At 40.8% G+C, this 115,921-nt stretch overlaps 1 protein-coding gene across 19 annotated transcripts; it reads right to left on the bottom strand.

The window, feature by feature from the left end:
• Positions 1 to 556: 556 nt before the first annotated feature.
• Positions 557 to 110,188, bottom strand: MARK3 (microtubule affinity regulating kinase 3). 19 transcript variants are annotated; one of them, XM_082386332.1, is made up of 19 exons: positions 109,530 to 110,187; positions 90,944 to 91,135; positions 70,522 to 70,575; positions 41,954 to 42,002; positions 39,577 to 39,642; positions 35,018 to 35,088; positions 30,079 to 30,135; positions 27,496 to 27,732; positions 27,217 to 27,336; positions 26,884 to 26,983; positions 26,454 to 26,566; positions 25,800 to 25,905; positions 20,019 to 20,236; positions 16,873 to 16,976; positions 10,447 to 10,608; positions 9,490 to 9,747; positions 5,582 to 5,608; positions 4,252 to 4,320; positions 557 to 1,098 (listed from the first exon to the last, which is right to left on the bottom strand). In XM_082386332.1, exons 1-19 carry the CDS (start codon positions 109,578 to 109,580, stop codon positions 753 to 755), a joined length of 2,400 nt encoding a protein of 799 aa, XP_082242458.1. In that variant the 5' UTR covers positions 109,581 to 110,187; the 3' UTR covers positions 557 to 752. The 19 variants fall into 19 exon arrangements, with proteins under 19 accessions (XP_082242458.1, XP_082242457.1, XP_082242446.1 ...); XM_082386331.1 differs by having other exon boundaries at positions 4,252 to 4,296; positions 25,800 to 25,953; XM_082386320.1 differs by having other exon boundaries at positions 25,800 to 25,953.
• Between the last annotated feature and the right edge of the window lie 5,733 nt (positions 110,189 to 115,921).

Genomic DNA, 115,921 nt, shown 5'->3' on the forward strand with positions numbered 1-115,921 from the left:
GGGATCCACACTAAGGAAAAAGTGGCCCAGCCTTCATACACTTTCCATTTGCTTTTGTTCAACTTGGTGGTGGAGGCAGAAACACATACTTTCAAGTCACTGCCTTAATCTGAGTCTTAAATACAGTATTAGAAGACAATGCAAGATTTTACTGAGAAAAAGTGAATTTTTAATTATCTTGTGAATCTACTTAGAAAAACACACACAAGCAATGTTCACAACTATAAATTTAAACCTTTTGCACTAAAAAAAAACACGAAACAACAAACACAAAACCACAGGCATGAACTGTAAACCTGCATTAATTACCAACTAGTCTTAAAGTTAATTCTTAGTAGTAATTCAGTATTTTCCTCCTTGGCAATTTTAATGTTTTAGCACCAAATAATCTCCCACAGAGGTACTCGTAACAACTCTGGTTGCCAGTGTAAGGAGATGCTTCCGTAGCACTACTTCACACACACACCGTCCACTCTCACACCCGCACAGACAGGAGGCACGTGGAGATGGATGTCACACGCTGACTTTCAGGGCAATGGAAATAAGACAGAGGGCACACGTGTCACACGTCTTTAATGTAGTGCATTCGTAGAAAAAAGGCCAGCTTTCGCTCCCAGGCGTGCTCTCGTCCTTATATTTTAATATGATTTAGAAGATGCAGACGTTATTGCCTAAATATTATTCTATACATTTCCATCAGTGTTCAGGAAAACACTTTAAATTGCTACTTAATTTACACCATAATTACTGGGTTACAGCTTTAGCTCATTGGCAATTTTGGAAGCGATATTTTTGAAAGCTATGGACGTCCCTGATATCCGCTTAAACCGGACCCCGTTCAGAGACAGTCTTGGCAGCTTGCACACTTCCATCTCCCACTGCACGAGGCTCTCCGCGTGCCCGTCGCCGTGGACACAGAAGAGCAAGAAGCGCTCTCTCTGCTCGTAGTCACAGTTATTGGCGTCCAGCACTTTGCGGATTTCCCGCATCATGTCATTGGGATCCATGGAACTAGTGGTTTTCATGCTCCAGGTAAAGCGCAGGGAACGAGGTTTTGCTTCTTTGTTTTCCTCCTTTTGCTCAGCAGATACGTTGCGACTGAAAGGCACAGTGGCAGGTTTATTCTTAATTGCACAGGAAAACCCACCTTTTCTACTCTACCCAGCTCATGACCAACATCTTCGATACAGCATAATAAATGACTTCCACGCTTTTCCCGCATAGGCTCAAGGTTGGTAGTCTGTTCCTTTGCTAAGAAGTACTCACCTATTTCTCCACAACCCCCTTCCCGTCCCAATCATAAGCCACAGATGGAAAAAATCTACCAGGCCGAAAAATCTGCACCAGTCATCCGGTGAAAATTAAGAACGTAATTTGTTGAACAGAACCCTTGGGAGCAGGCAAAGCGGAGAGCGAGCGAGCACGTCTCCAGAGCCCAGCCCTCGCCATCCAGGCTGGCTGCCGGCGGCAAGGGGCCGCAGGGCCCTTCACAACCCAGCTCAGGGGGGTGGCGGCGGCAGCCCAGCCAGCAGGTCCGCTTGGCCTGGCTGCTTCTCCTAGCACAACCTTTAAAGATCCGATTCATCATAACCTCCACTGTGACTGTTACTCAGGATAACCAGTGACTCAACGCAGCTGAAAATCGCTTTCCCGGCAAACGGCCCCAGATGCTGAGCACAGCTAGGGAAGGGGGTGGGCCGTTCTCAGACCCCTACTACCACCTTAGCATTTTTCCTTCTACTTTGTTAATTTAAACTTCCAATTTCACAGTTAAAAAGAATTCTTAGATGACACTACCTTACTACTGAAATAGGAAAATGAAATGTTGAGGCTTACTCAAACTGTACAGATTCACAAGGTGTAGGCTGTGATCCCAGGCACGGCTCTCTCAGGAACTCCAACAGGCACCTACCATCTCACTGCTCTGCGGTACTTAATCATTACTGCCACAAACCGTTACTGACATTCTCAATTAGGAGGGTGAATACCTAACATGCTTGTGCATTAAAAACTCACAGTGTATGTATGTTAAATACACTCAATCCTATGGCAAATTCATCAGAGCTGAGAGTGGGCCATAGGTTTTACTATGTATATAACTCTCCCTGCCATCCACCTGCTAACAGAATATTCAGTTTGGTTCACACCTACCAAAACTGTTTGAAAGCTTCCTAAGTATAAAATGCTGTTAAATACTAAATAGGTTACAAAAAAAAGCAAAAGCTCTCTAAGCTGGGGTCAGTGGAGGAAAGACTAAAACACAAGGAAACAGCAATAGCACAGGTAAGGCACGGGCAGTCAGCTAGAGTCCCAGAGAGGTGGAGCCCGCCTGACGGGAGGAGTGCAAGAGAAGGGAGGAGTGCAGCGCAGGGAAAGGCAGGGGGGAAGATGAGAAAACAGCTTCGGGGCGGGGCGGGGCGGGGTGGGCAAGGGCATCTGAGAAGAGCTACGAAGAGCCCATGGGATTTCAACAACATGACTGAGGTGGGAGAAAGTCTGTGTCTAGAGCAGAGGGAATCTCTTAAGTGAAGGCAAGGAGGTATGGATAGCACAGAACATGTCGAGGGACCCACGGACTGGAGCTGAGGGCGCAGTTCCCCTCCCCACCCCCCTGCCGACAGCTGCTGCCGTTTACTGAGCCCTTGATCCTCAGCACACCAGGAGGTGGGTTCTGTGAGTCCCTCCCAACTATGGCTGGGGAGACAAACTCAGGGCAGCTAGACTTGCTCAAGGGCAGGTTGGGGGATGCTGCCTGACTCTCACCCCGAACTTCTATATCAACTGAGGGATTTGTGTGGGGGGGGAAACTGGGGCTGCTGAGGCCACACAGGGACTTGTATGGACATGGTCGGCCAGGCGATGGGGCCACTGCAGGTTTTCATTCAGGGTAGTCATATGATCAGAGCTGTGTTTTAGGAAGATTAGGAAGAGAGCAAATGGGCTAACAAGGACCTGAAACAGCAATGGTGGCAACTGGCATAAAAAAGGGCTTAAGTGGAAGAAATCTGGAGTCCTGAGACCATCTGGGACTCCCCCCGCCGCCATATCCATGCAATGACATGTACAGAAAATTTAAAAGCAAAACACTCAACTACATAATCATTCTTTTTTTTTGGCCGCACTGCACGGCTTGTGGGATCTTAGTTCCCCGATCAGGGGTTGAACCTGGGACCTAGTGAAAGCACAGAGTCCTAACCACTGAATTCCCTACATAATCATTCTTAAAAAAAAAAAAAAAAAAAAAAGACATCTAATTTGAAATATGAAAATTCTCCTAGGGAATTTCCTAGAGGTCCAGTGGTTAGGACTCAGCGCTTTCACTGCCAGGGCTGGGGTACAATCCCTGGTCTGGGAACTAAGATCCCACAAGCCACATGGCGCAGCCAAAAAAAAAAAAATTCTCCTAAATATTCTGCTTTCATTCCTTGAGACTACAACTATGCCAAGAGTTCTCACCAGGTCGACAATGCTCCAGACTCCCAGACCTCACCTCGGGTCAGGAGAGCTCAGGCAGGAGGAATGCGTTTTTGTTTTTTTTTCTAATTACAAAAGGAAATTTATTTCAAAAGCATAAGGGAACATTTACATTTGAACAAAGGTATATACAGGTGTCTCGCAAAAGAAAACTAATCCATGGCATGAAGTTTTTTGTTCAAATTTTTGAAACAGAAATAACCTAAGTTGTGCACTATTGCCTTAGGAAAGGGAAGGGGAACAATGAGGTGGTAAAGGAAGGAACACAGTCAACTTAATATCAAACTTTAGAAAGTAAAGTCACTTCTGCTCAGCTTTGAGTTTACAAATATTAAAAAGAAAAAGAGAAAAAATTACACTTAATGTTCAAATTTATATAACTGTAGTCCCAAAACAGCATCTATACTTGAAATGGCTTTAGGCCACTGGCTGATCTGCCGCTGAGGTCCAGGCTACCTGGTCACAGTTTTCAAATGGCAATTCCACGTTCCTATGCCTAGGAATGCGTATTTTAATACCCAAACACCAGTGAGAACCCAGGTGGGGCTGGGACCCGAGGCTTCCACCAGCAGGTGGCTGCAGCACTCCAGCGCCCTCATGTGGCTGCCAGGTGCCGGCGGCAGCAGCAATGCTTCCTGACCACATACTGCTGGTGGCACTAAGCAATCCCACTTGGAGCAGGGATAGATGCAGAACGTTCAGAAAAGGGTGTTGCCTCTGCCGCAGAAATGAGGTAAATACCTATAAAATATTTTAAGTAAAAATCGTTTCCCTCACCTTGAGCCCTCATATCTCCCGTTCCTCTCATATTCAGTTGGAAGCCTCAATGAATAGAATGTAGAAGCACAGAGAAGTGGGAAAGAGAAAAGATATCTTACACACCAGTACATGACCAACCCAAATATAAACACAGACATCATAAAATGAACAAATCCAAAGCACTTTTTGGTCACCAGCTGAGCTTATTAAAACTCCTACTCTTGTAGGTGTGACTCTGCCAGAGGCCATCCCCATGTGTTCAGGAAGGCCGTGCAGAAGGCTGGCTGCACACCTGCTTCACATACACAACAGGTATTCCTGCCCAGCTCTGGAATCTGCGCACACTCACGGCCTTCAACTGGAGGTATTCTTTTTAATCACTACCCAAAGTATAGTGGGTTTCCAATTAAATAATCATGGAGTGGAGTTTCCCACAGGAAGAAAGCACTCTTCCCACGGTTTCTGATAAAGAGCTCACGTGAGCAAAGCCTCTCCGTGACCCACTGGTGGCCTCCACATAAACACCCACACCCTGGCCCTCCGGTGGGCTGAGAGGAGCAGGCACGGCGCGGCTGCAGTGGCAGCTCTTCCCCTCAAGCGTGTGTGCGTCCCGAGACAGCGAGCAACGCTTCTGGTCTCTTGAGCGTCACCACCAGAAAACTATCTACCTAGGAAGAATAACATTTACTACAGCGCTTTCAGTAAAAATGAGACATACTTTCTTCAGAGGTTGGTGGAAAGTGCCTTTTAGATACAATACTATTCACTCTTCAACTCTTGGAAAAGATTAAAACATTTCTGCTATACAGTTGCCCACGTCCGAATTTCTGAAAAACCCCAACAAATGAGGTTGTAGGTGCGAATTTTACATTTATTTCCAGTATCAGGATATTAGCTGATTTATCTGTCATTTTAAAGCCTTCTGCTAATGCAGTCCTTCATGAAATAAAAAACGACAGCTAACACAATTACCACTTACCGTTTGCATGCTTGAGGCTAATCATTAATTGCACATTGTTACTGAACATCTCATTCTTCAAACAGAAGCATGCTAAGTGTTATTAGTATGAAGACAGAATTATTTGGATGCTAAATAATTCTACCAAAGGAAGAAAATGCACAGAGCATGCGTAGGCCTCTTGTTACATGGGTGCCACAGTCCCTTTAAAAATGCCTGACAGAGTTAATCTCTTTCTTTCCAGCTTCCTTTCAAAGAAGTATTTAGTTCTCAGCAGAAAGTTTAGTGTTTAAGGAAAAAAAACAGGGCTAGAAAGCCAAACCTGATGTTAATTGCAGGAGCCATTTCAGGGTGAGGATTGAAAAAAAAATGTGTATATATAAATCCTACCTTTTGATAAACCTGAATGACATGTTTCTAAAAGAAATTAAGCCAAAAAAAAACATTAACAAAAATGAGTTGCACAAGTTAAATAGTCAATTACAGATAGAACAAAAAACAGCAAGTAAAACAGGGCTCCTCTCCTGTCCAATGAACAATGAAACAGCGACATTTGATGAAAAAGTAAAATTATCACAAATAATTGAGTATGTGATCTTTTAAACAGAAATATTAAAAAATCTGTACTTGTAAGAAAAAATTTAGCAGTAAACATTGACATTAACTATAATTAAATGTTTTAAGGTTCTTCAGATGGGTATACCTTAAGATAATAAAATTCAACATTTTGTGTTAAAGTCATTTGCAATGTACTAGAAATAAAATAACATTCCTCAACTTTCTTCAGAATATCTTATGAACAAAAATATCACCTTATACAGAAACATTAAAAATTTCATTATAAAAATATTTATCCATGAAGAGAATCATTACGTATTTCAGGAAGATGATTTAGACATTAACAGAATGTCTGTTACAGTGGTTTCGTATAAATCACTTTTTAAGAAAAAAAGTCATTGGAGGTTAGGTTTTTTTCCCTTCCAGTTTTTTTTTTTTTTTTCCCTTCCAGTTTTGATATAACTGACATACAGCACTGTAATAAGTTATTGGGAGTTTAAAATGAAGTAGACTTTTCAGAGCTTTAGATATCAAAATGAATGAAAATTAAATGACAACAGTGGGGGGTTCATTTTTATGTTTTATGTAATAAACAGAAAGCTGTATTTAAAAGAAGTGACTCTGCTCGTTAAAAAAAAATTTAAGGAGATGCTTAGGTTGTGCTGAACAGAATTTGACAAAAGAAATTTCAAACTATGGCTCAGGCTTGTATGATCATGCAATAAGCATTCCTGGGTGAGTGTGAGCTGGGCTTGTCAAGCTATCTCTAAATCTCAGTTCTGAGACAGAGCAAGGAGGCACTCAAATGTACCTGAGGATTGACTGAATTAATAACTTCCTTCGTTGTTTTTTTCCCCTAATTTGGGATGACTTTTGCATTGCTTCAGATACCTACCAATTTTAAAAGTATCTAACTGCTGGAGATAACCGCCAATCACTCCATAATCAGATCAAAAGTAGCATACAGCAGGATTACACACAGTAGGAAAGATCATGCACGTGAAAATTGATTAAAAGGCCTTTAAAACGTATTTTCATTTCCGAATTTTCTACCTGAGAAAAGTCAAGGGGACTGCTCAGGTACCATAGGACTGACTTTCTTAACGTTTCCTCCCTTAAATCCCTTGAGGTATAAAGAGGAGGAAGCTGCGGGCTTAAGGCTCTCACACGCCGCCCGGGACCACGTGGATGACTGAGGAGCACAGAGGCACCTGCGTTTCCGCCCGGGCTGTCCCGCCTGCAGAGTATGGGCGACTCTGAGCGCCCTGAGCCCATAGCTCTCTAAAGCTCTCACAACATCCAGGGCACAGCCAGAAGCAGAGGGCGAGTTTTCTGATGCCAGTCCCACCACGTCACAGCAGGTCTCCTTGCGGCATCTATGTGCCAACACCTGAGCCTTTCCGGCACCAGAACTTTAACCCTCACAATTATTGTTAGGAGAGGATAAGAAGTGATGCTGCGGCAGCAAGAACTCTGACTGCGTTTAAGAATGAACCGACTACAGCTGAAGTACAGCACCAAGGGAGGCCACAGGTCTCAGTCTGCAAACTAACAAACAGAAGACTTTCTGTAAAAATTTTGGGGTGGAAATTATAAAATCATATGACCCCCTCTAGAATATTTTCAACAAGAAGGCTCAGCCTTCAATTTCAATTCAAATACATGAAATAAATTTAATTAGAAGATGTGGGAAAAGGACTCACGTCTGTAACAGTGCTTTACCGTTTTCTGCCAGGGACACTACATAGTGGGTTCAAGGCTCTTCTGGAAACACGGATCTGACTCAGCACTCTTCTGCTGTAGGATCTTGAACATGTGCCTTAATCTCTCTGAACCTTGCCTCCAGTTTCTTCTATGAAACTGGGACAATGTCTATTCCACAGGGTAGATTATGGAGATTAAATGAGTGTGTGAGACAGAATGCATGTGTGTGCATACACACATACTTATTTATGTATATAAAATGAGTATTCCTACATCTATAAATCTACAGACATCTCTTTAGCTTAGCACATAGGAAGCATTCAGTATATTGTGGCTGATGCTATTTTTATCAATGATAGTATTAAGATGACCAAAAAAACCCACGAAGGAGGCAAACAAATAAATTCAAGGATTTTAATGATGTGCAAGGCTTTAAAGAGCCCATTATTGACCAAAATGTAAGGACACAAAGCTGATTGTCCTGTGACTGAAGCTTAGACAGACCTGACTGCCACACATCCCTTCTGTGCTCGGGAATCAGAGGGCAAAATATCAGTTGACATTAAGCAGCCTAGGCTCCAAGGAAGGAGCTAAGGCACAGGGTGGCTGGGGATAGCACCTGGGATGACCCTGAAAGGAAGCAATGCGTTATTTTGGGGGTCATCAGACTCTTCTTGGGTTGAACTCATTGCCTCTCTTGCTGGCCACAAATGGGTGCCCCAAATTTGGCAAGGCCCTTCAGACCATTCTGCTCTTCTGCCCAGCCCAGAATGGGATGTCTCAGCAAAGGGGCTAAGAGAATAATAGGGCAGACCAGAAACTCTGGACTCCTCTGACCTCTAGTCAATGCTAGTGGATATCAGAAGTCCTCCCTAATCTGGTATTTCACATCCTGACAACGAACAGATCATCTGGGGAAAGACAGTTTAATGTGACTTGTCTAAGTTTTAGATGACTGATTTAAGATAAAATTACTGGGGGAGACTGAAAAGTGATATTTAGCTGACAGGTTAAATAAAGAAGACGGCATGGAACAGATCAGTAGGCTAATGGGCCACAGGGAGTCAGAGAAGAGAGGAGGAGGACGTGTATCATTTTAGACTCTGGGAAGACCCCACTGTTGTTCTGTGAAGACACAGGTGATGAACCAGAAGGTCTGTAACAGGCAAAGCCTGCAGGACACCTCAGACAGACTAATCCACAGAGAGGCTTAAGTTCAAAGAATTTCCTCTGGGTGTCCTGGAACTGCAGGGGCTCTCAGGTTTCCTGGCTAAAGGTGCCTTTGCTTATAATGCAGAGTGTTATCTTTTCTTTTTCCTCTTATAGCAGCCAATGTTTCTAGGCTTTGCAACTGCTAGACTAGATTCTGGAAATAAAGTTAAAAGTACCTCAAGGGACCTTTAGAGATTTCCCAAGGCCCCAACTGACAGTCTACAGGACATACAAAAGATTTTATACATGACCAGATACTAGCTTCTTCCTGAGAATAAGGCAAGGATTTTATCTCCAAAGCTATTCAATATAGAATGTTACCTTCTTCTCATTATAACTCAGGCCAACAGAGAGAACAACTTCAAGACTGAAGCTCTAAGAAACTTAGTGCTCCTCAACAACACTGGAATGCAACGAGAGAAGAGGAAATGTCTCTCTCCTCCGTGTCTAGGGACGATTACACCATACACGTCTTCCTCAGTGGCTACTTATGGGGCGCCAGCCCCCGGACTACACTGGATCTGGGGTTTTGCTAAACTGAAGTGCACACACCGTGTAGAGAGATGTGAGATTAAAAGGAAAAGTAATTAAACAACAACAACCTCCCAAGTGCTAGAGAACTTTTAGTGTTGTGAAAAGACTCTGAGCTCTATAATTTCTCTTCTGAAAGGTTTTAAAAGTATAGCGTTAGATATGCAAACCAGAACAATGTGAGCTAAAGACAAAATGAAAAGCATCTGGGCAGTGGCTTCACACAACGAGGAAGACGACACTTCTCCTTTTGCCCTTGTGTTTGCTCCAACCAGCACCACCTAGGCACTTACCTCCTTGTGAGTTTGGAAGTTAATTTACTAAAAAGATTAGTGGAGCCTCGGCTTCGAGTCTGCGACAATGGTGTGGCTTCATGGGACAGGCTGGGTGAAGCAGGCGGGCCGTTATACGTGGCAGTGCGCCGCTCCCGGGGCTGGCCGTGGAAAGTGCTACGACTGGCAGTGCCTCTTGGGAAGCGGGTTCGATCTGGGGTGGTGGTGCTGCTAATACTGTGTGTTGAAGCAACTGGAGCTCTCTGGTCAGGAATAGTGCTTTGAGATCAGAAAATGACAGATTCTTAGATCTCTGTTCATAAAACCCTGGCTTTGTAGCAAACATGGCACACAAACATTTACAATCACAATATACCTTTGATATAGAGTGGAGAAAACCAGTTATATAAATCCAGATCCAAGGGGTATTTTATAGGACTTAGGAGCAAAAGGTAAGTTAAATGGCAAAGGGTACCAAAGGAATAGTACATAAACAAAACCTCATGGAATTTAAGGGAACAGTACACACATATTTTCAAGGACAAGATTAATGCAGGGAAATTCTAGAACAAAGAACAGCTAACTCAAGCTTTTTTTCCTTTGCTTCCCTCTCAAATTGCTTACATGCAGAGAACCTTGCCAATACAAAAGAAATAAAGGCTATGCAGGTGAAATTGAAGAATAGGCAACTAAAAAGTTTTGGAAGCACAAAAATGGCATAAGTACTGTAAAATTCCACATGCTGAAAGCAACTTGGAAAGAAGGGGGAATTTCTTACACCCTTTATAATATGCAAAGGCATGAAGACACAAAGATGACCAGGGACACCATGAGACAGGATGCGCTTAACTAAAACCACACATAGGAAGGACACTTTGTAGACAACTGGAACAAAATCTTGGACTATAAAATCCACAGCACAAAATTAAGAAGCAGTGGGTACACATTAGTTTCACAAGGAATGTGCATTTTTCTTACATAGCCTTGAAGTTATCTCCTTCACTGTCTATTGGAGGTAACATCATCTTGGGGCGCCCAGAGCCTGACATGGACATCGACTTGTGATGTCGCAGCCGACAGGTGGAAGATGTCTTACAAACAGAGGCAGGGCTAGCTGCGTAAGCGAACATTTCCATCAGGCTGGGAGGGGGTTTGGGTTCAGGCAGAGGCAGAAACAACAGTATGATGGACTAGTGACAAAAAGAGCAACTCTTGTTCAAAGCATATAACCTTCCTCCCCAAACCATCTCGTCTTTGTCAAGGAACAAAAATCTCTTAAACCTGTTTTGGGGATTCTGGAGCAATTGCTAATCTGTATCTGCTTTTTTTAAAACAGCAATTTAAAAAGTTTATTAGCTTTAAAGAAAAGAAAATAACATCATACATGTTTGAATATTTATGTGAGAGGGACGATCTCTTCTGAGCTATGTATAAAATTAAGCCTACCCTAAAAGAGATGCCTCCATTCAAATCAAAGTGAATCTATAATATGAGCACACTATGCTCTTGACCTGTTCCCAAAGCACACTGTCATATTTTAAATGGACTAGTAAAATCACAGGTATAGTAGTAACTAGTTGTATTTATCAAAGTATCCTATGTTGTTTAAATATCCTATGTTGTTTGTATTTATCAAAGTATCCTATGTTGGGCTTTCCTAGTGGTGCTAGTGGTTAGGAATCTGCCTGCCAATGCAGAGGACACGGGTTCGAGCCCTGGTCCAGGAAGATCCCACATGCCGCGGAGCAACTAAGCCCGTGTGTCACAACTACTGAGCCTGTGCTCTAGAGCCCGCGAGCCACAACTACTGAGCCCCCGCGCCACAAACTACTGAAGCCCAAGCGCCCAGAGCCTGTGCTCTGCAACAAGAGAAGCCACCACAGTGAGAAGCCCGTGCACTGCAACAAAGAGTAGCCCCCGCTCGCTGCAACTAGAGAAAGCCCGCGCGCAGCAACGAAGACCCAATGCAGCCAAAAATAAAATAAATAAATTTACTAAAAAAAAGTATCCTGTTGTTAAAACCTTCCTACTCAAAGGACTTTCAATTCTTTATAAACAACACTCAGAATTCCTAAGGGGTCAACAGAGCCCCATTTTTCAAGGTGGGAAAACTAATAAGAGCGCATTAACTGTTTATAGACAGAAAAAGAGGAACAGAAGTGGCTACGTGTCTGCAGTTTCACCTGGCACAGACAGCTATGGGACAAAACTACCTAAGGGAGTTTCCCCATCCTTAATTCCAGCTCAGTCATCGTGTCCTTGGAATTTCAAAGGGGCAGTTTCTTTCCTTTAAAAGATAATCAGGGATTTAGAATTCTGATCATACTCTTTCAGTGACTTTCTACAGAAATCCTTTCAAAGCCCAAAACCTAGAAACATCAGGTTCTTTCCCTCATGCCCCACATCCAGAGCAACTGGGACATCTTGTTGGTGTCAACTTCCTAACAGCACTTCAACGAGCCCGGGCCTCCCTACCTCTACTCTGAGGGTTTTCGTGCAGCGCTTCACCTCTCCCACAGGCCCAATCCTAACTCATCTGTCTTTACTGGTCTCCAATTTCACACTTTCCAATCTGTCTACCATACAGCTGTGAACTTTCTAAAGCACAAACCTGACCTTGTCACTCATTGCTTTTAACCATGCAAAAGCACACTGTGTCTTCAGGATAAAGTTCAAACTCCTCACCCTGGCATCCAAGTCGCATCCTCAGGTGCCCACAGCTCGGCCCCTGCCACCTCTCCAGGCTTGACCTTCCACTGTTACCTCCCGGAACTAGACTTTCGGGCCCACCTGATGATGTGCAGTCGCTTGGTCGTGCATCAGGTCAAAGAACTTTTGCAGGAGCTATTCTCCGTGTCTGGAGAGCTGGCATCTTTCTATTTGCATCAAAATTCAACCCAGAGGTCATCCCCTCCGTGAAGTCTCCACCGGTGCCCTCTCCCAGCAGGAGTGACTCATTCCACTCTATGTATTCAGTGCAGGCACCTGCTACTGCACACCACACTGTACCGCAGTGACTCCTGTCTGCTCATGCGCCCTGGAAGCACGGCCTGCAATCTCATCGTGTCCCCGGGGTCTCCTAACTGAAAAGGTACATTAATGGAATGAGCCACTGGAATTCTAACAGTCCCAATATGAAGGAGACAGGTCTTTGTAATAAACTGCTCAAGAAGATCTGCTTGTCCCTGCGTTTCTGTTTGACAATCCTGCCCTCTCACTTGGGGGAGTGGCTTATAAAGATTAAACATAGATTCACTTTTGTGTTTTCCACAGTCTTTTCCTTTGGCAAAAACACCTGAATTCTGTTTTGGTAGAAATAGGTTCTTGGTCTCTCGATGTCGTTGACTCCACCCCAGACTTTCCCAGCTACCCTGGCCAGTGACAGATTAAGAGATGGGCACATGGCCAGAGCCAGACCAACAGGGCCCCAGAAGACAGCCCCAGGGCTTCTGCTTGAGCAGAGCTGAGTGTGGGAAGATGTCAAGGCGGATGCTGCTGAGCCCATCAAGGAACTCCTGCAGAAGAAGCAGAACTATGAGATGAACCCTCACTCTATCCCTGGACTCTTTTAGTTATAGGAATTCATAGATGCCCTTTTTCATTTAAACTTGTTTGGACTGGGTTTCTGTCACCTGCAACACAGAGAGTCCTAAGTGATTCAACTATCTGAAGAAATGCTTTGTTGTTTCCAATATGCACGTACAGACATACATACACATAGATACATATAATTTTACTTTAATTAGTTACAGATAAATACAACTGTCTTTTGTGCTCTATTACCTGTTCCGAGCAGGTCAAGAGTTGTCAAACACACTTTATCCCCTTGCCCAGCTGTTGATGTTCTCTTGCCCAAATTAGGAGCTAAGATCAATAGATGTATTAAAAAAAAAGCAGGGGAAGAAGAGGAGGCAGGGGTTATTTGGCATCTTCCCTGGAGAATATAAATGGGCCCAAAGACTCTGGATAAGGAAATGGCTTTCCTCGTCCAGAGCAGGGAGATGCTCGGTCTTTTCCCCGTGAGGCCATTGCTCCCTGGCTGGACAGTGAAGGCAAGATTGTGTGGACCGATGCTTTGCAACAAAAAACTGACCCTCCTTAGAGTCAGAGGCCTTCTTAAAAAGGAAGTGTAAATTGATATATTCATTACAAATTATTAAATATTTACATAATCTTAAAGGCAATTTTAAATGAATTATTTCTTTAGAAATTTAATCATGTCACATTACGAGTTCCACAAAGCAAGCAACAAAACAGATATGGTTTTTTTGACTTCTAAAGTAGGCCTAGCACCTCAATTTAGGAAACAGTAAACTCAATAAATGTTTGCTGAGTGTCAAGTCTGTACAAACTCACAAAAATTCTCTTTACAACATATAACCCCAACATCACCATGGGCGGCATCAAGTTGGACAGAATTTCTCCCCCAGAAAAGTGGCAAAAACGATGGTTGTAGTTCATAGACCTCCCCACAAGAATCTACACAAACAAAACAGTAACTGCGTTATAGTTTTAGTAGTTCTGGGTCCAAGGAAAAATCATTTTTTAAACCTTAAACTTACAGAAATAGTATGATTTCTTAAAATTCACATTGTGTGAAGTTCCTGTTAATCTTCTGGTTTTATATCTATGCCTGATAATCTTTTTTTAATTCTAATCCACTTACTGTTATTAAAGGAAAGGTATTTTCAATTTGTTTGATATGACATCTATCCCATATCAGAATATTCTGATATGAAATACTTTGGTTGCTGACTCAAAGCATACTCAGTGATTGGGCAAAAGCAAAATTAAAAATACAATCCAAAGATACATGTGTTAACTGTGATAAAACCTTCTTTGCTCATTTAGTTTTCATTAGCCACGATCATTCTCTTGTTGGAATTCTGTAAAAACACTCACATGTATAAGAAAAGAGTCCAACATATTGAAGGCTAAAATGGGAATTAATGTCCTTCTTTCAGAAGTTAACATAGATCCAGGCGTCCTGTACCTCATTAGTATTGTAGTCAAGGAATAAGATATATATGGGAGAGGAAAAAGCAACATCTGCCAAAGAAGTCATCTGCGCACAAAGAAGGCTCAGTGCATAATTTATGACTCAAGCATCTATTTTAAGGGTGAGAAAGTTGTCGCATTTAATGCCTTCTTTAACTGGAAGTAAAAAATATGACCACCAATTTGGCACTCAAACCTCCAATATTTTCCCACAATTTTTCAATTCATTTGTAAGACAGAAAAAGAAAATCCAGATATTATTAAAATCATGGGCCCCAGCTTGGGTGGCTGGAGGCTCTGTCTGACTGAAGATAAAGACAACACTTGCAGAAGCAAAGCATTTAAAGAGCTGATGCTAACAGATGCCATAAGGCCCAGGTTGGGATAAGGAGGAGGCAGCCCCATTGAGGAAGGCGTCTGCAGGTAGAACACAGACAGGTTATGACTCCAAAGAAATCAGAGTATTCCTAAAACTATTTCCAAAGAGTGAACTGAATAACTGTAGGGAAGGAGAATTAGAGGAGTAGATGCACACACAGAAACACAAATCAAGGGAGCAGACCTAGATCTTGGTCTTAACAGCTTTTTAAATAAAAGTCTGACTCTGTACCTCAGAGAACTGTATATTCTAAAGTTCAAAAGGAATCTGATAGAATAATTCAACAATTTAGAAGAATCTGTAAAAAGAAGGGTCATGAAACAACATTTTTCTAGTTCTACAGACTAAAATCCGTAACATATTAGAAACTTTTCGGAATTCCCTGGCGGTCCAGTGGTTAGGACTCAGCACTTTCACTGTGGGGGGACCCGGGTTCAATCCTTAGTCAGGGAACTAAGATCCCATGAGGCCAAAAAAAAAAAAAAAAAAAAAAAAAAGAAGAAAGAAACTTCTAAGTCTTCTACTGATATCTCCTATTCAATCACTTTGAACTAGAAGAAATTTGATTTGACAAAGTAACCGTAAGAAAAGAAAATTTACCAAAGAATAGACCACTATTAAAAAATAAATATACCAGTCACTAATTTATAAGCTATCTAGCCCAGTTGCTCTACTCAAATTATTAATAGTTCTTAATCATACGAAAAAGACAATGTTAAAACAAGCACACACATAGGAATCAGAAGACAGAATACCAGGATGTAAATATTTCTAAAAATTCACTGAAAAATGAATGTAATCTCACATAGTAAGCTTTTACCTTCATGTCAATTCAAACATAAGCGGTCTGTGGAAGAGGGGAATGATAAAATAGTCTGGTTTTAAGGATGAAAGAGGATAGAAGAATTTTTGCTTAGGTTGTTATAGAAGTTACTGATCAAACATTTCATTTGACTGATGAGATCTAAAGGAAACAGAAATCTTATAATGCAATTTCAGAAAGTTAATGTCAGAAAAAGAGGAAAAACAATTTTGATGCTACACATGAGAATGTGATATGACTAAGCAATGTTCAGAGAGGCCAGTGGACAATGAAAGATGATGTGAATTTATTTTATGGATTTCTACTCCAGAACTTTATCTGCTCACTTTGACCTTATCTCACCATTTTGAATTTAGTTTTATACTACTTTTCCAAAAAGAAAGAAGGAAAATCATGCCCATTTGGGAAATTTGTTCTATATAGAATATATTTAACTACTCTACCAATCCAACTCCCCCCACCCACTTTTCCCTCTGCCCAAACTTAGCTCTACTCCATGGTTTCTGGATGTACTTAATCCCACTTTTCTGACTCTATTTCTTATTTTGAAACCCCAAGAAAATTGTTTGCATGATCTAACTCCTTACTGATATATTACTTTGTTAGTATTTTAAATCATGCTTATCCAATGTATGATTGCCTCCCTACCAGATTAAAATCATTCAGAAGACTGCACTCTCCATTTCTCTGGGATACTCAAGTGTGTCTCTTTTAAGGTGAAGACTGTGTTACTACTCGTCCACCATGCCCCTCTGACACACTGCTGACCTATACCTGAAGGCTCACCCACCCCACCAGGTGCTCCGCATCTTCCTGAGGTGTGGCTCCCAGTCTCAGGTCCTCATCCTTCCCCCTTCCAGCCTTGGTTCAAGTTATTCATGTGCACAAAATAATCTCCATTTCCCTGTTCATAATTCTACAATTAAACCATAGCTCACCATCTATTTCCTCTGGGAAAGCTCCCTGCTTTAACTCAACCCTTCCAATCATCATACACAGCTGGCCAGGAGGATAAGCTCTGGACAATGAGAGGAATTTGGAATTCTAGGATCTCACTAAAACTCTGCGTTCAAATTTAACTTACCATTAGCAAATACTTACCACTATTATTTGAATTTTGATCATAAAAACTGAGAAGCAAATATCATTCTTCCATTTCTCTTGGGAAAAACAAATTTTCTTGCCAACAGGTAAAATTTCATACCTGTTTTCTTTGCCATTCTGAATTACTGAATGTCTATCAGCTGTAGTTCTTTCACTGCAAACATAAGTATTCCGCCGCGTCATTCCACCAGATGCTGTATTACTCTATTAAAAAAAAGGGCATTTTGGTCTTAAACTGTTTAGTAAGTATAGTACAATGGGAAAAAAAACCCACCTAATTTAAATAAACGTGAATACTCTTTAAATAAACCTACACTAAAATATCAACAGTACTGGCCACTAGATCAGAGAAGAGGATGAAGGCAGCAACCTCTACCCTCCTTCCTACCCTCCAACGTTTCTGCAATAATGAAAAATGACTATAGTAAAGTGACTTTGAAAAGCTGGCTATAATAATCTACAGATTAATAACTCATGGATTATTTAAAACAAAGCAGAGAGATCCACTATTTTTAAAAGGTACTACTTTCAAAGTAAAAAATTAAAAAGCAAGGATTATAAATATAAGGTAAATATACAAATAAAATAAAAATTAAAAAAATAAAAAATAAATATTAGGGTTAAAACTGTAAAACTATTAGAAAAAAATGGGTAAATCTACATGACCTTGGATTTGACGAGAGATTCAGATATGACACACACAAAAAAATATGAGTAACAAAAAGAAAAAAATAAATTGGACTTTATCAAAATTAGAAACTTTTGTGCATCAAAGAACACTATCAAGGATGTGAAAAGAGAACCTACAGAATAGGAGAAAATATCTGCAAATCCTGTATTTGGTAAAGGTTTAATATCCGGAATATATAACGAACCCTTGCAACTCAACCACAAGATGACAAACAACCCAATTTAAAAATGGGCAAAGGACTTGAATAGACATTTTTCCAAAGAAGGCATACAAATGGCCAATAAACACATGAAAAGATGCTGAACATCACTGGTCATTTAGGAAACGCAAATCAAAACCACAATGAGGTACCACTTCACACCCACCAGGATAGCTATAATTAAAAAAAACAGAAAATAACAAGTATTGGCAAGGATGTGGAGAAATAGGGACTCAAATACGGCAGGTGCGGTACACAAACTTGTACACAAATGTTTACAGCAACATTACTTATAATAACCAAAAGATAGGAACAATCTAAATGTCCATCAATGAATAAGTAGATAAACAAATTGTGGCATATAAAAAGGAATGAGTTCACCCAACAACTTGGATGAACCATGAAAATATTACGGTGAGTGAAAGAAGGCAGACACAAGAGGCTTGTGTCTAAGTATAAGGTACAAGTCCTTATATGTAAGGGGTAACAGGTCTAAGTAAGTATATATAAGCAAGAGGTATAAGTCCATTTATATGAAATCTCCAGAATAGGCAATCCTATTGGGAGAGAAAGCAGATTACTGGTTGCCGGGGGCTGAGGAAGAGAGGATTGGAGAGAGTGATTACTTAATGAGCACAGGGTGTTCTGAAGTGTTTCAGAACTAGAGAGAGGTAGAGGCTGCACAACACTGCGAATGTACTACATGCCACTGAATAGTATGCTTCAAATGGCTAATTATATGTCATGTGAATTTCACATCAATTTGTAAAAAGCTAATACTTTCAAAATTAAAAAGCAAGGAACAAAAGTCACAAGTAAAAACTTTTATCAGATAATTTTAAAACAAAGATAAAAGCAGTCACCTTTAATACAGCATGAGCAGTATAGGGAAGCTGAAGACAAATGGGAGAAAATTATAATAACATACTTCTTTCTTTTATAAATAATCATATATGAGTGGCTAATAATGCTTAGGATATACTTTCAAAAGGGGGGTGTGCAGATGAGTAGAGTGAAGGAATGGAAGTTATGAAGGCAGGGAACAAAGTCTTTTTCTTCCTCTGGTAACTGTCAACAAAAAGTGGAGGCTGAATTTAAATTGCAGGGCTATGGAATGACGATCCAATTTTACTGCATTAGGAAGCCAAACAAAAAACCTTTCCACACAGCGTTTACTCTGATAAAGCACAATATCAAAGGATGGAACACACAAAACCTTCTGGGTTCCTTTATAAGCCCCTCCCCAAGAACTGGCCAAAGGGAGCAAGCAGCACAGATTCCATGTGGGCTCCTCAGTTTGGGGTTTCTTTAGGGTAGAGGGAAGGCTTTGTCACCGCTAACTTTTAGGGAAAAATGTGGTTACAGAATATCCTTAAAATTGTTCATTCTCTGCAAATTCCTTTTTAAATTACTTTTTGAGTCTTCCAGTTATAAAATAAATAAGTTCTGGGGATGCAATGTGCAGCATGGTGACTCTAGTGAACAATACTGTAGTGCATATTTGGAAGTTGCCAAGAGGGTAAATCTAAGAAGTTCTCATCACAAGAAAAAAATTCTGTAACTGTGTATGGTGACGGATGTTAATTAGACTTAGAGATCATTTCACAATAAATACAAACATCAAATCATTAAAAAAATTACTTTTGGAGTGCTAAGAATAATAATCACTACGTTAGGTCAGAGAGAACACATTTCAATTCACGAAGAAGTTTCTGAAACTGAATAGATTCAATTTAACAAATACTACCTACTTCCTAGGGAGATTTTGTTCAGGGCAGGGATTAAGAGATGGATTCAGTTTAGCAGTATAATTTTAGACAATTACCTAACTTTTCTTCAATTTCTTCACCTTAACATTTAGCTAATAAATGAAAAAGCACTCAGCATGGTCCGTGGCACATGGTAAGGACTCAGTCAACACTCTGCATCGATAGAGCCCTTTGAGATGCAGGGCAAACACCAAATCCCTGGCAGTCAGAGCTCACAGTGCCCTGTACAGACTCCATCAGGTTTCTGTTTGCCATCACCTGTCTGTACTGTCCCCATTTGGTTTTATTCATTTCCTCTGTTAGATTATGATGTCTTTCCATATCTCAGCATCTGATACAGTCTAAAGTTTAGCAGATGTTTATGGAGTAACTAAAAACAGCCCTTGACATAAAGGATCTGATCACTCATCCAGTGGGATACGGCTCAACAAGAAATACATGCAACAGAGCAAGTGATCCTTACAGGCTGAGACTGTGCCTCGTGGCCCAGTGCGTAGGGCTTTGTAGGAGATGAACACACAGGAGCAAAATGTCTTATCATTTCAATCCTACAACCCTAGGCTGCCCTACAGTACGACCATACTTACACCGGGGACGGTGGAGCTCTTCTTGCGTTCAGGAATATCCGCCTTGTTGGGATTACTCGCGCTGCCAAGCATGGGGCTGGCTGGAGCAACTCCCTTTCCTCCAGCAGCACTGCCGCCTGGTTTCCGGGACGGAACTCCATCTTCTCTGAGGTCGCCGTCTGCAGTGCTGGTCTGACTCCTTTTCGGATACGCCACAACTGAAGGAATAGCTGGTCCAGCTAAAATACAGAGTTCACTTTTTAAAAGTCAGAATACAGTTTTATATTTTATCCTGTGAAAATGAACACTTTATAAGATGACCCAAGATTTCTATTCATCTAAGAAAATATAAGACAGTAAAAATCTTCTAAGATGCTTCCCATTCATGTATAATGTTTTCCCTATGCAATGAATTCAATTTTATTTTATTTTTTTAAAATTACCTAACCACTTTTTTTAAAAAAAATAAATTTATTTATTTATTTTTGGTTGCGTTGGATCTTCGTTGCTGCACGCGGGCTTCCTCTAGTTGCGGCGAGCGGGGGCTGCTCTTCCTTGCGGTGTGTGGGCTTCTCATTGCGGTGGCTTGTCTTGTTGCGGAGCACGGGCTCTAGATGCACGGGCTTCAGTAGTTGTGGCTCGCGAGCTCTAGAGCGCAGGCTCAGTACTTGTGCCGCACGGGCTTAGCTGCTCTGTGGCATGTGGGATCTTCCCAAACCCGTGTCCCCTGCATTGGCAGGTGGATTCTTAACTACTGTACCACCAGGGAAGTCCTGAATTCAATTTTAAAATTTCACTTATTAGTCCCTAACATTCTACTTTTTTAAAGTTGTTTTTTTTTTAACTAATAAGCTTATATAATTGTCTTTCTGAAACATGTTCACGGGGTGTTACTGGACAGATAAATAATCAAACTAACTTGATGCACACACATCATGCAGAATGAACTGGTTCACCTGGTATCTATACATCTGAGTGAATTTCATCCTTTTTGTATAAGAGATGCCGTCACCTTTTGGAAAAGAACAGTACAGATTTACAGGCTCTTTCTTTTGAAGTTTTATCTTGCATCTTTTTTAAAGCACTAATAATCTTCTAGGTAAACAGGAATTTGAGTAGACAAGGAGAGGCAGTATAAGCAAAAGAAAGCATGTTTCTCATGGAAGTGACAGGGAGGACATGGGTGGATGTTCCCAGTCAGACCCCCTCCCAGGAGGAGGATGCCTAGGGACATCTCAGGTGGGCAATTAACTGATGTCCTGCAGTAAATCACCTAGAGACTCTGATGACACAGGCGATTCGGAGTTCAAAGAATTTTGGAAATGAACGAGATAACTAGTATATTCATTATATATGACGTCCAGTGGTAATCTTAAGGAACAGCACCAAATGCTCATCATTTATGGTAGAAAAGCCTTTATATTTTAGGTCTATTAAAATATGGATGGGAGGAGGAAGAGGGAAGGGGAGGGAAGGACTGGGAGCTTGGGGTTAGTAGACGCAAACTATTACATATAGAATGGATAAACAACAAGGTCTCACTGTACAGTACAGGGAATTATACTCAATATCCTGAGATAAACCATAATGGAAAAGAATATGAAAAAGAATGTATATATGTGTATAACTGAGTCACTCTGCTGTATAGTAGAAATTAACACAACATTGTAAATCAACTATACTTCAACAGAAAAATAAATCATTAAAAAAAATGAATGGGGTGGGGTACAGTAAAGCTACTTCTAGGACAAAAATCCAAATGGTAAATCTAGGGAATTCCCTGGTGGTCCAATGGTTAGGACCCTGTGCTTTCACTGCTGAGGGCCCGGATTCAGTCCCTGGTTGGGGAGCTAAGATCCCACAAGCTGCGTGGTGTGGTAAATAAATAAGTAAATGATAACTTTATTTGGAACTGAATTAAAAGTAAACAAAGATTTGATTTATGGGAGAACAACAATCAAGTTCTCAATTTGGCAATTTTAACATATAAAACAAAGAATCAGCCAAGTATAGGGTGATACTACCCTTAATACTTCTCTTTCTTCTCAATATCATGATACATCTAATGACATTCTGAATCTTTAGGGTTACTACCAATTTGTTTTGAAACATTTATTATTGCTATTTAGAAAATTAAAAGATTTTTTTTTCATCTTAGGATTTGAGATTGTGCATGGAAACAGCTATTGATACAACCCAGTGACCTCATTCATTCAGACTGCTCCTGTTTTACTTGCACTGTGTGTTATGTGCGTGTGTATTCAGCTCTACACACTTTAATCACATGTGCAGATTCATGTGATCACCACCAGTCAAGACGAAGAACAGTTCTACCTCAAGGACCTTGTGGGCGATCCTATCACAGCCACAGCCACCTATCTTCCACCTCAAGTCCCTTCCCTAAATCCTGGCAACCGCCAATCTGTTCTCATCTCTGTAATTCCGTCATTTCAAGAATGTTATGTGAATGGAGTCAATGTAACCTTTTGAGATTGTCTCCCCCCACTCAGCATAATTCCCTTGAGATCCATCCAAATTGTTGTATTTATCAATAATTTGTTCCTTTTTATTGCTGAGTAGTGTTCCGTGGTGTGGATGTATCACACAAAAATGTGATTTTTCTTCTTCTTCTTCTTTTTTTATTTTTGGGCCGCACCGCACAGCTTGCAGGATCTTAGTTCCCTGCCCAGGGAGTGAACCTGGGCCACAACAGTGAAAGTGCCTAGAGTCCTAATTAACCACTGGACCGCCAGGGAATTCCCCAAAATATGATTTTTTAAAAAATAATTTTTATTTAATTAATTTATTTATATATTTTGTATTTTATTTTAGGCTGCGTTGGGTCTTAGTTGTGGCTCGTGGGATCTTCGTTACAGCATGCAGGATCTTTTGCTGCGGCGTGCGGGCTCCAGAGCACGTGGGCACGCAGGCACACGGGCACTCTAGTTGAGGCACGCGGGCTCAGTAGTTGTAGCATGCGGGCTTAGTTGCCCTGCAGCATAGGGGATCTTAGTTCCCTGACCAGGGATCAAACCCGAGTCCCCTGCACTGGAAGGCAGATTCTTTACTGCTGGACCACCAGGGAAGTCCCAGTTTCTTTCTTTCTTTCTTTTTTTTTTTTTAATAGTAATCTTTTATTTATTTATTTACTTTTATATTTATTTTTGGCTGTGTTGGGTCTTCGTTTCTGTGCGAGGGCTTTCTCTAGTTGCGGCAAGCGGGGGCCACTCTTCATCGTGGTGCGCGGGCCTCTTCACTATCACGGCCTCTCTTGTTGCGGAGCACAGGCTCCAGACGCGCAGGCTCAGTAGTTGTGGCTCACGGGCCTAGTTGCTCCGCGGCATGTGGGATCTTCCCAGACCAGGGCTCGAACCCGTGTCCCCTGCATTAGCAGGCAGATGCTCAGCCACTGCGCCACCAGGGAAGCCCTCTTTTTTTAATATTTACACCTTTATTCCAATTGGAATCCAACGTTGTATAAGATGTGAGAAATGGATGCAAATTTATTTTTTTTTCTGATCACTACCAACCTCCCCAATACCACTGACTGGTTAATAGAACAGTGATTCTTCACTTTCTTTTCTTTTTTTTTTTTTAAAATAAAAGAACCCCTTGAAAATCTGATGAAGATCACCCTTCCTAGAAAAAAATGTACATACATACAGGGGGGTTCACACATGGGACCGAAATTAAGAAACACAAATAAAAATTAAGTTATGATTTTACAGAAGCAGGCAGATATAAATCATTGGCATCTAGAGGTAGGGAACAAGAGGAGAGATGAGATGGGGTGGGAGGGCAAGCTAAAAGTTGGTCTGTCTATGGGCTTGTCTGCCTTCACTTGGTACCAAGTGGATGTGCTTTACTAGATTTCATTATTTGGAACCTATCTCATTTTCAGCACTTAAATGAACAGTGCCAGAGGCATAATCAAATCTTTTTTTTTTTTTTTTTGCTGACCACCATCTTCATCCCCAAAGAATGTGGAATTGGGTCAGTGATTTTCTATATACAGAATTTCTGGAAGTATTCTTTTGTGAACTTCTTTTTAATATCAGAGGCTCCAAGAAAGAAGGATGATTATTATTATAAAAGCACTACTATAAGAGGTAATGGGCGGGTTAGTGGAGACAGCCATAGGACCAGGGGCCAGGAATCCTGGGTCTGTCTCAGGCGTTCCCACTTCTATTTAAACTCAGAAGACCTGGTGAACTCTCTTGCCCTATTTCCTTATTGCTAATATGGGGGTTTGGTGAGCTCTTTTTAGCTCTAAAATTTTCTGAGCTGGGGAAAGGGATATGAGAAAACTCCATCACCAGGTTTCTTCCAGGCTTTAGGAACAAGTCCCTTTAAACTGGTTGATTTAGAGCAACACGTAGGCATTTTGCTAATTGCTCTGCAGTACACAGAAAACCCCTCCTTGTAAGCAACTAATATGAGCACAAGAGACAGAGACCCAGATCAACACTTGGTTTACAAATGCCACCTGCACAAATCCTGGCATCAGACAGGTTCTGAGCTCTCAGTTATACCCTAGAAAACAGCAGACATATAGACAGTTTACTGACAGTGTCAGTACCATGTGCTGCTTTGGCCCAAACCATATAGAGAGGCAGCAGCAGCAGGGAGAGAAATGGAAACCAAAGCGTCATCACTTTTGGTACAAAACCAAAGCTGCAGACACCTGGAATACTCTGCGCAATTCTAAGTGCCACATCTCAAGGTGAAAGAATGGAGGTGGACAAAGTCCAGAGAAGGGAAATGAACTGAACAAAGAGATGAATGGGTGTTTCATGTGAGGATGTATTTTTAAAAGTTAGGACCAGGCCAACATAAATTCGGTTCCTGCACGCTGGAATTAAAGGAAATAATAATATGTGAATAAACACACACCTACTAGAGTCTCTGAATTCCAACAAATGGGGCTGCCTTGAAGGTAGAATAACTGTCAAGTTTGGTAAGCATATCCTTTAGGGTCTTAAGTCTCATGAAATATTCACTTCTATGGTGAAAACTTTTAAGAGTGAGGGTGATTAGACACACCAACAGCTAGAGTGTGGCTGAGAAAGACACATGTCAAAAATTTAAACCAATTAAGGCAAAACTGAGATACTATACATTTTCCAGGGCTGTGCTGTCCAATGTGGTAGCCACTGGCTGCACATGGCTTTATAAATTTAACTGAGACAAAACTGAAAATCATTTCCACAGTTCAAGTGCTCAACAGTCACATGTGGCTAAGGCTTCCACCCGGCCAGGCCTTACTCAATAAAAGCCTACTGAGGGACTTCCCTGGTGGCGCAGTGGGTTCGATCCCTGGTCCGGGAAGATCCCACATGCTGCGGAGCAACTAAGCCCGTGCGCCATAACTACTGAGCCTGCGCCCTACAGCCCGCGAGCCACAACTACAGAAGCTCGTGCTCCTAGAGCCCGTGCTCCGCAACAAAGAGAAGCCACCGCAATGAGAAGCCCGCGCACTGCAACGAAGAGTAGCCCCCACTCGCTACAACTAGACAAAGCTTGCGCGCAGCAACGAAGACCCAACGCAGCCAAAAATAAATAAATAAATTAATTTAAAAAAAAAAAAAAAAAAAAAAAAGCTTACTGAGTGTACCAAGGAGATCAGAGCCTTGAGATAAATATGCCAGAACCTGCAGGACTGCTTTGAAAGAAACGTCAAGAAGGGAAATCAAGCAACTCCAACCCCAGTAGTCCATAAGCAAAAGGATGCTTCCAGTGTTAGGAGGCCTCCTGATTAACAGGAGGCTCCGGGAGAACACACTGGAATGGCCTCAGACTTACCATGGTCACTGTACCGCCTCTGCTTCTGGCTTGAAGAAACACTTCTCTGTACTTTGTGGTGAGGAGACTGGCCAGTACTGTTGTTGAGGTCGCTGCTTGGCCTAACCTTAGCAAGTGAAAGATTGCTGCTAGAACTGGAATCACTAGCATCCAGCTAAGAGAAAATGAGAAAAACAGAGCAAACCACAACACGAGCCCAAATGGTTTATTATGAAACTAAACTTACAATACACAAACCTCTCATAAGTAGTTCATTTAGAGAGAAGAATCACAGTGTACAAAAATGACAACCCTAAACTCAGGCAAAAGTATTTTTCTGACTGCTGGAAAAACTCACACAAGGATAAATATTTACGTTCTTCTTTCCAGGCTTTTTCAAAAAACTTAAAACGCTCTATTTATTTCATCTGATACTTTACATCATTTAAAAACTACTAATGACTATAGGTTAACTTAATGAAAGCCAAATTATTAAAGGTTATTATCTTAAAGTTAAAATAGTATCTCATAATAGTCATAGGAGTTAGATTAGTTATTTGAAGGTAAATTTTAAAATATTATCAAATGTTATACACACTAAAAAAAAACGAAGAGTTTACATGAGCTAATAATTCACAAAAAGGATATTGCAGGCTTTTATCTGATTATTCTTACCTCTGAAGATTTTCTCCCCAACAACAAGTATGTAGCTGTGATTTCATCATATTTCATCTTACTAAGAGATTCTTGAATTTCGTCTTGTGAATATCCCATTCCCACCATAATATCTAAAAGAAGGGTATAATATAGTTTATGTGTTTCGTTTGGTTAAGAAATCATTATGTTACAGGGTAAAATAATTTCCTTTATTTGACCCAAAAGATCACACATTTTCTAACATAAACGGGCAGTTGGCTTATTTCTGAGTTACTGAGTGCTATTACAGGAAACTGCAGATAAGTTCCTAAATATGACAAAACATATAAGCTGATTCATGTAACTTATGCTTAACTTCCCATTATCCCCATTTTAGGCATACACATATGAATCAAAACAGAAATATGTTACCTGTACACACACCAACATGCAGGCACAGAATAATTACCTATCCTTTTCTGGTCTGAGATGTCCAGTTCTGGTTCAACAAACGGTTTTAGTTCATCTTCCTCATGCCCTGCATTGATCCACCTGTCCTTCATGATTTGCTGAAAGGTTCATTAGCAGCATAAAATGAAACATTCTGATAATCACAATATTTAGGAAAGCTTATTTTCAACATTTCATCGATTATGGCTCAAAGGATAACTTTTAAAAAATGTCTCAATGTTACTTAAAAAACCCCAGGATAGTATTCAATACATCATACAAACCAAGCAAAGTTCTAAAATTACTTTAAAGACTCTCCAAAGTTGTTCCTTATTTCCAGTTATGTGATTACCTCTAGAGTGCCTCGTTTTATTGGATTTAGCACCAGGAAACGTTTGAGAAGGTTTTCACAGTCTGTGGACATGTAGAAAGGGATTCTGTATTTCCCTCTTAATACTCTCTCTCTCAGTTCCTTTGGGGAGGTAGAGAGGAAAGAAAACTAGTGAGTCAACTTTTAGGTTAAAAAAGAACTCAAAGAACCCCACTGAAACAACATTAACACATTAACTCTTATCATTTTATAAAATCCTTTTAGCTTTCTGAAGAACACGGATGCAACCACTTCTTATACCTTTAGGTTCTGTCCATCAAAGGGGAGCGACCCGCTGACTAAAGTGTAAAGAATGACGCCGAGGCTCCACACGTCCACTTCCGGCCCGTCGTACTTCTTGCCCTGGAAGAGCTCTGGGGCTGCATACGGAGGACTGCCACAAAACGTATCCAGTTTACTGCCAACAGTAAATTCATTGCTAAAACCAAAGTCAGCTATTTTAATGTTCATATCAGCATCTAACAATAGATTTTCAGCCTAGAGGGAAAACACCAAGACAAAAATGAAATTTAACCAAAATATAATCAGAACTGTGATAGAATCAGGCATTTCACAAAAGCTTTTTGTAATGATGTAAAGTTAATATATCCTAATGAATAAGAAAACATTCTTTCTAGAGAAAAAAAATAGGAGCTAAATCAGAATTCCTCATTTTTCAGCATTAATAACCAGTAACAGATATGAGGTGTAGTCATCCCTCAGTCTTCTTAGGGGACTGGTTCTAGGACCCCCTGTGGATACCATAATCCATCATCATACCAAACGGTATAGTACAGCCAGCCCTCCTTAGCCACAGATGCAGAACCCGGGGATACGGAGGCCCAACTGTAAAGATTGACTCTAGCACTAATTATACAGCAAATGTCCATGATCAATAAAATTTTTAAAGAGCTTTTTAAGAATAAGGGGCTTTTAAAAAATAGATACTTGCTTTAGGTGGATAGTCACATTTCAAAAACACTGCTAAGTAAGCTGTATAATGGCTATTATTGAGGAGGGAGCATCCTAAACTTCATTCAAGATAGAGATCACAGTCTTTTCCACTTGTTTCAACAAACATTTACCACGTGGCAATTACACACCAGATGTTATATTAGTGTCTGGATATATAGACAGACAGGGTCCTGCCCTCAAAAAGCTGACAATTTAGAAAAATAAGCAGCTACACTCTTGGGCCTAACTGCTGTGACAGATAAGTGGGGAGTCATGGGCCCAGCACTGAAAGATATGGTACGGCTTCCTAGAGGGGATGAAACTGAAACTGCTGCCTGGAAGATTAGTTGATAGTAGTGGGTGTGTTAACGGGAGGTATTTGAAGCAGAATAAACAGTGTGAAAACTCTGCTGAGACAGAACACGTTTTCCTCAAGAAACTGAAAGGCAGTGTGTGGTAGAGAGATGCAGAGAGACACAGCTGGGGACGGGGCCATGCCTGAATTACAAAGGGCCAGCCCAGTGACTTGTAGTCAGGAAGTTTGGGTTTGTAACCTAAGGGCAACAGGAAGCCACTGAAAAAGTCATTCAAGCGGGAAATGACAATCTTGTTTGTGTTTTTAAAGGACCATTCTGGTTACAATGTAGGAAACAGACATGGAAGAAAGAGGCAAAATTGGAAGCAGGGAAGACGAGGCAAGAGGCTAGTGTGGTAATCAGGTATGAGATATGCTGGTGGTCTGGACTAGGAGAGTGAGTGGGGACAGAAAAGAGTGAGCTCAAGTGATACTCAGGAAACAGCAGCAAAAAGACCTGGGGTCTGAGTGGACGGCAGAGTAAAGGAGAGAGGGGCACCTGAAGGACAGTCACCACAATGAGAAATAAAAATTCAAGTTTAGGAAGGAAGAGTTTAGGTGTTGAACTTGCTGAACCCGAGCTACCTGAGGGATGCTGAGGTGAAGGTGTCCTTTTGTCAGCTGGACACTAAATCCTAGAAGAGAGCTCCGGCTGCAGGAATGGATCTGGGGGTCATCAACATATAGGTGGCCACTGCAGCTACTGGAGTGGACGTGAATGCAGCAAGGGTGGGTGAGCAGAGAACAAGCAAATCGATAACAGTTATGTCAGGAGAAAGAATAAGTGAATATCAAGTTAAGAGAGAATCTAAACAATGTTTAGAGAAATACAGCTGCGAAGGTGAAGAGGAAAAAAAGGGTGTACCAGGAAGGGGAATCGGGGTGCGGAGGTTTTTCGGTAAAAGAGGGTATAAACTTGAGCATGTTTTTATACATGCTGCTAGTGACACGCCAGCAGAGAGGGAGGGCGGATGAAGAAGGGAAAGATGGGAGGAAACAGAGTGAAGCAGCCCCTGGAAGGACACAGGACCCAGAACACAGAGGCAGGGTCAGCAGAGGCACCCCGCTGTCCTGTAACGAGGGAAATCCTGGAAGGTTAAGGGTGGATGCAGGTGCAGGTGGGAAAGAGGGAGTTTCTGCCTGGTGTTTCTATTCTCTCTGTGAAATAGGAAACCTTATCCTATGCCAGGAGTGCGGGCAGAGGTGGAGAACCGTGAAGCAGGTCTCATTTAAACACCGCTGCTGTTAACAAGAGAGAATGCGGACTAGAAAAACAGAAAGGGATGCCAGGCAGCACTGAGGACACTGTCCAGGTGAGAGCGCGCATTTCTGGAGGCCCCCATCTGTTTGGTGGTAGGATGATTTTTCTCCAGAGACCAACTATGAGCTGCCTTAACTGAAATGTAAAATATATCTTAGGATTTTTAAAAAAAATTAATAACACATTCTAATCTATGCCTCCTTTATGTCATGAGCACTGGGAGAACTGAGCACACACAAGGCAAGTGTACACTAGTAAGGGCACTATGACTCACCTTGAGGTCTCTGTGAACGATCCGCTTTTGGTGGCAGTACTGGACTGCAGACACTATCTGGACAGGAGAGATGCAAGGCTATTAGTCATCGCCGGTGCAGACTACTCAGTGAGCACTCACTTCAATGTCTGTGTGGATCTCTAAATATAATTTTCTCATGCTTTGAACTTTTCAATTTGGAGAGATTGAGTGCAAGAAGAGCGAAGTGAGGCTGTTCTTCCTGTTCTTTCTAATTTTAACTAGAAAGTCTCTTCTTGAGCCCTGCCCTCGATCAGAAGGCTCTGGTGCAACTTCTGCACGCCCACGTTGTCAACTCACAACCAAGCCGGCAGATACGGACTATTCGCACTGGGTGTTTATCCAGGTTGGTTCTCCCCAGCCAGTCCCTACAACACCCTCTTCCTTTTGGCTAATGTAGGTTCAAGGACAGCAAAAATGACTTAACTTCTCTGAGGACCAGTTTCCTCTTCCTTAAAATGGAAGGATGAATGTTGTAATGTATGTGAACTACAAACTATGAAAACTATTATGTGCTTTATCAATAAGAATCCCTCCTACTCTCAGCAAATGACATGCTTTCATTTAGCCAACTTTTGATTACTCCTGTGATTAGTGCTGTTATTATTATTATTTTTTTGGCTGCGCCGTGTGGCTTGTGGGATCTTAGTTCCCCGAGCAGGGATTGAATCTGGGCCCTCGGCAGTGAAAGTGCGGAGTCCCAAACACTGGACTGCCAGGGAATTCCCTGATTGGCACTGTTAAATAACTGCTCTACTGAAATTTCACACTTACTAGCAATTTTTAAGTCTCCTTGTCTAATTATAAAACTTTTATATCCTTATTATAAAAACTTTAGGAAATACAGAAAAGTACATACAAGAATATGCTTTTATAACCAGCAAATAGAGATGACATCTCCTGTTATTCTGGTGCATTTGCCTCTAGTCTCTACTTTGGTATTACATATGTGTATTTAAATATATATGATTACACATCTACAAAACTGGGGTTATAATGAAAATACTGCTTGTTTCTCCAAATCATCATCAACTTTGTTGTAAGCAACATGCACGTAACTACACTGGACACAAAAACTCAGAGAGGGCTGTTCTATTGGTTGCTATTTTGGTTCAGAATAAGCAGGAAGGATAAGCTGGGCTGGGGTTAGGGTGGGAATGATGCCAAAATCAAGGCTTCACTAAGCAGCTTCATACTTTATAAAGTGCATATGCAGAAGACCAGCCCACTCATAATCAACTAAAGGTACACAAATTCCAATGCCAAAATATTGGTTTTAGAGCATCTGTTAACAATTACACTGCTCTATTCTGTCAGCATGAAAACTGGGAAAGTGAAATATCGATAGATTTGTTTCCCTCAAAGTAACAGGTTTATTGCCTAGGAAGGACATAGGTAAATTTTATCTTACTTCTGCCTGATCAAATTTTCCCTGTTCCCCCCAACCCGGCCCCCATATTGAGATTTCTCTCATAGGTTATTTTCAAATTCTGCTTCCGAACCAGATTTGACAATGTCCTACCCTTTCTCAAAGAGAATTTCTCTTCTTTTACCTCCAAACAGCTCAAAGCTAACCTGATGCCACAATAACCTGAAAGTACTCAACTTTCAATTATTGCTTTTTTGCGTTCTGCTTTTAAGGCAAAAGCAGTTATTTCCAAAGAAGGCTGACAACCCAGATGTTTCCCAGGTGAAATAAGAATGCACGCCTAATTCACCTCCAGCCACACATGAAAGAACAGAGGCAGCAACACCAGCAACCCACCCAGAAAGAGCTAAGGAAAGAAGATGGAGCCAGGAACCTCTTCTCTCTCTTTGAAAAGAATGAGAGCTCAGCCAAAACATTAAAACAGCATAAACAGTAACAAGTATGAGAGTGGGGAAGAAAATGGGAAGAGGGAAAGCCATCTGCTGATGAATATGGAAAGAAGGGCCTATTTTTGACAGAAAACAGATCAAGCATAGTGTACTCTGTGTGTGGCATACCTTTCTCTTTGTAATAAATAGGAAAACTTTATATTTCATCAAACTAATAATGACATAAACTTTTGGAAGGCATGGCAATTAGAAACAGAGAAAAGTGGAAGCACCAATATGCCTGATCCTTCCAGGTTTAGTAAGTGGACTTAAGGAAATACTATGGCAGGAGAAAAGATTACATTAATTGTAAGCACTGTAAATCAAGCCAGTAATTGTACAAGTACATAAACTCTCTTTTCTGGACCAACTAACAGGTCCCTCAAATAATGCTTCAGAATTTCCGCAGGAAATTAAGATAAGAAGCTGCGTGATAAATGTCCAAGTATCCCTGACAAGTCAGACCCCACCTGGGGGATGGGCGGAGATGGAAGAAGAGAGGACAGGTCTAAGCACTGAACTGCTTCCCTGGAGAAGGTCCAGGCTCAAACCTGCTGCTGCCCGCTGGCAAGAGTCTTTTCCTCACAGTCAATAAATCATATTTGCATACACATTTGCAAGTCAGATAGATTCATCTGAGTGGGAAGGAATTTCAGTTTTATGAGGCAAAAAAATCTTGACTTTTAGGTGGTCAATTTATAAAAATTAAGAGTACAGTTATGGGGCTTCCCTGGTGGCACAGTGGTTAAGAATCCACCTGCCAATGCAGGGGACATGGGTTCGAACCCTGGTCCAGGAAGATCCCACATGCCGCAGAGCAAATAAGCCTGTGCGCCACAACTACTGAGCCTGTGCTCTAGAGCCCGCGAGCCACAACTACTCAGCCCATGTGCCACAACTACTGAAGCCCACGTGCCACAACTACTGAAGCCCACGTGCCTAGAGGCTGTGCTCCACAACAAGAGAAGCCACCGCAATGAGAAGCCCGCGCACCACAATGAAGAGTAGCCCCCTGCTCACTGCAACTAGAGGAAGCCTGCGTGCAGCAATGAAGACCCAACACACCCAAAAATAAAATAAATAAAATAAAAATTAAAAAAAAAAAAAGAGTACAGTTATGGAAAGGGCCAAACAGACTTGTTTTGTAATAAAGAGAAATTTGAGCTTCCTTCCATAGACCACAGGATAAAATGATATCAGAACTGGAAAGGATTTCAGAATTAATCAAGTATAACTTCCTCTTTATATAGCTAGAAAAACTGAGGATCAGAGAATTTAAATGATGGCCAAAGTCAATTTCAACTTTGATATTTAAGAGGTTTTAATTCAAAGTACCATTAGTACTTTTTTTTTTTTTAATTTATTTATTTTTGGCTTCACTGGGTCTTCGTTGCTGCGTGCAGGCTTTCTCTAGCTGTGGCGGGCGGGGGCTACTCTTCATTGCCGTGTGCGGGCTTCTCATTGCGGTGGCTTCTCTTGTTGAGGAGCACGGGCTCTAGGTGTGTGGGTTTCAGTAGTTGTGGCTCACGGGTTCTAGAGCACAGGCTCAGTAGTTGTGGCACGTGGGCTCAGTAGTTGTGGCGCACGGGCTTAGTTGCTCTGCAGCATGTGGGATCTTCCTGGACCAGGGCTTGAACTTGTGTCCCCTGCATTGGCAGGCGGACTCCCAACCACTGCGCCACTAGGGAAGTCCCCCATTAGTACTTTTAAATCAAATTAAATTTAAGCAACAGCAAAAGTTAAGAAACTTATTTATAAGTCCTTAACTGTAAACACTAGACTAAGCAAATCAAGAGAGGCAACTGTTAAGAGAAATCTTGAAAATCGGTTAAACTTGCCTTTCTAAATATTGTGAAACCCTTAAAGACTCCTACCTATACTTCTACCTTAACAACCTTAAATGTTAATAAAACAAACATTTAAAGGTTCTGAGAGAAATGAGGTTATATTGCCATTTAAATACAGAACTTAAAACTATGGGAGGACAGCGTTAATTAAGAAGTAATAAAGTACCTGCTCCTTCCTTTAATCTAAAACAGGGGTGGGCAAATTATGGTCTGTAGGCTCAATCTGGCCCACCACTTGTTTTTGCAAATAAAGTATCGTTGGGACACAATCATATGAGTGTATTTATTCACATATTGTCTAAGCTGCTTCTGTGCTACTACAGCAGAGTTAAATAGTTGCAACAGACTGTATGGCCTACAAAGCCTAGAATATTTACTACCTGGCACTTTACAGAAAGAGTTTGCTGATTCCTAATCTAAGTAAGACCACATCATAATGATTAAGAATTTTAGTCCTGCAGTCAGAGGACCTGTCTCTGACTCAATGGTAGGTTTCCTACTTGCCAGGCATCAAATTTTGGGCAAATTATTTAGTCTTCCTGTGCCTCAGTTTCCTTATCTTTAGCAAATGGCCATAATACTCTTTACTCACAAAGCTGCTGCAAGATTTACATTAATGTAGGTAAAGCACTTATCCCAATATTTAGCAGGTAATGATCAATCAATAAATAGTAATCGTTATTAGAGAGTTAAGTCACCTTTATGTTTAAAACCTATTTATTAAAATGAGTGTCTCTTTAAGGCCATGGGGTAAAGAAAGCAAGAAGGTAAGCCATTAATTCACAGGTTAAGTTCTGTTTGGTTTTGGTTTATGTAAGACAAAACTAATGATGAATTTTGGGATTGTGACACTTCTTGGTAAAAACTTGGAAATGGTTTTCTTTAATGAAATCTCAAGTGTTTGCAAGGCTCTTGTTTTTTAAGGCTCAACTGTCAAAAAACTAAGGTTAAGAGTGGGACTGAAAAAAAAAAAAAAGAGTGGGACTAAAATTTCAATTACAAAGCTAGAACTAGAACCCATGGTTGCCTCTAGCACAGTGCCTTAGGCATGAAAGCACTTAATAAATTAATAAATTTTTGTTGTGTTGAACTGAACGGCCAAACCCTGATCCATTCTATGGGCCTTATGACATTTATAGAGGCAAACACTTGTTTGCTTTAGGGTTTAAGCAAGAAAACATATTAAATCAATAAATTAAAGGTGCAGCAATCCATACCTGTCTAAATTTAGCTCTTGCTTCTTTTTCCTTCATTCTTCCATGTGCAACCAAATAGTCAAACACTTCACCTATAATTGAGAGAAATAAAAGTAAGCAGAAGTCCTACTTCTGAGCATTAACTTTCCCATAAACTGAAAATGTTTCACTTTTAGCAATGCTCTAATTTTAATTTTTAAAATACAGGTATGAAGATAAACAGAAATATGTGGAATCTGAACTAACTTAGCCTTAACTATAGGCAAAGTTTATAGACAAAATCTTTTAAGCCAAAGATAAGCCTTAACATTAAATTCTCATATGTTTAAATTATTACAACTTTTATTTTAAAGGTTGTTTCCAGTATGCTTTAATAAAAACTTGGCAATGAAAAGTGAAAGTTAAAATGGTTAAGTTATTTGTGTTAAAAGAAGATGTCTTCACTATAGGACCATGACAAAAAAGCATTTCCTGAATATACTCATTCATTCAACAAATAATTACTGAGTGTCTACTAACTGCTGAGAACCGTTCTAGGCTCTGGGGAAACATAGCAGTGAACAAAGCAAACTCCTTTTCCTCATGGAGTTTACACTCTAGGAGGGGGTAGACAGAAATAAACAAACAAATGAATATACAGTATATCAGATTATAAAAAGTACTGTGGAGAAAAGTCAGGGGAAAGAAACAGGAAGTGTGTTTGTGTGTGTAAGCACTGTGCTGACTACTATGAGGGAGTGGACACTAGTTATCTGGGAGAAAGATTCTAGACAGAGACAAGAGCAAGGAGGCCATGAGGCTGGAGAAGCGTGAACAAGGGAAAAGGGAGGTGCTGAACGAGCACAGAGATGGTAGGAGAAGCGAGATCAAGAAGAGTCCTGTGGGTGCTGTTCTAAGTGAGAGGAGAAGCAGAGGAGAACATGAAATGACTGGCTTCTTAAAGGATCACTCTGGCTGCTAGAGGGAGAAGAGGGTTAACGCTGAGGAAGGGACCGGGAAACCAACTGGGAAGAGCGCAATATTCAGGACAAGAAAGAGGGTGGCCGGGCCTAGAGTGGGAAACGGCAGTGGTGGTGACAAGTGGGGAGATTCAGGACACAGTGCAAAGGAAAAGCCAATAGAACTCGCTGGTGGATGTCTAGGTGGTAGTTTTACACAGTATTAATTCCTCAGGGAAGAGAAGTGACATTTCAAGGAACCTATCAGTACTGCCAATTGCTTATCAATTTGGAATAAAGAAACACCTCTGAAATCAACCAAGAGTACTAATTTACCAAATTGGATATAAAATGTGTTTGGGAAAAAAAATCACATTTACTTCATACAAATAAAGAATATTTCCATCAGCTTAGTGACAACAGTTAACTAAAATATTTTGATACTTAAAAAACGCTTAGTTTCAGGACTTAAATATTTTTGAGGAAAAGGTTATTCTGAACTGTACATTAATATCTGACTTAAACTTTTAGCCCTAACTTTGAATAAATTTTAAAATAATAAATGGGTATAAATATTTTCAAGTTATCACTGACTGCCTAATGATCTTTTAAAAGGAATTACCTATTGCTAATTTATACTACGCAATTCATTTAACTATGATGAATTATAAAATTAAATGTCAGCTCAGTAAAATGTCAGTATTTTCTATGCGAATGACCTTTCTATTTGCAGAAAAATATACTATATCAAAACAAGTAGTTAAAAAGTGAAAACAAAGATGCATGCATAACATACGTAACAGTTTTGACTTTTTAGAAAAACTTAATGGATTAAACCCAGTAGTTGTAGAGTCACACAGATAAAGTCCAAGTCTGTCAATATAATTTTAAAATATTTTAAAATTCAAACGCAATATAAACCTGTTAAGAGATTTTGGAACCATAAAGTCACAGTCACTAAGTTATAAACCAGGAATACAACCCAGATCTCTTACTTTTCCCCTTATTAAAAATGCATTAACACTCAGATTAAGCAGCTGAATTGAAAACCTCTAAAGGCTATTATTTATTAGGAGAGAAAATTACAAACAGGGGCTCTCCCTGCCCAGGTCACGGCCCATGTGGTTGATGAAAGGACACTGGACAGGACAGTTCAGAAAGCCCTTGGTTTTGGTTCAGGTCCTGCCACTATAACCCGTGATGAAACCACTGGCATAGAACAACCATTCAGAGCTTTAGGTTCATCTGTAAAAATTAGGCAATTGCCCTGGATGATGTCTAAGATTCCTTCCAATTCGAAAATTCCACGATTGTTCCAAATTGAAAAATACGAGGCTGGGGAGGAGTAGATAGCCATTTTTTAAAAATTATTTATTTATTTAGGCTGCGTGGGGTCTTAGTTGCGGCATGCGGGCTTCTTGGTTGTGGCATGCAGACTCTTGGTTGTGGCATGCAGACTCTTAGTTGTGGCATGCGAACTCTCAGCTGCGGCATGCATGTGGGATCTAGTTCCCCGACCAGGGACGGAACCTGGGCCCCCTGTATTGGGAGCATGGAGTCTTACTCACTGGACCACCAGGGAAGTCCCTAGGTAGCCAATTTAATGAAATGTTTGTTGTTCAAAATGGCAAACGTATCAACAATAAAACAGCTGCCCTGGAGATGGTGCTTTGTTGAGCTGATTAAAACAAATGGCCCAAGCCAATAAACCACCACCACCACCCATCAGTGCTGTTATAATGCTGAGCAATGGCACCGAGTCCCCAAAGGAGGGCTGTGCTCCCATGCCCAGTAAGAAGCTCAGAGACATGTAACTTATGAGGTCACACTGCCAATGAGAGGCACTGGCTGGCTGGACTCCATGTCTGTCTTTTCTGGAGTCCATCCTCCTCCTGGATGGACACTTCTCAGATGTTTTTGACTTCTCCTACACAGAGCAATCTCTAGGACCCTGGTACCTAAAACAGATGGGAACGGAAAGCCGTGACTGACTGACCAATCAGTAGAGGCTATATGGTGTCGGAAGGCTGGGCTCCAGGCCTGGCAACACGACCACAGTGAGATTTCCCAGCCTCCATTTCCTCAAGGGTAAAAGCCCATCGCTCACTGCCTGGCCACATCACTGAGGCATTGTGCAAGTCAAAGGAGACCAGCAAAGAGAAAAAAGCACTTGTCCACTGCAGTGGCTACACAAATGAAAAGACTATGAACCGTAAGATGAGTAGATAGCATTCGAACTCCGTACAGACTTATGGTTCTACCATTAACCTTCAGCTCTTCCTACTGCTCCTCAACTGCGAAAATCCCAACTAAACTCTCAAACCACACATTTAAAAGATGAAGCACACAACTAATAATGAATTAGGAGTATGAAAAAGTGGTGCCAGGGGTGTGCCTGCTCTGCCCACAACAGGTTTACAATCTTTTATTTAATGGTTAACTCACCACAGTGAGGCTGTGATTCAACTTTCTGTCTCCAGGTTCTGCATCCTGGATCAAAGTGCTAACAAAACAAAACTCTACTATAATCAAAACAATTTAATCTATACTGTAGAGTTAAATAGAGTATGTCTCCAGTAGTTTATAATTTCATTAATTCAGTTCAATTCTTATTTGCTGAGTATCTGCTATGTGCCAGGCACTGTGCTAGAGACAGGGAACACACAAAGACAAACAAGAAAGCTTCTGCCTTTCACAAACAATGAAAACTCACACACAGTCCAAAAACTACAAGCATAGCCCAAACATAACCCTAAAATAAGAATCTTTGTAAAAGATAACAGCGATATACATTCATTTCATAAAAATGCCTACATGTATACAACCTTATAGGCAAATAATTACCAGTCCTTAATCTTTATTTTAGGGAAGTCTAACCATAAACACGGTGACCACCATTTCTGGCCTTGGGAAATGATGGACACCAATGACATAAAAATCTGATAAAGACATCCATCCAACATGCAGTACAAATTTATTTCAAATAGGCTAATGCACTGATATTTTTGAAAATTCAAGTACTGGAACAAACAAAATGTGCTATATATACACAATGGAATATTATTCAACCTTGATAAGGAAAGAAATTCTGACACAGGCTACTAAATGGATGAACCTTAAGGACATTACGCTAAGTGAAACAGGAAGTCACAAAAGGACAAATATTGTATGATCCCACTCATATGAGGTCCCTAGAGTAGTCAAATTCATACAGAAAGAAAGCAGAATGGTGGCTGCCAGGGGCTGGGTGAAGGGAGGATGGGGAGTTACTGTTTAATGGAGACAGAGTTTCATTTTGGGAAAATGAGAAAGTTCTGAAGATGGATGATGATAATGGTTAACAATGTGAATGTATTTAATGCCACAGAACTATACACTTGAAATGGTTAAAACAGTAAATTTTACGTTATACCATAATTAAAAAAATCCAAGTATTTGCGTATTATCAATTAATGATGCTAATAATGAAACACTTAATAGCAACCCACAGAACTGCTAGGAATCAGCCTTCCTGATTCTCATCCTAGTGTATTATGATTCTGAATGTTAAATGAAACTTTAACAATTATCCGTGTGGGCTGTGTGGTTGTGTATTCTTCTAAAAGGGAAGAAAGAGAGAAAAACAATTTATAAATTTCTTACCTCCACTGGCATACTCCATGATTAGGTAGAGTGTTTTGTCAGTTTCAATGACTTCGAATAACTTCACTAGGGGAGGGGAGAAGATACAGGAGAAAAAGAAACAAATGTCCATATGCACAGTACTATGTACATATAAACTATAACTACAAAAAGTAACTTTTTCCTTGTTAAAGATTTTAATAGCTGGCCCTCTACAAAATTCTTTTAGGAAAATTTATAATATATTACAACAGCAGAAAAGATTTTATAAAAACATGGAATTCTATAAAAATAAACATAGTTTCTGGGTGCTCAAACGGTGTAACTTCAGGATGCACTCAGCAGTCTAGTGAAGTGTATCTGCTCTCATTTCATCCTCCTGTATTACGTCTATATCTGTTCTATTCCTAAAAGTGCAAGTCCATTCACTTGTCATTATGGCTTTAAGGATACATATAATTCCTCTTGAGACTTCCGTTGCTTGGGAAACTTATCACAGTTCTCAGAGAACAAGGTCCCTTTGTTTCTGTTCTTTTTCTTAAAGATGTGTTTTATTTTATTTTTTATTTTTTTTTGGCTGCGCCACGCAGGATCTTAGTTCCCCAACCAGGGATCCAACCGGAGCCCCTGGCAGTGAGAGTGCGGAGTCCTAACCACTGGACTGCCAGGGAATTCCTAAGGAGGTTCCTTTGTTTCTATTCTAAAGCCAGAGATGGCAAAGTAGAAGGGATTATACTATAAATAATTGAAAATAACTTTTTTTTTTAAAATAAATTTATTTATTTATTTTTGGCTGTGTTGGGTCTTTGTTGCTGTGTGCGGGCTTTCTCTAGTTGCAGTGAGCGGGGGCTACTGTTCGTTGCGGTGCACAGGCTTCTCACTGTTGTGGCTGCTCTTGTTGCGGAGCACGGGCTCTAGGCACATAGGCTTAAGTAGTTGTGGCACGTGGGCTCAGTTGTTGTGGCTCACGGGCTCTAGAGCGCAGGCTCAGTATTTGTGGCACACAGGCTTAGTTGCTCCGCAGCATGTGGGATCTTCCCGGGCCAGGGCTCAAACCCGTGCCCCTTGCATTGGCAGGCGGATTCTTAACCACTGCGCCACCAGGGAAGCCCTGAAAATAACTTTTTAAAAAGAATTATTTTCAATGGGTCAGTGTGACTACTATAGCAGTCTCCTGTTACAGATACAAATAATATTTCTATTACTGCTAATTCATAAAACCATAACAAAATCAGAAATATAAAATTTTTAAATGAAACTGAAGTTAATCTCTCAAGCTATCAAATCACTATCTCCTGTATCTACTTTGGTAATACATACTTTACAATTAAATTTAGCAAAAAAGGGAGCAGGGAGGGAGAATGCTAATCTCTTATATTGTGGGTTATTTTCTGATGCTTTAACACAGAGTATTAGATCAAATAAAGTACCTTACACAGTATTGGATGTGTTTGTCAAACTGGTGAATAAAAGTATCATATCATTTCTAAGATGATATATGTTCAGGCTGTTAAGAAAAATTTAAAGGAATTTAAGGTATATATGCTGGTAAACCATCAACATATAAATAATAGCTTTCTAAAATTCCAACGCAGGGGGAATTCCCTGGCAGTCCAGTGGTTAGGACTCCTAGCTTCCACTGCAGGGGGCTGGGGTTCGATCCCTGGTCAGGGAACTAAGATCCTACAAGCCACGTGGCCCGGCCAAAAAAATAATAATAATAAATAAAATAAAATAAAATTCCAATGCAAATATTGGCTCTTCTGTGTAAACTATTTTAATCCAATGGGAATTTAAATTTTTAGAAATTTATATTTTCAAAGATATGTCATTTAGTAGTAAGTATAGAGAACTCTAATCAGGGTACAACGTAAGTAATTAAAAAACAAAACAAAAAGGTTTAAAAGTTAGCTAGTTCTTGGCAGTTATTTTTTGGTGGGAAGTTGGAATTTGAAATCCAGAGTTGGCTAGCTAGTTCCCTATGTCTTTTAAAATATGATTCAATGTACCAGTATTTTCTTGGGAACACAGCTAGAGCAGAAAGTTTTACACCTTTGAAAATTATAACTCTAACTTACTATAATTCCTTCTTCTTTATCCATAAATTAAGTACAATTATGACATTTTCTAATATATTAAAAATTAGAAAATTATAATCTGATTACGTATGTTTCTACTGAATTAAAGCTTTACATTAATCTTTTAACCTGCCTTTAGTAATTTCAAAAAGTTAACAGAAATGATCAATATATATATATATACATATATATTCTAAAAGTGTACCTGGGCTGGGAGAACGGAAGAAATCTCCTGTCACTCCTGGAATATATGTTTAGCTTTATGACATACTTTCAAGAATGCATTTAGACCCAAAAGTATTTAAGAAAGCAGAAAGTACCTATGTTTGGATGATTTAAAATCTTCATTATTCTTACTTCTCTGAAGAGCTAAAAAACAAACACACACACAATTCCCCCAACACAGGTTATTAAACATTATATATATTTAATGAAGATATATTTATATTCCATGGTTGCAATATAAATTTAAATTTTCTCTTAGATAACTGATTCACTGATAATGTTTAGTAGTCCACATCTAAGAAATAGAAATCCAGGGTAATTATGAGGTAGTTTTGTTACCTAATACTAAATACTTTAATTTTATCTTACGAAAAAGCAGAGGTCCCAGAAGAGGATGATATTTTGCTATTGTGAATTATACTTTGAATTATATTTTGCTATCCTGAACACAGAAATCAGATTTAAGCAGGAATAGTTTGTGATTAGACTTAGTCTGATTCAATAACTACCTAGGGGCTCTAATTCTGCAAATCAAAACTTGTATAGTCACAATGAACTGCATCATGATAATTCCAAGTAATTCTGTAAGAAGATTTTGAATAAAACCACTTCAACCTGACTACCCATCACACAGAATAAGGGGAAATATTAAATTGTTGCACAAACACATGCTGTGAGTTCAGAGGCGGGTCACAGCATTAGGGCCTGGGCTAATATGAGATTGCAGAAAATAACAGAATTTTAGAGGTCATCTTATACAACCCTCCTGCAAACAAATGGGAACCAGAAAAAGAGAGGAAAAGATCTTCCAAGGTCCTCCTATCTTTCCATGGGGAATACGGCCAGAACTAGTCTCCCAGCACCCAGCGTACGACACAGCCTACAGGAGGCAAGGCTGGCAGGTGGTTTGGGCAGCGAGCAGCCGCCGGCTATGGGAAAAGGAAGCTGGGGCTCTCCCCGCGCTCGTCCTTGTCCACCAGGTCTGATGGAGAACTGAATCAGCAACTAACAGCTGAAAGCCATGGTATCTGACCTACAGACAGCTCAGAGCTTAAAAACATGTAATCAAGATGAAGAGCCTTCCTGTCTAGAATACTGGATCATCCCTAAAGGCAGGAGCACTTTTATCTCCAACATACATACTTCCTATTGCTGTTGTGGTCATTCCCACATTTTCTGTCCTGAGATGAGAAGATAGCCTCCCTGACAACCATTCAGGCTTGAGTTCTTAATTTCCCTCTGTCAAGCTAACACAGGAATCTCGTTTTCCAATCCATTATAGCTGGACTTGTAGCTATAATTTGAACCTCCCAGTTATTTCTACAAATGCTAAATTAGAAGAGCGCCAAGTTGGATACCATACGAACACAGCTTAGGGCACTGCATTTAGAATGAAACCCTGACCACGGCCATGGCAGCCTCTGCCTACCCTCCAACCTCAGCTCCAGCCACCCTGATTTCTCTCATATATTAGAACATACTAAGCTCTTTCCTTCCTTAGAGTCTTTTTCCTTTTCATCCTTCAAGACTCAGGCAGATTCTCTAAAAACCTCATCTAAATAGGTCTCCTTTGTTTTACATCATAGCAATCTGTTTACTTCCTTCCTAGACTGTCTTTCAAGTTGTGATAATACATTTCTGTTTACCAGTTCACTGTTGTGTCCTCATCCACAGGGAGCATGTCTGTCTCCCTTCACTAATGCATCCTTGAAACCAAGCCTGGCCCACAACAGGAACTCATTTGTTCGACAAATGCCTGCAGGAAAGTACTAACTACCAAGAAGTGTGGTCTGAGCCAGGATCCTTAGCATTCTAATGACCACACTGCTTTGAAATCCTGAGTAGCAGAATGCTTATTACAGGGTTGTCGTAGTTCTGCTGGCGAGAGAGTTCAAATGAAAGCGACTGTTTTTTAAATCCCTACTAGCAGTGCAGCACTAAAACATCAGAACTAAAGTGATTAGAACCAAAGAGCAGGAAAAAAAAATGTAATACTATAGGGATTCAAGGGAGGGAGACCTCACTTATGTCTGGGGTAGTGGGCACCATGGAGGTAACTGGATTTATGCAGTTGAAAATGGGCTGGCTATGTGTGCTCCATATATGTGAGCAAAGACAGGGAGGTGCAACCAACTAAGACCATTTAAAGAAGACCAAGTGGGGCTTCCCTGGTGGCGCAGTGGTTGAGAATCTGCCTGCCAATGCAGGGGACATGGGTTCGAGCCCTGGTCTGGGAAGATCCCACATGCCGCGGAGCAACTAGACCCGTGCACCACACCTACTGAGCCTGAGCTCCGCAACAAGAGAGGCCGCGACAGTGAGAGGCCTGCGCACTGCGATGAGGAGTGGCTCCCAATCGCCGCAACTAGAGAAAGCCCTCGCACAGAAACGAAGACTCAACACAGCCAAAAATAATAAATAAATAAATAAATAAAAATTAAAAAAAAAAAAAAAAAAGAAGAAGAAGACCAAGTGATCCATCTGGCAGAGCAGTGGGTTTCCAAGTGTGGGCTTCTGGCCACCAGCATCAGAATCACTAGGGTGTTTGTGCAAACTGTAGGTTCCTGGGCTCTACCCATCACTAGATCTGAAATGGGCCTTGAGAATCTCACCTTTCAACCACCACCCCAGGTGTGGTGGTTTTCAAACAGGCCCACAAATCCTTTGATAATCCTACCCTCAGAAGGCAGAACTTAATACCCCTCCCTTTGCGTGGGGGCTGCACTGAGTGACCTGCTTCTAATGAACAGAGTACGGCAGAGGCAATGGTGAGGGGACTTCGGAGACTGGCTAGGTCCCAAAAGGCACTGGGACTCCCTCCTTGCTCTCACAGATCACTTCCTTGCATGTCATGAGCACATTGAGCACCTCAATGGACAGGCCCAGATGGCAAGGAAATGAGGACTCATACCCACAGCTGGTGAGGAACTGCAGGCCCTAGACAAGAGCCAGGTGAGAGGGTCTTTTGGAAGCGGATACACCAGACCAATCAAATCTTCGGATGCTGCATCTGTGGCTCTCACCCCAAATCTCTTGAGAGCACCTGAACCAGAACTATCCAACTAAGTCACTCCCTAACACATGACTCACAGAAACTGTGAGATGACACATGGTTCTAAGTTGCTAAGTTTTGGAGTAATTTTTAGAGAGTAGTAGTACACTACCAGTAACACACTGAAGTTTGAAACCCCCTGAGTTACATACAGCAGAGGTCACACCAAGGGCTGCGTTGTGAAAACAGAGGAAAGGTGAGTGGCACCAGATAGAAGGATGAATAGTACAAGCTTCTTTCTGTAGGCTGTAGAAAGAATAGCCAAAGGTTCCCTGGCAGAATAGTGTCAGGGTATTACCAAAATGACTTTACATATCTGCCTCTATCAGAATGATACATCAGGTAGAAATGAGTTCATAAACTCTATACCAAGTTAATCAAAGGGGGTGGGGAGAGGAAGCAAGAAGCTAACAGTGATCAAGTGTCATCTCTGTCCGAAGCTCAGCACTAGATGCTTCACGTCTATGATCCTATCTAACTTAATTTCCACACCTCTGTCAGGTGACTATGATCATCTCCAATGTATAGGAGAGGAGGACTAAGAAAGTTAAGAAACTCGCCCAAGTTCTCTCAGCTAACACGTGCCGGAGCTGACAGATTACAAGCTGGCAATACAGAAACTCCAGAGCAACAGGTGGGTACTGGCACAGAATTTTTTTAAAAGTTGACAACTTGCATATATGGTTAAGATGCCAGAGATTTCATTTATTTGTATCAACTGTGAACTTGATGGCTGAAGACAAATTTGGATATAAATAATTTACTGAAAAGAAAACATGAACTTTAAGCAAAGTCCCTACTAGGATTGTACAACATATTTTTAAAAGTTTTGCTACTATAAAAGGACATTTAAATAAGACGTTCACCTATTTCTACTACCTTATTTCTCTACATTCCCTTTCAACCTTATGCAGACGCTAGTTGTAAAAAATAAAATGAAATAACACAGAAATGTGTAAATTGAAAGAGTTCTCTCCTCATCAACTAATCTCCATCCTCTACACATCTTCTCAATTTTATGTCCTTTAGGAACTGGTAGATAGGAGGAGAACAAACATCTCTAAAGGCAAAGACTTGGACCCTGGTGACGAGAACACCGAACACACTAAGCCTACAGTACTACAGAGTAAAGAAATGCCCCCAAAGCCTGTACTGAGGATGTAAAGGAATTATCCTTGGGAAAAAAACAATTTTACCAATTGATATAAAAATAAAATGAGCATATAAGAGACAGCATAGGGTGGGGTGAGATGTTATCATAGTCATCAAACTGTGATCTAAATCATCATGACCAAAGTGTTCAGACTTGCTTCTCCAGATATATAGGTATGAGACAGAATGAACAGGCCAAAGGTTGAGAGCCTGTGCTTTTCATGGCAGCTGAGTGACACGCTGGGTGACAACTTATGTGTTAGAAATAATGGACAGGAATATAATTGCCAACCTTTTCTTTACTAGGAAAGAGCTGAACTGTAAATCCAAGATTATGAGTAATTATTAGCTGCCTTGGATGAAGAGAAGGAGATACAGGTAAGAAGCATTCAGGGGGTAAGGGAGAGGGAGGCAGAGTTGAAGCTGACACCCAAGTTTGTGAATCTGGGTGCCACTTTGAGACAGAGAAGACTCAAGCTGCAGTGAGGAAGGTGAGTCTGGCTTTGGATATGCCATGTGAGGGGCAGTTAAGTGAGGATACTGAAAGCATAGCATGGTACTTGGTATTTGGGTCTGAAGCTCAGGAAAGAAATCTGGGCTAGAGATAAATTTTGTAGAATTATTAGCATAGGGATAGTATCCTTGGAAGGAAATGACACCGCTTAACTGTAAAATGAAAAAACAGAAACATCAACGAACAAGCATTTCAGAGAGAAGAGAGCTGAGGCCCACAGTGGAGACTCAGAAAAGGCAGCCAGAGTGACAGAATGAAATCCAGACACTGGAATCTAATGCCTACCACAGACCTACAAGTGGGGTCACAAAGCTCTGTTTGTAAGCAGCTTCCCAGACCCTGGAACAGCTCTGGGGTCCTTCATGAAGGAAAGAGAGAAGGATGGTGTGCCTGCTCTTCCTCATTAGGTCCCTTTGTCTCACTCACCACACTGATCACAGCACCTCTGCTGAACGAAAGAACAAATCAAAGACCCTCTCAGACAAAACTGAGGGAGAGAGCCTGGCAAAAGCCCAAAGAGTTCATGGAGAAGGAACTGTCAAAATGCTCTGATGTGAAAAAGAAAAAAAAAAAAAAAAAAAAAAGTCTTGCTTCTCTATAGACAGAATACCTCTAGAAGGACAAATAGAAACTGATGCCACTGGTGGTCCCAGGGCAGGGACCTGGATGGATGGAAGTCAAGCAGTAGATGAAGACTTTGCCTTCTATACTTTTATCTGTCCTTTGAACTCTGAATCACAACTGTAGTATCTATCTCCTCTCCTCCAATTAATTTGAATTTTAAGAAAAAGGTGGAGAATGAACAAAGAAAAGTGTTTTTTGACAAAAGGGGAATTCCTGAAAAAGAAAACTGCTGTATTCTGAGGACTGTTAACAAGAAGAGAGTTTACTATTCCTTTCCATAGTGTGGGCCAAGGCTGCTGATGGGTGAAAGGCAAGCAAGTCTTCCAGGGAATATCTTTAAAGTCCAGCAAATATGACAGCCAGCACAGTAAGGCAAAACTTAAGGAGCTTAAAGAGAGTTTAGTTACTCTCAGAACCACCCTAACATTAAAATAAACAACAGAATAGGAAAGTTAACAAATAACAGAGAAGATAAGAGCACTATTAAAGACCATTTGTTTAACACTAGGCAAAGGCAGTGACCTATCTCCTACCCAGGAAGAGCTGTCTATAGATGGGGGGAGATATATGTGTGGGTGTACTACAGTGTAATTAACCAGAATTTTACTGATATCATGTAGGTTATCCCTAACTTTTTGCTGTTGTAACATTACAATGAGCATCCTTGTATATATACATCCTCGTACACTTATGCAAATATATTGGCAGAGTAGGTTGGGGGGCCAAAGGGGGCATACATGCTTTTAAAATTTTGTTAGTGCTATATTACTCTCTAAAAATATATTAATTTAAACTATGTCAGCAATAACAGAGTTCCTGATTCTCTACACTCTTGCCAACAATATGTATTACCAGTTTTTTGCAAATCTGGTGAAAAAATGTTACCTTTTCGGATGTTAAACATTTTTTACTTGAATATTGACCATCTGTCCTACTAACTGCCTGAGTGTATCTTTTGACTATTTTCTATTAGGTTATATACTCCTGTTTCTCCTCGATTTGCAAGACCTTTTATATAGTATGGAAATAAGACCTTTGTCTGCCATAGCAGACAATGTTGGGTCCTTACTCAAATTCACCCTGACTCCTTTGCTGACTATCATGAGCAATCCTTTCAACTTTTTTAGCTATTTCATCTATTGTTTACTGCATATTTCTAAAATGCCAGATTATATTGCTTCCTTGATTTTCCATTTTAGACACTGTTTTGTGACTCCCACTTTGGATTTAGCTTTCCTATACCCTTCCAAACACAGACTTATGCTTCCCCTCTCCATCCTCTTCATGAGGTTCTATTACAGTTTTGGCTAAACAAATATTATGTTTAATTTTTATTGCTAAAAGTAGTACATATAGTTTTAAAAGTCGAACTGTGTAATGTAATATATCTCTCCACCCTCAACCCTTGTTCATAATGTCAAGCACTTTCAACTCAGGTATTTGCTGCCTTACTTCTTTTTCTTTTTTTATAAGATTTTTTTTTTCTTTTTGACATGGACCATTTTAAAGTCTTTATTGAATTTGTTACAATATTGCTTCTGTTTCATGTTTTGGTGTTTTGGCCACAAGGCATGTGGGATCTTAGCTCCCCGACCAGGGATTGAACACGCACCCCCTGCATTGCAAGGCAAAGTCTTAACCACTGGACCGCCAGGGAAGTCCCTGCTACCTTACTTCTGAATAGCATGCTTGTGCTGTTATTCTATGATTTCTTAGCCACTCCCCCTGATATTAGCTATTTTCTTAGTATTGGCAGTGAAGATTTAGCTCTCTTACATCCTGTCCCCCACCCCACATCCCTTCCCGCCTTCCTCCTGATCAGTTATCATAATATTTGGCTAAAGTATTCAGTTTACATTATATAAATATTCTTTATAGCCACACTAGGAATGCATTTCCATTCTTTTTATTTATCAAAAATGTTTCTGATTTCCTTTGAGCTAATGACTGTCTCGGTTATTTTGTTCACTTAGGTTTTCTATGTATCTCTCACTTTACTAATTCATCCTTAAACTTTGTAACAGAAGTGTATACCTCCTCTCAAATACTTTCAAATAGTCAAGTATTCTTTTTTCTCCCCCCCGGAATATGCATATTCTGGAGGCCTCTGTCCTGCTCTCAAGGCCTGCTGTGTTGGATTTCCTGTTCTAGACCCTATGCTCTTCTCTTTTTTAGTATTGTCCCCCGTTGTGGTGAAATATCCCACCAATAGCTCCTGAGGAAGGGTAAGTGTATGATTAAAACCTTGCAAGAATGTTCTGATTCTATCTTCACATCTGATTGACATTTTGGCTGGGTAAAGAATTCTAGGTCGGGTATTCCCTGGTGGCACAGTGGTTAAGAATCCGCTTGCCAACGCAGGGGACATGGGTTTGAGCCCTGGTCCGGGAAGATCCCACATGCCACGGAGCAACCAAGCCCGTGCACCACAACTACTGAGCCTTTACTCTAGAGCTCACGAGCCACAACTACTGAGCCCACGTGCCACAACTACTGAGGCCCATGCGCCTAGAGCCTGTGCTCTGCAACAAGAGAAACCACCGCAATGAGAAGCCCGCGCACCGCAACGAAGAGTAGCCCCCGCTCACCGCAAGCAGAGAAAGCCTGCGCACAGCAACAAAGACCCAAAAGCAGCCAAAAATAAATAAACAAATTAAAAAAAAAAAAAAAAAGAATTCTAGGTCATAACTGTTTTCTCTCAGAAACGCCCCCCCGTTTTAATGAGATATAATTGACATAGAATACTGTGTAAGTCTAAGGTTGTACAATGTGATGATTTGATACACATATATATTGTGAAATCTTTACCACAGTAAAGTTAGCTAACACATCCCTCACCTCACATAATTATCATTTTGTTGTTGTTTTCATTGTGGTGAGAACATTTAAGATCCACTCTCAGAGCAACTTTCAAGTACACAGTACTTGTTAACTATAGTCACCATGCTGTACATTAGATCCCTGGAACTTTCTAACTTGTAACTGGGTGTTTGTACCCTTTGACCAACAGCTCCCCATTTCCCTCAACACCCCCATCCCCTGGCAACCACCATCTACTCTCTGTTTTTATAAGTTCAATTTTTTTAAAGATTCCACATATAACTGATATCATAGAGTATTTGTCTGATTTAACTTAGCATAATGCCCTCAAGGCCCAAGCATGTTGTCACAAAGAGCAGGATTTCCATCTTTACAGCTGAATAATATTCCTATTACTATAGGATAGAATATATAATAATAATACTCCTCACACGTTCTTTATCCATTCATCTGTCAATGAACGCTTAGGTTGTTTCCCTAGCTTGGCTATTGAGAATACAATGCAACGAACATGGGAGCTCAGATATCCCTCTGAGATAGTAACTGCATTTCCTGTGGATATACACCCAGAAGTGAAACTGCTGAATCATATGGTAGCTCTATTTTTAATTTTTTGAGAAACTTCCATACTGTTTTCCAAAGTAGTTGTACCAATCTACATTCCTACCAACAGTACACAAGGTATCCCATTTCTCTACACCTTTGTCAGCATTTATCTCGTCTTTTTGATAACAACCATTCTAACAGGTTGAGGTGATATCTCACTGCAGTTTCGATTTGCATTCCCTTGATGGTTAGTGATGTTGAACACCTCTTCATGCACTTGTTAGCTATTTGAATGTCTTCGTTGGAAAAATGTCTATTCAGATCCTTTGTTGCTTTTTAAATTGGATTATTTGGGATTTTATTTGCTACTGGTTGTAGGGGTTCCTTTTCTCCCATTTTGTAGGCTGCCTTTTCATTTTGTTGACTTTTTTTTTTTGCTGTGAAGTTTTTTGTAGTCCCACTTTTTTGGCTTGTGATTTTGGTGTCATTAAAAAAAAATTCATTGCTAAGAACAATGTCAAGGAGCTTTTTCCCACTGTTTTCTTCCATGAGCTTTATGGTTTCATACCTTCCGTTTAAATCCTTAATCCATGAGTTAATTTTTGTGCATGGTATAAGACAGGGGTCCAGTTTCATTCTTTTACACATGAATATCCAGTTCTCTCAGAATTTTAAAGGCCTCGATCCATTTCCTTCCAGTTTACAGTGGTGTGGAATGGTATGATGACATTCTGTTACAATTCTTTGTGACCTATTTTTTCCTCTTCCTTCTCTTTAATTTTGATGTATTTAAATTTTAATGTACCACAGATTCAGTCTCCGTGGTACATTAGGATTCAGTCCAGATATATTGTGGGTCTTTTGTCATTTACTGCATTGGGCACTGAGCCTTTCAATCTGGAATTCAGGTCCTACAGTTCTGGGAAATCACCTTCTGTTAGTCTTTGATAATCTCCCTTCCTATCCCCAGTTCTTTTTACAACACCTCTTTACCAGAAACTAGACCTCCTAGATAGGTACCTCAATTTCACATGGTATCTTTCTTAATTTTCACCTCTATGAACTTCTGTAATACTTTCTGAGAGATTTCCTTGACTTTATTTTCCAACCCCGTTATTGAATTTCTTTCCAATACCATAAATTACCCTCTCCCCAACAGTCCTTTCTCAATGCACCATGTTCTTCTTTCATGAATATAACGGCCGTTATTGCATTCCGTCTCCCTCTTTTTAAAATCTTTGAAAACATAATTATAGTGTTGTTGTTTTTTAAAGTAGCTGAGTTTCCTCTTCCAGTGTTCCTTTCTCTTTCTTATTCCTGTTTGTTTTAGTTTCAGGTTATCCTCAAATATCTGGAGATTCTTGGCTGTCCTCCCATATTTAAGAGAGGCACCAAAATGCTGGACTAAACATCATATATATAAAAGCTGGACCATAGGATGACCGGGCAGAGATTAAGTAGATTTACTGAAAGACAATAAATGTCTCTACCTATATTTTCATTTAACTCAATTTTCCTGGAGAAGAATCCTCCAATCTCCTTTTCAGGCAACACATGAAGGGCTAAAGAGTTCTGGGAGGCACGCAAGGAGCGGGAAGACAGAAAGAGTGTCTCACCACTCAGTGGGCCCCTGTTTTTAGTATGAGGTCCCCAAGTCTAGATGCTCTTCAATTCCGCCTCTTCAGAAAATAAACTGCCCAATTTCTACTGGGGCAGAGAAGGGCGGGTTGCCTGAAGGTGATATGAGGCCCAGTTATACATTTTAAGCCAATCCTGTTTCCATTTCTATGTGTACCTCCACCCACAAAAGAAGCTAACAGAACTCATCCTTCAACTTTCTGAATTCTATGGCATGACTCAGCATGATTTTTGCTGGCACCAGCCTACCTATTCCCACCCCTAAGTGCTCCCCTTAGGGACTGGTTTCAGTTCACTATGATTTGCTAAGTCTATTACATGAAAAAATATATACAATAGTGTACACACACACACACACACACACACACACACACACACACAACTATTCATCCATCTGTTTTCCATCTGGCAAACTCGGTTTAATTCTTTGTCTGCCAGTCTTCTCTATTTTTGACACTCCTTTTTAATTCCTTTACTACTATTTAGTGAGTGGGAGGAAGGAGCAAACATAAATGTACTAATGTTTAACTGGAAGTCCTATATGCTAATACTTTAATTCCCAATTTTTGAATGGATGTTATAAGTGGGATTGAACTATAGTTTTCTTCCCTGTTTCTAATACATTTTGATAGCCATGTATGTGAATTCCAGAGAAGAATTTGGAAGCTTCCCTTCAAGATCTATTCACTGAAGGTTTCAAAGAAGCCAATCATGAAATTCTGCATATGGCAATCTGAGGTGGCAGCTGGCCTTTTTACCACTATTCAATTTCTTCTGTAGTTACTGATGCATTTAGATTCTTTTGTAGACTTAATTTTGATAAGTTACGTTTTCCTAGAAAATTATCCATTTTTTAGGTGTTCTAGTTTATTTGCACAAAAGGTTCTCTCATAATAATTTTAATTCTTCTCTATCTGGTCTTTTCCCTGCCCCTCATTTCATACTCATACTTTGTGTTGTCTCTCCCTATCCCCTGGATTAAGTTAACTAGTGGTTTATCTATTTTACTGCCTCCCTTCTCATCGCCCTCTCAAAAAAAAAAAAAAAAAAAAGCTCTAGATCATTTTGATTGTTTTTCCAATTCACTAATTTCTGCCCTTTGTAAGTTCCTTACATTATTCTTCATTCCTGAGATTTATTTTGTTCCCTTCTCTAACTTATTAGTTGAATATTTAATGTATTGTCATTTTTTGTTTAATAATGTGTTCAAGGTTTCAAATTTTCTTGAACACCAAAAGCAGTATTCTATAGGTTCGGATACACAGTGTTACTTTCTAGATACACTGCAATTTTGGTTTGCATTTTCTCTTTGACCCCATGAATTCAAAGACTGTTTTCAAGTTCCACATGTTTGTACTTTTTGTTTGTTTCTATTTTTATTGCTTGTTCAGAAAATGTAGCCTGGAAAGATCTCTTAGTCAGGCTTATTAATCATATTAACTGTTTATAGCTGCGCAAGTTATGCATTGTCCAACGGTGAGGAAATCATTTACGCTGCAGTCATCATAGATTTGAATAGTTATCACAATAATTTCCTGGCACAGAGCTGTAAAGTCTCCTAAGAAAGGGGCACTTTTTAAAAAAAAATGCACAAATGTGTGGGACTTCCCTGGCAGGCCAGTGGTTAAGACTCCGTGCTTCCACTGCAGGGGGCACGGGTTTGGTCCCTGGTCAGGGAACTAAGATCCAGCATGCCACACGGTGTGGCCAAAAATAAAAAATAAAATAAAAAATAAATTAATTAAATTAAAAATGCGCAATTTGTAATATGGGCTAGTAGAGGGGCTCTATATTAAGATCTGTATCTTTTTTTCCTCTACTTAATGTGTCATACATAGCCTGAGAGAGGATAAGTCTCCTTTGTCACTCTTGTGCTTCTATAAATTTAGCTCAGATTTTCCCTGTCATATATTTTGGGGTTCTGTTTATCATTTGCCATTCTACTATTTTTAAAATAAATTTATTTATTTTTGGCTGTGTTGGGTTTTTGTTGCCACGTGCGGGCTTTCTCTAGTTGCGGTGAGCGGGGTCTACTCTTCATTGCAGTGCGCAGGTTTCTCATTGCGGTGGCTTCTCCTGTTGCGGAGCACGGGCTCTAGGCGCACAGGCTTCAGTAGTTGTGGCTCGCGGGCTCTAGAGCACAGGCTCAGTAGCTGTGGTTCACAGGCTTAGTTGCTCCGCGGCATGTGGGATCTTCCTGGACCAGGGCTCGAACTGGTGTCCCCTGTGTTGGCAGGCAGATTCTTAACCAATGCGCCACGAGGGAAGCCCTGCCATTCTACTACTGAAAATAAAAATTTTAAATATGAAAATAAATGTAAAAAAACTGCCTTTAAAATAGCAATTGTGAAGTGAACCAGAATAACCACTTTGGAAGAACACAGTATGTGTGCGTAGAGGTAGATACGGAAACTCTGTATTGCAGAGGAGTGGGGAAAGGAGAGATGAGGCAATAAGTTGTAACATGTATGAAAAAACATAATTGGATTGCTACTTCACAATATGCACAACTTCAAGGTAGATTAAAGATTATAAACCTTTGAGACAACAGAGAAAAATATCTTTATGGCCCCAGGCAGGGAAGAATTTCTTAAAGAACACAGAAAAGGTACAAACCATAAAAGAAAAGACTGACAAATTCAGGTGTGTTAAAATTAAGAAATTCTGCTATTCATCAAAAGACAACATCCAGATAATGAAAAGATATACCACCAAACAGAAGAAGATATGTGCCACATGTCAGTATCCAGAATACATAATCTCTAAAATGATTAAGAAAAAATGCACTAGAAACTGAAAAGGCTTGAACAGGCAATTCACAGAAGAAACAAAAGCTAATAAAAATATGAATGATGTAATACTCATCAGCAATCATGGAATATAAATGATAACCACAATGACATAGTTTTATATCCATCAGATAGGCAAGAATTGAAAAATCAGACAAAATCAAATTTTGACAAGGATGTGACATTACTTCAGCTGTCTTATATGCTAATGGTGGGAATATAAATTAACACAACTGCTTTGGAAACAAGTTGGCCTCCTCTAATGAATGAGGATGTACACACCCTGTGAACCAATAATTCTACTACTGGACACGTATCCTTAAGAAACATAAACAACTTCACCAGGACACATACGGGACAATCCGTAGCAGTGTCTGTGATACAAATAGCTATAAGCAATCCAAATGTCTCTGAATCAGACAGAAAATGGATAAATAAATCATGAAATATTCATATAATAGGATACTATATAACCATGAAAATAAGCATAGCAGTGAAAGTAAATTACATCTAAATACATCAACATGGAACACAATTTGGGCAAAAGAAAGCAAATAGGAGAAGGACACAAATAACATGATTCCATTTATATAATATTTAAAATCTTCACACTATACTGATGAGGGATCCTTATGTGGTAAAATTATACTACTGAGCCCACGTGCTGCAACTACTGAAGCCCACATGCCTAAAGCCCGTGCTCCGCAGCAAGAGAAGCCACTGCAATGAGAATCCCACGCACTGCAACGAACAGTAGCCCCCGCTTGCTGCAACTAGAGAAAGCCCGCGCACAGCAACAAAGACCCAATGCAGCCAAAATAAATAAAAAATTAATATATAAAAATAAATTAATTTTAAAAAGAAAGAAAATAGTAACACAAAATTTTTGTTAGTGATTACCTTATAAGGTGGGAAACAAAGAAAGAGGTCAGGTTGGGGAAGGTTACAACGTGACTGATCCATTTCTTGAATCAAATACCCTAAACATATTTACATGGCAAATATGTAACATTCTTCTGTATGTAAAGCATTTAATTAATTAATTTATTCATTCATTCATTCATTTTTGGCTGCATTGGGTCTTCATTGCTGAGCGCAGGCTTTCTCTAGTTGCGGTGAGCGGGGGCTACTCTTCGTTGTGGTGTGTGGGCTTCTCATTGCAGTGTCTTCTCTTGTCGCGGAGCACGGGCTCTAGGTGCACAGGCTTTAGTAGTTGTGGCACGTGGGCTCAGTAGTTGTGGCTCACGGGCTCTAGAGCACAGGCTCAGTAGTTGTGGCGCACGGGTTTAGTTGCTCCATGGCATGTGGGATCTTCCCGGACCAGGGCTTGAACCCATGTCCCCTGCATTGGCAGGCGGATTCTTAACCACTGCGCCACCAGGGAAGCCCAATGTGCATTTTTATGATCAAGTATTTCAAAGACAAAGAAATTTTCCTACCGCCTCAAAACCTAAGGTTCTGGTGGTCAAGATTCCTGGAATTAGGGAAATATGAGAAAAATATTAATTTAGTATTAAAATAAATTTGGTACTTACAAAATAATGAACAGATATTATTGGGTATCTACCACACACAAGGTGAAGGAGCTTCAGTAAGCTCCTTTGTATCCTTCCCATATGGAAGGTGCTGGGCCTGATTCCTTCCAAGGGGACATGTTGGGAAAAGGCTATTTGAAGTTAGGGCTTTAAGTTCTAATGTTAGTTCAGTCAGTGTGTCAGTTAGTGCACAGTCATTAAGAATTTGAACTCTGGAGCCCACTATCTGGCCCCACCTGGGGATCTACCACTCACTGACTGAATCTAGGTGGCTTGACCTCTCTGGGCCTCTGGTACCCCCAGGGATAAAGGAACCTGACATGTTGAGATCTTGGAACAGTGCGTAGCACACAATAAGCAACATGAGGCTGTGATTCTGGTTGTTGTTGCTAGGATTCTTTCCCAAAGGTCTAGTTTTTGCCCAACTTTCAATTTTCTACAAATGGGTCCATGCTAGGCTCTAAGTTTAACCCATTTAAAATACCTGGTTCTTGGGACTTCCCTGGTGGTCCAGGGGTTAAGAATCCGCCTCCCAATGCAGGGGACGCAGGTTTGATCCTTGGTCGGGGAACTAAGATCCCACATGCCACGGGACAACTAAGCCCATGTGCCACCACTACTGAGCTTGTGCGCTCTGGAGCCCTCACACCACAACTAGAGAGAGGCCCATGCGCTGCAACAAAGAGCCTGCATGCCACAACGAAAGATCCTGCATGCCGTGAGGAAGATCTGTGTGCCACAACTGAGACCCGATACAGCAAAATAAAATAAAATAAAATAAAATAAAATAAAATAGTTGGTTCTTCAGTGGCTTTTCTAAAATAGCACAATGAACAACTGGTACAATTAAAAATAAATTCTAATATTCTCAATTCACAATCTATATTCTAAATTTGCTGCCAAAGTGAAAATAAGTCTGGCAATAAATTAAAAATTTCCCCATAAAGCAGCAGCAACACTGAAGCTATATTTTTTTACACTCCTATTACCATTTTTGAAATGTAACAATATACATATATTTTTATTCTCAATATTTTAAACATGTAAAATGAAGAGGGTTTGACTTAGATTTCATTTACCATATCCTATTTGTAAAAGTTTACCTAATTCATTACACTGATCTGAATGCAGATGCTGGATTGTAATTAATAGTCAGGACTCTAGGTATTTTTTAATCTCCTCTTTGATTCCTTCAGTGATCCACTGGTCTAGTGATCCATATTGTTTAGCCTCCACATGTTTGTGTTTTTCGCAGCTCTTTTTCTTGTGGTTGATTTCTAGTCTCACAGTGTTGTAGTCAGAAAAGACACTTGATATGATTTACAGCTTCTTAAATTTGCCAAGGCTTGTTTTGTGGCCTAGCATGTGATCTATCCTGGAGAACGTTCCATGTATACTTGAAGAAAATGTGTATTCTGCTGCTTTCAGATGGAATGCTCTAAAGAATCAATATCGTTAAAATGTCCATACTAATGAAGGCAATCTACAGATTCAATGCAATCTCTATTAAAATACCAATGGCATTTTTCACAGAACTAGAACAAATAATTTTAAAATTTGTATGGAGGGGCTTCCCTGGTGGCGCAGTGGTTGAGAATCCGCCTGCCAATGCAGGGGACACGGGTTCGAGCCCTGGTCTGGGAAGATCCCACATGCCGCGGAGCAACTAGGCCCGTGAGCCACAATTACTGAGCCTGTGCGTCTGGAGCCTGTGCTCCGCAACAAGAGAGGCCGCGATAGTGAGAGGCCCGCGCACTGCGATGAAGAGTGGCCCACACTTGCCACAACTAGAGAAAGCCCTCGCACAGAAACGAAGACCCAACACAGCCATAAATAATTTAAAAAAATAAAAAAATAAAAAAAAAAACAAGAACATCTTTAAAAAAAAAAAAGAAAATTTGTATGGAAACACAAAAGACCCCAAATAACCAAAACAATCTTGAGAAAGAAGAACAGAGATGGAGGAATCACATGCCCTGACTTCAGACTATACTACAAAGCTACAGTAGTCAACACAGTATGGTACTGGCACAAAAACAGACACATAGATAAATGGAACAAGATACAGAGCCCAGAAACAAACCCACACACTTATGGTCAATTAATGTATGACAAGGGGGGCAAGAATATACAATGAAGAAAAGACAGTCTCTTCAATAAGTGGTGTTGGGAAAACTGGACAGCTACATGTAAAAGAATGAAATTAGAACATTCTCTAACACTATATATAAAAATAAACTCAAAATGGATTAAAGACCTAAATGTAAGACTGGATACTATAAAACTCCTGGAGAAAAATATAGGCAGAACACTCTTTGACATAAATTGCAGCAATATTTTTTTGGATCCATCTCCTAAAGTAAAGGAAATAAAAGTAAAAATAAACAAATGGGACCTAATTAAACTTAAAAGCTTTTGCACAGCAAAGGCAACCACTGACAAAATGAAAAGGCAACCTACTGAATGGGAGAAAATATTTTCAAATGATATGACTGATAAGGAATTAGTATCCAACATATATGAAAGAAGCAGACTCCCAGATACAGAGAACAAACTAGTGGTTACCAGTGGGGAGAGGGAAGTGGGGAGGGGCAATATAGGGGTAGGGGAGTAAGAGAAACAAACTATTAGGTAATAAGCTGCAAGGATATACTGTACAACACAGGGAATATAACCAATATTTCATAATAACTATAAATGGAGTATAACCTTTAAAAACTGTGAATCACCACTATATTGTACACCTGTAACTTATATAACATTATACAACTATACTTCAATTTTTTTTTTTTTTAATTAATTATTTTTATTTTTGGCTGTGTTGAGTCTTCGTTTCTGTGCGAGGGCTTTAGTTGCGGCAAGCGGGGGCCACTCTTCATCGCGGTGTGCGGGCCTCTCACTATCGTGGCCTCTCTTGTTGCGGAGCACAGGCTCCAGACGCGCAGGCTCAGTAATTGTGGCTCATGGGCCCAGTTGCTCCGCGGCATGTGGGATCTTCCCAGACCAGGGCTCGAACCCGTGTCCCCTGCATTAGCAGGCAGATTCTCAACCACTGCGCCACCAGGGAAGCCCTATACTTCAATTTTTAAAAATTTAAAAAAAAAGGATTCTAACAACTACTTTTGTTAATGGCCTGAGCTGTTTAGTCTCCTACAAGTCAATATGGAAAGAGGAAGGTATTAAGAGAGGAAAAGATGAACAGCGCTCATCAATGAAAAAGATCCCAACAATGATCTGTGCTTCACCAGATGGGCAATGAGAAGGAAAGAAGTCCAGAAACTGGGTCAGGAAGAGTTCGAGAGAGGGGGGAGATATTCGGCAGCTGTAGTGGCAGCAGTCTATAAGACTTAAAACACTGGAGGAGGGGGTCACCTTTAAAACAGGTTACCTTTAGAAAAAGAAGAGAAATTAAGAATTTTTTTAAAACTACACAGATGATTCTACCGCACAACAAGGGTTAAAAAAGACTGCCCTAAGGAGGCTGAAGCAAAAGTACCCCAAATAACTCAGTGGTGGTAACAGTAAGAGTAAATTACATTGTAGACCATAAGAAAAGCATGAACGGGCTCTCTCTGCTTCCAAATATACAGTTCCCTGGCTTGTCCCACGACTAAGATTCCCTGGGATGCCAAAAAAAGGTCACTGCTATTACAGAGCTCTAACCATTAACAGTGGCTCCAAAATAAACACCAACTTTAAAAAGCAACCAGACCTGAGTGGGTGTAGTAAAATTTCCCACAAAGACCCTGATAAAAGGAATCTATAGTCAATAATACTCCGATAATCATTCAGCAATCTGCTGTATATACTTTTTTTCTTTTTCTTTTGGCCGCAGTGCACGGCTATGTCGGATCTTAGTTCCCCGACCGGGGATCAAACCCGTGCCCCCTGCAGTGGAAGCGTGGAGTCCTAACCACTGGACCTCCAGGGAATTCCCGTATTTTGCACATACTTGAATTTATGCACATATTTGAATTTAAAATCATTCTTTTTTTTTTTTCTCAGTAATTTTGATTAATTTTCTCTGAACACAGGGATTTCCGTTTCTCTCTTACTAAAAGTCTGGATTTAAGAATGGTGCTTGAATATTACTCAAAAATTGCTTGATGAGTCAGCAGGACCAACTAAAGGGTGGTTTCTCCAATGAGGTGCCTTGTCCCTACCTTGTCGGATATTTTAATTGGATGAAAACATCCTTGTCCAAGGTATACAGCACCAAACTAGAAGTGATAGCTAATACAAAAGACTCATTTTTCAAAAATACCCTAAACAGACTGGAATTATGGTAGGAAACCATTTAAATGGTCTTCAGCAAGAATGAAATAAATTTAATTAAGAAAAAAATCAATTACAGATATGGAATAAACTAGCCCTGTGTTGAGGGCAAGTCCTGTAGCTGGCCCAAGAGGCTGAGTGTTTACTCTGGAGAAGGGACCAAGAAGACCCAAGATAGATGGTTATGTTGGATTGGTAGAGTTTTTTTTTGTGGATTGGTAGATTTAACCTCCAAAGCTCCAAGTGAAAGAATAGAGAACAGTATTGTACATGTTTCTAGAAGACAGATGCTAGTGTAAACTATGAAAGAAAAAAACCTGTTTAGGGACTTCCCTGGTGGCGCAGTTGTTAAGAACCCACCTGCCAATGCAGGGGACACAGGTTCGATTCCTGGTCCGGGAGGATCCCACGTGCTGCGGAGCAACTAAGCCCGTGCGCCACAACTACTGAGCCTGCGCTCTAGAGACCACCAGCCACAACTACCGAAGCCCGCGCGCCTAGAGCCCGTGCTCCGCAACAAGAGAAGCCATCGCAGTGAGAAGTCCGTGCACCACAACTAAGAATAGCCCCTGCTCGCCACAACTAGAGAAAGCCCGTGTGCAGCAATGAAGACCCAACACAGCCATAAATAAATAAATTAATTAAGAAAAAAAAAAACCTGTTTAATAACTAGAGTCGTCCAACACTGGAACAAGATAGCATAGGAAGGAGTGTGCCTCCATCCTTATACATGTTTAAAGCTGGCTAACCAGCTATCATAAACACATATTTTTAAAAATCAATTATTTCATTACATTCACACATTTGTTTTTAACTAATGGTTCCAGTTTAAGAAAAAGAGATTACTGTTTAAACTGATTATGTCACAGTATGGTGACAATGAAAGTTTCTGCCACCGAGAAGACTGAGTATTTCTAAGATAACAAAATCTTAGAAGAACCCAGGGGAAAGTTAGGGGATTACTGAAAAGTTTATTACACAGAGATGACTGTTCCTTAAAGAGCCGGGGCATTCAAGGCTCCCAGTTTGGCCTGATGTAACCGCCAGCTCAGGGCCTTGCACTGCCCTGCACACTCGCAGGCCTCGGCAGCCCACTGCTGCTGCAGGTGCTGCTCCTCAAGCTGTGTGTGCAATCCTCCCAGGAACACTTAGTGAGGACCGCCACGTCAACGCTGCAAGGAGGACTGCAAAGGTCTTTCCATTCTTTATTACTTGGTAAAAAACATTTAGATCCTAAAGGCCTAAGTAAACTTTTACTGCAAACCACATGGGTTCACCCAGAGTCTGTTGTACTTAACTGACTCTTCTTATCACAACGCTTGGTTCAGGAGAACAAGAATGTTTCTTAAACGAATTATTAAGAGGGCACCCCTACTTTTCACTTGAAATCTACACATTCCTCGCATACTATCTCCTCACCCTGTGTTTTTGGTTTTTTTAAAAATTTATTTATTTTTGGCTGCATTGGGTCTTCGTTGTTGCGCAGGCGGGCTTTCTCTAGTTGTGGTGAGCAGGGGCTACTCTTCATTGCGGTGCACAGGCTTCTCACTGCAGTGTCTTCTCTTGTTGCAGAGCATGGGCTCTAGGCATGCAGGCTTCAGTAGTTGTGGCATGCGGGCTCAGAAGTTGTGGCTCACGGGCTCTAGAGCGCAGGCTCAGTAGTTGTGGCGTACGGGCTTAGTTGCTCCGCGGCATGTGGGATCTTCCCAGACCAGGGCTTGAACCCGTGTCCCCTGCATTGGCAGGCGGATTCTTAACCACTGTGCCACCAGGGAAGTCCCCACCCTGTGTTTTAAAATGTAGGTTCTATTATTATTCAGGTATGGTGGTTTGTTACTTATAGTTCCCAAAAGAAGGGGGCACACAGCGCCATGCAGGGCCATGTGAGGAAGCACCAGGATGGGTTAGAAGGCCGATGGAGCAAGGGGAAAGCACAAGGAAGAGTTTTTATTCTGGTTTCCACAGGAAGGGTAAGTCCAGGCAGGGTAAGCAGGCTGAGGACTGGTTCATTGGAATAATTTCAGCAGGTTCTTGGGTATAAGTACAGTCTCTAGGTGTCTGATACCGGCTCTGCAATGATTAGGGCAGAGAAATATTGCCTCTTGGAGTTTAAGAGCCAGACAGGGGAGGTGGTTCAGAGTATGGGCTCTGCACTGGTTAGTTTGCATCTGAACAGTGTACTCACAGGGGAGTAGCTTACTATTTCCAGGAACTAGCTAGCCCTGGGGAGTAGTCTATCTCAGGTCAGCAAGGCCCCAGATGCCAGAGCAACAAGAATACAAAAAATAAGAAAATACAGTTCATACATCTTGCTTTATTTTTCTTCATGGCACTGACATGACATTATATCATATATCTGTTTATTGCTGCTCTCCCACTATGATATCAATTCCATGAAAGTAGGAACTTCATTTGGTTCAATGTTGTACCCTCAGTGCTTAGAACAGTGCCTGGCACACAGCAGGTATTTACTAATAAGTGTTTGTTAAGTGAAGGAGTGAATAAACAAATTTGCATAAAAATATGACTTACGCAAAGTTTGGAAGGGGAGGTGGGGTACAAGGCCTACTTCTCTTTCATACTTGAAATATTGGGTTCGCCAAAAGGTTCACTTGGTTTTTTCTGTAAGATGGCTCTAGTAGCACTTAGTTGTCTTTAACTTCATTTGAAACAATTTTGTTAGATTGTGTGTGACAGCTGTCATATCAGAGTGCATTTAAAAAAAGGCTTAACAAAATTGGTGAATTTTTGTGTAGCCATTTTAATATTGAAGATGGAAGAAAAAAAGCAACATTTTCGGCATATTATGCTTTATTATTTCAAGAAAGGTAAAAACTCAACTGAAATGCAAAAACAGATTTGCTCAGTGTATGGAGAAGGTGCTGTGACTGAACATGTCAAAAGAGGTTTGTGAAGTTTCGTGCTGGAGATTTCTCGCTGGACAATGCTCCACGGTTGGGTAGACCAGTTGAAGTTGATAGTGATCAAATCGGGACATTAATTGAGAACACTCAACGTTATACCATGCGTGAGATAGCTGACATACTCAAAATATCCAAATCAAGCATTGAAAATCATTTGCACCAGCTTGGTTATGTTCATCGCTTTGATGTATGGGTTCCACGTAAGTTAAGCGAAAAAGACATTCTTGACCGTATTTCCCCATGCGATTCTCTACTGAAACATAATGAAAACGTTCCGTTTTTAAAACAAATTGTGACGGGCGATGAAAAGTGGATACTGTACAATAATGTGGAACAGAAGAGATCGTGGGGCAAGCGAAATGAACCACCACCAACCACACCAAAGGCCGGTCTTCATCCAAAGAAGGTGATGTTCTGTATATGGTGGGATTGGAAGGGAGTCCTCTATTAAGAGCTCCTTCCAGAAAACCAAATGATTAATTCCAACAAGTACTGCTCCCAATTAGACCAGCTGAAAGCAGCACTTGACAAAAAGCGTTCAGAATTAGTCAACAGAGAACGCATAATCTTCCATCAGGATACTGCAAGACCGCATGTTTTTTTGATGACCAGGCAAAAACTGTTACAGCTTGGCTGGGAAGTTCTGATTCATCCGCCGTATTCACCAGACATTGCAACTTCAGATTTCCATTTATTTCGGTCTTTACAAAATTCTCTTAATGGAAAAAATGTCAATTCCCTGGGAGACTGTAAAAGGCACCTGGAACAGTTCTTTGCTCAAAAAGATAAAAAGTTTTGGGAAGATGGAATTACGAAGTTGCCTGAAAAATGGCAGAAGGTAGTGGAACAAAAGGGTGAATACATTATTCAATAAAGTTCTTCGTGAAAATGAAAAATGTGTCTTTTATTTTTACTTTAAAACTGAAGGCACGGGCTTCCCTGGTGGCACGGTGGTTAAGAATCTGCCTGCCAATGCAGGGGACACGGGTTTGAGCCCTGGTCCGGGAAGATCCCACATGCTGCGGAGCAACTAAGCCCGTGCACCACAACTACTGAGCCTGCGCTCTAGAGCCTGTGAGCCACATCTACTGAGCCTGTGTGCCACAACTACTGAAGCCTGTGTGCCTAGAGCACACGCTCTGCAACAAGAGAAGCCACCGCAATGAGAAGACTGCGCACTGCAACGAAGAGTAGCCCCCTTTCGCTGCAGCCAGAGAAAGACCGTGCAGCTACGAAGACCCAGCACAGCCAAAAATAAATAAATTAAAAAAAAAAACAAAAAAAAAAAACTGAAGGCACTTTTTGGCCAACCCAATATTTCCTCAACCTTGAAACTATTTACTAACTTCTTCATAGCTACTCCAAAGAAAGCCTCAGGTTAGTTCCCATCTCAGTTAGGGAAATTTAATTACAGGAGGGGGGCATAATGAAATGGAAATAGTCCACGCTTTGGAGTCAGACTAAGATTTACATCTTTGCTCCATCACTTACGAACTGGAGAGTCTGACTATATCAACTTCTCAGAGTCTGTCTCCTCAATGGAAAATCAAGATGGTAGTAATACTCACCTAACAGAGTATGAAGGTGAAAAGATATCTATCAGACTAGCTACTGTGAGAAAGCCTATATGTGTAAGAACATGGGAAGCACATGCTCTAGTATCTAATGACAATGAATTCCTATCCAACTAATAAACCTGGGACATTGCTTACCGCAAATGCTCTATTGTCTAAACTGTGGTAAACATGTTTTCATTTAGAGTTCATTAATGCTCGACTCAATGATGACTACACCTATCATAAAATGACTGCCCGAGCATCTATCACTTATTGGTTAGGGGACTTTGGGCAGATTATTTTATCTCCCTGGCCTCTCTTTCCTGAATAACAGAACTTACCTCATGAAGTTGTCCCACACTGTGATATCTGGAGATGGGGCATTTGGGAATTAAGTTGGTTTAGATAAGGTCATGAGGGTGGGTCCTTATGATGGGATTAGTACCCTTATAAGTAGAGACATCAAACAGCATGCTCATGTACCTTCCCCCTACTTTGCCATGAAGACACAGTGAGATGGCAGCCCTCTGTAAGCCAAAAAGAGAGCTCGCACCAGAACCCAACCATGCTGGCAACCCTGATTTTGGACTTCTACAGCCTCTACAACTGTGTAAAATAAATGTCTGTTGTTTAAGACACCCAGTCTACAGAATTTTGTTATAGCAGCTCAAGCAAACTAATACAGCACTCAATATATATACTACATGAGCAAATATTAGCCGTGATCAGAAGTAGTCTACTGCAAATAAGTCCTATGAGACCTAAGCCACAACCTACCATTCAATTCTTAAGCTTTACTTATTTCCTGTGAGGGTAAAATTTAAAAAACAAACAAAAAATATCTCCTGGGAAAAGAATCTTAAAAAAAAAAAGGAGTGGATATATGTATATGTATAACTGATTCACTCTGCTGTACAGCTGAAACTAACACAACATTGTAAATCAACTAGACGCCAATAAAAGTTTAAAAAAAGGGGCTTCCCTGGTGGCGCAGTGGTTGAGAATCTGCCTGCCAATGCAGGGGACACGGGTTTGAGCCCTGGTCTGGGAAGATCCCACATGCCGCAGAGCAACTAGGCCCGTGAGCCACAACTACTGAGCCTGCGCGTCTGGAGCCTGTGCTCCGCAACAAGAGAGGCTGCGATAGTGAGAGGCCCGCGCACCGCAATGAAGAGTGGCCCCCACTTGCCGCAACTAGAGAAAAGCCCTCGCACAGAAACAAAGACCCAACACAGCCAAAAATAAATAAATAAAAATTAAAAAAAAAAAAATCTCCAACTCTCCCTCAAAACCAGTATTCAGCAGGACACACAATAACAGCAAACATTCGGTCCTTACCATGTGCTAGGAACTACACTCAGCTCTTCTACGGGCTTTTATTTTATTATTATTTTTTTAACATCTTTATTGGAGTATAATTGCTTTACAATGGTGTGTTAGTTTCTGCTTTATAACAAAGTGAATCAGCTATACATATACATATATCCCCATATCTCCTCCCTCTTGCATCTCCCTCCCACCCTCCCTATCCCACCCTTCTAGGTGGTCACAAAGCACCAAGCTGATCTCCCTGTGCTAAAGGCTTTTAAATGTTAACTTATTTAATTCTCACCACAGCCCTAGAGGTACTGTTATTATTTCCATTTTACAAACAGGGAAACTAAGATCCAGGAAGGTGACTTGTCACACAGCTAGGTTGGGTTGAAGCCGAGATTTGAATCCATGTAGGCTGGCTTAACTGTGTTCCTAACCATTACTCTATACTCCCTCTTTACGTTAACACACTACTCCAAGATGAGAAAAGAAAATAACTTTAGATGAGTTACACTTAGTGTACTTGCATGTCTTTTCTTTTTTCTTTTATAAATTTATTTATTTATTTATTTTTGGCCGCGTTGGGTCTTCGTTGCTGTGCACGGGCTTCTCACTGCGGTGGCTTCTCTTGTTGCAGAGCACAGGCTCTAGGCATGCGGGCTTCAGTAGTTGTGGCTTGCGGGCTTCAGTAGTTGTGGCTCGCTGGCTTCAGTAGTTGTGGCTCACGGGCTCTAGAGCGCAGGCTCAGTAGTTGTGCCACATGGGCTTAGTTGCTCCGCAGCATGTGGGATCTTCCCGGACCAGGGATCGAACCCGTGTCCCCTGCACTGGCAGGTGGGTTCTTAACCACTGGGCCACCAGGGAAGCCCTACCTGCATGTCTTAATAAAGTCATGACTTGCTTCTTAATGACAGACTTGAATTTAATAAAACAAGATTATCTGTAACCAAATCAAAGCTAAAAATGACTTTGTAAAACCAGGAGGAAGACTAACATTTTTTTCTCTCCTGTTGTTTTCAAAACCATTAAAGGTACACAACATTACAGAGTTCTTTAAAGGCTGACCTAAAAGACATTTATGAACAGAAAATGTCTCAGGGATAGTACTCAGAAATTGAGATGTACAAAAACAATGGAGAAAAATATATCTTACTAGAATCTAACATTTATTCACTCAGTGGCTGGAAAAATTAAAAGGAAAAGTGAAGAACTTGTCAGTGAAAATAACATCAGTTTACTAATATGCAGTCAACTCAGGTTTGCTTAAATGCATTTATCAGATGTACATGATTCAATGTGTAAGCCAGAATATCGTGAACATTTTGAAATGACACTACTTTAACACCTGTGTTCAAACACTGCCTGAATGAGCCAGTCCACATTTTTTTTGGTAGTGGCAGTACAAAAAGATCACATATTGTTGATGGCAGAATGTTGCTTAATGTAAATGTTAGCTCCTAAGGCCATACACCAAGCTCCAGAGTTTAAAATTACAATATAAAGAGAACTGTTCCTGATGCAGGTGTGATACAACTGTGAGTGGTGCTGAGGAAGAAAACAAGCTGCAAGCACCACTATTCCAAGGGCAAAAGATGCCAGGTATACACCACTCTGCTGCCACTTTTCCATGGAAAAGGAACTCAGCGAAAAAGAATGTGAAGGAAATATTTATAGAATGCTTCTAATTTATAAGAATACAAACACATGATTTATGATTTAAAACAACACCTTACAAACTGAAAACATTACACTTATCAAATTATTTAACTTGGACGGATCTGCCTGTAGTATAAATCTTTTGTGGATGGTTCATACTTGAACTATACCAAACAAATCTTAAAAGTCTTATTATTTATATGCCAAAATTAATGCTGATGCAAATCTGCATCACACCATCAAGTTAAACAGACAACCTACCAGGTACTAAATTGATAATGATGTGACAAACAGTAATTTGGAATAATAACAAAAAAGAACAGTGGCAATTAAAAACTATGACCAAAAATAATGAAAAAAAGCAAGCAAGCAAGCAAGGAAAATCACAACCAACTCAAGACAATACTATAATAAAATTCTTCCTAGAAAACTGCTAGAATTCCAGTTATCTGCAAGTACACATGAATAGTGGAAGATCTGTAACATTAGAATACTGAATTAGAATCCTTAGCAAACTTCTCTACATGCTAATTTTAGTTCTGAATACCAAATTTTAGTAACCCCTAACTTATTAATTAGTACCAAGTCCTTAGATATATGAAGAAATGAGTTTAAGGAAATGGATACAATTTCATCTTCAGAACAAAGGACTGGAATTTTTGGATCCTTCCAGGGCCACCCTGAGAACTCTTTAGGCCCACTATGCCCTGCAGAACCACTTGTTTAAATAACATTTTCAGTGCAAGATAAAATCTGTCTCCCTCTCCACCTTAATCTCACCACCCCACACACACAGAGTTTCAAAATTATGATGATATAAATAGAAAATAATCATTAGAACTAGAACTACATTAGAAATGTACATAGGGCATTATCCTTAAAATATCTTACGCACTGCTTTGTAGTTTACAAAACTCTTTTATATGTATTATTTCATTAATATAATCCATCATGAGAAGATTAAATCTCCATTTAATTAGTTATTTTTATTATTATTTTCAACTGAAGTATAGTTGACATACAATATTACGTTAGTTTCAGGTGTACAACACAGTGATGTGACAATCAAAGACATTATGAAATGATCACCATGATAAGTCCAATAACCATCTGTCACCCTACAAAATTATTACAGCATTACTGACTACATTCCTGATGCTGTATATTATATCCCCATGATTTGTTTACTTTATAACTAAAAGTTTGTATCTGTTAATCCCCTTTACCTATTTCACTCAACTCCCCTCGGCAACCAACAGTTTCGCTCTCTGTAAGTCTGTTTCTGTTTTGTTTGTCTATTTGTTTTATTTTTTAGATTCCACATATAAATGAGATCATATGGTACCTGTCTTTCTGACTTATTTCACTTAGTGAAATTGTCTTCATTTTTAAAGATAAGAAACCCAACATCCAGAAAGTTAAGTGACTTGCTCAAGGTCAAGTTACACATTCAGCTAAGTGGCAGAAGACTTCCTGTTCTTATTTCTAGGTCTCTGTATCCCCCAGCTACCAAAGGCCAAGTCTAGAAATCAAATGAAGTATGTAAAAAGGCTCTGCAAAACCAAAAGGAACTAGAAGGATCTTATTATGAAGATCATTAATCATTCACTGATGCACCAGTGAAATACCTATGACCAGGCCCTACCTGAGCAATTAAATCTCCCCATGGGCCAGTCATCAGGATTTTGAAAAGAGGCCCAGGTGATTTTAACATGCACCGGGTTGAGAACTTCTGATCTACATTAGATAATACAAATGGCAATAGTGCATTAACAAACATGTTTTCAACTATCAGTTTAGTTTTACTTTTATATTTTCCTTTTATATCAATTAATCATCACTCCTTGATTAAACATATTGTGGTAGTTTAATAAAGCCAAAGTGCTGACTTTAGAGATCTCAGTATTAGCTGTAAGAAAGATGTGTAACTCTGCTTAAGACTAATTACATGAAACTATGTTGTTCTGTCTTTTTTATAACTCTATTCTAGTCAATATTTAGAATATTCAATTTAAAAGTACAGCCTTCAGTTTGTGCTATTAAGAACATTTAAAAATCATTATCTTCAACCGAAGGAAAAAAATCCAACAATACAACATTTAAACCATATTAAATTTAAGTTGCATTCATTTGAGGAAGAGGAAGCTTTACTGTGTACTAAACACAATAAATAAAAATAATAGTAGAGGTAATTAATGGACAAATTAGATGACAATTAGCACTGAAAATCATTAAAAAAAAAAATACTGGATACTGGACCAATCTTACCTTTTGTAGACTTGTTGGATTCAACTGAGTTTTGTCAATTATTTTTATTGCGACCTAGAAAAAAATTAATATTTATGGATTTTAAGAATTTGGTCATTACAGACTAATTAGTAATAGTTTTGTAAATGCCCAGACATGTAGCACTGTTAAATAGCAAGCAAGTAAACAAACCTCAAAAACCCAAAACTCAACCAGTTACAATTATATTTTACACCTTATAAATATTTTATAATTGACAAGAGGGGCTTCATGCAAATAAGGGTATTTTATAACATTTTAAGTTACCTATAGACACAGGGAAAAAAAGTCTCCCAGAAACCACCTCTTAACCCCTCCCAAAAGGGGAGAGAGATTATACAATGAAAATACTTCTAAAAACATGGCAGTGTAGTAGCAAATCTATTCATTATTTTCTGACAGTTTAATTTTATCTGACTCTGGGATACAAGGGCAGGAACTATAGCTTTTATAGGTTTATACAGCCCAAAATGCTTTCCAGAGTGTCCGGCACAAAGTGGGAGCTGGTTAATTGAGTAAATATACGAACAAATAAGTTGGTGTTGAATCTGAAAACTTTAAAAACATCTTATTTCAATAAAATAGAAAAGCTCTTTAGAGAAGAGGAAGAGGCACTAGCTCTTTGAGAAGGAAAAGGCACTCCTCCTTAAAGAAGGAAAAGACCCTAGCTTCAGATCAATCTACAGGCTAACCAAATGAGTATGTACAGAGGCAACAAATGGGTCACCTGGTAGCCTTTGTTCAAAAAGGGGTGGAGGCAGTCTAAAAATAAGCCACTAAGATATAGGAAGAAAGAGCTACAGCTTCTAATTATATGCACTTCTTATCTTAAAAAAAAAAGAAAAAAAAATTAAGTTGTACTAACCCTGCACTGACATCCTCACCTAGTCAGTCTGTCTTTTCTTGCTTAAAAATGAACTATGTGCACTGTGGTAACCTAAACGGGAGGGAAGTCCAAAAGGGAGGGGATATCTGTATGTGTACGGCTCATTCATTTTGTTGTGCAGTGGAGGCTAACACAACACTGTAAAGCAACCATACTCCAATAAAAATTAATTAAAAGAAAAAAGTGAACTATGGATAACCAGAACTAGGAATTATGGATATCGAGAAGGGGGGATGGGGTGATAGGGGACAGAAGGAAACATAAGTGAAGAGAGAGGCTTTGCCATGAATTAGGGAACATAATTAACCCAGCTTTGCACCTGAGGTCCAGAACAACAAATGATCTCACCCCATGTCAATGAGGCTGTGTTCCTACTATGTGTCCCTCAGAACACAGATCCAATAAGAAGCACCAATGAAGAAAGGGACTATAGTCAAAGTCTGGGGAAAGTGTTCAAAGATTCTTTGTCAACGGTTCTCGCACTTTTTGGTCCCCTTTATATTCTTAAAGATTATGCTGGACTTCCCTGGTGGCGCAGTGGTTAAGAATCCGCCTGCCAATGCAGGGGACATGGGTTCGACCCTGGTCCAGGAAGATCCCACATGCCACGGAGCAACTAAGTCGGTGCGCCACAACTACTGAGCCTGAGCTCTAGAGCCTGTGAGCCACAACTACTGAAGCCCATGCGCCTAGAGCCCGTGTTCTGCAACAAGAGAAGCCACTGCAGTGAGAAGCCTGTGCACTGCAACAAACAGTAGCCCCCACTCGCCACAACTAGAGGAAGCCCGCACGCAGCAACAAAGACCAAACACAGCCAAACATAATAAACAAATAAAATTTAAAAATTAAAAAAAAATGGTGCTGGGGAAATGATATCCACATGCAAAAGAATGAAGTTATCAGACTCTTGACCTAACATCAAATACAAAAATTAGCTCAGCGTGGATCAAAGACCTAAATATACGACCTATGAAACTATCAAATTCTTAGAAGAAAACATAGGGCAAAGCTTCATGACATTTTAAATTTTATGCATCAAAAGACATTATCAACAGAGTAAAAAGGCAACCCACAGAATGGGAAATAATATTTGCAAATTACATATGTGATAAAGGATTAATATCCAGAATATACAGAGAACTCTGAAAACTCAACAAAAACCTGATTTAAAAATGGGCAAAGGACTTGAGATGTTTCTCCAAAGAAGATATACAAATGGTCAATAAGCACATAAAAAAGACGCTCAACATCCCTTATCATTAGAAAAATGCAAATCAAAACTAAGAAATACCACTTCACACCCATCAGGATGGCTTACTGCCAAAACCCCCCAAAAAATAATAAGCCTTTGTGAGGATGTGGAGAAACTGTAACCCTTGTGCACTGTTGGTAGGATTGTATAAAATGGTACAGCCACTGTAAAAAAAAAAAAAAAAAAAAAAAAGTACAGAGTTCCTCAAAAAATTAAAAATAGAATTACCAGATGATCCAGCAGCTCCACTTCCGGGTATGTACCCAGAACTGAAAGCAAGGATGGATGGACAGATGGATTGATTGACTGATTGATTTTTGGCTGTGTTGGGTCTTCGTTGCTGCACCGCAGGCCTTCTCTAGTTGTGGTGACTGGGGGCTACTCTTCGTTGTGGTGCATGGGCTTCTCATAGCGGTGGCTTCTCTTGTTGTGGAGCACAGGCTCTAGGCGTGTAGGCTTCAGTAGTTGTGGCACACAGGCTCAGTAGTTGTGGATCGCGGGCTCTAGAGCTCAGGCTCAGTAGTTGTGGCCCATGGGCTTAGTTGCTCCGCGGCATGTGGGATCTTCCCCAACCAGGGCTCAAACCTGTGTCCCCCCCTGCACCGGCAGGCGGATTCTTAACCACTGCGCCACCAGGTAAGCCCGAAAGCAAGGATTTAAAAAGCTATTTGTGCATCCATGTTCATAGCAGCATTATTCATAGTAGCTAAGATGTGGAAGCAACTCGAGATCATCAAGGGGGACCTCCCTGGAGGTCCAGTGGTTAGGACTCCACACTTCCACTGCAGGGGGCACAGGTTCAATCTCTGGTCAGGGAACTAAGATCCCACAAGCCACGTAGCATGGCCAAATAAAAAAGTTCATCAAGGGATTAATGGAAAAGCTTAACGTGGTACATCCATAAGATGGAATATTATTCGGTCTTATAAAGGAAGGAAATTCTGGCACCTGCTACAACATGGATGAACCTTGAGGACACTATGCTAAGTGAAATAAGCCAGTCACAAAAAGACAAATACTGCATGCTTCCACTCTTATGAGGTCCCTAGAGTATTCAAAAGCATAGCGACAGAAAGTAGAATGATGGTTGCCAGGGGCTGGGGGGAGGGGGGATGGGGAATTTAATGGGTGTAGAGTTTCAGTTTTATAAGATGTAGAGTTCTAGAGGTGAATGGTGGTGATGGCTGCACAGCATTATGGATGTATTTAATACCACTGAAATATACACTTTAAAACAGTTAAAACATTTTATGTTATATGTATTTTATCACAATAAAAAAATTGGAGAAAAAAGTCTGTTAGTGTTAATATAAATAACATTTTAATGAAATTCTCATATGTCCTCCCATAGTCAATCTGTTATGATATCACACGTCACATACTTCTGGAAAATTCTACTGTACACTCGTGAGAAAGAATGGAAGAAGCAAATAATGTCTTAAATAGTATTACCAAAACAGTTTTGATTTTGCAGACCCCCTAAAATGGTCTCAGAAAACCTCCAGGGGTCCACGTCCCTACTTCAAGAACTGCTGCACTATTCATATTAATGCTTTTTTTTTTTTAACTGATTAACTTGGTTTAAAGCCTCCATCTGCCCATGCCATCTGATTACTTCCTATGAACCTATTAACCTCCTAAGGAGCTAAAGAAAGGGAAACACTGCAGCAAGGCATCCAGTGAGTCTGACCCTGAAGTGCAAGGAACCCACCACCCCTTCACCCCTGACTGGGGGAGGAAACAAAAATCAGAATCGGTGGAGGAGGGGAGAGTTAATGAGTGTGTGTGCTTGCAAAAAGCAAAGTCAAAATTCTGATTCTATATTTGGAAAACATAAGTCTTGATGGAAACTACAGTAAATAAGTCTAAAGGAAATACTGGCTGCTGGAATATGCAAACAAGGACCACCTTGTGCATAATTCAATCGGGGAGAAGACATCCTGTTATAGCCCTAGAGCACTACCTGTACACAAGAAGCATTCAATGAACACTTACTGGGGTGATCTGAGGCCTCGAACACTCACATCAGTAACCACACACACATCAGAGATAGAGATAGAACAGTGAAGAAACATGGTTTCTGGTGTTTTAACAAATACCAATGTGGTTTTAAAATTCCGTTATTTTAAAGTTGAGGGAACTCCCTGGCAGTCCAGTGGTTAGGACTCTGCATTTCCACTGAACGGTGCACAGGTTCGATTCCTGGTCGGGGAACTAAGATCTTGCAAGCTGTGTGGCGTGGCCAAAAAAGAAAATAATAATTTAAAGTTGAATGAATGAATTTTCTTCAAACTTTACTTTCATAAGTAATTTTATGTGGTATACTTGGATCTCCCAAAGATCCAAGGGATTTCCATCTCCCAAAGGGATTTCCGAAGAAACCCCTTCAATAACACTGTTCTGGCCATGATTCTGTTTTCTTCCTCATTCTCATGGCCAAATCCATCAAAAATGCTGCCTTTCCACTTCCTCTTTCCTCTGATCTTCTGAGACTTTGTTTCTATTCTCATGACAGGCCCTTTGATCACTAGTTTCTTCTGGTTCTGCTCAATATCCACCTTCTAAAGATTCTATTCTGATTTTGTTATTATACATTTTCATTTTCAAGTACTGCTGGTCAAAAAGTATCTAAAGCAAAAACAAAAAAAAAATGTGTTGCATTCAGCTAAATCAAACTGTAGAAGAGAGTCATTTTATCAAAAGCAAGTGTCCTCAGAGTGAAACATTATCATTTAACATGATGTGTCTATGTGTGGCAATGAAAACTGAGGGGGAAGCTCCTAATCCCCTCTTCCTTCCAGTTCCCTTGCTGGGATGACTCAACTACCAAAATAACCTTGGCCCAGAGCTGGAGCCTGGAGAAGAGCTCAGACCTTGAGGTCACCAAAAGAGGAGGCAACTGTGGGGCATCACTAGGTGCCTCAGAAAGATGCAGACCGGAGGGAAGACCACTGACTCATTCCCAAGGTTGTGGAGGGTGTGTGTGTGTGTGTGTGTGTGTGTGTGTGTGTGCGCGCGCACGTGTGCACACACACACAGCAAAAGCCAAGGGAATTCACTAGGCAAGGAAAGAGGAGTGTCCCTGGCACTTGTGTAAAATTCTGGGAAATTCCATTTACTCACTCTGACGCCTAAAGCAAAGTGGAAAATTACAAAATAAGGATAAAGAGAGCTCACACATGAGAAGGGCTTCCCCCCACATTCCTCAAATCAAGAGTCCAACAAACCTGCAGCAAATACTCACTGGAGGAAAAATCCTTATCTTCCACTTCCTGTCAATTAACTACTGGTCAAAAGATCCTTACAGTCTCCCATCGAGCCTCTTAGATAGCCTCAACCACCAGAGGGCAGACAGCAGAAGCAAGAAAAACTACAATCCTGCAGCCTGTGGACCAAAAACCACAGTTACAGAAAGATAGAGAAGATGAAAAGGCAGAGGGCTATGTACCAGATGAAGGAACAAGAAAAAACCCCAGAAAAACAACTAAATGAAGTGGAGATAGGCAACCTTCCAGAAAAAGAATTCAGAATAATGATAGTGAAGATGATCCAGGACCTCGGAATAAGAATGGAGGCAAAGATTGAGAAGATGCAAGAAATGATTAACAAAGACCTAGAAGAATTAAAGAACAAACAAACAGAGATGACCAATACAATAACTGAAATGAAAACTACACTAGAAGGAATCAATAGCAGAATAACTGAGGCAGAAGAACGGATAAGTGACCTGGAAGACAGAATGGTGGAATTCACTGCTGCAGAACAGACTAAAGAAAAAAGAATGAAAAGAAATGAAGACAGCCTAAGAGACCTCTGGGACAACATTAAACGCAACAACATTCGCATTATAGGGGTCCCAGAAGGAGAAGAGAGAGAGAAAGGACCAGAGAAAATATTTGAAGAGATTATAGTCGAAAACTTCCCTAACATGGGAAAGGAAATAGCCACCCAAGTCCAGGAAGCGCAGAGAGTCCCATACAGAATAAACCCAAGGAGAAACACGCCGAGACACATAGTAATCGAAGTGGCAAAAATTAAAGACAAAGAAAAATTATTGAAAGCAGCAAGGGAAAAACGACAAATAACATACAAGGGAACTCCCATAAGGTTAACAGCTGATTTCTCAGCAGAAACTCTGCAAGCCAGAAGGGAGTGGCATGATATACTTAAAGTGATGAAAGGGAAGAACCTACAACCAAGATTACTCTACCCGGCAAGGATCTCATTTAGGTTTGATGGAGAAATCAAAAGCTTTACAGACAAGCAAAAGCTAAGAGAATTCAGCACCACCAAACCAGCTCTACAACAAATGCTAAAGGAACTTCTCTAAGTGGGAAACACAAGAGAAGAAAAGGACCTACAAAAACAAACCCAAAACAATTAAGAAAATGGTCATAGGAACATACATATCGATAATTACCTTAAACGTGAATGGATTAAATGCCCCAACCAAAAGACATAGACTGGCTGAATGGATACAAAAACAAGACCCATATATATGCTGTCTACAAGAGACCCACTTTAGACCTAGGGACACATACAGACTGAAAGTGAGGGGATGGAAAAAGATATTCCATGCAAATGGAAATCAAAAGAAAGCTGGAGTAGCTATACTCATATCAGATAAAATAGACTTTAAAATAAAGAATGTTACAAGAGACAAGGAAGGACACTACATAATGATCAACGGATCAATCCAAGAAGAAGATATAACAATTATAAATATATATGCACCCAACATAGGAGCACCTCAATACATAAGGCAACTGCTAACAGCTATAAAAGAGGAAATCGACAGTAACACAATAATAGTGGGGGACTTTAACACCTCACTTACACCAATGGACAGATCATCCAAAATGAAAATAAATAAGGAAACAGAAGCTTTAAATGACACAATAGACCAGATAGATTTAATTGATATATATAGGACATTCCATCCAAAAACAGCAGATTACACGTTCTTCTCAAGTGCGCACGGAACATTCTCCAGGATAGGTCACATCTTGGGTCACAAATCAAGCCTCAGTAAATTTAAGAAAATTGAAATCATATCAAGCATCTTTTCTGACCACAACGCTATGAGATTAGAAATGAATTACAGGGAAAAAAACGTAAAAAAGATAAACACATGGAGGCTAAACAATACGTTACTAAATAACCAAGAGATCACTGAAGAAATCAAAGAGGAAATAAAAAAATACCTAGAGACAAATGACAATGAAAACACGACGACCCAAAACGTATGGGATGCAGCAAAAGCAGTTCTAAGAGGGAAGTTTATAGCTATACAAGCCTACCTAAAGAAACAAGAAAAATCTCAAGTAAACAATCTAACCTTACACCTAAAGAAACTAGAGAAAGAAGAACAAACAAAACCCAAAGTTAGCAGAAGGAAAGAAATCATAAAGATCAGAGCAGAAATAAATAAAAAAAAAAAAAAAAAAAAAAAGATCCTTACATCCTGCTCCTGACTGGTGTTAAAGCATCTACAACCGCCAGCATCTACAAGAGCAGGCAGAAAAAAGATCCCAAGTCCTTTAAGAGGACACAGTAATCCAGAAGAATGGTATATTAGTCAGCTCAGGCTGTCAAAACAAAAAATACCACAGACTGGGCAGCTTAAAGAGCAGAAATTTATTTTCTCACAGTTTGGGAAGCTGGAAGTCAGAGATCGGGGTGTCAGCATGGGCAGTTCCTCTTGGCTTGCAGATGCCCACCTTCTCACTGTGTCCTTGCAAGTGGAAGAAAGCAAGCAAGCTCTCTGGTGTCTCTTTTTATAAGGACACTAATCCTATCAGATCAGGGGCCTACCCTTATGACCTAATTTAACCTAATTATTTCCACAAAGGCCCTACCTCCAAACAGGCTTTAACATCTAAATTCTGGGGGACACAATTCAGTCTATAGCAACGGAGAACAAGCCTATCAACTATAACAGCTCCCTACAAAATAAAACTTCAAATTAACACCTAACAATACAAACAAAACGGGTGAATGGCACAAGCACAGGGCGGAGTAAAAGAGGCAGACACAAAATCATCAATACTGTATGATTCCATTAGTAAAACTTTAAGAGAAAAAACCAGAATATGGTGTTTTAGAAGTCAGGATAGTGGCTATCTTGAGGAGGAAGGACAGTGAAATGATTAGAAGGAGGTAGAAAGGAGGACTTCTGGGGTTCAAGTCATGGTATATTTTTGCCCTGGGTCATGGTTAAGCAAATGTTTACACTTTTTCTGGATGTGTGCTATATATCAATAAGGAGTTAATTTTTAAAAGTCAGTGATGACTTTAAAAAATCATAGTGAAGTTAATAGATAATGATGCCTAAAACTGAAAAAATAATTAAGAATAAAACATGCTATTAAAAGATATGAAAGTAAAACCTAAAGAATCAGTTTAAAAGACTGAAAGTGGTCATCTTAGGAGATTAGGGAATTGGTGGGGGCGGGCAGGGAACACATAAAAAAAAGAAAAAAAAAGTCTTGACTCTTTAAACTGTATAATATATAATTAACTTGAATAAAAATAACAATGAAAAGCTCCTTCATACCCATAATGAGGACATTCAGTTAAAGATGGCATACTAATCACATGCATTCTCTCTTCTTCCACCTGATAGTCCAATTAAACAATAAAGACAAAATGACAAAGAATGGCAAAGAGAATGGGAGAGGTGGCATCAGCAGACAAGTGACTTTAAATAATTTCTGGGGGACAAAAATCAGAGGCACCCAGAGCAGGGCACATACAAGCCTAGAGTATGCTCTAAGAAGGGTGCAATCCAGGAAAAACTTAGTACTGACCAGAGAAAATAACTCAGTGCCTTGAAAACGGGAAGATCCCGGCGAAAGGCCAACTTTCCTCCCAGCCACTGTGAAGCCAAGCCAGGCACCTGAGCAGCACCTTCCACACACCTCATGTAGAGAGCTCTCAATGTGCTTCCTATTTCTCCGCTCTTAAAAACGTTTTCAAGAATCAGACATCTGAGGAAAGCCTATACCCTTTTCTAATACCCCTTCCCATATATCTGTTGTTAGGGGAAAACACCAGTAACAATTAACCCTCCTCCTTCAGAAAAAAAAGGACAGTTGATTCACGTTATTCACAGTAATTACATTCTATGAAGTCACTCTGAACACTGAACTAGTGAATACTGAACCACTGTTCCTAGGGGGAAAGAGTTAAGACTCCTGTGAGCCCCTGGTCATAACATTTTCATCAACTGATCAACACATAACCTTGTTTTATGTGTGTTTCTGTTTAAGGATACCTCATTTACTATACATTATTGATTCATTAACACTGAACAGCACTATCTAACTCATGCCTGAATGAAGCTTACCTAACAAATGTATTTTCTCTGTAAGGCACATCAAAGCCTTGCACTTAGGAACACTGGCTAATACTCAGCCCTACAGTTGGGGGCCATTTTAAACAACAAAATCACCAACAAAATGCACAAAAATGTGGAAAATGTGTACTAAATAACCACAAAAAGGGCATCTGTTTATAGTATGAAGGCTGAAAGAAGGCAGAGTGTCACCTTGTTGGGCCTCAGCTGGGGAAACGCACATTAAGCAATTCAAACTTTTTACTGCTCTGTGCATGTCCGAAAAAGACTGCAAAAGCACAGCTAGTACTCATTTTTGGGATTACAAATAAATTTTGTAGTATGTGAATTTGCAAATATGGAATTTGTGAATAATGAGACTGACTATATCTGTTCCGAAGATGGACAGTGATGGTTGCAAACACTGCAAATGTACTTAACGCCATTGAGCTGCACACTTAAAAATGGCTACAATGGTAAATGTTATGTATATTTTACCATGATAAAAAAAAAGTGTCACAACTATGTAATTAAGTGATTTTTAATTTGTGGGAACTGGGTTTATGGGAAGTTTTTTCTTTTTCTGCACATTAACTGTAAATACTCCACAATAAACCATGATGATCATCTTTATGATTTTCAGCTGTATCTGTTATCAGACTACTAAGGCTATCTTTACCGTTCTGCTTGCTCACTTCCAAATCTGCTACTATTAACTTCCAATTGAAGCCAATTGTTCAGAGTATTAACTCTTTTTGTCCATCAACAGTGTTTTGAATAAACATTCTATTAATCACTGCCCCCCTTCCAAGAAATGACTATTTATTGAGTTTTAGTAGAGTATCAAAGAGCAATACCCAGAACCACCTGAAAAAGATACTGAGGTCCTCCTTTCTCTTCTCGCTACCTATCTGTGTGGGGCCACATTTTCTTCATACGCTCCAACCAGAGCAACTACCAAAACAGCGTGAACGCAGATCAGATATGAAAATCCAGCTAACTTTTACTAAACAAGACGTTAAAGAGATTTGCAAAGAATTAAAACAGTGTCACTCTTCTCTGTAATTTGTTTTGGAAAATAGTTGTTTTTCATAAAAATACATTATATTAACAGGTAAAAGGTCTGCCATTATTTTAAATGAATTAATATATATTTTAGGTTTCTTAGTGCTAACTTCTAATACCGTAAACAGCAACAGATATAAACCATATAAACAAAAGCTTGTTGTGAGTTCTCAATTTTAAAAGTTTAATGGAATTTTGAGACCAACAAAAAAGTTTAAGAACTATTGTTCTAATCAATGGAATTGCACATAAGCATTGAAACCTACAATTATGATTATGCAGCAACAGGGAAACCTGTTTAGGATAATTAATATTCTGAGGGGAAAAACACCAGGATACAAAATTATGGCCAAAAGTATGTTGAAAATACATATAAAATATGGAGAATATACAAAAAATAAAAATGGTATTCAGAATATTTTGATTGTGGGAATTTTTTTTCCTCTCTGGTCTCCAAACTTCCTGTAAAGCTATTAACATAGTCTTCATATACACAAAAAGTTGTGACTAAAATCTCAAGAAGTTTAGCACATTCAAGGAAAAAGAAGTACGATTTTATCATTCTTACAACCAACAACAAATAGTTATTGAGTATTTAGAGGCCAAGGACAAATGAGGTTCAAGACTGAATCTTTTTCCCTCTGGCCTCTCTCTGGTTTCTCCTCTAGTGTAGGAGAGAGGACACAGACTGACAATAAACGCATACAGCCACAAGAGCACAATAACAAGCTGAGAAGACAACAGTGGGAAAACTATTTCAACAACTTTCTGAGAGAGAAGAGACAACAGAGGAAAGGACACTATAACCAGGAACAGTGTGACTTCCCAGCATGACTTGGAAACGGCTCCAGACTTGGAGGTCCCAGGGGACCAAAGGCGACAGGGGAGCTGCTGGGCTAATTCCAAAGTTAAAAGTCTGTATAAAGAATGCTGCTGCTCCCCAACCAAACCAATGACCACAGGTTCTTAAGGGACTGTAAACTTATTCTGTGGAGAAGACAATGAGGCTCTGGACTCAAGGTCAACCGGCCCAGGAGAGGGCAGGAGTGAGGCATGGAGATGAAAAGGGGGGTGGAGATTAAGTGTCAGACTGCCACTGAGGGGTGGGACCATGTCTCCTCCCGGGCAGAACAGAGGATTCTTAACCTAGAGAACAGAATGGTCCCAGAGAAGAGATCTAAAGACAAAGATATCTGGGTCCTCCAATAAAAGCACTGGATGACTCCCAAAGGAAAGTTCTGTGGTCAAACATATCCTATACATGCAAACCAGCTTCTGATCAGCTTCTTAGGGTTCCACCTTAAATAGACACAGACAACCAGGGGTTACCAGATTCCAAAGAAAGTCTCTGTATGAAAGACAGACACCAAGAAAGAATCCCAGAGAAAAGAGAAACAATGTAGGGAGCAAAAAATCTACTTAAAAAAAAAAAAAAAAGAATAAAGCTTTTACTATCCTCAGAGAGTTAACAGAAGAAACAGTATTGATACCAGAACTGGATACTACAAAGACAAATAATCAGAACAGGAAAGAACCAGGAGGAGGACACATGCAGGAACTCCAACAAATTTATCAGGAAGATTGGAAGATAAAGTTAAAGACATCACTCAGAAGGTAAAACAGAAACAGAGACAAAAAAACCAAGACAGATAGATAGATAGATAAATAAATAAGTAAATAAAATAAATAATCAAGGCTCTTGGGAATTCCCTGGCAGTCCAGTGGTTAGGACTGGGCACTTTCACTGCCAGGGCCCAGGTTCAATCCCTAGTCAGGGAACCAGGATCCTGTAAACCACACGGCACAGCCAAAAAAAAAGGAATTCTAGAATGACGATTTTTAAATAATAAAATGAGACAATTCTCCAGAACTGAAAGATAAGAATGTTCATATTGAAAGGGTTCAATGAGTACCAGGAACAAAGAATGAAGACCAACTCCTTGGCACTTCACTGTGAAATTTCTCAACAGCATGGATAAATGAGAAGAGTCTAAAAAGCTGCTAGAAAGGAGGGGGGGAAAAGCCACATACTGAAGCCATTTACACTGTTATACTCTAGACTTTGGAACTACCAATATCGGAAAACCCACTATGATCTTAATCTTGAGTTTCCCACTCTCTAACCACCTCCTCCTACCTTTCCCACCCACCCACTCTAGAATCCCAATAACTATATGAACTCACCGGGATCCATAGCCATTGATCCCATCACCTTTTTTTTTTTTTTTTTTAACATCTTTATTGAAGTATAATTGCTTTACAATGGTGTGTTAGTTTCTGCTTTAACCATCACCTTCTTATGGTCTGCCTTCCCCCTCAAGTACTTACTTCCTACTTAAATCTATTGTCTTTAATTGAAATCACTCCCTTGGGTATTCCAAATCAATGCCCTTGCTCGGTTTCCATTTCACTACACTTACTATAGCAAAATCCCAACCATCTACAAATGCTATGCCTATGTCTGGTTAACTGAATGTTGCTGGACAGTAAATTACAGCCAGGCTGTCTATTCCCGCTTTAAATCCATGATCAGTAACCTCAGGGAAGCGTTAAGGCTGCCTGGTAATTCTACTATATTTCTCAGTCCATTCACTCTCCTACTAACCTGTTAATTACTGTAACTTTCTCAGATCTCTAATATCTCCTATCTCCTTGATAATCACATTCTTAGTTGGTAATCTTGCTTTCTATTTTACTGAAAAAAGAGCTGCAATGAGAAGAAAACTTCTCAAGCTCCCACCCTCATCTAGAACCACTCACCTGCAGAATACTGGCATAGTACCCTCTACTTTCCTCCTACTTCTAAGTAAGGACTGTCCACGTTATCCAAAGCCAATACCTCTACCATCCCCTCTCACCCATTCCAGCACCTCTCCTCAAAGCACCATTTGTACCCTTTCTCTTAAATTATTCCCACTAGCAGACAAACATGTTGGTATTTTGCCCATCTTTTAAAAAATATCTTGGCCTGACATCTCCCTGTAGCCACTACCCCATTCATCTGTGCCTTGAAAGCGCTATCTTGCTGTTTCTAACCTCTACCCACCTATTCTCTCTTGAACTAATACGTTACATCATATGCATCGGTACTGCAAGGTATTTGAAAGATATGTTGGAACAATTTGCAGAAAATACATAGAACCATAAGAAAGTTAAAAAAAAAAACCCACAAAACTTGAGGTAACTATTAATTCTAGACAAAATAAAAAATTATATAAGAAAATAAATTACTGTGGTCCAACACTGAACATTTACATAGCTTGATTAAGTTAAAAAAAATCTAACTTTAACTAAATATATCATTGCAATAGAAAGGCTGAGGAAAGGAAAGTAGATGTGGAAGTGAATCATAAGAAAGCTATATCCATCTTCCATAAGGAGAAAGTCAGTGATGTCTACAATTATAAATCAGGAGATAACCAAAAGAGTATCAGAAAAAAGAGCCTAGAAAATTGAAAGTAGGAGCCTTTGATTAATGGTACTGAATGATAAAGAGGAGGCAAAGAAAGTCCAATTTTAGTTAGAAGCTTTTTAGTATTATTTGACTTTTTAAGCTATAGGCATGTATTACTTTGGAAAATAATTTTTTAAGGCAGTAAAAAAACAGCCTCAATTAAGTACCAAATGACAGATACAAGTGAGTTCTCCTATAGTTCATGTTAGGGGAGAGATCCCTGGGGGCCTATGAAAATAACTATGGGGAAAAATGAACTTGAAAGAAAAACTTGACTTGAAAGAAAACTGTAATATTAAAACAAACAATATTTCAAAACCCAAAATAATCTTCAGCTGTGAAAAGCTAGCCAAAACCAAGACAGCAGATGGAACTAACATCCCCAAATCCCAAATATGGGATAGCTGCTTCTATGACAATAGGTAGCATTTTCATCAAAGAGTTAAATCAGATGAATTTTATGACTGGTGCCTGTATTTTTAAATATATATAAAATAAGGATTTTGGTGTTTTTCTGGTCTAAAATTAAGAATCATCCTAGAGAGATAGGTCTCATCTACAGTGGACTTCTACCACAATCATTCTATTTAAAGACTTGATTAGAAACTGTTTACTAGATGTAAGATGTTCTCTTGGTTATAATTCATTAATCTAATTTGTCTGTTCACAGGAGTTCCCTGGCAGTCCAGTGGTTAGGATGCAGCGCTCTCACTGCAAAGGGCCTGGATTCAATCCCTGGCCGGGGAACTAAGAGCCCAAAAAGTCATGCGGTGCGCACCTCAGCCCCCACAAAACAGACAAAACAAAACAAAAAAACTCACAAAAACTAATTTGTCTGTTCAGTAAAAATGCCATTCTTCCATCACATAAATTTTCTTGAGTATCTTTTATGTTCACAATGCCCTTGTGACCTAAGTGCATGATATAGATTATCCCCACTCTCTTCTTTCAGGGAATTCTTTCCACTATATAATTCTACTACATTGCTAGTCTTATCCCAACGACAGCAATTAAAACTGTCTCTTAACATAACATATAGTAACTCTTTATCTCCTACTGACTCAGAATGAATTAAGTCTCTGAATCACCAATACCACTTTCTGGAGCACTCTGGGTTTTCTTTAGCAGTCTTACTACCTCAATAGGAAAGATATATCACATTCCCATAAAAGGGCAAGAGAATGCTGATGGAAAAACTTTAGTTTCTAGTGGGCTGAGAACAGTACCAAGTGATAAAAATAATAACTAGACTAGAGTTTTAAGTTTCTTTCTATTAGGAATATTATACTATAATAAGCCTGTAATAAAACCAACTTTCTAGAAAAACTTCAGTTTTTTACCATATGACAGCAATCCCACTCCTGGGTTAATTATCCTAGAGAAATAAAAATTTATGTTCACATAGAAACCTGTACAGGAATGTTTATAGCAGTTCTATTCATAATTGCCAAACATGGAAACAACTCAAATGTCCTTTAGTGGGGGAGTGGATACAAACTGTGGTCCAGTCATACAATGGGATACTACTCAGCAATAAAAAAGAACAAACTAAGAATACTATATGCAACAACCTGGATCAATCTCAAAGGCATTAGAGAAGATATACTGTATGATCTCATTTACTTGACAGACTTGAAAGAAACAAAATTATGAGGATGAAGAATAGACAGGTGGTTACAGGAGGTTATGATGGGGGAGGGAGCAACCATAAAGGGACCACAAGGGAATTTTCTGAGGTAATGGGACTGTTCTGTATCTTGATTACGGTACTGGTAACATCAATCTATAAATGTGTTAAAATCCATAGAACGGTACATCAAAAGAAAAAATGATGTATAATTTAAAAAATAACATAAACTTGCTTAATTTTGATATCCAAAATGAGAGTAAGTTCAAAAGGTGCTCAGATACAAGATATTATGCAAATTTGGTAGCCTTCCCATATATTCACAAACCCCATTCACAACAGCAACAAAAATTATAAAACACTTTGTAATGAACATAACAAGAACTATGCAAAACCCAGATGAAGAAAATTATGAACCTTAAAAACAAAATCGAGACACACTTCATATGCCTGGATAGAAACACTGGGTATCATTAAAACAGCAAATTGCCTTCCAAATCAGTTTATAAATTCAATTAATTTCATCAAAATTAATCCAATCAAAATTCCAGTAAGGCTGTTTTTAGAACATGGCAACTTATTTCTAAAATTCATCTGACTGGGTGTTCCCTGGAGGTCCAGTGGTTACCACTCTGCACTGTCACTGCCGTGGCCTGGGTTCAATCCCTGGTCGGTGAAGTAAGATCCCGCAAGCTGCATGGCGCCACCAAAATAATGAAATGAAATGAAATAAAATTCATCTGACAGAGTAAATTGCAAAAAAGAGCAATGAAATTTTTAAAAAATAAGAATAATCAGCAGGGGACTTAACCTACTCCAGAAAAATCGAAATGTACAATCAAAAGGTGCAGTAATAAAAACACCATGATATGGGTACAAAACTAAATAAATTAAATCAAAGAAACAAAAGGGAATTTAATAAACAGGGGGGAAAGAACAGATGATCTGGGACAAGCAGTAATGCACGCAGGGGAAAAAAAATTAGAGCCCTACACCTCATACTAATCCCCCAAAATACATACCAAATGAATTAAACATTCAGATGCCAGCCACAGGAGTATTTGAAGAAAAAACAGAATCAATTTAAAAAATCTTGGAAGTAAACCTTTCTCACCAAGACATGAAACCCAGACAGATCAGACTGATGTCTGAAACACATAAAAGGTTTAAATCACTAAGATTTAAAAGAGAAAAGAAAAATGGATAAAGGATATACAACAGGAAACTTATTTTAAAAAGAAAATAAAAATGACACAAATATATGAAAATATCATCAATCTAAGTAGTTATCAGGAAAAAGCAATCTTTTTTTAAAAATACCGTTTATTGCTCATCCGATAGACAAAAATTATCTACAATGTTAGCAAGGGTGTAGAAAAATGGGCACTCTCATTCATTCCGGTAGGGCTAATAAAACAGTACAATGTTCTCTCAAAACCAATTTAGCAGTACCTATTACAGTATCAAATATTCATCCCCTCTGACCCAGGACCTCCACACTTCTAGGAATTTATCCTTCAGAAACACTCTTAACAAGAGCACAGAAAGTTATGTTAAAGAACGTTCACTGCAGATGTTTGTAATAGCAAAAAAATCAGAAACCACCCAATGCCCACCAACGGGGGTGAACTACGGTGCCAGCACACACTGGAAGATGACGTTCCATTAAACATAATGTCAGATCTATGAGCACTAAGATCCAGACGTGATCAAGTATGTTGCTAAGAAAAATTAACATTAAGTCCCATGAGTCCCTTTTTGTTAAAATAAAAAGTTACTGTGTATATAAAAAACTGTGGTAATCTACACCAAACTGCTGAAAATGATCCTCTTTGAGGAGAGAAAGTTCAAGGAATTTTATTTTCTACATAATGAATTTCTATAATGTTTACATTTTATATGATTCTGGATAAGACCTACAATAGGGGGAAAGAAAGAATAAAATTGTTTTTTTCAAATTAAAAAAAAAAGTGTTTTAATTTACCCACTATCTAGTCAGATTCAAGCCATTTCTGGAGAGAGAACCTACTAGATATAAACATGATAAGCCACACTCCAGCACACATGTTATGGAAAAGGGGAGAGGGTCTGTCTGTCCCACTCCTCTTTTAACCCACCATCTCTACCTATGTAAGGAAACTGGCCGAGTAACCACTCGAGATTGGTGAGGGAAATAAACTCAGAGGTTTTGTTCCTTATTTCAAAAATTTTTGATCAAGGGCAGCAAAGAAACCTGCACCCACTCATGCTATTTACTGGTTCCAAAAGCAGTCCAGGCATCTCTACAACCAGAAGTCTTAACCAGGGAACTGTCACTAAAATTGAGATGAAACGTGAAGAGGCAAATTTTTAGTTACAGTCTTTACTTAAGACTCCAGTTAGCACAGACCAATGCTCCCCAACCTTCTTCAGGTCAGCACACACAGAAAATCGGAATATTTGTAGGGCAAATTGTAGCAAACCCAGGGTGGGTCCTGCTCCAGCAGCCCTCAGCATGGTGGGCTGCAGGCATCAGTACCATGGCACATCTGTAATACCACCTTCGCACACATATGAGGAGGCTTTGGTACATGGGAGGCATTTCTTTATAAAGCTTCCTTCAAAAGTAACATTAAATTCATTCAATAAATATTTATTAAGTACCTAATATGTGCCAAACATGATTAAGTACTGACGTCTACCCTATAGACTAGAGGGGGAAGACAGGTAAACAAGCAATTCCAATATAATTGTAATTGTAACAGTAAAACATAATTGTTTATGTAATTGTAATAGTAAAACATGCTATCTAAGGAAAGTATCAGGATTTTTAACATGAATCCCATGCCTGGGGAAAGGGAGTCTGTCAATGACTACTTTCCAGAAGAAGTGACTCCTATACAAAAGGGTGAAGTGTATTTTAGGCAAAGGAATTGCAGGTACAAAGATCCAAATGCAATAAACTATGTCAAAAAAAAAAAAAAAAAAAGGCAGAACAGTTCTGTACTGCATAAGTAGAATGTGAGGAGGGAGTTAGTTTAGTAGCAGTTTCGTTAAAAAAATTATTTATTAATTATTATTGTTATTATTATTATTTTTAAATTTATTTTATTTATTTTTGGCTGTGTTGGGTCTTCGTTTCTGTGCGAGGGCTTTCTCTAGTTGCGGCAAGCGGGGACCACTCTTCATCGCAGTGCGTGGGCCTCTCACTATCGCGGCCTTTCCTGTTGCAGAGCACAGGCTCCCGACGCGCAGGCTCAGTAGTTGTGGCTCACGGGCCCAGTTGCTCCACGGCATGTGGGATCTTCCCAGACCAGGGCTCGAACCCGTGTCCCCTGCATTGGCAGGCAGATTCTCAACCACTGTGCCACCAGGGAAGCCCAATTATTATTATTATTATTATTTTTGGCTGCGTTGGGTCTTAGTTGCTGCACTAAGACCTTTCTATAGTTGCGGCGAGCAGAGGCTACTCTTCGTTGTGGTGCGCGGGCTTCTCATTGTGGTGGCTTCTCTTGTTGCAGAGCATGGGCTCTAGGTGTGTGGGCTTCAATAGTTGTGGCACGTGGGCTCAGTAGTTGTGGCTCGCGGGCTCTAGAACGCAGGCTCAGTAGCTGTGGAGCACGGGCTTAGTTGCTCCATGGCATGTGGGGTCTTCCCGGACCTGGATCAAACCCGTGTCCCCTGCACTGGCAGGCGGATGCTTAACCACTGCACCACCAGGGAAGTCCCTATTAATTATTTTATTATCTATTTATTTTGGCTGTGCCAGGTCTTAGCTGCGGCAGGCAGGATCTTCACTGCAGCACGTGGGATCCTTTAGTTGCATCATGCGGACTCTTAGTCGCGGCATGCATGCAGGATCTAGTTCCCCGACCGGGGACTGAACCCAGGCCCCCTGCACTGGGAGAGCGGAGCCTTACCCACTGGACCACCAGGGAAGTCCCTAGTAGCAGTTGTTTTTTTTTAATTAACTTATTTTTATTATGATTTTTTTTTTTTTAATTTTTGGCTGCGTTGGGTCTTCATTGCTGTGCGCGGGCTTTATCTAGTTGCAGTGAGCGGGGGCTACTCTTCATTGTGGTGCACAGGCCTCTAATTGCGGTGGCTTCTCTTGCTGCTGAGCACGGGCTCTAGGCACACGGGCTTCAGCAGTTGTGGTCCGTGGGCTCTAGAGCACAGACTCAGTAGTTGTGGCCCAAGGGCTTAGTTGCTCCACAGCATGTGGTATCTTCCCGAACCAGGAATCGAACCCGTGTCCCCTGCATTGGCAGGCATATTCTCAACCACTGGACCACCAGGAAAGTCCCCCTAGTAGCAGTTTTAATGGAAGTGTTTTTAATAAATATGGCATGTGGTTGAGTAGAAAGCCAATATCACAAAAACTAGGAAAGCAGGTGCCTTCCTGCACAATAACCTGTCAAACATAAGCTATGAGAAAAATATTTGGGGAGATGAAGAAACTTCTTGAGGATAAATCTATAAAAACAGACAACACTATTGATTTTTTCAAGCACCATAAGCTTATAATGAAGTTAAAAATTTTTACTGTGGTGGTATACATTTACCACTGAAAAGAACACTACCTCTTTTTAAAGGCAAAAGATTATTCAAACACTCAATATAATCTTTATAACATTTAAAGAAATGAGAAAGCAAAAGAACTCCCACATAATTAATACATAAGCTTCTTGTTCTTAAAAAAAATGTTTAATTAGCCCAAATATATACATTCTTTTCCTCTTTCTCTCACATGGAACTAAACAGAGCAAGTGTACTAACAGAAATCAAGCATAATTTGTATTTACCTCTCTGCCTGTAAGGATGTGTCTTGCCAATTTCACTTTTGCAAAATTCCCCTTGCCGATTGTTTTCAACAGTCTGTAGTTTCCGATGTGAGGTTGTTCATCTGCACAGGAAGCTACAGAGTTTCTACACCGTGCTCCAGAGCGCCCAGTGCGAGAGGTAACTTCTTGCCGCCCGTCTCCATGTGACGTGTGCTACAATAAAACATACAACAAACATTAGGAAATGAGAGACCCACAGTTGACAAGTTTTAAGAGCCTCTAGTTGAAGAAACAAAACATCACTGCTGGGGCTTCCCTGGTGGCGCAGTGGTTGAGAATCTGCCTGCCAATGCAGGGGACATGGGTTCGAGCCCTGGTCTGGGAAGATCCCACATGCCGTGGAGCAACTAGGCCCATGCGCCACAACTACTGAGACTGCGCGTCTGGAGCCTGTGCTCCGCAACAAGAGAGGCCACGATAGTGAAAAGGCCCACGCACCACGATGAAGAGTGGCCCCCGCTTGCCGCAACTAGAGAAAGCCCTCGCACAGAAACGAAGACCCAACACAGCCAAAAATAAATAAATTAATTAATTAATTAATTTAAAAAAAACACATCACTGCTTTAATTTTAATCCCAATACATGTGGCACTTCAAAGGGATTTGCCCACCTGATATAAATTTATGAGGAAAACAAGAAAATGCTGAGAAGAGAAATACCAAGTGTTGAAATTCAACTGGCTGTTCAGAAAGAAAGAAGATATTTTCTATATGTGGCTGTAACATAAAATAAGAGAAACAGGACTGCCTTACAGTCGTAAAGAGTTTAACTTTTCCATTGTAAAACAACTATACTCCAATAAAAATTAAAAAAAAAAAAGGAACTTGACTTTTTCATACGCTATTAAATGTACCAGCACATATTATCCTTAACACACCCTGTGATGCAGGCAGAACAGCTAATATCACCATTCACCAGATGAGCATACCTTGAGATTTATTCACTGCCACATCACTAGTGAGAAATTCAAAGAGAACCTAGATTCCCAACTTCTTTCTAAACTATGCTGCTAACGATAATTTAAAACAATGTGTTTAAAGAAACAGCCAGACTCTGTAGTCCCTGACAAATATTTGTTGAAGAGATGAATACAGTACTCAATATACTCCATAAAGGTAAAACAAATCATATATGCCTCTAACCATCTTAAATATAAAGGTACGAGAGATACAAATGCCTGATGTGTACAATTCTGTACGTACAAGCAGCCAGCTGCCTAGTGCTTCCTCTTTCCCCTAGTGCCCAAAGGATGCCATGCCCCACTGCCTACTTTTCATGGCTGCTAACTCCTTCCTGCTCAAGGAAGGCCTCTCACTCTCACGACACTCTACAAAGACACTTTCAACCTCTTTCACTCTTTTCTCTTTTCCAACTTTTTGTCCAGGAAAATGTCCCTTGTTTCTCATGCTCTCTCTCTCTCTACGTATAGATCACAACAAGCCTGATTCTAGGTGATAAACATAAGAAACTATACTTTGTAACACACTCATATCAAGGAAAAAGGAAAAACAAGTATTTTACAGTAAAAGCTTAAGAATTTGTGCCATCAACTGAAGTCCTCAAAAGATGTCCTTTTCAGAATGTCCACGTTAATTTCTATCTACTTTTTCATATTCCACTAAGTAAATCTCTGTCTCTCATGTACCAGGTTTTGGGATAGGTTCTCTTCTGTTTTATTCAATTATCACATAATACTGCATTGCAAACAACAATTTCTATGTTTTTTACTGTAAATGTATATTTTAGGTTAAATAGACTTTTACAAACTGGTTACAAATCTAAGCAACTTTGTTCCTATAACAAAAAGATTCTTATTTCCAAATTATAAAATAGCCTATTATAGGGTCTCCCCTGGTGATTCAGTGGTTAAGAATCCACCTGCCAATGCGGGGGACACAAGTTCGAGCCCTGGTCCGGGAAGATCCCACATGCCACGGAGCAACTAAGCCCATGTGCCACAACTACTGAGCCTGCGCTCTAGACCCCATGAGCCACAACTACTGAGCCTGCGTGCCACAACTACTGAAGGCCATGCGCCTAGAGCCTGTGCTCCACAACAAGAGAAGCCACCGCAATGAGAAGCCCGCACGCCACAACAAAGAACAGCCCCCACTCGCTGCAACTAGAGAAAGCCTGCGCACAGCAACAAACACCCAATGCAGTCAAAAATAAATAAAATAAATAAATTTTAAAAAGATTATTTAAAAAATAGCCTATTATAAACGAGGACTTGATTAAAGAAAAAACTAAAATAACAACTAAGTTATTACACTAAGGCTTTACACAAAATAGGTATATTGTAATGCAAATTTTTGTAGATCAGCTGGAGTACAGTTTTTAAAAAATTTTGGTAACCATTATGTTTATTTCCAAACTAGATGTAAGTTTCATAAAAACAGGGACAGTAATTTATTGTTCCTTAGATCTTAGCAGTTGGCATAGAACAGGTACTTAATAAATATTGGGATGACTAAATAAATGATAGCAAAATACTGATCACTGTAACATTCACATGGTTAAATTATGGGAAATTTTTATCTTCCAGATTTATTTCTTCTGTTCATTCATTCAAATATTTATCAAATGATAATGTATAATAGATTTTTAAAAATAAATTTATTTTATTTTATTTTATTATTTTTATTTTTATTTTTGGCTGCATTGGGTCTTTGTTGCTGCACGCGGGCTTTTCTCTGGTTGCAGCAAGTGGCGGCTACTCTTCGTTGTGCTGCGCAGGCTTCTCATTGCGGTGGCTTCTCTTGTTGCGGAGCACAGGCTTTAGGCACGTGGGCTCCAGTAGTTGTGGCACACGGGCTCAGTAGTTGTGGTGCACAGGCTTAGTCGCTCCGCAACGTGTGGGATCTTCCCGGACCAGGGCTCAAACCCGTGTCCCCTGCACTGGCAGGCAGATTCTTAACCACTGCGCCACCAGGGAAGCCCTGTATAATAGATGTTACATAAATATGAGCTGGGCACTGTTTTGAGTGTTAGAAACAGCAGTGCATAAAACAAAGTCCCTGTTCCCACGAGGTATATGTCAAGTGGTTTTACTATTTATGCAATGAAAATATAGTTTTTAAAATTATACTGCTATCCAAAATTTTGGTCAAAAAAGCTTTTTAAATGCAAACATACACTTTCTAATTTATATGTTTTATAAATTCAGCCCTTCATGTATTAAGTTTTATAGAGTGAGGTACAGTTAAACAGACAAAATATTAACTTTTATGCAAATCAACTGTCTTCTGCATGTAAAATAGAAATATCAGAAACTTAAAATTCAAAGGCATCTAGTTTATACCTTTGCATACTCTCCGATCTACTTATAATAAAAACTAACTCCTTAGCACTACATCCACTAGCATGTAACCTGCAGGAGAACACAGAGATCTTTGTCTGTTTTGTTCCTTATCAGATATTCCCTGAAATTGGAACAGTGCCTGGCACATAGTAGCTGTGCAATACATTGTTGTTGAGTGAATGTTAAATGAATTCAAGGCCCTCTGTGATGTAATCCATTCCTCCTCTCCCGCTACATCATCCACTATTCTTTAGCATGATCCTCCCTCAGTTTGAACGCCCTTTCTTCTCTTCAAACCTAAGAAAATCCTACTCATTCCCTTATGTTTGAGTCATTTGTCACCATCTTTATGAAGCCTTCCATGACTCTCCCTGCATCCCATCAGAATTTCTTTTCCTTTGGGCTCTGGATGTACTCTGCTTGTATCTATCTCTATTTGGCTACTTTGTTGTAGACAATTATCCACCACAATACACCGACTTCCCAGAGAAACTTACTTCCCTCACTTGAGGTTTGCAATAGCCATGTGCCTAAGATTGGCCAATGAGATATGAGTGAAAGTGACATGTAATTTCCATGCTGAAGCATTTATTGCCAGTGCTTGACTCCAGCCCTGTGGTCTCTCCTGAACCCAGAGCACTGTCCAAAGATGGAGGGTCACAGGACCAAATGGCCTGGAAATGGAGATCATTCTCCATGGAGTCAATGAAGTTGACAGTTTTTTTAAACTGTGTTAAGACACTAAGATTTTGGTCATGTATGTTACCACAGCATAACCTAGCTTAACCTAATACACCCTTATGCAAATAATCATAATACAAACCCAAAAGAAACCCGTACTTCCCCGTAAGAGTGTAAACTCATATAACAGATTGAAATATCTGATGTTTGTTAAATTCCAACAGAGTTATTGAACTTAGTATATTTAGTTTGATACATAAAGTCCTGAAATTTTAAAATCTAATGTGTTTAACTAAAAAATTCTCTCAAACAGAAGCAAATTAAATTGCCTTTTCTTGGCCTTCATTTTATTTTTCCCATGCATCCATCAGTGGCCCTAAAGAAGAAAAAATTTCCTAGTATTCTAAAAAATAATTTTGAATTCTTGTACTATTAGCCGATTACTTCATGCATGAATTTTTTTTTTCTTCCTAAGGTGACAATAAACAACCTGAGGACCAAAAAAAAAAAAGTTACATAATAGTAGCCACTTTTTGTGGCAGCACTAAACACACAACAGGCACTCAGAGCTGTTTAATTTAATCTCAAAGATTAAAGGAGTCCAGGGACTTCCCTGGTGGCGCAGTGGTTAAAAATCCACCTGACAATGCAGGGGACACAGGTTTGAGCCCTGGTCCAGGAATATCCCACATGCCGCGGAGCAACTAAGCCCGTGTGCCACAACTACTGAAGCTGGTGCGCCTAGAGCCCATGCTCCGTAACAAGAGAAGCCACCGCAATGAGAAGGCTGTGCACTGCAACAAAGAGTAGCCCCTGCTTGCCGCAACTAGAGAAAGCCTGTGCACAACAACAAAGACCGAACGCAGCCAAAAAATAAAGAAAAAAAGATTAAAGGAGTCCTGATCCTTCTCCTTCTCCTCAAGGAATTGAGCTGAACCACTTTATCCACCATGAAAACTAGAATATGGGCAGTGCTACTAAAAATTAGGCAGAATCAAGTCAAAGAGAGAACACTGTTAATAAATCCATAAAGTGTTCATTTTCAAACTAAAACTTCCGTTTATTGCAACACATTTAAGTTGCCAGGTAATATTAAGGAATGGAGCAAATACTGTAGGTATCTACTCAATATCCATTCCTCCCTTCTTCATTTCTAAGAGAAGCCAGATGTGTATTTGGGGAGGCAATATGGCCAGTGAAATTCCTGTTTTCCCAAACTTCCCTGTAGCTGGAGGTAGCTTATGGCTTAGTTCTGGTCAGTTCTCATTAGGGAAAGTCTACTGGGGGGTCCTCGGAAAACTTTTTGTTTCTCATAAAGGGAGACAGGTACACTAGCACAGCCCCTTCCTCCCTTCTCCCTTGAATGCAACCGTAACAACTAGAGCTATGTAAGTTACCCTGCAGCCGTTAAGGTCTCAAATGTGAGAGAAAAGACAAAAATATTTTTAAAAACCACCAGCTCCAATATTACTGAACTGCTGAACCAAAGCTAGAAACTGTCCAGACTTCTTTTGTGAGAAAAATAAACCCTTATTTGGTTAAGCCATCATATAAGGTTTAGTTACTTTCAACCAAAGCACTACTAAACTGTTACAGGGGCCATATCAATACTAATGTAAGAGGCAGTAAGAAAAGTGAATGGGGAATGCACTCCATTTTATGTTATATATATTAGTTCTTCTTTAAAAATGTGTCTATATATTTGTGTGTGTGTGTGTGTGTGTGTGTGTATATATATATATATAAAGCAGAAACTAACACACCACTGTAAAGCAATTATACTCCAAAAAAGATGTTAAAAAAAAAATGTGTCTATATAAGAGCCATAGAACTACAAAAAGGTATCACCTCACACCGGTCAGAATGGGTATCATCAAAAAATCTACAAACAATAAATGCTGGAGAGGGTGTGGAGAAGAGGGAACCCTCTTGCACTGTTGGTGGGAATGTAAATTGGTACAGCCACTATGGAGAACGGTATGGAGGTTCCCTAGAAAACTAAAAACAGAGCTACTATATGATCCAGCAATCCTAATCCTGTGCATATATCCAGAGAAAACCACAACTGGGAAAGATTCCTGTACCCCAATGTTCATTGCAGAGCTGTTTACAATAGCCAGGACGTGGAAGCAACCTAAATGTCCATTGACAGAGGAATGGATAAAGAAGATGTGGTATATATATATACCACATAGGACTTCCCTGGTGGCACAGTGGTCGAGAATCCACCTGCCAATGCAAGGGACATGGGTTCTACCCCTGGTCCAGGAAGATCCCACATGCCGCGGAGCAGTGAAGTCCATGCGCCACAACTACTGACCCTGTGCTCTAGAGCTCACGAGCCACAACTACTGAGCCCACACACCGCAACTATTGAAGGCTACGCGCCTAGAACCTGTGCTCCGCAACAAGAGAAGCCACTGCAGTGAGAAGCCCGTGCACCGCAACAAAGAGTAGCCCTCACTCGCCGCAACTAGAGAAAGCCCGTGCACAGCAATGAAGACCCAATGCAGCCAAAAATAAATAAATAAGACAGATAAATTTTTAAAAAAACCCAAAAAACTCGGAGAGATAAAAGTGTCGTTATCTGTAGATGATATGATCTAACTGCAAACCAAAAGAATTGGAAATACCACTAGAACTCAAGAGAGAGCTTGGCAAGGTGCAAGACCAACCTATAACCACAGTTCTCTACACCAGTAGTAACGTACCACAAAATTTAACTAAAAATAAGTATTTATAATAGCAATAAAAACTAGAAAGTAGGTAGAAAGTAACTTAATTAAGAATATATAAGAGCTCTCTGGAGAAAGCTTTAAATTTTTAATAAAAGACATAAAAGATACTCTGAATAAATGGGAATTCTACACTCTTAGATAGATAATATTATACAATCTACCCAAATTAATCAATAAGTTCAATGCAATATCAATTAAAATTTCCAGCCAGTAATTTATGAGTAATCTTAAACTTACTCTAAAGTGTACATGGACGAATATTTCACGGCTGCCAGGTCAGCCTTGAAAAAGAAGTTAAAAAAAAAAAAAGTTCAGAAATGAAAAGTGATCAAGGTTAAAACCAGTAACAAGACGTATCTCTTTCATTGCACCCTCTAAAAGCATGCACTGAGAGGGACACAACATCTTTTCTGTGGCATTCTTGCCAAAAATATATAACCTTAATCTAATTTTCAGAAGACATCAGACAAACTTAAATTGTGGGATCTTTGATTGGAACTTAGAACAGAAAAAGAACCCTGGAGAAAAACTGGTGACAATTCAAATTAGTTCTGCAGTCATCATTAACGGTATCGGACCAATGTTAACTTTCTGGTTTTCATAACTGCACCATGGTTATCTAAGTGTTAACATCAGGAGAACCTGAGTGAAAAGTATACATGAACTCTGTACTAATCCTGCAATTTTAAGTCTAAAATTATTTTAAAACAAAAAATTCAATAGATACATATAAAGGTACGTAGATTACATATATTACAAAGCCACGGTAATTTTTAAAGAAAAGAAAACCTGTAGGGTATCAGCACAACAGAAAAACAGACCAATGCAGCAAAATACAAAGCTAAAAGACATGAATGTATGGGAACATAAGATACAATGAAAGCAGTCCTATAAACCAATGGGGAAAGGATGGACCATTGAGTGGATAGCAGTAGGAAAACTGGTTCACTGTATCAGTCTATAGAGGAAAATAAAACTAGATCCCTACCTAAGCCCATACACAAAAGGCAGGCTCCCTTTTAATCTAGAGGGATTAAAAAACCTACATGTGAAAGGTAAAATGATAAAAGGTTAATGTGAAATGTGAGAGAATATATCCTTGTGAGCCAGGCATTTAAGCAAAACTTCAAAAGCACAAACATAAGGCAAAAGTTGGTTACACCAAAATTAAGAATTTCTGTCCAATAAGGGTCTTATAGAAAGATGACAGAAGATACATGCAATGTATAAAACCTACATCAGATTAATATCTAGAAAATCAAGGAACACCTAAGAATCTACAAGAAAAAAACAACAACCAAATAGAAAAAGGGACAAAGGAAAAGCAGCAATTTACAGAAGGCCCCCAGAGCCAAGGAATATATAGACATACTAAAAACCATAGAGAAACGCAAGTTAATAATGAAGTAGCACATTAAACTACTTTAGTAGGCTGGCAAAAAAAAAATTAGAAAGCTGGATAATTCTAAATGTTGGAGGAACCAAGGAGACAAAAACCCCTGTGCACTACTGGCGGGAGTGTGGGCTGACAGAGCCATCCAGAAGAGCAACCTGGCACTATCTGACATTTCCTGTGACCCAGGAGGTCCACTCCTAGCTACACATCCCCAAGAAATTCTTACACAGCTCCACAAGGGGACATGTATGAAGATATTCACTGCTGCATTGCATGGTGGGGGGAGGAGTGAGGCGGCAAGTAGTCTACCTCAGCAAGTGGGTAAAATGTGGTAGACTCATACCACAGAGTGCTATGCAGCAGTTAGAAGCAACAGATTCGATGCATAGATGAGACTATGCAATATTTACACAAAGTATGAAACATACAGTTCTAAGAACACATACATGTACACGCATGACAATATGTTAAAATGTTAGAACAGTAACCTGTTGGAAGGATAAGGAAAATGACATATAGGAATTAACAGGAATAAATAAGCAAGAGAACAGCCTCACACTGTTCAGATCAAAGATACGACTTTTGCAGCTGAGTTTATGAAAATGTTTCCAAAAATATGAATAATAGGGAAGGGGAACTATTATTGTTCATATGCATAAATTCAAATTGGTTTCACTTGTAATAAAACACTTATTATTGGCATAGCAAGTGAGCTATCATAATAATGAAATAAACTGAAAAATAATTTACTTGACCAATCCTCAGAAGAATAAGGCACAAATAAATTGTGGCTAAAGAAAACTTTGACTTGGTAGCTTTTGACCAGTTAATTATATGCTAAGCACTTACTAAGTAGCAGGCACTATAAGGGGATAAAAGAAATAGAAAAGTATGGTGTCAAACTTTTAACACTCATAATCTAGCTGGGGAGCTAACACGGGGAACAGTAACTGAAACAAGGGGCAATCTCCGCCCCATGAGAAAATCAGAGAGTGAATACTCCAAGCTCCATCCAATAGATTTGTGAGCTATGCATGAAATTTTCAATTTTCTAGTAGCAACATTAAAAAAACATAAAAAGGGCTTCCCTGGTGGTGCAGTGGTTAAGAATCCGCCTGCCAATGCAGGGGACACGGGTTCGAGCCCTGGTCCGGGAAGATCCCACATGCCGCGGAGCAACTAAGCTTGTGCGCCACAACTACTGAGCCTGTGCTCTAGAGCCTGCGAGCCACAACTACTGAGCCCATGTGCCACAACTACTGAAGCCGGCGCGCCTAGAGCCCATGCTCTGCAACAAGAGAAGCCACTGCAGTAAGAAGCCCGTGCACCGCAACGAAGAGTAGCCCCTGCTCGCCACAACTAGAGAAAAGCCCGCGCGCAGCAACGAAGACCCAACGCAGCCAAAAATAAAATTAAAAATAACATAAACTTTTAAAAAAACATGAAAATAGGTTAATTTTAATAATAGTTTATTTAACCCAATATATTCCCAAATGTTTCAACACATAATATAAAAAGAGTAAGATTTACAATTCCTTTTTTCATACTGTCTTTGAAATCTAGTATATATTTTATACTCACAGGACATCTTAATTCAGACTAGCCACATTTCAAGTGCTCAGTAGCCACATGTGCTGGACAATGCAGCTCTAAGCACTCAGAGGGTATGATCACATTTGGGTGAGATGAAGGAAAAAAAGGGATGGAGTCTTCGATGGGACAAGTAGTAGAGTTCTAATGAAAGATGAAGGCCATTTCAAGCCAGGCACCAGCACAAGGAAAGCTTAAAAAGCTTGGGGGATTGGGGGGGGGGAATCTCCCTTAACCTGCAAGTCTAGCCAGTTTCATCTCTCACAACTCTAACACTGAAAAAAAAAAAAAAATGGCTTTAGTTCCTTGACATCATGATTGCTGGCAATTTCTTATCTTTATGTTCTTGACTAGGCTGGTACTTCTCTGTCTTGCATCCCCTTGCTTAGCTTAGTTAATTCCTACACTAAAGTACTTGACAATGAGCTCCTTGAGGGTAAGAATTATCTCATCTCTGTATTCTTAGTACACAGGACCTGGCAACCAGCAACTGTGAAACTGCTAGATGAATAGACAGCCAAGGAGAATTGTTTGGCTATAATGTTATATGTCGATTATATCAATTAAAGTTTTATTTATTAAAATTTTTTAAATGAAGCATAGACAAGTAATTAACTTGCCCATAGTTAAGTGACTTGTATTTGAAGACCGGTTTCAAATGCAAGCCTGTAACTCCAAATCCCAATTTCTCTTATGTTCTGTCAATCTTACTTTTTGGCTCCTCATCTGGTCAACTATTCCTCAGAAGTGTCTTCAGAATCTCTCCCTCAACCACAGTCCTAGGCTCCCACTTTATCTCTCACTTCCAAGCCCAGACTCTTTCCATCAAGCCTCCCTTTAAGAAAGCTATCTGAGGTTTTAAGAAAGGAGAAAGAAGATGAATTCATTGGAACTACAGAGGGAAGAGGCTGAAGATACAGGACACGAGAGATGAGAGAAATGACAACATAGAGATGAGAGATGAAAAGACCAGTAAACAAACCACTAATGATGGCTAACATTCATCTATTACTTATTATGAGTCAGGCACCATTCTAAATGCTTTACACATATTGTCTCATTTAATCACTAATTCGACCAATATTTATTTACTCTTCACCTGTAATAAATGACCAGCATGTTCTAGGTATTTGAAATAGTATCAATAAACAAAACAAATATTCCTGCTCTCAGGAAGCTTTCAGTATACCAGAGGAAACTGACAAAATACAATAAACATAAGAAATATGTAAATTATATAATATGTTAAAGGTAACAATGCAATGGAAAAATAAAACTAGATCAGGATTAGGGAGGCTGGGAGGGCCATAGATGGTCAGAGTAAGACTCACTGAGCTGATGTTTGAAAAGAGTAGAAGGTGAGACGGCCATGTGGCTATCTGGAAGAAAAGTGTTCAAAGAGAAGAGCCAATGTCAAGGCACTGAGGTTGGAGTGTCCCTGGTGTGTTCAAAGAACAGCAAGAAGACACCTGGGTCTATGAATGTAGTGGGTGCGGAGAGGTAGGAGATGAGGACAAAGAGGTAAGGGAGGCCACAGCATGGAAGGCCTTATTCTTATAACAGCCCTATGAGGTCATTACTACTACCAATCCCACTTTATAGATGAGGTAACTGGGGCATGAAGAAGTTAAATAACTTGTCCAAGGTCACACAAAAAATGCTAGGTCAGATTATAAACCCAAAGAGTTACTATTATACTGGTTGGAAAACATGAGCCCAAAGTCTTTGACATACCTCCCATTACAAGGAAAGGTCTATGTCCCTTCCACTTGAATCTGGGTGCCCATGACTGCTCTAACATTTTAAGAATAAATGGCAGAAGTGATACTATGTGACTTCTGAGGCTACGTCATAAAAGGCAAGCAGCTTCTGTCTTGTTTGCTGAAACACCGAGCCACTTCATGTGTCTGATCACACTGGAGTCTCCATGCTGGAGAGGCCCAGGTAGCCACTCTGGCCAAGTCCCAGCTGAGCCCAGCCTTTTAACAATACCTGCCAAGGTGCCAGATACGTGAGTGAAGAAGCGGTCTTAGGATGTGGATCTTCCAGCCCAGCTATTCAAATCCCCCAGCCTTTCGTTATTCCCCCAAACTGAAGTCCCAGCCATAAACCATTCCCGTCTGAATTCCTCACACAAAATCTGTGAGTATAATGAAACACTTGTTGTTTTACACTACTAAGTTGTGGACTGGCTAGTTCCACAGCAGTAATAAGTAGGACAATTATACAATAAGCAGGATATAAATGTTAAGCACTCGACCTAAATTAACAGAAATGGAAAAAGCAACTAGAATACCTTACCATGGTATGTAGAAGGTTCTTTATCATTGAATATCTTTAATGTCTAGAAGGCAACCTTCTTTTAAAAAAAGAAAATGTAAGTTCCTTTAATCCATTCCACTAGTAAAGCTAACATGTGCCTATAAATACCAAGGCAGGCCTAAGGTAGGCAAGGGCTACACAAGGGAAGGAAGACAAGGAAAGAGGTGGAGACATTATGTGAACAGAATGCCATCAAAAATACCTCAAGTGCCTTGAACAACAAAAGCTGCTTGCCCAGCTTAAATTATTCTTCTGGACAAAGAATGGCAAGGCTAAGGGCAAAAGGCTGTGCTAGGAAATGGTTCTAGGTCTGCTCCTCTCCAAGACCCTCATTCTAGTCTGCTACTGTTCTCAATGAAGTCATAAAGGTACTGACTACAGAAAGAATGGGGTTATACAAAATTCTGGAATAAAACCTTTGGTTCAGCTTACTTGAACTTCATGTTAAATTCTTCCAATACAGATTTCCATGTAAAATGTCCATAATACAAACCCCACAATATTTCAACTCCACCCCCAAGCAACACCTAACTATTAGCAAGAAATACAAACAAAACATCTCAAGCTTTATTCAAGCTTCAACTCTGAACACCAAGATCCCAGGTAACCCACAGAAACAATGCCTTATCTAGTCTGCATAAGACTGTATAAGACTAACCATGGCCAAGCAGCTCAGGTGACTAAAGTGCAGTGCTAAAAACTCTAGCTTGAAAGTTGGACTCCCCCCAAAAAAGTCATTTTCTTCCAGTGCCGACTTCTGCCCTCTCAATTACTGTTCAGGCAGGTGCCATGTGGGTCAGCACAAACCCCTTATTACTACTTGCAGACCAACTCCAAGCACATTCTTTAAATTCCTACATAAAACAACATTAAAGCTGGGAGATTCCCAAGGAAGAGATTTGTTTTCTCCTTGTTCATTCTGAAAGTTCAAAATGGATGTGAGACAAGTGAATTTCTGCTTTAGTCCTCCCAATGGTGATCAGAAGGGGCTGTACTCCCTGACTCTTACTTCCAGCTTGGAAACAAATTCCAGGGATAAAATTTGACTATGGGGACTTCCCTGGTGGTCCAGTGGCTAAGACTCCGTGCTCCCAACGCAGGGGGCTCGGGTTCAATCCCTGGTCAGGGAACTAGATCCCACATGTCGCAACTAAAAGATCCCGCGTGCCGCAACTAAGACCCGGCACAGATGAAAAAAAAATTGGCTACGTTTCAGAATCCAGAACAATCCTCTCTGAAATTAAAAATAACAGGGACTATTGGGACTTCCCTGGTGGTTCAGTGGTTAAGAATCCGCCTGCCAACGCAGGGGACACGGGTTGAAGCCCTGGTCGAGGAAGATCCCACATGCCGCAGAGCAACTAAGCCTGTGCGCCGCAACTACTGAGCCTGTGCTCTAGAGCCCACGAGCCACAACTACTGAGCCCACGAGCCCCAGCTACTGAAGCCCGTGCATCTAGAGCCCATGCTCCGCAACAAGAGAAGCCACTGCAATGAGAAGCCCGTGCACCACAACGAAGAGTAGCCCCTGCTTGCCGCAACTAGAGAAAGCCTGCGCGCAGCAAGGAAGACCCAGTGCAGTCACAAAAAAAAAAAAAAAAAAAAAAAAAAAAACTCAAGGAAACTGAAAATGTTATTGAAACCATTGAAATCTCTTTTCTTTAGTCACAATACAATCTAAAGGAACACTGTTTAGTCAGCAAGTCTTCACTGAATACTAAGATAGCAATTCTTTAAAGTGTGGTTCCTGGACCTGCAGCATCAACATCACCTGGTAACTTGCTAGAAATGTAAACTCTAGGGCCCAGAAGGTAGAATCAAGGTCTGGGGGTGAGGCCCAGCAATCAGTGCTTTCATAAGCCCTCCAGGTGATTGTGTTGTTTGTTCCAGTTTGAGAGTTTACAGACTAGTTTCACAGAGCTCAGGGTGCTTTGTTCTGCAGGGACTGGGAAGTCCTAAGGCAGGGGAGTGATATGGTTCCTAGGTATATCCTCTACGGCGCCTAGCACAGTGTCATACACATAGCAGGCACTCAGATCTTAACAGGTTAACAGTCTCATACAACCAACAGCTGGCTAGACAATAACACCATCAGTTTATTTATTTCACAGAGATAAGGAATTCTGATGACTGTCTGCATTAACTAATAATAAGTAAGTACATGGTGTGCACACACACCAGGAGCTGTTAAATTGGCAAAGCCCTCCAGGACCTCTGGTACTTTTGGCAAATAACCCAGGCTTACTTACAAAGTGTCATACGTTTTGAAATGTAAGTGAAAAATACATTTCTAATTTTACCAGTACACAAACAGGATTTGTCCATGACCTCTATACAAGTCAACTGTAGAACATAAACTAAAATGCAAACTTTTTTGTTGCCTTTTAAAAAAAAGCATCTTGGGGGACTTCCCTGATGGTCCAGTGGTAGATAATCCGCCTTGCAATGCAGGGGACGCCGGTTTGATCCCTGGTCGGGAAACTAGGATCCCACAGGCAGCGGGGCAGCTGGGCTCCGCACCACAACTACTGAGTTCACCCGCCTCAACGAGAGAGCCCGCGTGCCGCAAACTACAGAGCCCACGCACTCTGGAGCCCAAGCACCAAAACTAGAGAAGAGAAAACCCGCACGCCACAACTACAAAGAAGCCCGCCCACCACAATGAAGAGCCCGCAAACCACAAGGAAAGATCTCGCATGCCACAGCTAAAACCCAACTCAGCCAAAAAAAAAAAAAAAAAAAGCATCTTGGGGACTTCCCTGGTGGTCCACTGGCTAAGGCTCCGCGCTCCCAATGCCCGGGTTCAATCCCTGGTCAGGGAACTAGATCCCACATGCATGCTGCAACTAAGAGTTCGCATGCCACAACTAAGGACCCCACAAGCCACAACTAAGACCCGGTGCAACTAAATAAATAAATTTTTTTTTTTTTTTAAAAGACTCATCTGTGAAGGATTTAAAAAATAAATTTAAAAAAGCATCTTATTTCACATATTAGCCATCTATAATACATGGAAACAACATTTATTCTAATTTGAACAAAGTGTTTTTTAAAAAAAGACAACTGAGGAAACGAGCACTGACTGGATATTTGATATTAAAAAATTATGATAAAGGGACTAAGGTTACATTTTTTAAAGAAGCTTTATCTCTTCTAAAACCTTTGGAGATGAAATGATATGATGTATTGAGCTTGCTTCTTGGGTAGAGAACAAATAAAAGAAGTCTGGTCATTGAGCTGTTGAGTACATGGGGGGGCTAACTATATACCAGGGTTTCCCAACCCTGGCACTCTTGACATTTTGGGCCAAATATTTCTTTGTTGAGGGCCAGGGGGCACTGTCCTGTGTACTGTAAAATGTTTAGTTGCATTTCTGGTCAGTAGCAACGCTCTTCAGTTGTGACAACCAACAGTGTCTCCAGACATTGTCAAATGTCCACTTGGGCGGGGGGGGGGGGGGGCAGCAAAATTGTCCCCAGTTGAGAACCATTGATAAATACTTATTAAATTCTCTTTACTTGTTTGAAATTTTCCATAGCAAAACATTTTTAAAAGTCTAATTTTAATTATACTCTGTGTATTGGTACAACTACATCTCCCTGGTTGAATAATTAGTACATAGCTTTTGAGAAACAGCCTGCTACACAAAAAAGCAGAGAGAATTGAGATGGAGACCTGAGGTCTAGTACAGGCTCTGCTGCTAAACAGTGAATAGTCACAAGCAGCTCCTGTCACCTCTCTGAGCCTCAACATCCTCATTAGGTCTGACTGTTTGACTAGTCCTTTTGAGTTTTCAAATGATTTGATAACAGTTTATCTTTTTATATACCTATCAGCTAAAGGTGAATACTCACATCTGGAAATCAAACAAATGAAAAGAGAGTAGTGTACTAGCATGAAGATAATATTCTTCTTGCAAATTATCTGCCTTTTATTACTCCTGATCTATAAGCAAAATTCTTACCACAATTATATTTACTTAAAATTTAAATAAGATTCCTAGGGTAAGCAAAATGGAGAGTCTTTTTACAAAATATAAAGACAAAGCTATTTGTCATATCAGCCAAAATGTCCATCAACTGGTGAATGGATTAAAAAAAAACTGGTACATCCAAACAATGAACTACTTACTACTCAGCAATAAAAAGGAATGAACTATTGATACACACACAAACATGAATAAATCTCAAAAGCATTATGCCAAGTGAAAGATGCTACACACAAGATTATATGCTCTTTGACTCCATTTAAATAACGTTCTAGAAAAGGTAAAACTACAGAGACAGATAACAGATCAGTAGTTGCCAGGGGCTGGGGGAAGGGAGAGGGAATTGACTGTAAAGAGACACAAGGGACCTTCTTAGGCAATGGAAACGTCCTCTAACTTGACCGTGATAGTGATTCCGTGATTATACATTTGTCAGAACTCACCAAACTGTACACTTAAAAAGAGTGAATGTTCTATCTCAATACACCCAACTTTAACAAAAGAGCTGCCCAACAGACTGAGAACTCCCATTCATTCTTGAACCCTCATCACTCGATTGGCAGGAGGTCTAACACTTAGCAGTTCAGTAGTGGTAGGTAAATAATATGGTATATGCCAGATGTGTAACACTGCCACAAGGGCACCACACTGTAAAAGATACACAACTACTTCCAAAACATGTCAATACCGGAGTTAAAAACAGGGCATGGTGAATTAATGCAATGATGTGCTACAAACCGCTTTTTTAGCACTGTCAAAAATTCCATTTTAAATACATTCCATGAGAATAAAGGCATACTCCATACCCTACATTGTTTTTAAAGTTAGTAATTCCTAACGACACAGAAAGACTACACCATAATTCAACAAATTCAACAGAGAACAAGGTAAAGACCCATTTGGTGTAAATCCTTCATTATCACAAACCTGCTATGATTGTTTCTGGCTTCAGTTTATTCAGTAAGTATGGAGCTCCTGCTCTGGTTCAATGTAAGACTTTGCAATGGAAGTCAGTGATCAAAGCTAATCAACTCACTTTTTTGCTTGCTCCGCCCTACAGGGTAGTCGAAGAACAACAAAATGATGAAGAATTAGGTTCTTCAAAGGATCTATGAGAAAATGAGTTCACTGACTCACCTAGTGTAGATTTTCTACTACTTTTTATGCAACTTTCTAATCCATCTCAGGTGAAGGAACATACACCACCGTACTACTTATTTACCAGGTTAAAGAGCATTAAATACCACACCTTAATATACTGAAGGGATACTTTAGACCAAGGTTTACACAAACAGATTAAATCACCTGACAGCTATCCAGCAAACAAGTGGCATTTTAAAGATTAAAATGAAGGCATTTGATACCACTAGGCCACAAGGTCTCAGGACGTTATTGAAAGCATGAAAACAGGCAGAGCCAGGAAGCTTTTCCTAAGTGATCGCATTTTCTTGCCAGGAATTACCTCATAACACTTATAATAAAAGGCCAGTGAAGTTTCTTTATGAGTTATTTTTTAGATATTTTTGCTCTTAACAGAAGATAACTCCCAGGTAGCTTGGAACAGTCCTGAAGCCAGTGCTAGAGAAGAGTTCAGAATACACCTGGACAGAGTCAACATTTCTCCAATGGAATTTCTACTACAAGTTGTCAGGCCCTAAAACTGCTTGCTGTTCCTGGCCTTTTGAAAAGGTTTACGTGAACAAAATCAAAGGTTCCTTTTACAGAATCATAGAATGTGAGTGCCAGAATGGACCTAGGAGCTCATCTAAGCCAACTTCTTTTGGGGAAGGAGGAAAGCTAAGCCCAGAGTGGGTGGCCCTCCGCTAGGCAGTGCGTGGCAGGGCTGCTTGACTACACCTCCTCCTCTGAAATGTGCTTAACCAGCTCCTTCACAACAGATTCGTATGGAAACGAGGCTACTCCTCGACAAAGTCTTAGCTCTCTCCAAGAACTTCTGAATAGCTTCGGAGTTGCGTCGAAGGGGGCCGAGAAGGTTCCTCAGTGCGCACCTAGTTTTAGTGACTGTCACTTAGTTTAGTGACTGTCACTAAATTTAGTTCGAGACAACTTAAAGAACGAGGCATAACGGACAGTCCACTCGATCCAATCAGTTGCGTTTAATCAACACCACGAATGTGTTTTTAACCCGACAGCCTCTCGAAGCTGCCTACCTAATTTAAAAAGCGAGTTCAGTGGAAATAAGCCCTGTACGCTGCGGGGACCCGACACACGCTCGGAGAGCCCACCGCGCGGCCACCGGCCTCTCAGGACACCGGCCGGCCACGCTGCAGCCCTCAGGCTTCGCTACGAAGCGAGCCCCCGGCGTAATCGCGGATGCACTTCCCCGGCCCGCGCGCTCGGGAAACGGGCCGCCGAGGCCGCCTCCCGGGGCCCACGGCCGTCCACCGGGCCCAGAGCGCCGCGGCCTGGGGACCCGCCGGCGGCGAGGCGAGGCGAGGCGAGGGCTGCGGCCGCGCTCCCGGGGACGGCGCGCGCAGACCCGGCCCGGGGCAGTCGCCTAGGTTACTCACGTTCTCAGTGTCCCGTTCATTCACCGTCGGCAGCGGGGTCCTAGTGGACATTTTACTTCACTTCACTTCTGCACAACGCGAGGGTGAAACAAAACAGCGCGGCCCCGGGGGCCGGAGAAGCGGCGTCGAGGGCCCGGCGGTTCCGGAGCGGCGCCGCGGCAGGGCGGCTCCCCTCCCCCACGGCCGTCTAGATCCCGGGCCGGGCCCGGGCCGTCCCCCGGCGGGTCGCGGGGCTCATGCTCCCCCGGCCCCGGCGGCCGCGCCGAGGAGCCCCGCGGGCGGCGGTGGCGGGGCCGGGCCGGCGGCGGCGGGCTGCGGGTCGGCCCACTGGCGTCCCCGGGCCTCCGGGCGCCCCGCGAGCCCGGACCCCCTCGCCTCCTCCTCCGCCCCCGCCCGTCGCGCCGCGGATTTCAGCGCCGGAGCCTCCACACAGCGCCGCCGGCGGCCCCTGAAGAAGAGGAGGATGTGGAGGAGGTGAAGTGCAAGACAGGTCCCCGCGGGCTGCGGGCGCCGACCATGGAGGGGGCTGCGGAGGCGGCGCCTGCACCCGGCTGTTCTTCTCCCGCCGGCTCGCTTTCCGCCTCAGCCTCCGCCCGGTGGCCGCCGACACCGCCGCCCCCGGCACCTCCGAGCCTCACGGACCCAAGATGGCCGCCCCTCGGCTTCCTTTGCTGCCTCCGGATGCCGGAAGTGACGGCACCGCCACCTCCCGGAGTCCGGCCAATCAGCGCGGCCCGAGGAAGCTGGCCCGGCTGCTGTTGCTAGGGGCGACTCGGCCTGGTCTGGGGCCGAGGGGGCGGCACCCAAGGCTGGGCAGGGCTGGCGGGTCCCGGCGGGCAGCCGGGGCAGCGGGTTCCCAGCGTCCAGAGCACGCGGCACCCGCGAAAGAGCCGGCAAAAGGCCCTGGGCGGCGGTCTGAGCTTGACTGCTGGATTGATACTTATAGTGTTGATCGAGCGCCTGCTGTATGCAAAAGCTGAGGTAGCGCCCCTCAAAAGCTGGGACCGCGCTGCCCCAAATCGAGATATGACAGTAACTATAGGGCCGGGGCTGTGGGGAGGAGCCGAGTTCCTGCATCGTTAACGGTGACCCGGGAGCCGAGGACTCAAATCACCCTTCCTGCCTCCGGCTCTGAGCAGCCGGGGCTGGGCTCAGCATCCCGAAGGCGGTCAGACGCGTCCTGCCTTCAAGGAGCTCGCGGTCAGGAGGGAGAGGGACCCGGACCCAGCTAAAAGCCTTTGGGAAGGAAGAGTGCTAGAAGGGGGCGGGGAGCCCTAGAAGCCTCCTGGGACCACCGCCTAAATGCTTGTAGGGGATTTATAACCAGACTCCTCATCCCCGGGTCGGACGCTCAGTGGACGGATGCTCCACCTTGGGGCGGAGCTCGGTGGACGCTTGCAGACTGGGACGTTGGAAATGGAACCTCCCCTAGAAGCCTTCCTTGCTCTCGAGCCTCTGAATGTTTCCCGTGGACCTGCCTAGAGCCTGGCCAGCGTTGGATGGAATGCTTTGGTGCAGGGTTCTGAGGAGGAAGAGCGGAATGGGCTGGAGTAACATGAACTGTTACTGAGAGTCTACCTTGTGGGTTCATTACATTTGTTACCTCATTTAAGCCTCAGAGTAACCCTACAAGATGGGCAGACAAACCTTGTGATCCCAAGTCTAAACAGGTTACAGTGACTTGACCAAAGTACCCAAGTTGGTTAGCCGCAAAGCTGGGATTTGAACCCATATCCTAAAACTTCCATAATAGATAAGCCCTTGTAGTGGGTATGTCTTGCTTTTCTTTTTCTATTTTTAATGTTTTCTCCTTTGGCCCCCCAGGATGTGACTCCTCTTGCTATGTCTGGGACATTTCCTGCTCCGTGAGACATATACGTCTTTAAACACCAGAATCATTCCCAGAGAGGACAGATGCTCACAGCGTAAGAACATGCGAGGGCTAAGATGCAGTCAGGGCTTTCATCTCTCCCTGTCAGGAAAGTGTTCACTGGGCCAAGGACAGCCCTGTTTAAAATGCCCTTCTCTTTCTCCCTCTTTGGCCAAGCAGAGATGGTTGAATTCTTGTTAGTTACACATGTGTTTCACACAGTTCAAGTGAAATGTGGGTGAGCACAAAATTGTGGGAGTCCCTGTAGGGACACTTAGCCCAACTTGGGGAGTTGGGTCAAGGAAGCTTCCTGGAAGAGTGGTGGTTATGCTGAGTCTAGAAGCATGAGTCGAGTTAGCTAGGTGAGGATGGGTGGAAAGGGATGCTAAGCAGGATGGCCTGTACAGATGAGGAACAACATGGTGGGTTTAGGTCAATGTCAAGAGATGAGAGGTGAGACTGGAGGGGTAGGCAGGGGCCAGGCCAGGTTTAGACACAGCATGGCACTCCTGACGACAGGAATGTCAACTAGGTCAGCTGGGAAAACACCCAGAGTACCCACGAAAGGGTTTCAGCCTTGGGCAGGAGCTGAGAGAAAAGGTTTGGATGATTCAGAACGTTCCACATTGGCCAGAGAAGTGGCTGGGGGTGAGGTTTCCACCTTGATGCTTTTTTCACTGAAGCCACACATTAAATAATGAGTGAGTGAATGCCAAGAGGTAGGAAGTGAAACTGACAGTACTTAACTCAAGATGCTTCTGGTTTTCATAAAGGCTAGAATTAAAGAAACACTTTGAACTTTTCATAGCACTTATGTCAAATGATATCATGGTACCAGAAGGAGCTGGAAATGGGAGGCAAGGCGTACATGTTACATGAAAACTGGAGAGGAAGAGGAGGAGAAAAAAGAAAAAAGAAAAAACAACACATTGTTCTGTCTGAAGGACCCTCTGTAGCCTGAAATATGTACTTCTGTGGATCTATGGTCTGGAAGGAATGGAAGCACAGGATCTGGAAGTTGTTCCTGGAATCCCTTCTTCTGTCCTTTTTCATATTCCTGTTTCCTATCTTCATATTAAAATAGGTTGTATCTCAGCCTCCTTAAACTGAAAAGACATAACTAAATGTATCAAGTTGTGTATGCGCCTAGGTAGTGCCTACTTTCATGTCAAGGAGGAAGGTCATCCTGAGAGGTAAGAAACTGAAGATAATCTAGCCCTACCCTTGCTGCTGTAGGACACAAGAGAAACTGAGCCTCAAAGAGGTGAAGTGACTTGTCTGAAGTTGCACAGCTGGTTAGCAGCAGAGCCAGAATGGGGCCCAGATTTCAGAAGCCCCAGGCCTATGTCCCTGCTCCACAGCTTCTGTGGGCATGTGGTGGGGAGATTTGTTTAGCACCCACCCCATCCCAGCACCAGAAAGAAAGAGTAACTGCACTAGTCCTGAAACTGCTCTCCTCCGGACTTCTTTTTTTTTTTTTTTTTTTTAAATTTTTATTTATTTATTCATTTATTTATGGCTGTGTTGGGTCTTCATTTCTGTGCGAGGGCTTTCTCTAGTTGCGGCAAGTGGGGACCACTCTTCATCGCGGTGCGTGGGCCACTCATTATCGCAGCCTCTCTTGTTGCGGAGCACAGGCTCCAGACGCGCAGGCTCAGTAGTTGTGGCTCACGGGCCTAGTTGCTCCGCGGCATGTGGGATCTTCCCAGACCGGGGCTCCAACCCGTGTCCCCTGCGTTGGCAGGCAGATTCTCAACCACTGCGCCACCAGGGAAGCCCTCCTCCGGACTTCTTATGCAAGAAAAATAAGTCCCCATTTGTTTAAGCCATGAGAGTTTAAGCTGTCTGTTACTTGCAGCCCAGTGCATTCCTAACCAAGACTATCATGTCAAGTGGTCAGATCTCCTGACCCCCGGGCCTGTGTTCTCTGCACCACACCTAGTTTGGACAGAGGTGGAGAGGCCTGCTTCTGCCTGGCCATCACACCACAGCACTCAGAAGCACAACTCCCCTTTGAGAAGGTGTGGGAACTGCTGGGATCCAGGATCCATTCCTCAGCATGTGTGTGCATGTGTGTGTTGTTGTTGTGTAATTGATAGGGAGCAGAGAGCTGAGCACTGAGAATAAAGTCAAGAAGAGAAGGAGTGTGATAATTGTGGGACATCTGGGGTCATCATGCCTGGAGGCAGGGACAGGTGTGCCCCCAAGTAGGCCACAGATGCTTAGAGGCCGCCACGCAGGGAAACATAAAGTCCATTCCAGACCCCACCCTCCCCAACATATCAGGGGTCAGAGCAGACATGCTGCTATTCTTTTAATTCACTGCTCTGGTCTCCTTCTTCACCCCAGTGGGGCCATTGTTTTCCTCTGTGAGGGCCAGCAGGCAGCTTAGGAATTCTCACATCCAAGACTTGTCCCTGCCTTTCTGCCTGGGATGGCTTCTGGTCTAGCTGAATCTTCCCTATTGTTACAAAGCCCTGTCATCTTACTTCTTCTATGGGACCTTCTCAGACTAGCTCCCAGTGAGCATTCCCCCACTCCCAGAATCCTTGATTTTTGCTGCCTGAGGTCATAGTACATTTATTGAGTTCCATTTTGAGTACATTTACTGTGCTCCAGCTCTGTTGGCAATGCACCAAGCACCTAGGGTAAGACCACTAACTGCACCGGCCCGGTGAGGGAGGTGTCAGCCAGTGCTCAGAGAGAGGCTGTAACTTGTCCCACGTCGCCACAGTTCAGAGAAGAGCCACGATCGGACTCCAAAGCTGTGCTCTGCCCTCCAGTTGTCTAGCAGTGATTGGTTCCTTTTGTTCTGGTAAGTGGAGGGCATTCTAGTCCGTCTGCTTAGCTCCGAGGAGGGCCCAGTTAGAGACCCAGCATAGGTCTGTCAGGGATTTTCCGCCCGTCCCTCTTCCACAGTTCTGTATCTTTTCAGGATAATCGTGGATGGACTGCTTCTGAGATGGATCACAGACTTCCCAGCCTTCCTAAACACACTGTTCTGAAATTTTCAGCTTTTATGAAGGACTCATAGTCCTTTTATCATCTCCCATGATGCACTGCAATATTGGGATGGTCTTGGGGGATATGGGGATAGAAAGGGCCATTCGCCCCTGCACTTAGCGGCCCCAGGCTATTGAAATATTCTATTCTCTCAACCGTTGGAGATTATAGATCCAGATCTAGGTACAGAAGCACACGTATATGACCTTCTGTTGGGTGTCGCTGCTACATCCTGACAGTGGAGCTCTCTGTGCAGGCCCTTTCCCCCATCCACTCGGCTCTGAGCTGGGAAAACCCACTGTTTAGAACTGTATCCAAAGGTCTATGGAGACAACAGAGGTGGTAGGAAAGCAAGGGCTCTGGAGTTTCAACCCTGGATTTCAACCCTGGCTATGACCCTGAATGCTAGGTGACCTTGGCAAATCACTTCATGTGTTTGAGGCTCAATTTCTTTTTTTAAAATAATTAATTAATTAATTAATTTGGCTGCGCTGGGTCTTAGTTGCGGCATGTGGGATCTTCCTTGTGGCGTGCAGAATCTAGTTCCCTGAGCAGGGATTGAACCCGGGCCCCCTGCATTGGGAGCACAGAGTCTTAGCCACTGGACCACCAGGGAAGTCCTAAGGCTCAATTTCTTAATCAGTCAAATGGGAATATTAGAACCTTCCACCCATGGTTGCTGTGGGGATCCATGGAGATAATGCCCAGAGAATAGCCAGCATATATGTGCAGAGGTCACCCTCCCACCGCAGAGAGGACCCTCCTTCCTGGGCAGCTGCACTTCTCAGTTCTCCCCTGGATGAGCACAGGACTTGGAATCTGGAGACGAAGGTCAAGGCTTACCAGGCCACACATGGCTGCGAGTCAGATTGTCAGTCCTCCCCCCATCCAGTTTCACCTAGCTCACTGGGCACTGAGCTCATTATAGGAGGTAATGGGTACAAAAGAGCTTGGTAAGGGGTGCTGCAATACAAAAGGTGTTGGTGTTTCTATTATTGCCTCTATTTTGCAGACAGGAACATGGAAACTCAGAAAGGGCAGGAGGCGTGCTCAAGCTGCCCAGGGCAGAAAGCAGTGCCCTCAGATTCCACTCTGGTGGCTCTGACACCATGCTGGCGGCAAAGACAGATGGGCAACAAAAGAATGGGGGAGAAAAAGGATGAGTGGGTAAATAAAACCTGCTCTCTCTTGGAGCGTCATATCTGCCCCTTCCTTTAGGGTTGTCCTATTAAAGTAAACATCCCCCCAAAATACAAATCTCCCAAATACAAATCATAACTTTTAAATCTAAGCTCTGTCAGAGGAAAGAATATTTCTTCCATTATATAGGTTCCTGCCCAACTCTTGGAGCCACGGGACCCCCACAAAAAGCCGTGTTAGCCCTTAAGGGTGGCCCTCTATCCTTCCCTCCTCTCTTTCCTCTGTTCCTTTTTTCCACAGTGTTAGGTGAGCACCTGCCTTATGCAAAGCAGTGGTTTAAGCACTGGGGATATAGCTGTGAACAGAAAAAGTTAAGTTC

Source organism: Balaenoptera borealis (genome assembly GCF_965194805.1).
Source record: "Balaenoptera borealis genome assembly, chromosome: 3".
NCBI classification, from domain to species: Eukaryota; Metazoa; Chordata; class Mammalia; order Artiodactyla; family Balaenopteridae; genus Balaenoptera; species Balaenoptera borealis.

Bases quoted from the DNA above. Each gene is read 5' to 3' on its own strand.
- MARK3 (XM_082386320.1), bottom strand. From the start codon at position 109,580: ATGTCCACTAGGACCCCGCTGCCGACGGTGAATGAACGGGACACTGAG. The intron at 70,576-90,943 runs GTAAATACAAAT...ATTTTTTTCTAG, and splicing joins ACATCCTTACAGGCAGAGAG to GTCGCAATAAAAATAATTGA. The intron at 27,337-27,495 runs GTATAAGAAGTG...ACCTCCCCAAAG, and splicing joins TTGATGGACAGAACCTAAAG to GAACTGAGAGAGAGAGTATT.